Consider the following 144179-nt stretch of genomic DNA (forward strand, 5'->3'; position numbering starts at 1 on the left):
AAAACCACAGCTCGCCCCTATACACGAAGCCAAGCCAGAGCACAACTAAATGCAGCACAGCCATCTTCTCAGAAAAACTCTTCACAAGCTCAAGAGGTCAAGACACGAAAGCTTTAGCAACTAATCTACACTTAATGACCCACCCAGTGGTATTCAGAATATCACTCATGAAATCACCCAAGATATCCCTCAAGTAATTAAGGAACAAAAGAAGAAAAGGCACACTAATCTAGGAACTTCCTCTCTGCCCAGAACGTTGGAGGCTATACACCACACCCCTCAACAGTATTTATAGGAACTCAAACACCAGATTCTGCTCTGTTCCAGTAACAAGAAGCCGAAAGCACCAGCCTGAAGATGACGAGTGAGACCTCGTCGAAACGTCGCACAGACACCCCGACTCTTACACGGGAAGACACCCGAAGACACCAAAACCTGCATTCCTGTACCCGTGAAAATCTACGAAAGCATATATATATATTTGCTTTCGTAGATTTTCACGGGTACAGGAATGCAGGTTTTGGTGTCTTCGGGTGTCTTCCCGTGTAAGAGTCGGGGTGTCTGTGCGACGTTTCGACGAGGTCTCACTCGTCATCTTCAGGCTGGTGCTTTCGGCTTCTTGTTACCAGCCAAGCCGCGCTCTCCTTCCTGCCTCGGCCAATAAATGTGAGATGGGCGCACAAACCCCAGAGTCTGGCAAGACTGGCCCGTTTGGGCAGGGGTACCTTTACCTTTACCTTTATATATATATATATATATATATATATATATATATATCAACTGACTTCTGATTCTCCCACCTTGGTATTATCGTTTGAAGCAGGTCTGCAACAATCTACCAGTGCAGGGTTTCACATAGTAGCAAATATCTGAAAAGATGACCCAAACAAAATGTTCTAAATTTAAAGGTTCTATAGCCTTTCACGGCGTGGCATATTCTTGCATTCCTTTTGCATCCGGTTCTAGCATAATCAGATACAGCATTATTTCTCAGCAATTATAATATTGCAGACCCACTTGCAGTGACGCCCCACTCCTACCCCAGGGAACAGAGGCCTAGACAATGATAGGTGGGACACACTGCACAAGACAGCGCTCTGGGATTTAAAATTGGCCACACCTTTTATTGACTGCAGTTGTAGGCAAGCTTTGTCTCAGGCACTGGGTTCAGCCTGGGATTAGGAGGCCTCCTCAAGACGCAGTTCCATGTAGTCCCCTGAGGCTACAGAAGAAGAAGAAGAAGAAGAAGAGTTTGGATTTGATATCCCGCCTTTCACTCCCTTTAAGGAGTCTCAAAGCGGCTAACATTCTCCTTTCCCTTCCTCCCCCACAACAAACACTCTGTGACGTGAGTGGGGCTGAGAGACTTCAGAGAAGTGTGACTGGCCCAAGGTCACCCAGCAGCTGCAGGTGGAGGAGCGGAGGCACGAACCCGGTTCACCAGATTACGAGACTACCGCTCTTAACCACTACACCACACTGGCTCTCCCATCTGCCCCCTCCCCCGCTTGGCTTCTGGACAGAGACTCCCCACGAGAGCCCTCTAACAGGGTACCCTGCAAACGCACCTGCTCAGGATAGGGGCAATGCACCAGTTTACAGTGGTGCCCCGCAAGACGAATGCCTCGCAAGACGGAAAACCCACTAGACGAAAGGTGCATGACGCATAATTGGGGCTTTTTTTCAGCCAGAACTTGCTGGAACTCAGTTCCTGCACCTCTTAGGTGGGTGCCATTGCCATTCTAAGAGAACAAGGGAGGTGTTCAGGGTGAGGCATTTTTTTAAGTGAGCTCAATAACGCCCCCTAATGGAAACAGTGGAGTGCTTGTGCTTTGAACCCTGGTTAATTGTCCAGAGAGGAGGGGGATATAAGCAATCCATTGATAACCAGTTAATGTCTTAATTTGACCCTTCTGCTTAATATGAACTTGAAGGTGAGCCAATAGTTAATTGTATTGATTTAGGAATTAGATTTGTTTCTGTGGTATTGTGGCCTAGGGAAACAGAGATCCCGGACATTTGTTCTCATTCTCCCCATTGTTTGCTGCTTCCTCTTCACGCCCTTCTGAAATAATTAGTCAGAAAACAATATCCCTCCCAATGTGGAACACGCGTCAACCTTGCTGGGGGCAAAGAGGAAATTCATGTGGAGGAGGACATCTCTGACGTTTTCTGTGGCTAGTGAGATTCATCCTGCCTCAGCCTGCGTGGCAATAAAATGTCATGAACCATATGCCATATGATGTTTTGAATATGCATTCCAAAAGGCAAGCCTATTGCTATTGATTACATATACAGGACGCTGCATGCTTTTCAGTCTGAAGGCCCCGATAAACTGAAAGCATTCCAGCATCACAGTATGAACCCTTCCTGACGTCCAAGAAGTCCTGCATTTTATTGTCATGGTTGTAAAATTGCAAGCCGCAACCCAGCTCCAGGAACACGGCATTTCACCGCCTTGTATGTCTTATACGCGGTGGGAGGAGAAGACGGCCTTTTGCCTACTTGATTTTTAAAAGATCCTCAGTGTTTTACTGCAGGAGAGGAAGGGAGTGGAAGAACGCATCCTCCCAAGAAGAAGAAAATGATGGGGTTTTGCCGCAGGAGGGAGGACTCGTATTGTTGGTGCTTGGCACTTCGCTATGATTTTGCAGGTCTATCTGAACACTTTTTCAGGACAGCAAGGGAGCACCCAGTGGCCAGGAGAGTAATCAAGTGAAATAAAAATAATATATATATTTTTTAATGCTGAAAGGCCACAAAATGACAGACATGGATTGGAGACGTATCTCTCATCCCCAGTTCTGTCTTTAAACTTAAAATCATGGAATCATAGACTCAAAGAGTTGGGAGGGACCCAAGGGTCATCTAGTCCAACCCCTGAAATGCAGGGATCTCAACTAAAACATCCAAGACAGATGGCTATCCGACCTCTGTTTAAAAGCTCCAAAGTCTAATACCTTCTATGGGAGTTTGTTCCAGCTCTTACTGACAGAAAGTTTTTCCTGTTGTTTAGTTGGAATTTCCTTTCTTGTTACAGTGGTACCCCGGGTTACATACGCTTCAGGTTACAGACTCCGCTAATCCAGAAATAATGCTTCAGGTTAAGAACTTTGCTTCAGGATGAGAACAGAAATTGTGCTCTGGCGGCACGGTGGCAGCAAGAGCTAAAGTGGTGCTTCAGGTTAAGAGCAGTTTCAGGTTAAAAACGGACCTCCGGAATGAATTAAGTACTTAACCCGAGGTACCACTGTACTTGAAGCCATTGGTTCAGGTCCTTTCTGCTGCTCCAGAGAAGCGGACACGGAGCAATGGATCCAAACTACAAGAAAGAAGATTCCACCTAAACATTAGGAAGAACTTCCTGAGAGTAAGAGCTGTTCGACAGTGGAATTTGCTGCCAAGGAGTGTGGTGGAGTCTCCTACTTTGGAGGTCTTTAAGCAGAGGCTTGACAACCATATGTCAGGAGTGCTCTGATGGTGTTTCCTGCTTGGCAGGGGGTTGGACTCGATGGCCCTTGTGGTCTCTTCCAACTCTATCATTCTATGATTCTACTCTCCAGAGCAGGAGGAAACAAGCTGGCTTGAGATATCTGAAGGTGGCTCTCATATCTCCTCTGAGTCTCCTCTTTTCCAGGCTAAACATACCCAGCTCCTTCAACCATTCCTAATCAAGCTTGGTTTCCAGACCCTTGATCATCTTGGTAGCCCTCCTCTGCTCATGTTCCAGCTTGTCAACATCCTTCTTAAATTGTGGTGCCCACAACTGGACACAGGACTCCAGGTGCGGTCTGACCAAGGCAGAATAGAGTGGTACTATTACTTACCTTGATCTGGACACATACTTCTGTTGATGCAGCTGAGAATAGCATTAGCCATTTTTGCTGCTGCATCACACTGTTGATTTGTGCTAAGCTTGTTGTCCCCTAGATCCTTTTCACGTGTACTACTGGTAAGCCAGGTGTCCCCCGTCTTATATTTGTACAGCTGCAGTACTTTACACTTGTCCCTATTGGAGTTTACTTTGTTAGCTTGTGCCCGGTTCTCCAATCTGTTAAGGTAATTTTGAATCCCAATTCTGTCTTCTGCAGCATGAGCTACCCCTACCAGTTTGGTGTCATCTAAAAATTTGATGAGGATCCCCTCAATTGCTTCATTTATAAAGATGTTGAACAACAACGGGCCCAGGACAAAACCCTGCAGCACCCCACTTATCACTTTTTCCCCAGTATGATGAGAAACCATTAATGAATACGCTTTGGGTTCAGTCAGTCAAACCCGCCTAACAGTTATGGTACCTCATCCAGCCCCCATTTCACCAGCTTCCTCACAAGAATATCATGGGGGACTTTGTCAAAATCTTACTGAAATCAAGATACACTATGTTCACACCATTCCCCTGATCCACCAAGCTTGTAACTCCATCAAAAAAAAAAAATGAGATTTGTCTGGCATCACTTATTTTTGAGGAACCCATGCTGGGTCTTAGTAACCACAGCATCATTTTATAAGTGCTCGCAGGTAGACTGTTACATGCCACCCCACCTTTCTTTCTTCTTGAAACTGTCTGCATTTGGGCCTTCAACATTTCACCTTTAAGGACCTTACTTTTTTTTTTACACAGCGTTTGAGTTCCACCAGATAACAGGGAAGTTGAAGCCTGCTGTGAGTACTATATCTCTCTTTTTTGAATGTTTGGTAATCTGCTCTAGGAAGGCATCATCCAAGTCTTCAGTCTGGCTTGGAGGTCTATAGCAGACACTCACAGTAAGGTCACTGTTGTTTCTCTCTCCAGCAGTTTTTACCCATATACTGCTTTCAATGCTCCAGGTCATGGATTCTTCACAAGTGTACATATCCTTTACATATAATACTCCTCCTGATCTCTTCCTGTTTAGTTTATTCCTTTTGAGCAAGTTATACCCCTTAATTCCTACATTCCAGTCATGATTCTTATCCCACCAGATTTCAGTAACGCCTACCAGGTCATATTTGCCACCCTGTATTAAAAGCTCCAATTTGTCTTTCTTGTTTCCCATGCTCAGTGCATTTGTGTAGAGACAACTGAAACCATTAATCTGCTCCTTGTAGTTACTATTGTCAATAAGCATATGAATGGGATATAATAAAGTCCTTCACCAAAGATTCCTGAGTAAGATTACGAGATAAAACAAATTGCGTGCCCAGGCAGAGATTCGCCCCCACACCCGACCCCAGACGACACCCGGGGGGAATAATGACTTGTGACAATGTGTTACGGGATTAAAATTGGCCACAACTTTATTAAACTTTCAGATGTAGGAAAACCTTGGCTTAGGCATTGGGTGTTTACCCCTCCCAGTCCCCAGCTGGGGATCTGGGACACATCAGGGTTAACTACTCTGTCTGGGCATTGGGCTGGCTCTGGAAGATGTATGTCTGAGCAGAGAGCACACACACCCCCATTTCACCGCAACACAGGGGAGTATACTGACAACCTTTTAGTGTATGGCCAGTGACTCCCCTCAACATAGCCCCTTTAACAGGCAACCCTGGGATCGCCACTACAGGGGGGGGGCGTGTGTCACCGCTTCACGCCCCCCCCCCCCATTTAGGGAAGATAGACCAAAGGATTCTGCCCAAGGCTTGAAACTGCCAAAGTTGTGACGTTTTGCTACAGGGAAGGCGAAACCTGCCAATGCAGGGAAATTCCTTCCTGGTCCCATCGTAAGACCATAGCAGCGCCTGCATTCCTGTAAACAAGAAGTTAACCTGCAATAAAAGGCCTAAAGGAAAGGAGGGTAGGGCGGGCGAAGCTCTGGAGCCGACAGAGAACTCCCATGTAGGCTCCACCCCCTTTTAAGACCCTACCCTTTTAAGACCCCCTTTTAAGACCCGCTCCCCTGGCTACGCCTCCCCAGTCACAATTGGTTCTTTGAACTGAGGTTTGACGGGAACCTCAAGGTTTGCAACTTGGGGACGCCGTCCAGGAGTGCTCGGCCGGGAGTCACATAGCATCGGGGGTGCTGCTCGCGAAGGGCGCCCTCCATATGATGTGGAGAGCGGTCATTGTATTCTTATCGATCAATAAACAGGAATCAGAGAGTAGAAGTAATTGGGCAGTTCTCACAATGGAGTGCTGGAAGTAGACCCCCAAAGGATCAGTATTGAGACCTGTACTTTTAAACTTGCTTATAAATGATCTGCAGTTAACAGTGGGTATGGGGGGGGGGCAATTGTACATCCCATGGGCATGTGGTCCACCACTGTGTGAACAGGCTGCTGGACCAGCTAGGCCTTTGGTCTGATTTGGTGGGACACTTAAGTTTATATGTACTCTAACCAGAGAGAGCTCCATTCACATGCAAAAATTTATTGTGGGAAAGCTTTCTCAGAGACAGTTGTGGTCCGTTTTTGAAATGTATCAACAGGGTCTGTTCAGTAATTCAGAGCCTAATGCCACTATGTGCTTTCCAGTGGTTTTCTAATGAACTGTGTCCTGAAGTAAATATTTTAATGACCCTCCAACATTACCTTATTCTCTTCCTGAATTTCACAGTGGTTTTAATTTAAAGAGCACTTGTTTTGATCCTCTAATCCGGCTGGCCTGCTATTGAGGGAGGAGAGTACAATGATTTTGCCATCTTATATAATTATTTAGTTGATTACTTGGAGCTTGGTTTAGCCAAATGCCTTTCAATGAAGGACAACACAGATTCTGAGCTGGCAAGTACTGCAGTTTATCCTTTCAGGCTCCTGACTGTGTACAATTGATAACCCCGCATTGTTTCCAAGCAAAGAGTGGCAATGGAAAATCTCTATTGATTGCACAGTTGTTGTTTCTCTAGCATATGTGTTCTCACATCAGCAATTACTTTTAATATTTCATAGTATACTCAGTAGCAAGCCTGTTAACAAAATTAGCACTTAATCATTTAGAAAGAAACATAATTCAGTTTTCATATTGAAATTCAGGAATGTCACATTGAATACAATGACCTCGTTTCAATTAATCTGCCAGACTGAGAAGACCTTTGCCTCTCTTATTAACCTCTGTCCTGTTATCATATTTTGATTTTCTTTTTCACCATGGGAGTTTGGGCACCTTTTCCTATTGGAAAAGGAAAAGTATGTTGTATTGCATGTTTCCCTATTTGCTCTTGCAGCCAGGACATTAAGGGTCAAACTCTGATTTTTAGAAAATATTTGTTATGGCTCCTAGTTGAACAAATAAAATCATCACTGCACTACTTAACCATTATCGATAGAACTAGTGGGAAGAGCATTGTGGCTGAGCGTAGGCAGGGAGAACAGACCTGCAGAAAGGGGGATGTAGAAAGGGGGATGTATGGGACACAGTGAGAAGTGAACAGTCTCAGTTCAAGGATTTCTGCTCGTGCAGGTGAACAATCTCTCTCTCTCCTTGCCCTGAGACCCCTGGAATTTCTTCTAGGAGGCCCCTTAACCCTCTCGAGCAGATCTGGAGATGGCACAAATCCTCGCAGTGATGGGTTATGTTAGCTGATTACCATCCTAGGTTTCAAGCCTGAACAAGATAAAAACCCGTTCTTGTTTCCAACCTTGCAAAATGTTTTGATGTATCCTTTTGTTGCCTCAATAAGGAATGGCATTTATCTAACAATTCCATTCTTTACTACTCTGCCACAAAACAAAAGGATGCAACATACTGTGTACACACACACACACACACACACACACACACACACGTACACACGTACACACACACACATACAGTATATATACGGTATGGTTGGGACCAAGACGCTTGTGCTTGAAGAAAATCAGGGCAGGAACAGACCATTATTACACAATTATAGTATTGGATTCTGCCATTTTGTTACATTTGCCCTAAAAAATTGAGTTGATTGCTGTTTCCACATTAGAGCGCATCTGAATCAGTTCTGGGAGCTCCTGGAATGCCACACCATCAATGGCCCTGATTAGGGGAGTGCCACAATGTCCTTTGGTGTTCCTGGACATTCCTTGAGTTTCTGGCTGATGCTTTGCATCACTCGAATAGACTTATTTTCATGAAATGAGAAAAAGAAACTGAGAAACCTTCTGTCCACCTGTAACACGTATCAGAATCATTTGGTTTGGGATCCTGTTTGCACTTGGCTGATTCTACATTGCAGAAATGGCTTGAAACAATACTCCACCCATTCTGGTTATGTCTGAACTCAGAAGAACGTGTGAGGCCCAGCGCTTCACATAGTCACGGATCACATGTTTCCAGGATGGCCCCAAAGTACGTTCCTGCCACTTGGATCTCTCAGGTTCCACTCGTCGATATTATTGTAGTGGGGTGGCATCACCAAGGAGAGGCAATCTTGCTCATGTTGAAACCCAAGAATTAGCTGCAATGGCCAATGGCCCCGATCCCTCACTTGAGTGGGCTGGCTGCTCTCTGCTATCCAGCCTCAAAGTGGGTTAAATAGCTGTATGCAAAGCTGCAGCTTCTGCTCATGAAGCGTAATGAGTCCAGGAATCAATTCAGATGAAAAGGTAGCTGACATTGACAAGCAAACAAACAAACAAAAAATGGTCACTGTGAACAGGGCAGATATGTACATTGGCACAAAGTAAATAAAGAAATCCTTTTTATGCAGTGGGGATGACAGCAACCTACAGAGTGGATGGTCTTTAGCATCGGTTTTCTCGGTGAAAAGCAGCTTGTCATCTAACATGCTACACTTGCAATCAGAAACACAGTAAAGTGGGGGCACATTACTATTTATATTATAGAATAGTAATAGTAGAATTATATCATACCTTCTGAATTAAGAATTTCCAACACATTGAAACAATACAAAAACTGGGCAGTAACAGGACTCTCAGAGCAGGATACAATTTTAAAAGAAACACAATAAAATCATTAAAAATGCAGCAGAACCCACAAAAATCTAGCAAAGCTGTACAGTGCCAAGATAAGTAACAATAATAACTGTTTTTCCTGGTTTAGAAAATACATCAAGCTTACCTATCAACAGTGTGACCAGAAATAATATACTCAGTTCATTGGTTTCAATGCCTTGAAATCCTTTGGGAAGCATCCAAAAAGAAACTTCTAGAAATTGTAACTTAGAAATTATACTTAGAATGGTGTCAGTTTTCAATCTGCATATATCATCTTTACATTAGCAAGATAGATTTGCCGGAGTGGAAACAGTTAAATAACTAGGTCACTACACTAAGCTATATTGAGTGGTACACAACACCACTAGACAAGCCATGTGATTTAACGAGAATTACACTGATGTTGCACTATTGGGATGAATGTCCATATATTCATCAAAATTGTTTGTTCTCTATCTGTTACTTAAAATTAAACAAAAACAGGACTCCAAATGGTGAAGGAGTAATATTTGGCTAATTGCTGGATCCATCTCCCCAGTCACAGGGAACTCCTGTCTGTGAAGCCTTGCGGCCTGAGGGCAATGGATTGGCTCACTGGCTTCTTTTTATTTGAAAAAAATTGTCATCAGAATTACGCAAACATCACTGTTGGTTGCATCCCATTTCAAGGAAACCAAAGGATTTGGGAGAAAATAGGTCACATGCACTTCATCCCATGTCACATGATTTCCATCCAGAGGCCAATGAGGGTTTAGACCTCTATGCATTTGAACAAGATAACACTGTAATTTTACCCATTCGCATTTTTCATCTTTTCTCAACGTGGAAAGAGTGACCATCTGTTTGAAACCCACAGCAAACTAAATCATTTCCAAAGCTGCTTTTTTAGAGGTAAGGAGATTTAAAATATTGTTTTGGTGGTGTGCAACAGCCGTTCCAAAGACCCTCCAACCCATCTCCTACCCCAGTGTGTGTTAGTGAGACGCATGAAGACAATGATAGATAGCAAGTGAGGCGAAGGAGCCCTAAAGTATATCAGATCTGTATTCAAGGGGTTGCGATCCTCTGCACGCAGACCTGGGAGGAAGCCCCACTGAACACAGGGGGACTTAATTCTGAGTAAATCTGCATAGGATTCCTTTGCATGTGACGTCTCAGGAATGGTCTTGACAGGGAATCTAAAAGGAGCAGAATGGATGGAATGTTTTCTGTTTGAAAGAAAACCAAGGGAAAACCAATGGATTGGGGTGTCTTTTAAGAGAATCTCCAGACATTGTTTTTACTCAAATGTGTTTGTTTACTACTATAGGCAGAATTGCATCAAATACCTTGATATAATAGTGATCATCCAATAATACAGTATGATGATTAAACTTAAATATGACAGAACCTACTTTCTCAGTGTGTCATTATGCTCTAGAATGCTCTAGAATACTCACAATTTTGGTAAAAATAAGACATAGCAAAGAAAACAATACATTTTACAGTTTAGATGGAATCCTATATTTCTTTTAATATTTTATCTAATATACATGTAACATTATATGAGCTAATCTCCTATTCCTTCTCTTAAAGTTAAAATTTTTGGAGGGGAAATATAAATTAATATCAGTTTTAGTTTAGTCCATAAGAGCAGTGTAATGTAAAATAAAACTGCATTAGGGTTTTGATTCCAATTTGATATCTAACATTTCTTTTAATATATCATAAAGCTACATTAAATAAAATATAAATGTGAAATGTGAGTTATACAGATCCCAATGTTAAATAACTTCACAGATATGATATTAAATTTCACAGATCCATTGCATGTAATATTTCCATTCTTGAATTAATTAATGTGCTATAACTATCCTAAAATGAATCATATACCGCAAAACAGAAAGCATTTCAATATTCATAAATAATAATACTATCAGAAGAATGTCACACAAATAATATCGATCTTCATTGTCATACAGGTAAAAAATGTAGTAGAATTTCCATGACATTTCTAATACGAACCTATCGTTTTAGATTACAGTGAAATAAATATTTGAAGTACAGCTCCCCAAATTTCACATCAAATGGTAAACGGTACAGGAAATCTAAAAACATGCAGTGCAATTCTAAGCACGTTTACTCAGAAGTAAGTCTCGCTGAGCTCACGGGTGCTTTCTCCTTAGTAAGTGAGCTTCATATTACTGCCTTAAGATGTTTACAAGCATAAAAATTTAAAGAATTTTATTCTGAATTGTAAATTGTGCTGAACATTGCCCATTTTTGAAAAATTAAGAGATGGTATACTTATGCTGCAGTCCTTCCCACCCCAATGAAACCAGAAACATACACTGTAATCCTGAGCGTATTAACTCAGAAGTGTGTCCTATTGAGCTCAATGGCACTTATTCCTAATAAGTGTGCTTAGGATTTAAAACCCAAGAACAAAATGAATATTTGGCAAGTCTTTTAATTAGAAAAAGCTGTGTGTGTGTGTCCAAAAGTGTGTAAGCACTACTGCAGAGGTGAAACCGCATGTTTTCTGAATTACTGGGATGGAAAATGGCTTCCTTATTATTTCTTAACGGAAACCCAGATATGACATATGTTCAAGAATCAGTCAGTGCAGCCTTGAATAGAGTTAGTGCTAATTATTTCTGTAAAACAAGTTTTGATCATTTGCTTTTGTCAGGTATTATAAACACAGTGTTCTGTCCAAGCCGAGGAAAAGAAATAAGGAATGTAAGCATATTGTGTGTGTATATATATATATGTGTGTGCATGAATACTTGGACACAAATAACAGTCCATTTATATTTAGATCATTTTAAAATACTGTTAAGTATACATGAGTCTAATTTGACAAACAAGAGACATAAGTGTCATTTCTGGTTTCTGAAGAGGGCATATGGAGGATGACATCCAGAAATATAGAGAAGCCCACTCTTGAATATGCAAGGTTAAAAGAAACCAAAAAACCCGAGTTACTGCATTTATTTTCATTTTGTACTTCCGCAATGATAGCAGTTCTGTGCGCATGGGACACATGATGTCTCCCCCACCTCTCTGTGACACACCAGTTCTCTTTCAGCAAGGAAAGTTGTGACTTTGCATGTGTCATGCATTTCTAGGGCGTAGAATGACTTAAGTGTATGTAAAAATAATCACAGTTTGTAGAGAGCTAGTAAGTTGCTCAGAAATATAGGTAAGAATCCTGAAAAGAATAATGCAGTGGCCTGAAAGTGGATGTCCTCACAAGTGGCAATTTCAGGAGGAAATTGCCCCTCTGCACTGAGCACAGTCGACTCCGTCTGCTGAGCAGTCCAAACACAGCACGAATGCCACTGCCTTGCTCTAGTCTCTGCAACAGCCTTGCAAGACAAACGAGATCATTCAGTGTGGATTTTACCTTTTTAGCAAAAATCTGCGTTACCCAGGAACAAAGACCACAATCCCACACAGAATTAAACTCACTTACATCAATAGGCATTAAAGAGACTTAACTGTGCTTTGGATTGCTCCCATATAAAAAGATTCTTTTTTAAAAAAACAAAACAAAACCCTTATCTTGATTTTAATTCAGGCTGAGATTTAGGTGAAGTGAAAACAGATCTGGACTGACAGTTTTAGAGCTTGCTGTCAAGGTCAGAATGGAGTGTGCTCAGTTTATGAGGCTTCAGATACGGAAGAGGAGAAAAAGATTTCTGAGATCCATAATCTCGACTGGCAAACATTAGCAATAAAATCATTTCATGAACAAACACAACACGAATTATTTATATATCTTTTAAGTTCAACATCGTTTCCTTAAACAGCAATTCTTATCTGGTGCATCACTCCTGGATGTCTGAGTTCAATGAAGATTGCTCCCAAGTAAAGGGCGATAGTATTGCAGCCCCCTCTCACTTGGATTTTGTTATTTAGTATCTTCCAGCCGTTATGATCCCTTTTGTGATAATCTTTTGCTCGGGGTGAAATCCTAACCCCAGCCAGTCCCCAATGCGGCTTAATGGAGCACTGCGTCCATAGCCCCACGACACAAACCAATTGGGGCAGAAAGTTGGGAGGGTAGCAGTGACCGCACTGGGCTGCCTTAGCCCCTTCCTCAAAAGTCCCCTCCGTTTCAGGAACTTCTGCTGGCTGCTACTAGTGGCTGCTACCAGCTGGTGGCGCTTCTCTTTGCTCACTTGTGGAAGCTGGTAGGGTCAGCGGGAGGCCTCAACCCAAGCCAATCACTCCAGGCCAACACCAAGAGTGTTTGGATGGTGCACCTAGTTATCAGTATTACCTCAATGCATTCCAGGCCTAGGTCCCTATTCAGTCTTGAAGCTAACTGGATGCCTCTGGGTGGGCCTAACCCTAGAATCTGAATGGTGGACCATCTACATACTGATGATACTGAACTCATCCTTTCTTGATGAGTTCAACTGCTCCCCAAGCAGTTTGCTCTGGATGTTTAAAAGTGTGTGTGTGTTTCAGTTTGTCTTTGGTTTTTGAGTTTTTCTGCTCGGCTTTAAATCTTTTCATTTAATCTGCTGCTGTTTCAAATTGTATATGGATCCACCCAGTGTTCCAGCCATCGCTCCTTCTTTGTTCTATCACCTTCAACTCTACAGAAAACAAAGGGGTTGACTGACTCTTCCTCATGTCAGCCATGCCAATCATCTATCAATTCCTCCGGTCAACCAAATTTCAATCCCTATCCTGGCAACTATACTCCTCAGACAGGGCACTGCTGAGAGTAGTGCATGCCCCAGAGGTGTGTTTAACATGTAGTAGAAACCAGGTTTTTATTGTTCCAGCTCCAGTCCTCTGGAATAGGTTACCAGCTGAAATTAGACTCGTGCCTAGACATGTTTCGGCATTCTTAAAGGACTAGAACTCAGGAAAACCCAAGGATGCTGGACTTATATTTTCCCATTCTGGCTCATCCAGTTCCTACCACTGTGCCTTTCTCACCCCACCATTGACGACCCTGGAGTCCAGGTTCCACCTCCAGTTAATGGATTTCAGGTAGCAGGTGCTGGGTATTTTGGAGAGCTGCTGCCAGCCAAATTAGACACCACTGGGCTATGTGGACAAATAATCTGACTTCATACGTCCGAGCGTGATGTCCCCCACTACTAGCACTTAAATAATCTGTTTATATTATTAGAATGAAAAGCTAAAGTGTGGTCACACTACTTCAATACCGTATTTGACGCGCCTAGTTTTTGGAAGAGGAAAACAAGAAAAAAAATATTCTGACTCGCAGAAGCCAGAACAGCAAGAGGGATCGCTGCGCAGTGAAAGCAGCAATCCCTCTTGCTGTTCTCAGTGGCGTAGCGTGGGTTGTCAGCACCCGGGGCAAGGCAAGTAATTTGCGCCCCCTAACCCGTGGATTTGCGCCCCCTAACCCGTGGATTTGCGCCCCCTAACCCTAACCCCCAGATGTTGCGCCCGGTGCGGCCGGCCCCCCCTGCACCCCCCACGCTACGCCACTGGCTGTTCTGGCTTCTGGGATAGCTGCGCAGCCTGCATTCGCTCCATAAGACGCACACACATTTCCCTTTACTTTTTAGGAGGGAAAAAGTGAGTCTTATAAAGCAAAAAATACGGTAAGCTCTTTTAAGTGTCTCAACAGTGCTTTCCAAAGGATAAGGCTTTTCTGACTGGATAAGGTTTATTTACATTTAAATGATATGCAGGGGGGGCGTAACCAGAGATTGCATTAGATAAAACCCGTCTACTGATGAAAGGTTTCTTCTGTTTGTGGAAGGAGCTCAGATCCCGCTCGCACGCAAGGGAGAGGGGAAGGCACTGGAGGAGGAAAGAGGAATCTGTGAAAATCATGCCCACCCCCTTCCACCTGTGGAGGTGTTTCATGACCTGCTAATTTAAACATCTTTTAAACTGCTGACATAAAAAAGTTAAATAGACTTTCATTTTATTATCCATGCCGAAAGCTCACTCTAACTTTGCACAAATATCCAGCTCACGGGGGGGGGGGGAATATTCTGTATATTCACCACCCCCTTTTGTATAAATAAATGCTTTGCATTCTGAAATGCAATCTTTATTACATTTACATAGAACTTGCATTCAAATACTGTACATTTTTAAAAGATTAAAAACAAACAAGGCATGAAATGGGGCCATTAAGATTGCTTTGCTCTTGGACTGAGAGGATTTGAGGGACACGGCTAGATCAAGAGATTGAAAACGAAGGCCGATTATTTGGAAGATATTGCCTGTGGGATTAAAACAAGAGCGATGAATGGATTCAGGCTGAGTGAACAGAGGGAGAATCCCAGATGTGGAGGTCATTGGCTCTTCTGTTCCGTTAATACGAAAGCAGTGGCATCGTGTCACATATAAGGAGAATGGCTTTAGGTACCGTTTCAGCAGATGAAGACCTAGGAGGTGATAAGCAGCGCAGAATGGTTATTCCCACAGCACTTATAAATGGCAGAGAAGGTCCATGATATATATTTAACTCTTATGTCTTAAGATATACAGCGGTACCCCGGGTTAAGAACTTAATTCATTCTGGAGGTCTGCTCTTAACCTGAAACTGTTCTTAACCTGAAGCACCACTTTAGCTAATGGGGCCTCCTGCTGCTGCTGCGCCATCGCTGCACGATTTCTGTTCTCATCCTGAAGCAAAGTTCTTAACCCGAGGTAATATTTCTGGGTTAGCGGAGTCTGTAACCTGAAGTGTATGTAACCCCAGTGGCGTAGCGTGGGGGGTGCAGGGGGGGGCCGGCCGCACCGGGCGCAACATCTGGGTTAGGGGGCGCAAATCCATGGATTAGGGGGCACAAATCCACGGGTTAGGGGGCGCAAATTACTTGCCTTGCCCCGGGTGCTGACAACCCACGCTACGCCACTGTGTAACCCGAGGTACCACTGTACATGGATAATTGCAGAACATTTAACAATTCCGCAGGAGACACCTTGTACTGTACAGCATGGGAAACCTGAGTCTCTTGAGCTTGTATGTGACTTCCTACACCCATGCAAACACCTTCCCTTCCTTCTTCCTGCTCTTTCAAGGAAGAACATAAAGGATGAGCACAGCTAGCAAACTAAGCAACTATGAGACCAGCAGTGCAGCAGGTCTTATTGAGTGGGGAGAGCCTCATGGAGAGAACAATGTCTGTCCGCATCAGTGGTTCTAAAAACAGATGTAACTTTAGATTCTCATTCAAATCTGGGCAGATAATGATGACTTAGGTTGGGAATTATTATCAGCATGGACTAGCCTACTTTCAGGCATGCAGTTATATGCTTGGGCTTGGATTTGAAACTCCCTTCTGTGTGCAGAAGGTACCTTGCTTTCAGAGGAGGGCTTGTTTTGTGTCTTGCATTGCTTGAGAAAAGTAAAATAAAAAACAAAGACAATTTCCTATTTGTTCAACACTTCCTACAAGCAGCTGAATTTCTCTGTAGCACTGCACCAACTCTTCTGCTAGAGTTGAGGAAGGGTTTGCAGAACACCATCACTTGTGGTGGGGTTTTCCTTGTGATCATTCATCCCCTGAGGTGCAATATGTGAAAACCGCAGGCAGGAAGAGCACCAAGTTGTCTGCAATACAGAGACAGGAAGGTATGTTTTGGTTCTAAATTTAGGATTGAATATCCTGGCTTTTTCTCGTTGCTTTTGCCTTCTGCTGTCTACTTATTCACTCCCTCTTCTGGGTTTCTGTATATGGCACCCAGCACAATAGGCTCATGGTTTCAACTGAGACAGAAATGGTAGGAATAGTAATGGCAAAAACGTCTGTTGTAACAATTCTGTTTACAAGGTTTCTGTTGCAAAAACCCAGAAAAATACAATAACTTAAAGAACATATGATTTACTGCATACTTTATTCATATTTTATCATTCACACACAGTTTCCAGTGGGAGGAGGGCCAAACTGGACAGTAACAATACTTGTGAGATGCAGGAACAATGAAGCTAAACTAAAAAACAGAAATGGAGGTGATGACTGAAAGTAGAAACCCAGCGGCAGGGAAAGACAGCTCAAATCATATTAGCTTTAAGGTAGCCACTTACAAATACATCACCCAAAAAGAAGACTTACATTTGCCTAAAATGTGCACCTGCTGATTTATATGTACAGTGGTACCTCTGGTTATGAACTTAATTTGTTCCAGAGGTCCGTTCTTAACCTGCAACTGTTCTTAACCTGAGGTACCATTTTAGCTAACGGGGCCTCCCACTGCCGCCACGCCACCGCCATGCGATTTCTGTTCTCATCCTGGGACAAAGTTCTTAACCTGAGGTACTACTTCCGGGTTCGCGGAGTCTGTAACCCAAAGTGTTTGTAACCCAAAGTACCACTGTATAGTATAAATCTGGATATACCGTATTTTTCGCTCTATAACACGCACCAGACCATAACACGCACATAGTTTTTAGAGGAGGAAAACAAGAAAAAAAAATATTCTAAATGAAACAGTGGGTGTATGATTTTTGTGGTTCATGCTGTGGCCACAGACATGTGATCTGACAGTGAGTTTGGAGTAGCCCAATGCGAAAATCCTGAGGATCCATGTGGATCCATGCTTTGTAACCACGTTTTTGCCATGGACATGCTATGTGATCTGATGGTGAATTTGGGGTGACCCAGTGCAAAAATCCTGAGGATCCATGTGGATCCATGCTTTGTAACCACGTTTTAAGTGGGAAGGGAAGGAAAAGCACTCAAGGGACAAGGAGCACGCATGGGGTGTGTGGAGAAGGATGCTGCTAATAATGCTATTTAGCGAGCTGAGTGGGGAGGAGAGAGGGACAGAGAGCCTGCTTGCTTTAAAGGAGCCAACCGGACTCGTGTAAGCGGCTCCTCTCCTCTCCCGCTTTGCTCCTTTAAAGCAAGCAGGCTCTCTGTCCCTCTCTCCTACCCACTCAGTGGCTCTTCTCCCACTTTGCTGTTTCAAAGTGAGCCACGGAGGAGGTAAGGAAGGGGAACCATGGATCCTCTGCTCATGACTGCAGCAGATCCCCCCCGCCACCCGTAGGCACTCGCTCCATAACACGCACAGACAATTCCCCTTACTTTCTAGGAGGAAAAAAGTGAGTTTTATGGTGCAAAAAATACGGTAATTGTTATAATTTGGTCAGAAATGCAGTAAATATCATCTTAGTGGGGGAGATTGTGCAACTGACCATTTGACCTGTGCGCCTGCCCATGTGCTGTGTTGATGGGCTGATTCCAGGCCCCGATTCAGGGCCAGGCAGTCCATCGACAGGAGGGTGCCTCTCCAATAAAGGACTGTGCTCTGAGTCTCTTGCAGACCTTTGCCTTCAATGGACAGCTCTTCTCTGTAAAGTAGGACACATGGACATTGACTGCATCCAATCACTCTTTCCTAACTCAAAAGCATACCCCCCCACCTGCTTTCTCACTTGTGCAGAAAGATACATCTTCTGTCCGGGGGGGGGGACTGGGAGCAGTATCTTGAAGACAATTTTGAGACAAAAGGTGGTGGAGAAAAAGGTTAAACAACCTCTCACACTGAATCCGCCAAACAATATTTTTAAGTCAAGAAACTTAAAGGATGACGTATAGTTTTGACTGCAGATTCTGTTCACAGCCAATTTTAGATTAGACAAAGCCATTGAAGGCAATGGGGTCAAGAAGTGTCCCCAAGTCTGTTGAGCTGTGAATGTTGTTTGCCTTCCCTTGTTCAGGTGAACAAGTCTGCTGTCTTCTTCCTCTACCGGCACAATAGGAGGTCTGTGGTTTTCTTAGCCTCTGGACCCTACAAGTTGTTGAGGGCTGCTAGGAAGTATTTTGAAGTCTTTGTTCTTTTATATGAGCTCCCCATTTTTATATACAGTACCAACATTGCCATAGAAAACTTTGTTACATTGCAGTTTGGTATCTCACTTCAGGACAAAGCATCAAATTGAATGACTGGTTGGAGCAGTCTGCTACCGTTTCAATTGATGAGGGAAATATGTAGCCTGCCTTATATTGACCCCATTCTGGTGTGTGTGTGTGTGTGTGTGTGTCTGTCTGTCTGTCTGTCTGTCTTTGTAGCTACACCTGAAGAGTCTTGCCATGCTGTGAAGCTGTTAAAAACACCAGCACAATAGTTGGCAAAGCTAAAATATTGTTGTACATGAATGTGTTGTGTGAGTAAAAATGCAAATTTATGCTTGAATTGCATAGAGTTAATTTAGCTTCCTAGTGCATGGACGGTGAGCAGACACAGTTCAATGGAGGTTTCCTTTTCCACTGGACCTGACAATAATTGGTCAGATTAAAAGGCTGGGATTTTAGCTTCAGTGAGAAAGAGCAAAAGCACTAAACAGGCAGAGGCACCTGTGGTGGGAGAGTTTTCAGGCAGGCATGCTGCAGCCACGGCACATGGGGTTGTTTGGTTACGTATAAAGTAAATATAAAGTACAGTGGTACCTCGGGTTACATACGCTTCAGGTTACAGACTCCGCTAACCCAGAAATAGTGCTTCAGATTAAGAACTTTGCTTCAGGATGAGAACAGAAATCGTGCTTGGGCGGCGTGGCGGCAGCAGGAGGCCCCATTAGCTAAAGTGGTGCTTCAGGTTAAGAACAGTTTCAGGTTAAGCACGGACCTCTGGAACGAATTAAGTACTTAACCTGAGGTACCACTGTATAAAGTATAGTCTGCCTTTATGACGTTCTAGACACTAAGACAGTTACAAAAATGGTGAAAGAACTGTAGCAAAACTCGTAACATATTCAACATTAAGCAATACCATTCTCTCTCTAAATTAGGCTGCTTAAAATTAGTATAAACTTTAAAACTTAATGTTGCAAATCATCTCTATGCATAAAAACACTATATAGAACACTTGACACAAAATATTGAATAGAATAATGCAAAATGTTATAATGCAAAATGTTGCTGGCTGGTGAGCGTGGGGTTTGTGAACACAGTTGGTGGTTCTTCTGCATCTGTGGTTGCAGCAACACGTGGTCAAGAGTTGCTCTTTAAGGTATGCAAAAAGAGGCATGGTCCAAAATGAGAGGCACCTGTCTAACAGTGCTGGAAAACATTTTTTTGCATGCCCAAAGTCAAATACATATTCATGCTAATCTTTCTCAAGAATGATAGATTTGTGTAAATATTTTCTTTAATTAAAAAGACACTTTCATAAAATATCACCGTGATTACAAAAGGAAGAAAAATGCAATCCAGGGTAGTCCCAGTCTAGTTTTTGTGGTGCAATTTGCTGCACTTCCATTATTAAGGCTTGCAGGTTAGTCATGCTGAAGACATGGTCCTGTCTCTTGTTTGTTGCTTTAAATGAAAAAGCAGAGCTGTCAATAATTTAATAGGAAACTAAACCAGTTTATGCCATGGCAAGTTCTTGCTGGGGATAACATTCATCAGGTTCCTCCCCTTCTGCTTTAAAGAGCTTGCAGACATGGGCACACCCACACAGGAGAAATATAAAGATGGGTACTTAGCGTCTAAGGAACCAAAAACAAAACAAATTGTTTCTGGTAAATATTCACAAAATAGTGGAAAATCTGGGGACAATGTGCTACCTTTCATGAATGATGTAAATAGAAGAATTTAGATGTTTTTTTTCTATATTCTTGTACAACCACTTTCTCCCCAGCTCTGCATACTGCAAGAGATGACCCATAAGTTTTAGGAAACCATATTTCCTCAGTGCCACAAAGGAAACCCTGCGCTTAATGAAAAATATTTGCTTCCTTCATAATTACTTGCAATGAAATAGCCATCTCAAAAGACCTGTAGTAAGCTCCCCACCCCACCCCTTGTATTTCCCACCCCTTCTCTTCTCTTAGATCTACAACCTTGCCTGGGCTAGTGAGAAAAAGCTACTGCAAGGGTATCTGTTGGAAGGATTAATGGGGAGATGGGGAGGGCTTGTTTGATGCCCTATCCCCCTACTTCCATCAGAATTTGCTCATGAGCGTGTGCAGTACATGCTCATACTTTGTTTTTTGCCCATATTCCCTATCCAATTTCTATTCAAAAGGTAGACAAGATAAATCAAAATTCTGTAAATCTGAGGATCAGATTCTGATATATGTTCTTTAGTACCTACGTAATACAAAGAAGGAAAGGCAAAGGTTGTGTTCATTAAGGCAAATCCGCAGTGGTGCAGAATGCTTAGAAACTTGGCTTTCCCTCTCCCTTTGTAGTCAGTACCCTGAGCATGATTCTTCTGCCAAATCAGCAGCAGGAATTGGCTCAGGTCATGCATGTGATGGGACTCGTCCAAAGAGAAAGGAAGGGAACTGTAAACCTGCAGCTGTGGGAGCCGAGAGGATTTTTCTGAGCCTGGTACGGTTTGTGGGGGAGCGAAGGGGTTAAGAAGTAGGCATGGCAAACACAGTGATGTTACTGCAGAGAATCTTTGTTCTCTCCCTGGGAGCCACCTTGCCCTGCAGTGCTGGAAATGGACTTGCATGGCTATAGCAAGTCACTTTGTACATGCTTTTGATCTGGTGTGCCTGTGGACACATGAGTGGGATTGGAGGGCAGGGTCACACACACTTGCTCTCACAGAAAGTGTACAGTTCCGACATTTCTCCTCTAGGGATGAGGGAGTTTGATGGCCTGGACATTGGAAATCGTCATGCTGGTATTAAAATAGGGCAGGCTGCAGAAAAATGATGGTTATGGGCCACCTGAAAACATTACTGTTAAGGAAAATATGGTAAAGGAAAATGATGCCACACTGACTGTGTGGGACTGTGACTGGCCCAAGGTCACCCGGTGAGTTTCATGGCTGAGGGGGGATTTGAACACTGGTCTCTTACGTCCTAGTTTACCAGTCTACCACACTGGCCACCACAAGGTGAACTCGGTTTCAGGCTTCTACCATAATAAATGGATTAGTCTTTAAGTTGCACAAGACTTTTCTGCAACAGACTAATGTGGCTACCCCTCTCAAAATTGTTATCAAGAAAATGTAGCACTAAAAATCTCAGATTTGATATTTTATTGTCTTTGAAAGAGAATCTGAAGGTTCAACTTCACCAAAAGCAACGTGTATTTAGGTTAACCCATTTCAAAAGCATGGAAAGAGCTCAGTAATGGGGAAAACTGCCCTCGGCTCTACATGAAGTAGCTGTTTAATGGAGATTTTAAAGCTCAGGCTGAAGAAGCATTTGCCATTGATGCTTCTCCTACCAGCAGGTTGAACTATATTGCTGAGAGGGGGCCAGGCTGGCTTGAAATTCCACTAAATAAGCTTATTAATGCCCACAAGTTATTCCAAATTGCAGTGCTGAAGCTACCCTAAGAGTTATTCCTGTATGCATATTGTTATTGCAGGGGGGCAGCAATTAGTCGGGTTTAGCTTCCTTTGGAAGGAGCTCAAAGAAGGCTTATGGCATCTGTAGTATTTCAGTTTATTTACAAATATACAAACACAGCTTAAACTCTGCAACCCAAGATAGGTAAAAAGGCAACACCTGGCTACTTTAAATAAATTCAAATCTCCAGGGGCTGGTTAGCCGCATCCAAGGGTACAAAAGAAGCTTGCAGGTGTAATCTCAGAACCTTTGCCCATGATCTTTGAGAATTCTTGGAGAACAAGTGAGGTCCCTGCAGACTGGAGGCGAGCAAATGTTGCCCCCATCTTCAAAGGGGGGGGGAGAGAGACCTAGGTAACTTACCGGCTGGTGAGCTTGACATTGATACTAGGGAATGTACTAGAACAGATAACTCAACGGTCAGTCTGTGAGCATTTAGAAAAGGTTGCTGTGATTACTAAGAGCTAGCATGGGTTTCTCAAAAAGAAGTCAATCAAACAAGCAAACAAACAAACAAACAAGTCATGCCAGATATCCATCTCTCTCTCTCTCTCTCTCTATCTCTATCTCTATCTCTATCTCTCTAGCTCTCTCCTTTCTCTCTCTCTCTCTCTCTCTCTCTCTCTCTCTCTCTCTCTCTTGGATGGAGTTACAAGCTTGGTGGATCAGGGGAATGCTGTGGACATAGTGTATCTTGATTTCAGTAAGGTGTTTTTTTTTTGGTTTTTTTACAAAGTCCCTCATTATATTCATACAAGGAAGCTGGTAAAATGTGGGTTGAATGGGCAACTGTTAGGTGGATTTGTAGCTGGTTGACTGAACAAACCCAAAGAATGCTCATTAATTGTTCCTTGCCATCATGGAAAAAAGTGACAAGTATTCATCTATCCGTACCCCATTATTTCTTGTGAGAACCAGGAAGTAGTGGGAGACATTTTGGTCAGTTACTAGGCAACCACCCATATGGCTTTCCTGCTGTTCCTCCTTTCATGGTTATGGGCCTGAAGACTTGCTGGAATGAAGTAGGCTGTAAAATTAAAAGTGTGGTGACAACCACAACCCACTTAGTAACTGTCCAGGGGCCTATTTACCATGGAGGGTGGGGAGGAGCCAGCTGGGAGACCCATTTGACCCAGTGCTTAGCTCATATTCTCCAACATGTCCCAGAGGGAAACCGGAACACACATCTTTCAGGGTCACAATCTCATGTTAGAGCATGGCCCCCCAAAACGGGATGTCCCAATTAAATTGGGGCAGTTGAGGGTGTTTATTATAGGTGTAGCTTATGCATTCTCTAAGCTAGCTGTTAACTCTGCAGTTAGCTCCTTCTGTAGTCCTAAATTGCCTCTTTAAAAGCCCCAGGCAGAAGTGGATCCGCATATGTTAGAGAAATTAGGTTCCCCATCCAGGCTACAGAAACTTGACCATGTGACATTTTCTGTTTCAGCCCTGTTTTTCTGGCACTCACTTCCAATTGCTTCTCTTTGTATCAGGTACTGAAGGTCAATGTTGAACCCATGGTAGTGTCTTGGGCCACTATATTCTACTCCCAGCAAGGGATTATCATTAACCCCAGTTTGTAAACAGATAGGGCCTAAGTGAGCGCAAGCGTAAATCAGTGTGAAGAGAAGTGACCACGTAAAATAGGTTCCTGGAGAATGGTATGAATTTTAAACAGGACATTTGAACAAACCATTCAAGGCTAATTCACATGTTGCAGTCCTGATGTGGGAAGCACTGACATACTTCTTCTGGCCAGTGACCCCACATGGTGACTGCAACAGCTGAGAGAAAGGCGTGGAATAAATGGCCTTGCACTCTGCAATCCTAGTGGAGGCTGGTGCTGCTATGAAGAAAGCTCTCGATGGTTCTCTCTAGGCATTCAGCCTGGACACATAACAGCAAAAATGTGTCAGAGAATAGGGGTGTGCCAGGTTGCCAGGCACATCTGGGCAAACGGACTTACAAGCTGCCTCCATGATAAACACAAAGCCTGGGCTGGAGTGGGCAAGTCCAGTACATTCAGAAACATAGGGAGGCAATGAAGCGCATGTTCTTGCCTCACCCCCTATGACTTTGTCCCTTGCAAGACTGAACTCCAGAAGAGGGCTAATGCAACCAGGGTGTCCGTGGTGAGAGGCTCACATAAATTATGGCACCATAACATAAAAGTGTTTTCCACAGCCTCTCGTCTGGAGCATTATCCCCACAGTTTTCCAAGATAGATGCCTTTTAAATTTGTGCTACATCGTTTGGGTGACTAAACCTGAATATAGAGAGTGTTGGTGTTTATGCTACACGCATCAAAATGTGGCCTGTTCCAAGTTCCTACTGTAGATTTTCTCTACCTTCCACTCCCCTCGAGGCAAAAAATTATTGTGAAGTCTTCCTGCAGGATTGCAAAGTCCTAATAAGCTCTGTCAGTTTCTGCTAGTCTGGGCCACACACTGGATGATGCGGGTACTGAACTGTTAAATGCAATAAATCAAAGCCGTATTCTCTGTTCCCAAACTCTTCCTTTGATTGGGCATATTCAATGGGGCAGCTGAGGCTTCAGCCAAATCCATTTGCCAGTACAGTACAGTAACTGGAACACATCTTATTGAGAAAGCATCAGGATCCACAATTGCACCATGCAGACAGTAAAATCCATGTCCCAAAAAAGACAAGGATCTTCCCAAGGTCAGGAACCATGGTCATAAATTGAATGTAGCTCACAGTGTGGTCATTCACCATTTATGTTTCTTTGACCTTTGACATTCCAGTGCAACTAGTCACACTTAACTATTCACAACAAGGGCTATTATTTATTATAGCACAAAACACTGTTGGGTTCATTTTTATAACTCATTTAGATCTTTAGATGTTGAAAAAGATGAATGCTTATAACTGTCAGAATAGAACTGGACATCTTGATCAGCACTGAGGGGCACACCAGTCACAACATCAGTTTATTGCCCCCATTAGGAATGCTATCAATTTAGCACCCAATTCAAAATGAAACACTTTTCAACCTAGAGTGGCAATTCCAGACTAAATTGCTGGTGCAGAAGCAACCCCTTTTGTGTTTTAGCTCCTGCTGGGATAATGTATCATACTAAGAAGACATCTTAGGAATTTATATGCTGCCCTCTCAGGATAGCTTACAGCAATAATAAAAACAAATTGAAAATAATGCAGTAAAACAGGTCAATAAAACAAAAACAGCATAAAAACAAATGACACTAATTAGGCAGGAGCAGACTGAAAGGTGTGGAAAAATTTAAAAATGAAAGTCTTCACCCGGCATTGAAGACATGAAGGTGGGTACCAAGTGACCATCTCAGAGGAGGAGTGCAACCACGAAGAAGTTATTTTCATCCGTTGCCCCCTCCCACACCTGGAGGCACCTGAATAAGGGCCTCCAAAGATATTAAGGTCTGGGTGAACCTTAATGCAAACATGTGAAGTCAGTCTTGTTCTTCTTCCTCTTCCTCTTCCTCTTCCTCTTCCTCTTCTCCTCAACAACCACATTGCATGTTAAGGAATAGTGAAGGAAATTTGATGGATCTCTCCACTGTTCTACATACATTATCACATATTTCGGCAGCATAATTTAGTTAAATATAGTAATCCACATGTGTCTGAAAATGTATTTTCAGAGATTACTGAACCATAAAAATATCTCCCTCTTCCCTATTGCCATCTCTGACTTGACCATGATATGCAACATTAAATGATAATCCTGAGTTGTTTGCTCCATATACCTTCTTAGCTGCTAAAATATAATGCTTATAATCACAGGATTAGGACCTAATAGGAGGATCGGGCGACAGGCAGTGGCACAGAGAGCATGCAAGAGGGTGCTTTTAAAATGTTCTCCAATCAAGAGATGGCTGAGAAAGGTCATGGAAATCAATGTTTTCAGCTCATCAGAATTTTAGTTTGCAGTCACTAACTGATGGAGGCTTTAGGGTAACGCCACAAGCTTAATGGTTTAGGGAACATGCATAGTTATAAATAAAAAAATCAGATCTCATCTTTCTCCCTGAAGCAAACATTGACACAAAAATGCAGCTTAATATTGAATTAGCAACTGGTCAGAACTGCTGTTTCTTGCTGACCATGTTAAGCTGAATTTGTGGGTTTACATCAAATGGCCATTATGTGCTAGATATCTCATGGGAATCATGAGCAAAAGCAAACCTCAAGTGTGCAGAATTATCCCCCAGATGACCTTGTGCTGTGGTTGTATTCTGGCACGGCTGATCCATTTATAGCATTGGTTTTTATTCTTAATCTTAGAAAGAAGTACTGTTATCACTGAAATATAAATGCAAATATTCTGAAACATATAAAGCACAGGACTAAAATATCACATATTCCCCATGCAATAGCAATTGGACAGACTACCATCTTCCAAAAGAACAAGAAAGGTATGCCCTTCCTGGGGGTTTCATGACCAGCCGCTACACCTGAGGCTAATGAATGGTATTAATGCTACTACATCTTCAATGACATAAGGACGGTTTGTGCATTTTGAATGGGTTCTTAATGTAACACGGAGATTTTATTCAGCTGAGAAGCAACTAGTAAATTTCTTTAACCAAATAAACAACTCTTCCAGTGACAATCCACACGCTTCTTCCTTTTGGAAGGGGGAACCTGCTATTGGTCATGTGGCATGCTGAGCATCTTCTCTTGTGAGCACAGCATGGTGCCAGCTATGAGAGTTTCCCATTGGGCAATAATCACAGAGGGTCCCATGACTGCTGCTGTAGGTCAAGGCTGTGAAGGAGGGCTTCGTGCATTTCCAGCAGTGTGGGAGCTGCTTCAGCATATGGAACCAGGGGGGCAGCATTGATATTTCTCATTGATAAATTCTGAGAGCCCTGTCCACACAGTCACATCCATTGTGTGCACAGCCCTGCGGTGTAGAATCACACCGTGAGGCAGCACTCCCTGCATATGAATCAAACCCTTGCTGGATCTTCAAGAACTATAACGCAGGTACAGACTATAATTAGAAAGGTCTTACAAAGCTTCTGAAAGCTACACTGGCCTTGTTTAGACTTAACACTAAACTATGGTTAATGTTAGTAAACCATAGCTGAGGTATCTGACAAACAATCACTTGATTCTTGGATTATTATGTTGTAGAAGACTTAAAGGCATCAGCAAGAACTGGTAAGACCACACACTTTTAATCTTCATGTGCCTGGAAAGGGCTTCTGTTCCCTCTGGATCTGTGGACATTGATGGTAAAATGGGTACCAGGAGTGGTGATTCTGATTAGGGAGTTAATGGCATGGGACGTGTGGCAAACCATCATGGGAAAAGAAGGATTTGGCAGAAGGGATTTGCTCTCTTTCTATTGTCTCTCCAAACAACAACTCCTGAGGAGTCAAGGGCATCCACAAAATAGGCAGTTAAATGCAGAAATAACTGACATACTGTCAGGCCTACTCAGTCAGGTAGGGATGTCCCAGTTCCCTTCTCAGTTACTGACAGCTTTTTTGTGACCCATTTCCAGGCTCATTGAAGACAGATGAGTAGGTTTCTGTTGCTTGCCTTCAGCAATTCTGGCCTTTGCAGTGTTGCTGACATGTTGGTTTTGCTACCAAATGTAGTGGATTTTCAAAAGTGCATTCAGTGGGGTAAATTTCTGCCCTGTGGTCAGTTGGAGACGCTGTGTGTCTTCTTCTTTTTTCCCCCTAGCAGAGGTCAGTGGTCTTTGTTTATTATTTTCAGTGACATTACTGAATTGAGTTGGAAGCTGGGGAAACGATGTTTGTCAAGAGACTACAAGACTTGTCTTATTCTGGTCAATAAAAACCTAAGGAGGCTTTGAATCAGTCAGAAGAGTTCATGGCCAAGTGGACGGTGGCATGGTCTCTCAGGCACCCAGGCCACCGTTTGCTCCCGCTAGATGTCTGTGGTCTTCAGAGAAGATCAGACCAAGAAGAGGGGGCTGTGGCCTTCAAGTTCCGCAGGTAGGCTTCCTACCTTTGTTGGCCACTGTGAGAACAAGGTGGTGGAGAACTAGCCGGCCTTTTGCTCTCATCCAACAAGGCTCTTCTTAGATTCTTGCTTTTATTACTAAGGTGAGGACAATAGCTGGTTTGGGTTCCAACCACCAGCCAAGGTAAAAATAACAAATACTTTTGTAGCACCTTAAAGACTCACACACCTCAGAGAATGTCTGGAAGATGCAGTACAGATGGTATCTTACGCCGGCGAAATTGGCTAAAATGTATAGATTAAAGAATAAGAAATGCTGGAAATGTGGCGAAGTGGAGGGAGACCTCTACCATATGTGGTGGTGATGCAACAAGGTGAAGGCCTTTTGGGAATTAATATATAATGAGCTTAAAAAAATATTAAAATATACCTTTCCCAAAAGACCTGAGGCCTTTTTGCTGGGTATGATGGGTAAAGAAATCAAAAATGAAGACAAAATAGTATTTATCTACGCCACCACAGCCGCAAGAATTATGCTGGCACAAAACTGGAAATTGGAAACTATACCTAGCATAAGTGACTGGCAGGTCAAAATGATAAACTACGCCGAGCTTGATAGATTAACAGGCAGAATACGAGACCAAGATGAACAGAAATTTCAGAAAAATTGGAGTAAATTTTGGAAATATATTGGAACGGATTTATAAGATGTGCTGGCGGGGTTAGAATAACTCTATCAGCGAATAATTTTAAGACTAAAAATTAAATACGCAATCATGGAATTTATTTGATACTTACCAAAAGGGTGGAGGGGAGTCAAAGGTTTGGTAGAGCCTAATACATTATGATTTTCTTTTTTATGATTTTTTGTGTTTATTTTTTTTGTACAGAAGGGGGAATGGGAACAATAATCTATGTAATTTTGTCTTTTTTGTATTTGTGTGTGTTTTTTTGTTCTAAAATCTGAATAAAAATTATTTTTTTTAAAAAAAAGACTCATACACCTCCTCCACCTCCTCCTCTTCCTCTTCTTCTTCTTCTTCTTCCTCCACCCTTCATCCAAAGAACTAATAACTCCCCGCCCTTGCCACCCAAGCATATGGATTGAAAAAAAATCTGAATGCCTGGTTGAAGAGAATCATTTGTGTTTCTTACAGCATAAGCTTTTGCAGGCTACTACCTATGTCATCAGATATGTGGTTATCTTGAGTTGCAGGCATATATAGAGATGGGTGAGGATTGCGAACAGAGAAGCCAGAAGGAAATTAAAAGAAATTCATTCCTATTCTGACCATGGTGATTATATATTTAACAGTGGCCATTCATAAAAAAGTGGCGTTGATAAAATGGGCCCCTTGGCCTCCGTAAGCTACCCATACCCGTAGAATTTCTGGCTGGACCTTTAACATTTCTCCTTCCTCCATGCCTCTCTACCATTTTACTCACCCTCTGCAATTCCTTGAGCTATGACATTCATTCCTCTCTCTCCAGCTCTCCCTGGGCAACACAGACCCCAACTGCGCATGTGTGACAGCTTACCCAGTGCTTTTTTCTGGGGCTACGCAGGGCTATGCACACCCCTAAACATTTTGTGAATCTTTGTACTTTTGTTCATTTACTGTATTTACTTTTCCCAATTTGAACTATAAAATGGTGGTTTTCTTGAGTCAAAATGAGAAGACCCCTAAACATTTTTTTAAGAAAAAAAGCACTGGGTAAGACGTTCAATCACCTATGAACGTCACAAGCTAACACTGGCTGGGAAATGCCTTTTATTAAGAATTGCAAATAGGTAAAGGCCAGTGCTTGGAATGAACTGGTTTGGTTGAACAAAGTTCACTAAGTGGCACAAAAAACACCACGAACAACACCTGAAAGTAGTTGCCACACAGGCTTTTCAGGAGGTGACACGTCCGAGTGACAAGGCCTCACCTGGGCCCCCAAAAATGTGTAGGTTTTACAGATAAAGCATGGAAGCCAGGAGACTCAAGGTCTCCAGACAAATTGAAATACAGTCCGGTATTTTGATATTACTAAGTTTGTGTCCATGACCTTATTCCAGACAGTGCCATAAATTAGTAAAGTTTCTTGCTATAGGGAAGAACAATGAAGGTTTAGAGCAGCCATTTTGTGAAGAGCCTGCATTCACCTCTAATGTGGCATAAAAATAAATTTAAACAGAACTTTAAAATGGATAATAATTTTGTCACAGAGGTCAGATCCTAGTTACCATTGTTTTAATGGTGGCAGTGTTGGAAGGGAGAATTCAAAAGCAGCAGAAGACATCTGGGTCTTATTCATGGAAAAAGTGAACTCCCTTTTGGCATCTGTAGCTGATTATTTTATTTTTTTTACTCTTTATTTTTCACTTAACCAATTACCCACTTGGCAGGCATAAGATACGTTATCTATGACTTTCACCTTCTAGATGGTGTGTGATTTATTATTAATCATTTCTTCTTTTTTCATTTAGTTTCTTATTTTAAATTTAATTTTTACCTGATCAGATAATTGTAGACATTGCCTTCTCAAAATGAAATCAAATTCAATTAGCCAAAAAGTCATTGCATTAATGTCCATTCAAGCTCCAGAATGCTGGGAAACTGCAGCTGTTAAATCATACTATTTGGGCAATATGGATATGGTCTGATACCCTATGTTGAGATTAGCTCTTGTTTCTCCACTACCATGTTGGTGGATGGCTGTCAGTGGCAGAATAACGTGACCTGAAGAACCCATTGAATTTTGAATTGGCATATGAGTTTTCCACTGAAATCACCTACTTAAGATGGGGAAATGGGATAGCAAGACAGAATTCTTCTAGCAGGTGATGTATGTGTCAGTGTAGTGCTACCGCTTTAGAGCAATGAGATTTGGTTGCTGAACCAGATCCTAAGCTGGCAGGAAATTCCCACTGGAGTGAATGGGACCTACAGCCAGATTCTAAAATATTTATCTGTATGTAAGAGGCAAGCACGGGGGACGTGGGTGGCGCTGTGGGTTAAACCGTGATAATCGACACCTGAAGCAGATATTGCCTGGAATCATGCAATCATCTCCCTTAATCATCTGTCTTAAACCAAACCCTCTTGTGGCTGTACTTACATGGTGCACTGGTCATTTGTGATCTCTCCTGCCACGAAGTGAGTTATTACCTTGCTTCAGTAATTTGTTGGCAACCTGAAGACGCACAGGCTATAATATGTCCAGAGGTTACAGATGACCTGATCCCCATGAAGTCTGAACTGTCATGAGCTAACTTTTTAATAAAGATATATTAATTTATTTTAAATAAATAAATAAATAAAAAATAAACCACAGAGCCTAGGACTTGCTGATCAGAAGGTCGGCGGTTCGAATCCCTGCAACAGGGTGAGCTCCCATTGCTCGGTCCCTGCTCCTGCCAACCTAGCAGTTCGAAAGCATGTCAAAGTGCAAGTAGATAAATAGGTACCGTTTCAGCGGGAAGGTAAACGGCGTTTCCGTGTGCTGCTCTGGTTTGCCAGAAGCGGCTTTGTCATGCTGGCCACATGACCCGGAAGCTGTAAACCGGCTCCCTCGGCCAATAAAGCGAGATGAGCGCCACAACCCCAGAGTCAGCCACGACTGGACCTAATGGTCAGGGGTCCCTTTACCTTTAAGAGGCAAGCACAGGTGAACAAACTGCATATGGTCTTCCCCTACGTGGTGCATTTACTGGCTTGCACATAACAGAACTTTCAAAGTCCCTAAATGGAATCATAGAAAACTATGTCATGACTTCTTTTAAAATAAGCAGAAGACAAAAGATTCAACGAAGAAGAAGAGCTTTAGAAAGCTGGCTTAGAGCAGAAAATAAAAGCTATTATTGTGACGCTTTTGAACAGCATGTTTGTAAAACATGTTTTTTGGCTTTTGTCTACATCTCTGTCTGCAGGGAATTGTCAATATGTTGAAGAGCACATGAATTCAAAGTAAAAAAAAGCCTTTTCTATATAGTGACCCATGTTTTCATTCAGCTCCTGAATTCAGAGACAAAATGCATACCTTTCACCAGTATGATTAAGAAAAGGCTAATGGAGCTTTCCTACACACTGAAGCATGAAGCATGTATAATTTAATAACGCTGATAAATCTTAAAGCCAGGAGCATTTGGCGAACACATGACCCACTTTTTCAATCTATTGGAAACATTTACATAACAGCCTGATTCTCAGGCTTTTCGTTTTCTAGATAGAGGAAGAAGAGACAGAAGCACAATTGAACACCTTAAACTCGACATGCCTCAAATAAATTCTGCCATTAAAGACTTAATAGAGCATTCTTGCACCAGGATCACTCACTGGGGGCAAAATGGACCCACTGAAAAACAGGAATAACTACTGGTAGATCTCTGGATTGCAAACTCTTGACCAGTCGAGGTATGGAGAATCCGTACAGCATATACCACACATGGAGAAACAAAATGGTTTGCAAATAATAAACTTGTCCCCTGTCCTCATTACAATTCCTTGGGGATTAGAGTGACACAGTCCTTCTGCCCTTGACTAACTTAACAATTTGACAATCATCACACTATATTAAAATACTCATGGCTTCCAAACAGCACAGGCCTCTAATCTCCAGTGTTGCTGTTATGTCCACCTTCAAGGGTGGTCTTGATGCTGTTGTTACCAGACCATGCTTAGATTCACTTCCCCTTTTGCAGTTCATAAGGAGGTGTCTAACAGCACAGTCCTTCTAGCTGCAGCTGGTAGCTGTTCTCCAAGGGTTGGGAAAGGGGGAAAAAACCCTAGTCCTGCTGTATAGTCCTTTTAACTGGTGATGCAAGCTATTGAATCTTGGACTTAGATGCAAAGCACATGCTCTGCCACTGAGCTGTGATGGGCTTATAGGGTATGTGCTTGAGGCTGTGCATTTACATATAGTGCCCAGTGATAGCATGGCACACTGAATTTTTACTGCTGTGGGCAACACATGTACCACCATCACAAATGTCAAAATTTCAAACAAGTAAGCATGAAGGTCAGATCCAATGTCTAGTGTTGGTATTATTGAGCACCTGCTGAGGCCAGTACCCAAACTGAGAAGAAGGAGTCTCAAAGCGGCTAACAATCTCCTTCCCCTTCCTCCCCCACAACAAACACAGAGTGAGTGGGGCTGAGAGACTTCAGAGAAGTGTGTCTAGCCCAAGGTCACCCAGCAGCTGCATGTGGAGGAGCAGAGATGCGAACCCGGTTCCCCAGATTACGAGTCTACTGCTCTTAACCACTACACCACACTGGCTCTCCCCCGGTGCTTCTCCTCTTCCTCTTTGATGTCTCCATCTGTTTTGCTGCCCTCTGTAGCCTGTGGGCGGTGATAAGGGCAAGGGAGCTTCAGCCTTCACTCACTTGGATCTCTCTTAGGCAGTGATGGAGACTGGGGGAGGGGCATGTGGCCGTGGCAAGGAGAAGGGGGACCACGGAGGATGCCATGTTGTTGAAGGGCTCTGCAAAATCTGGAGACAGCACTCGGGTTATTTAACATGGTTCCACTTGATGTGAGAGGGGAAATAAAGTTCCACTTGAACACTCCTCAGAATCATATAGTTGGGCAAACTACTTAGAGATTGTCACACAAGCAAGCAGTACTGTATATAATATTTTTTTAAAAAAGCATAAAAACTTGTCATTATTGAATGGCTTGCAGAAGATAAGCAAGACCAACGCCTAGATAGGAAACTTCATGGCATCTAGTTTTGATGGGAATATGGGGAAATAGTTTAGCATTTTGGTAAAAGACTAGTCAAAGTAAATTGGAATCACTGTAATATAAATTTACAATCTGTGAGATGTTAAAGGGAGCAAGATGTATTGTGGCTATTTAAGTGCTAATGTTTCTTTATGCTATGTTAAAGCAGAATTCTCCAGGATACCCATCTTAGTAAAATCATACGTATCCCAAATTATTCACAACTTGAGAGAGGAGGAGGAGGCAAATGGAAGATACAAAATCTAGAGACACATCAAAGGAAAAATTGTTTTTTAGAATAACTAACAGCAGGGGCATAGAGTAGGGGGGGCAGGGGGCCATGGACCGAGGTGCACAATTTTTGAGGGGGTACGACTCAGGTGCCCCCATGCAGACACCCCCAGCGTGCCACGGCCTGATGTTCCTCCATGGCCACCAAGGGCTGCATCGACCAGCCAGACTCCCCCCTGCGCTGGCGGGCTGGTGGCTCAGCGAGGCCCTGCTTTGTTCCAGCGGGCGTGGGGTTACTCCAGCGGTGGCAGCGAGGGCAGGACTTGTGCCCACCCACCAGCCCTGGGCACTGGTAACGGATGCTATGCCACCGACTAGGCCTGGAACCTTCAGAGAAAGTTCTTCCCATAGATCACTATCAGTTTTCCAGGTTGTCAAAAGACTGAAAACATCTTAAATCTTATACAGCAACAAACAAAAGTAGCACTTACTTGTTCTCTTTACAGGTGGTTTTCTCCTGTGAAGTCGCTTTTTCCTTGGGTCTCCTAATATCAGACTGTTTCCCATACCACCATAGAAGATGGAATCTAAAGTTTCTGAAGGTGGCCTGAATGTGACTCTCACCATCCGACTGCTGATGCACGGAAAGGTGAGCGGGGACCGTGTGATTCCTTAAAACAACGTCTGATTCAGGCCCAGCAGCCAGTGATGATTTACTTGTCTAGATGCAAATGCTAAGATTGTGTGTCCATGTCACATATATTAGTTTAGTTCTCTGACAAATATGCGATTCATAACACAACAAACCTGGAAAACTGTTTAATTGGGGAAGTTATTGTTGTCCACCACTATCGGCTGAAGATCATGATCGCTGGCTTTTTTGAGAGAGAGAGGCTCCCAACCAAAGTCTCCCAAAGAGTTCAGACTTTATAGAGTTCTTGAAATAGTGCCCCAACCCTTCTATATCATCCAGTTCCCCATGGCCAAGGTCCTTCTGTAACGCCTACTCGCAAGCAAGGCTTCTTTCTAATGCTAATTGAAAAGCTTCAGCGGATTAGTGGTGAAAAGTCTCTGATTTTGTCCTTCAACATCCTCACTGAAGGGTCCCAAAGCCACTTTCTCTGCTCAGGTGGTGATGGTGAGGCTTTACTTACTGATTCCCTTTCAGTTTGTTTTCTTTCAGTAGCAGCATTTCTCCAACAAGAGCCAAAAAGAAAAAGATATGCAGGGGGAACAGTATTTAAAAGTGTCCCCCCCCCCCCGGTCCACCATTGGAAGAAGATGCTGGCCTTGAGGCAATTGTGTGTATGTGTGGGGGGGTTAATCTGGATTTTCTACATAGTTCAGATATCAGCATAGAAGACAAAATATGCACTGTACAAATAATGAACTGTGATCAAGGCATCATTAAAGGTATTAAATATACATGTAATGAAATATCAAAGAGTGGGGTCAGACCCAAAAATGATTTTTAAAAAGCTTTTGGGGCAAATCAATCCTGTTTTTGTTCTATTCACAGAGCTTGTGAGAGCACTCAATGCATGTTGTTTGCCTGATAGTCTTGTCTATTTCTTGAGTTTCAGTTATCCAGTTACTATAATTTTTATAAATTCCAAATAAAGGTTTATTTGGCTGGTACTCTAGTCTAGCAATGTTCTTATTATTTACAAAAGAAAGCATATGGGCAATTTTACCAGAGGCTGAATATGCCAGTGGTTCCCAACCTTTTTTTGGCCATGCCCCACCTAAGCATCTCGAAAATCCTGATCTCCACCACCACACTGGGGCCATATAATTCTTAATTTTCAAAAAGTGAACTATTCACATGGAGAAAGCCTAAAAGGCCATTAACTGTTAACAACTCATTCTCAAATTGCCACCCCCTTAAAAATCAAATTGCCCCCCTGTGGGGGGGGTGCACCACGTTGGGAACCACAAATCTATGTTAAGCTTCCAGCCTGAATCAATGGGCTGAAATGTTCAACCTGAAGCTTTGAAGCCCTAAAGAGCTCTTTGCATATCCCACCAGAGAAACCGCTACGCATCGACTTCTGTGTGCTCCTCACCTGAGTGCAACTGAGCCATTTTGTATTTGGTGGACCGTCAATACAAACAGCCCTGTTCAGAGTACCTGTTTCCCCGCAGAGCATGTGAGGGATTGCCTCAGATACTGTAATGGCAGTACTTACATTGGGCTTCAAAACAAACAAAAACTTAATAGAGAGATCTGTTTTTCCCTCTTCTGCAAACCAACCCTGCAATTTTATGATCTTATGATTGTCCTCCACTAGAAATGGTCACAGGCTGGATGCATATCCTGTGCTAGGAAAAAAGAAAGTAACACAAAAACACTTTTTGCTTAATATTGTGCTTAATATCGCTTTTTAATATTGCTTTTTTTAAAAGCCTTGAAGTACACATTAAGCAACTGATTTTTAAAAGATGGTGGAAATTATTTTAAAAACTACTTCTGGGGTGGCGCCATCGGCAATGGCGGAATCCCTCTGAACTGGAGGGACTAGCTCCGTGGGAAACGGGTCTTCTCCGCTACGGCGAAGCGGGGACCCTTTTAAAAATCACGGGCGGATGAAGCCTGTCACCATGGGACTCGGCGCGCACCTTTAGCGCCCCCCCAACTCGCTAAGGAACCCACTAACAGGCTCCGAAGTGAAGGGGGGGAAGTGACGCGGTGCTGTGAGTCAGCTGCTATTTCCACGGAGCGAAGCCGCATAGCCGTTGCCGGAGAACGCTGCCTTTTTCCTGGGACAATTTGGACCCTAAAATAAGCACCCGTGAGTACTTAGATTTTGAACAACTGGACATTAAATGGGGACTTGTGAGCAGAAAGGAATTGGATCTTAAAAATCTATTTTAATTTGGTACGGAACGGGAAGGTCTAAACAGGAAGTCAGCCTTCCGTTCTTTTGTAGACAGAATAAAGCAAAGACAACATAAACTAGAGCTCAGAAAATCGCCTTTAAAGGATTGGATTTCATCATTTAAAATTGTGGAACCCCCCCTACGACAGCAGGAGAAGAAGGGGGATCTTTTTCGGACTGTTTAAAGTGAGTTTAAAGTAAAGCAACTTTCCTCCGTCCTGATCCTGGAGCGGGGTGTCAGGACTGACGTTTGAAGTTCATTGACCAGAGACAAGCGTTTTTGACAGATAGCTAAAAGAAGAGAAACATAGTGATTCCACTGCTTCCCTTCGCACTTTAAAGGAATAAATATTGACAAATATCTCAAAAGGGAAACTTTGTTGCAAGAACAAATAGAAGTTTTCCCCCTAGAGGGAGACTGTGAAACTGTAACCAACTCCAGGGAGCCAGCAGCTGTTACAGATTACAATAGTGGGAATAGGCATTTGACCTTCCAGGACAATGTATTCAGAAGCTTTGTTGTGTGCTTTCTATAAAACAAATGCCCTACTGGAACAGTTACATGAGAAGGTGAATTTGATGGCGACTTCGACTAGAAATTTTGAACAGGCAGTGGGAAATTTTGAACAGACAGTGGGAAAATATGTGGAGCCCACCCAGGAATTAAATCAGGAGTGTGTCCTGACAGAACAGGCCCAACAGGAATATGAGTTTTCAGATTTGACAAATGAACTTGGAAAAAGCCAGATTTGGAAAGAAAAAATATGGTTTAGCTTGGAAATGGGGGGCTGGATTGACCCCCCTATGCTGGGATGTTTGGACTTTTCAAATCTGGCAATGGGCTGTGAGATGTTTGGGATTGTGGGGGCTCTTAATTTTGGAGGGTCTTTGAAACATGCTTGGGGGATTGACCAAGCACACAGGTAATTGTTTTAGGAGTGCTACAAGTATACTGTCTTTTTAAGGTTGGGCTACCCTTCAAATTTAAGAATGTCAAACACTGGGAAAAGACCTGAAGGGGGAACGCCAGTGGACAGGAAGGGATCAAAGCAAGAAGGGGATTTTAGAGCAGAGATATTGAGAATGTTTGCGGAGATAAAAGAGAGCGAAAAAAGTGTTGAGCGCAAACTAGAACAAGTAGAACATAGAATTGGGGAAGTGGATAAGAAGTTAGATGAAACAGTCAGTGAATTGAAAAGTCAAATGAAAGAGGTATTCAGGAGGACACAGACAGTGGAGGAAGGTCTGAAAAAGACAAAAGTAGAATTGAAGGAAGTAAGACGTGAGGAAGAAAGAATCAAAGCCGAGATACTGGGTCTAAACAAAAATCAAGAGGATTTAAAAGATTGGATTGCTATGAACGAACTAAGACAGAGGGAGGCTAATCTCAGGATGAGAGGTATACCTGAAGCCCAAGGGGAAAATATAAAGGAGAAAATAACAGTAGAATTAGCCCTCTGGTTGGAATTACCAACAGAAGATGTAGAAAAGGCAATACAAACAGCTTTCAGGTTAAAAGCTAAACTCCCAAAGAATAAAAAATTTATAGGAGACTGCTTAATTATATTCAAAGACAAGGAAATAAAAGATAAGATTCTACACAAGAGCAGAGAGAAAAGGTTAAACATTGGAGGAAACAATATAATAATTTTCAAAGACATTCCAGTTAGGCTTTTAAAACGTAGAGACGCCTACAAAGAATTAGTACAGATACTAAAAAGGAATAATATCGAGTTTAAGTGGGAGTTTCCGGAAGGCGTCTCCTTCACATATAGGAGTAAAAGGCAAAAACTGACAAACCCAGGAGAAACAGACAAATTCCTAAGGAAATACAAAGAGTTGAAACCGCAAAGAGAGGTGGGGGAGGGGGGGTGGGACCGGGGGGAGATTTGGGGGGGGAGACGGGGGGAGGGGGGAGGGAGGGGGGTCTGAGGAGGAAGTCTAAAAAGAACCAACAGCCGTTTCCTTTCTCTTTTCTCCTTTTTGCTTTTTTTCCCCTTTGCTCTCCCTTAATTAAATCGCAATGGTGTTAAAGATATTTAGTTGGAATGTTAATGGGATGAATGATAAGGGGAAAAGGAATCGAATTGAACATATTTTGAAGAAGGAAGGATTAGATATTATATGTCTCCAAGAGACACATATAGCGAGGAAACATAAAAGAACTCTAATTAATCCAAGATTGGGGAATGAGTTTATATCCTCAGATCAGAGCAAAAAGAGAGGAGTGGTTATCTATATAAAGAAACAAATCGAAGCGAAACACCTCTTCAAAGACGAAGAAGGAAGGATAGTAGCAGTACAAATAAATTGGCAGGGAGAAAAGATCATTATAGCCGGAATATATGCGCCCAATATAAATAAGGCAGAATTCTACGGAAGGTTGGAAGAAAAGCTATCTGACTACGCTGATCAAAAAATCATATTATTAGGTGATATGAACGGCGTGGTGTCGCTAGAATTGGACAGATTGAGGGACATAAAAGGTAAAGAAGGGAAGCTACCCAGAACTTTTTTCTCTTTGGTCCAGAATTGTAACTTAGTAGATATCTGGAGGTTTAAATACCCACTAGAAAAGCAATATACCTTCTACTCAGAACCTAATAACTCATCCTCAAGATTAGACCAGATATGGGTCTCGAAGGAGTTAGTCCTAAGATCTCTACGGGTGGAGATTCAGGCCAGAACTATTTCAGACCACAACCCAACAAAAATGGAATTGAAAGAGCAGGAAAGCAGACTATTTAGATGGAAATTGAAGGACTATCTGTTGGATGACCAAGAGGTAGCAGAAAAGGCTCAAAACAGATTAAAAGAATACTTTGAAGATAATTTGGGCAATAACATAAAGCCTAAGGTGGTATGGGACGCAGGAAAGGCGGTGATGCGGGGATTTTTCATCCAACAGAGTGCAATTAAGAACAAAAAAAGGGGAAAAGGGAAAAAAGAAATAATACAACAATTAGTAGAGAACGAGCAGAAATTAATCGAAAACCCAAAAAATAAGAAAATAAAAGAGAATATTAAAGTTTTACAATCCCAATATACAATGCTGATAAACAGAGAGATAGAATGGAAAATTAAAAGACTGAGACAGAGGAACTTCGAACATGCCAATAAAACGGGGAAGATATTAGCTTGGCAATTGAAAAAAAGAAAGGAACAGAATACGATAAATAGGATAGTGGTGGAAGGAGAAGAGATAAACAAACCCAAAGAAATAAGGAAAGCCTTTTTGGACTTCTATGGAGAACTTTTTAGAAACACAGAAAAGAATAAGACGAGGGAAATAGAGAAGTATTTAACATCCAAGAATATAAATAAGATCCCCGCGACAGATAAAGAGAAATTAAATGCTCCGATCGAGGTGGAGGAAATAAAAGCAATAATAAAAAACTTAAAAAATGGGAAAGCCCCGGGCCCAGATGGGTTCACTAGTAGATATTATAAAGAGATGGAATCGGTTCTGTTATATCCTCTACAAGAAGTAATGAATAATATTTTGAAGGAAAGAGAAATACCGGAGACGTGGAAGGAGGCATTGATTACATTAATACCAAAGCAAGATTCAGAACTAGAACAAATCAAAAACTACAGGCCGATCTCCTTACTAAATGTAGACTACAAGATTTTTGCGGGAGTCATGGCAAGAAGATTTAAAGCCACTCTGTTAAACAGCATCCATAGAGACCAAGCCGGCTTCCTGCCGGGTAGGCAAATGAAGGATAATTTAAGAAATATTATAAACATTATAGAATATTTAACAGAAAGGTGCGATAAACAAGGCTTACTGCTATTCGTGGACGCTGAAAAAGCGTTTGACAACGTGAATTGGGAATTCCTATTGAAACAACTGGAATATATGGAAGTGGGTACTGAATTTTCCAACGGCATAAAAGCAATATACACGGAACAAAAAGCAAGATTAATAATAAATAACGCAGAGACGGAAGAAATAACAGTAACTAAGGGAACAAGACAGGGATGCCCACTGTCCCCACTGTTATTCATAACGATATTAGAGGTACTACTAAAAACCATCAGAGACAATAAAGAAATTAAAGGCATCAGGGTCGGCAAGCAAGAGCATAAAACCAAAGCTTTCGCAGACGATCTGGTCGTAACATTGGAAGAACCATTAGACTCAACAAAAAAGGTACTCAGAGAATTTGACCAATTCGGGGAGGTAGCAGGCTTCAAATTAAACAAAAGAAAAACAAAAATAATAGCTAAAAACATGCAGGCAGCCGAAATTGAGGAATTACAAAGAGAAACAGGAATAGAGGTAACAAAGAAGGTGAAATACCTAGGGATATGGGTAACGCCAAAAAATATAGATCTATTTAAAAACAACTACGAAACAGTATGGAAAGGAGTTAAGAAAGACATAGAAACGTGGGGTAGGTTAAGACTGTCATTTTGGGGCAGAATAGCCACAATCAAAATGTCGGTATTCCCAAGAGTTCTGTTCCTCTTTCAAAATATTCCGATTATTAAGGGTACTAAGATATTTAAAGCCTGGCACAGAGACATCTCCAGATTCATCTGGCAGGGGAAGAAGCCGAGAGTAAAGTTTAAAATTTTGACGGATACGAAAGAAAGGGGAGGCTTCGCCCTTCCTGATTTGAAGATATATTACGAGGCATCTTGTCTATGCTGGATAAAGACATGAATAAAACTAGAAGATGGGGAAGTGCTAGACTTAGAGGGTCACGACAACAGATATGGGTGGCACGCTTACCTGTGGCACGGGCAGAAGAAGGGCCACAAAGGATTTGGGAATCATATATTCAGGGGCCCCCTGTTGGAGGTCTGGGAAAGATATAAGGAGATGTTAGAACCCAGAACACCCCAATGGCTATCTCCATTAGAGGTAATGGCCATTAAAAAGGTTAATATGGGTACTAATTGGGCAACTTATGAACAACTGCTCATGAAGGAGGAAGGAAAATGGAAAATGAGGCCTTACGATCAGGTTAAATCCCAAGTATACGACTGGCTACACTATCACCAAATAAATGATATGTTTAGGAAAGACGTAAAAGAGAAAGGCTATGCCGACAAAAACTCTAGGTTTCAAACTGAGATTCTGGGGAGCAATACAAAAATATTATCAAAAATGTACAAGTACTTACTGGACTGGAACTTAGCTGACGAAGAGGTTAAGGTGGTAATGACCCACTGGGCCAAAGATCTTGGCCGCAACATCTATTTTGAAGAGTGGGAAAAACTCTGGAAACAACACCTAAAATTTACGGCCTGTGTGTCACTCAAGGAGAACCTAATGAAAATGTTCTATCGCTGGTACCTGACCCCGGTTAAGTTAGCCAAAATGTATGGATCCTGCAATAAATGCTGGAAATGTAAGGTAAGGGAGGGTACCTTCTACCACTTGTGGTGGGAATGCCCAAAGGTTACAGAATTCTGGGAAAGTATATATGATGAGATGAAAAAAATGCTAATAAAAATAAAAGACCAGAGGCGTTCTTGCTAGGTATGGTAGGAAAGGAAATTAAGAAGAAAGACTACAAATTGTTCCAATACGCAACAACAGCAGCAAGGGTCCTAATAGCAAAAAATTGGAAGCAGGAGAGTATTCCAACAACGGAGGAATGGAGAAGTAAATTATTAGAATATGTGGAGATGGACAGGATGACATGTAAAATTAGATATACAAAAGATCAGAGGTTTGTTGAAAATTGGGAAAGTCTTACGAAATATCTGGAAAGCTTAATCGATGAACAGACAACACTAGTAGGTTTCCAAGGAGCTCTGTAAGAGGTAAAGGGTAAGGCTAAAAGAAAACGGATGGTTGAGAATGACTTATGGCTTTACAAACATGGAAATGCGGATTTATTGTTTTAATGTTATTTTGGACGATTCGTGGAACGACTGAAGGAAGTCAACTTATCTTCTTTAAGTGAACAGATATGAGTTTTGATAAAGTTTGTTATGTACTGTGACTTTTGTAAAACTAATAAAAATTATGCATAAAAAAAAAAGAAACATGCTTTTAAATACCATATGGAATTCAGTGTTGAATATGGAAAAGGGGCTGATTTGTCGAGAAGGGTTAAAAATATTGCCAAGCTGGAGTTACCACGAGCAGGAGACAAGGGAAAATACAGTTACAAATATGAAGAAGAGCTGCAGAAGGGACATGGAAGAGACTTGAGGGCCTCGGATATAAGGTTGCCAGGTTAATGGGCTAGATCGATGGGATAATAAGGACTGACAAAACCCGGAACCAGGAGGAAGGGACGTTGGATGAAAATTGGATCTGTTTGTATTTCTTTTTTTTACCATTAGAACTGTTTTATAAAATTGATGAATGTCAGAAAAATGTTGGAATGAAATTACTCGGCTTTAGTAAAGATTTTTAAAGAATTATGAAAGAATATTATGGTTATGAGAAGTTGGTAAGGATAAGATTTAAGTTTTAAGCTTTAAGGTTTATTTTCCTATAGAAAGACAAGATTAAAACAGTTTAGGGTAATGTAATGACAGAATATTATGAAATATGGAAAGGATTGGCTGGGATAATTAATAACTAGGATACAAAGAAAGGGAGGAGGAGGAGGTCAAAGAAAGAAGGTAATGACAGTTGAGGATTGGAGAATAATGAATTAGTTTTGAAATGTTCTTAATTGTTTGTGGTGTATTTTTGTATTTTTTCTGTATTTTTTTCTTTTTTTGAATTTGTATTCGTATGGTTGGAAGGGGTTTGTTTTTTTCTTTTTCTACTTTGTTAACTATTTTTATTTTGTATTTTCTTCTGCTTTTATTTTATTTTGTAACACTTTGAAAATCTCAATAAATATCTTATTTTAAAAAAAGAAATTATTTTAAAAACTGCCATTCAGGTGAATTAGACATTTTCTTTCCGCATCCACAGATCTAAGCCACTCCAACTGGAAAGAATATAGCAGCATAATAAATACAATATCCCAAATAGGGTGCAAAGTCTATTGCGTTCTTCAGAAGAAGAGCAGTGACTGGGTTGCACCAAGAGCTCTCCGTTGGGAAGATACCCCTCTGTGGCCCATATCATTTAATTAATTTCAGTCTCAGCCAAGTATGTTTATTAATGAACGTTCTTGAATTCTTACTTTGTTGCAATTTTTCTTTTAAAACAGGAAGTTGGAAGCATCATTGGGAAGGTAATTTCTTCAAACTATGCATCTTAATGCTTCAATATTGCCTGTGTTTACAAACTGCACATGTGGGAGGGAAATGCCCCTTTCCCAGCTGATTTTTTAGTACAAACAAGCTGTAGTGTGTGGTTTGGTGGAATGAGATGTGTTTACACAGTTTAGATTTCTAGGTATGCCTCCAGAATTTACTACCAGTAAATTCTTTAATAGGACCGCAAATAATAATCTCCATTTATGTGAAAGAGGCCAGATGGCACGCTATACCCTGCCATTTGTACAGTTCACCTACAATCAGATTCTTCTGTTAATTTAATAATTTGCTAGAATGTCAATCAGGTAATTTCAAAATTGCTGATGCAGACAAGTTTGTTACCTATAAGGTAGCTTTAGATGTCCTAGCAGTGAGAAAGCTGTGGGCTTCTTTTTTGATCCCCAACAGTATTGACTGCCAAGGGGATTAAAAAACATGAATTACTGTTTCAAGTTTTGACAACTTGTATATGTTTAGCTTACTTTTCAGTTGTTTGTTTTTATGAGTTACATTGCAATGGCCATTGACTGCAAATAATAAAAATCTGACTGGCTGACTAAAATGGGACAAGCGATTCAGCTGCCCTGAACTTTCTTAAGATGCACCTTCTATATTATTATTATTTATTGAATGTATATACCTCTCTATACACAGGGGTCTCAACCATCTACCTCAACCACAGCCTAGATATCCTTAGGTGCAAGGCAGATAGGGTGTGCCTTATGTAATGGGGGAAATCACGTCTTTCATTTTATGATTATTAAACATAAACATTTATTTCAAAAATCAAAACAACCGCCTATTCTTCCCCTGAAAATGGTGCTATAGTGTTGTCACTCTCATTTGTTAAAGGATGCTTCCACACTAGCCAGATATTCTCTTTTAGCCAGAGCTTGATCTACAGTACCAAATAGAAAAGATTAAAAAAAGGGGCTAAAGAAAAGACAGAAACAATTATTAGTAGTATTCTATATTTATTTATTTATGCCCTTCCCTTTTCTCTGATGGGACTCAAGGCAACTTACGGCTAAAAACAAGAACCACTAAAAACATAGGAAAAACCAATAATTAAAATACAATTAAACATTAATAGAATTAAAACAATATACATATATAAAATCTGTTTAAAACATACCAATAATTACAAAAAAAACAACAACAGCTCAGGACCCGTCCTTTCATTAAAAGCCTGTTGGAACAAAAAAGTCTTCGCCTGCTGGCAGAGATCTCTGAATGAGGAGGGGCCATATAAAAATTTAATAAAAATACATACATAAAATAAAATAAAATAATTCCCCATCTGGAAGCCCCCATGCACAAATGCCAATTGTTGCTACAACCACATCTGGAATATATTTAGAAGATGGGCTTCAAACATCGCAGGAGGTGGGGCTGTATTCTCTCCTCCATGTGCCATAGTGGTAACTTCTGAAGGTGTGCATGTACCAAGATGCGGGACGGGGTGTTTCTGTTTCTTTGTGAGCACCTCAAGGGGAAGGTGTGATTACAAGAGCTATGGGAGAGGTGGAGAGACAGACCCAGCTTAAAAGAAGCTGTGATTACTTTCTACAAATCTATCTGGGTCCTTAATAGAGTGGGGTCAGGCAAGAGCTGTCAAGTGCCTTAGGCCAAAAACAGCTGAGCTGTCCATTAATAAATGTAGCGGCATATTGGGCAAAGGATTTGTCTTTAACAGAGCCGAATTCTAAAATTTTCCTCAGTCTACAGGGCAAACAGGTTCACTAGATTTTTGATAATAGGATGGTTATGTGCATCAACAGTGTGTTTTCCCAGTGTTGTTCCCTGGATACAGGGGGAGGAATTCACCGTTCCACCAGGGCAAGCATTTTGGCTTGCCAGATGGAAGGCTCTCCCTCTCCTTCTTCCCCCGCAGGCTGTTCCAGGAGTTCTCCCAGCCTCCTGAGCCAATTTTGAATGGAGGGGAAATCCTGTTACACAAGCAGCCGTCCTTGTGCAGGGCTTCCGCCGATAGGACTCGTTAGTTAAATCCCTCCAATAATAAGGCAGACATGCTAAAATCCTTTATGGCATGTCTGTTAAATTTGTCTCAAAAGTGTTGATATGATTATAGCAGTTATTTTGCATCTTTTTCAGAAAGGAGAAACAGTGAAAAAGATGCGCGAGGAGGTAAGTGTCCACTCCTTCATGGTGATGTTGCAGCTTAATATGTAAACTAGTATGATGATTTCAGAAGTGCAAGATCACAGGTGAAAAGGGCCACATGTTTTTGTGTGGTTGAGGGGGTTAAGTTTCTTTTCATTAGTAATGTGTTGGAACATTCTGGAACAGAATGTAGGAACATTCTGCATAACTCTCACAGATGACAGCTGAAGGAGGGATCATGCTTTCCTGTGACATATGCCCAGTGCAGACAACTGTAACCCAGAGATACACAACAATCTTGTAGGGCAGAGCTTTCCAAACTTTTCATTTTGATGACACACTTTTTAGACATGCATCTTTTCATGACATGGCAATTCAGTTTTACTAGCAAACCGAGGTTAAACTAACCCCTTTTCAGCTCCAGGAGGAACGCAGGGCGCATTCATGCAACACACCTACACACAGCAGCTGACACACTAACATGTCACAACACACAGTTTGGAAAGCTCTGCTATAGGGCATGTATTGCTTGTAAGATGTTCTGTTTGAGGGGGTTTTCCACACATGGTTTTACAGATATTTTTCTTATATCCAAGGTAAGATATGAGTAGACATTACATGAGTAAATATAACTAAGCAGATTATCTGAAGAAATATAACTAAGCAGGTATCTGAAGACGTGTGCATGCACACGAAAGCTTATACCCAGAACAAACTTGGTCGGTCTCTAAGGTGCTACTGGACAATTTTTTAATTTTTTAATTTATTTAAGCAGATTAGCTTTGACATCATGTGTACTTCACATGTGTTGATTTTATAAATATGTGGTGCAAATAATATATCATATGTAATTACTATATGTATGACAAAGTGTGGTCCTTCCATTCTAGAGTGGTGCACGAATCAATATTTCTGAGGGAAATTGTCCAGAGAGAATTGTCACCATAACAGGCCCCACTGATGCCATCTTCAAGGCTTTCGCCATGATTGCTTACAAATTTGAGGAGGTAAGCAAATTATTTAATAATTTTACAAGAAGTTAATAGATAGGCATCTTATTGATGAAATGTCTTCACAAAACTGTCCATCAGCCCAGGAGCGAATGTAGACCTTCTAGCTGGAAAAGATGCCCCACTCTCACCTGACAGGACAGAGGCTGCCGCCTTGGGCGGTAGAATCCAAGGGGCACCAACGCAGGTGCCGCTGACAAAGCAACTGCGGTGAAGGCTTCCAGGTTTCAGGGAGGTCTTGTGAAAGCCCTGTGAAATCTCATGCAACCTCGCAAGATTTCACAGGGCTCTTTCAAGATCCTGCCAGAACCCAGAAGCTGCCACTATGTGACCCCCTGGCAAGCAAGGCTTGGTGGGGGGTGGCAAGTGGCAGGCACACAGGGCAGCAGGGGGACACACAGGGCACACAGGGAACATGTAGAACCTGCTTACAGGCATCCCTGGCAAGGTATGTTGTGCTTCTCAATCTAGTTTGCAAACAGTATGGACTCATTTCTTTAGGAGGCTGGCTATACAAAAGATAGTTGAGTTGAAGGGAGGTTACATTTTGTTTAGTTCTCTAATCTTCTAGTTCTGTGATATTGTGCTAAATGTATAGCAGTTACAATCTACGATAACAATAAACTTATTCTTAAATCAGGAGATTCAAGCAATTATCTCGTAAGCTTTTGAGAGATTCACTTCTTCCTTGTGTGCAGGCATGCTTTCTTGCCTTCTCAACTTAGCAGGAATAGAACAATTCTGTTTATTCACTCACAGGCTCATCAAAATGTCCGCCTCATTTTAAATAAGGTAGCATTGTCATCTGCATCATAAGGCATTTTCTTTCTTTCTGTTCAAAGGATATAATCAACTCAATGAGCAACAGTACAGCTACCAGTAAGCCACCCGTAACGTTAAGGTTGGTTGTGCCAGCAAGCCAGTGTGGGTCGCTGATTGGAAAAGGAGGCTCCAAGATTAAGGAAATCAGGGAGGTAAGCAGAGACAGGCTTTGTAGGGTGGCTGGTGGAAAGTCTGGTTATGCAGATTCTCCCATTTAATTCAGCTTTGGGGATTTGTTGTTGTTGTTTTTGCATGGGGGGATGGGAAGGTAAAAATACTCCCTGATCTTCAGGATTAGGACAATCTTTTAAAAAGAAAAAGGGGGGGAAATAGTGGGGTGGGACTTACCATAAGAGATTTGAGGCAGCAAATTTGTTTTCCGCTTTTTCTTTTTTTAAAACAACAACATTTCCATTGGGCCATTTTTAATACCAGAGATCTAATATTGTTCCTTATTTTTTTATCTTGCCTGTGCAGGCAGAAAACAATGAGGGGATAATTAGCAAAGCAAATGGGGAATTGGATTTCACTTCTTGATCCACACATGAATTCCCTGCCAAATTTTAGGTGCTTGCACAAGACTAACAAGCTGCCTGTCTATATTTACTTGTTTTCTCTTCTTCTCTCCCTACCTTCCTGCTCTTCTCCAGTCTACAGGTGCTCAGGTTCAAGTGGCGGGGGACATGCTGCCCAACTCTACAGAAAGGGCAGTGACCATTTCAGGGACCCCCGATGCTATTATCCAATGTGTCAAACAGATCTGTGTGGTGATGCTGGAGGTACAGTCTGTAACAATGGGGGTAAAGTATACAGAAAAAAACCAACAACTGAAAACTTGGACAATGTACCTTTCTTGTAATTCAGTTACTCTTTGGTATTGTTATGGCTTCTTGCTTGCTAAAGCATTCAACTAATTATGGTTTCAAGGCATCTGCAGATTACATGAATGATTTCAAAAAGACTTGAAGCAAAATAATCAGCCTCCTATAAAGACATTGGCCATAAAGCAAAGTAGCCAGTCTAGTTTCTTGCCTGTTCGTTGGATACAAAGTGGAGCATATCATGAGGAATGTATAAAAGATGGAATGGAACACTCCAATGGTACTTTAATTAAATAATAATAATTCTCCAGAAAACCAAAACTAACAGAGGAGCAAGCAGAGAAATAGTAGATTAATAAGGTCATTAGTGCTATTCTTCTAATTCAGGGTGGTCCAACTTTTCATACCAAGTGGGTCGCAAGAGTACTTTGACATGGAACCTGCAGGCTGCACACTCCCATATCGTGGGGGGCGCAGAAGAGAGTGAGCCCAAAATGTGATGCACCCCCAGCCCTTATTCTGCCTTCCGAAAGGTGGATAAATGAGGCATCAGGCTTTGGGAAGGAGGCACAAGGCTCTGGCAGAGTCCTAGAGCCCTCCTACAATCTTCCCAAAGCTGGGAAAGCACTAGCTAGGATTTGCGATGGAGCTGGACAGGCCTACAGGAATTCTAGGCGTGTATGGAACACAGGTGTACCACCTAAAACTCCTCGAAATCACAATGGTCTTCTGTCATATTCTAGTACAACCTACCACCTTTACCTTACACCCTAACACACAAAAGTTAGTTCAAACAGTGGAATAGGGTTGCGAAATGCAGAATAGGCATAGATTACATTGCAGTAGTCCTCAAATTTTGAGATAGTGAAGGCATGCTAAGTTCCCATCTTATATTAGACAGAATGCAGCTCTTCCAGGTGGACCTGCCATGGATGTGAAAGAGCTGTGAAAATGAATCAACCTGAAATACATTCAAAATAAAAGCTTTAGGAAATTTAATTTCTAAGAACAGGTGTAGAAGCCAAACCTGTGAACCAGAATTCCCTGATTCAAATCTTACCTCAGTTTTAAATTTACCAGATGGGTTTAAAAGTGATGATTTTGTAGGCTTGTTGGAAGGATTCCTAAGACGAGGTATGTGAGATACTTTGAACACTCTAAAGCAATGTATAAATTCTAAATATTATTTATGGTAGAACCATTTTTTCTGTTAAGTGATTATTTAGCTTCTCTGTTGTCTGGAAATTCATACCTGGCATCATAGATCCACGTGCAGATCATGGTCTGATCTTTATGTGTTTGGTTGCTCTCTAACATTCTTTTTACTAACATTTCAGGAAATCTGGTCTAATGTTCTCTCTCCCTCTCCTTGTCCCTTTTCCTAGTCCCCACCGAAAGGTGCCACCATTCCCTATCGCCCAAAGCCCGCCTCCACCCCTGTCATTTTTGCAGGTGGTCAGGTAAGAGCCGACCCGCTTGCGGCCTCCACTGCCAACCTCAGCCTTTTACTGCAGCACCAGCCGCTGCCCGTTAGTGCTCTCAGGTTTTCTTGTCTTTTCACTTGCATGATGTCATCCCACTCATGTTGCACCAAAGCACTTGGACTCAAAGCTCTTTATTGAACACAGGATGTAGCTGCTTCGTCCTCCAGATAAGAGGCATGAAAGCCATTTAGCACAGCTAAAGCTAATAGATAGTGGCTTCTGGTTCAAACAATACTCTCTACTGATCTCCTCCTTAAGCACAACATTGGAAAAGAGAATGAAGCTTCCTCTCCTGCTCTGTAGCCACTCTTGAGTGGGATCTCTGAATAGGGTGTATGTGTCCATTAACATGGATGGAACAGCAGAAATGATAGCTCATTAGCAGAGGGCTAGTTGGACAGTTACTGAATCGCTAAGTCACCCTATAACAAAAGTTATAAGGTAAAATCATGGGCATCACATTTGATTTTGTTCATTAACGCCACATCCCAATGTGAGTGTCTAGTGGCTTGAGACAAGCATGTTAGGTGCATGGGAAGGCATGTTTTTGCTGACATGAACAGGAGAACAAACCCTGGAGGACAAGATCCTCAATAAGGACGCATTTTAATGTGCTTTGCGGGGTGTGCTTGCAAGTGCTTTGACCTGCATAGTTGTTCATTTTGTCCTGCAATTTTTGAGCTTATGCTTATTTTAAGAATTTCAGGGCTCACAAAATCACAAAGATTACACAGAAGCGCATTAAAGAGTTCAAAAAGCAGATTTAAAAATAAGAGAAATGAGATCAAACATAAAGCATATCTCAACAGAACTCTAAATGTTTCTGTGCTAAATAGTATTGAATAGCCATGATTGAGCAATAAATGCAAATTTGATAAGCTTCAAAAGACATTCCAAGTGCACAGGGGTCTGTTTGAAATTTTTGTCTCTTGATTATTTAACTAATTTCAGTACAATTAGTCAGTTTTCTCCAGGGCCATTTTACATTAGCATCTAATTGAAATATTTTTTCTCATTGTGACAGAGTCCAAAAGTGGTACTCACAATGAAAAAGCAATGCAGTAGATTAAAATAAACTAATCATGTGTTTGAGTCTCCAAATCTTGACATTAAACTCAGGCTGTAAATTAACGGAACCAAATAGCACATTACACTGAACTGCCTTCTGCAAAAAGCTTTCACAAGGGAGACTGATTTGAGAGATTCAGCTCACAGAAAATGTTTTTCCTTGCACTTTGAGAGGTGGGATTTAAGCTGGGTGGTTAGCAAAGGATTAAGGCACTTTCCTGTGCCATGAACCCAGTCCAAATCACACCACCACCTCTGGGCTACTTTTTGAAGAAGAAAATTATGTGGGAAATTCCAGATACAGAATTCCAACATACCATGCAGTTTGGCTCTATAAAAGAACCAGTTCATATTTGTATCATACTTGATATTTTAGCAGACACAATAAAAATCATAAGCGCATGCTTATTTAATGGATAAGAGTCCACCACAATCATAACCAGTGCTATTGATTGTAAGAAAAGTATGGAACCACATGATGCAAACACATAAATTCACAGCAAGATTAGAAATAATTAAAATTTTTATAAGCATATTCTTGCAAGTTGCCAAGTAGTAAAACTGGAAAATTCATGTTGTTCCTCCCATTTGAGTTAATGAACAGCATTTGTATACTCATACCTAACCAACTAAATAAATCTCTGCAGATTTTATCTACCTAGATATTGTGCCTGACCACAAATGTTACTTCTGTTCTGTGCATTTGTGCTGGTTTTTTGGGAGGATAAAAATGCCATCATGGCCCCTAACACTTGTTTATCACTCTTTAACCAGTATTTGATCCATGATACCTTTTCTCTAAAATAGCAACCTAATGAAAGAGCTTTGGGTCCAGCTTATGCTTCTCAAAAGGGAGAGTAAGACAGAAGGAACACTGCCAAATCATACTAAGAAATAAAGTGTTTGGGATCCTCATCTGTTGATCTGTTATGAAGGCTAGGGAAGTCCAAGCAATAGCAGCCTGCTTCTTTGTCAGGGCTACCAAGACAGTTAACAATACAATTCAGTACAAAATAGAATAAAAAACAATGCACCAAAGTATAGGATGGAACCAAATGGGTGTTGGCATCCACCCAGCAAAGAAAAAGGAGGTGATTTTTAATTGTAGTCCCATCTCCTAATTCTCCTAATACTTCTGCAGGAATCCAGTGGGGGGGGGTGTGTGTTGCAGGGTGCTATGAGGGGACTAGAAATTGCTGAGAATTGCTTCCCTTCTCGCCTGTTCCACTGACAGATGCCCGCAGACACTCACAGCTCACATCACAATTCAACATCTGGCAAAACAAAAGCATGGCAAAAACAAAATCAAATTCAGCTGTCAGTGAATAGAGTGTTTGGCACATGAGAACAGTAGCTCCTAACATAGAAAGGTAGGTGCCTGGAACAACCCTTTCCCCATGTCTTCTGAGGAAATACCTTATTGCTAAATTCTCAGATCTCGCAAATTACTTTTTTGGTGTCATCCAAATTGAACAGCGACCCATTTTAGAAGGCATTCTATGTTTCCTTATGCACACAAAAATGGCATATGCATTTGGGTGCGTATAGGGGATTGATTGTTTTAGTATATCATACTTTGATCTGAACTGCAGAACAACCAGAACATCCCACCAGATGTCAAAGAGAACAACAACTACCAGACTTTTAGAAGACATCTGAAGGCAGCCCTGTTTAGGGAAGCTTTTAATGTTTGATGTATCACAGTATTTTAATATTCTTTTGGAAGCCGCCCAGAGTGGCTGGGGAAACCCAGCCAGATGGGCGGGGTATAAATAATAAATTATTATTATTATTATTATTATTATTATTATTATTAACCAGCATTGGAGCTACGGTGGTAAAACTGGCCTCTCCTTTCAGTCAAGCTTCCAGGAGACTTGATTTCCAAGTCAGGCTTAGGCAAACTTTGCCAGTATCACTAACAAATATTTGGGAATGTGTACATTTAAGGGTGTATTAAAATGAGGAGAAACATTTAAATTAAAAGGGGGGAAACCAGTTGATTTGGAAATCAATATTTCCAACCCAAGTCTCAAGCACTGCTCAGTTCTTTTCAGCCTCCATTTCTGACTCTAATTTGAGGATTTCCTCTTTCTCAAACTTTTACTTCTTAAATCCAGTTCCTTTTTTTTCAAAGAGCTAGATATCTATTTTCCTTTGCTGTTATTACTCTCCCTTTGCAAGTGGTTGTCCATTTTTATCCCATTTATATTGGAATTGTCTTTAAATCACTGTAACTTATAAGAAATGCCTTCCTGAACAATAAGCTTCTTTGGCAGAAAGGCATCTTTAGCTGTAGTTATTTATACAGTGTGTTGTTCATTTCCATTATATTCAAGAAACAGAAAAGGGTTTATTTTAGGGCAACTGCAAAACTTTATTTAGAAATTCTTGATATAAAACAAGGCAGACTCTTAAGGTTGTATCCAGTGAAATTATTCCGTTAGCTCAGGCACTTCTGCCTGTGGATCAGGACTTCCTTTCCCTGTGTGCCCTCAACCCTCTAAAGCAGATTTGGGGGAACACATGGGGAGTGAGGGATGCCAACATTAGCCCTAGTGCTAATAGGATGATTTTGTTGGAGACAGCCCTCAGATTAAGAGATTAATATACACTTCTGAACCAAGAGCCTGGCTCACTCGTAAAAATTACAGATGTGCATTTGTGTTGTCTTTAGTTTAAAGGTAAAGGTAAAGGTACCCCTGCCCGAACGGGCCAGTCTTGACAGACTCTGGGGTTTGTGCGCCCATCTCACATCTATAGGCCGGGGGCCAGCGCTGTCCGGAGACACTTCCGGGTCACGTGGCCAGCGTGACAACGCTGCTCTGGCGAGCCAGAGCCGCACACGGAACGCCGTTTACCTTCCCGCTGGTAAGCGGTACCTATTTATCTACTTGCCCCCGGGGGTGCTTTCGAACTGCTAGGTTGGCAGGCGCTGGGACCGAGCAGCGGGAGCGCACCCCGCCGCAGGGATTCGAACCGCCGACCTTTCGATCGGCAAGCCCTAGGCGCTGAGGCTTTAACCCACAGCGCCACCCGCGCCTTTAGTTTAGGATCATGTAAAATACATGTGTGTAGAAAATGGGCTAATACTGCATATTTATAAACCAACTACGTGGAAGAGGAATTGTTCTTCTCCAGGATGTGAGACTGGGATTTTGCATCATCTGTGCACAGGCTAAGGAACTGTATAGCATTACAGACTCCTTAGCAGCTGACATGTCCCATTCTAGGCTATGGTCTTATGGAATTCTAGTGGAGTAGCTGTGACAAATTAATGTGAATTTTAGACTGGGTGCTTTGCTTTGATGTGGCACATTTTGGTGTGTTCTCCTAGTAGCAGTCATGTTTGAGCAAGCTTCAGAAGGTGAATATCTGAGATCTAAGATCATGGCTTTTGAGAGGAGCTACTGGAAAATGTTGGACATGGGGATATTTAGCCCAGCCATAAACTCATGGGGGGAGTGTTGCTCCCGTCTCTAACAACTAACAAGGGCAAAGTGCTTTTATATGACTTGAAGTGGGCCATTAATACAACAAGGGGCTTGTAGTCCAACTTCAAAAATTCCATTCATGCAGTAAACACAGCGTGTAACAGAAATGCACAAGAAATATTAGAGCTGTTGTTGTAAACTACTTGCAAACTACGTGGCCAAGCTACGTTGTCCACAAGAATGTATGGCAGCCTGCAAGGAATGAAGTAACACTAATATTGCCAAACTAGGGGATTGTGCAACTGAAAGGCCACACTACAAAGCTTGGGGGCTTCTCCAGCTTGGGGGGTCAGAAGTTCTGTTTGACAGGACTAGGCACAGGTCACTGCTCAGAACTCGTGCTCCTCTTGATCCATTCTGAAGTGATCTTAGCAATGCACATTTTTTATTTTGGGTAGGAATGAATGTGGGGGAGGATGATTGAGGTCACAGCCATTAGTTCTGCCCCAGTACTTCTTGCATTTGCACAGAAGTCTCTGCATGTACACCTGAATGTGTGTACGCTTTCTACATGTGAACCCTGGGGGAAAATAAGGGCATGGACCACCTGCAAAAGACACTCTGAAGAACCTATGGGTATAGAGTGGTAAATAATAATAATAATAATAATAATAATAATAATAATAATAATAATAGTCATTTCTACCCAGAATAAATACTTGAACAGGATGTCAATTCACAGAAGCAGTTCCTCTGATGATCTGCTGTGTCTTATCATTGGTGTCTTGAGGCAGTAATATTGGATAGACCTCTAAGAATGAAGAGATGAAATATGCACTGAATCTGTGCAATATAATTGTCACACCAAACAGCAGCTTACTGGGGGTAGAGTGGATATGGGGGTAGAGTGGATTAGAGACAAAAGAGAGAGAGATAGTAAAGATGTCACCAAGTGATTTTTCTTATTATGCAATGATCACTGGAACATGTTGAGATGCCACAGACAAATGAGAAGACTGAAACTCACCATGTGCTGGCCCAATTCACATTTCCTCAGTTGAGACATTCTGTAGTAGCTCTCAATCTTCTTGCACATCTGTGTTGTTTCAGAGCATTCAAAACTGACAGAAGTGGACTCACGTGTAGTGGCCTTTGTGCATCAGCATATGTGTGTCAAACTCTGAATTAAGTCTCCCTAACCACAGCTTAATCTTTGTCCGTATGTGGCCTGCTCCCTGGTACACATTTGGTCTGAGTAAACCAGTTCCATATATATTATACCATGCAGAATGCCAGTTCTGCAGTTATAAAGAAGGCTGAATTTGACATTCCATATTGAACACTAGTGGAAGTTTTACGTTTTGTGACATTATTTGATAACGAAGGCACAAGAGCCCTTACAGTGGGCAACTGGCTCTCAGTTTTATTCAATGTTTCATTAGGTACATACATTTTGTCACTGTATATGACAGTGTATTTGATATGAATGTCTAAATCTGCCTAGAAGAACAGATGAGCTTAAGATACTTGGTGTATTACCATAGGGATGAGAGAAAATTATAAAACCAATTAGTTCCCTCCAACTGTGGTGTAAGTAGTCACTAGAAACTACTGACAAATTCTTACACTGTGTGTTGTTTCTTTCTTGCAGGCCTATACAATTCAGGGACAATACGCTATTCCACACCCAGATGTGAGTTTTACCTTCATTGTTTGTATAAGAAGTTTGCTTTCTTATGTCATCTGCATGCTACTGCCAAATGCAACAAATATTAATATTAGAAATTAATATTAATACAACTTTTCTCAAAGTAAATGGCCGTGTGTAGTATTGGTATTAGCCTTTAACCTATTAGCACTCAACTATACATCTGCTGAGGACTTGGCCTGTTGTGAAATTATTGAAATTATTCTGTGCTATCCCTTTGCTACCTTGTGCGTGTGTAAGTGTGTGTACAACACACAAACACACACACACAAATATGCGTTTTGTGCCTCAAATATTGGCCATTCAAAACCTTTCCCTCTGATTCTCCTTCCTCATAAATTGCCCGCAAACAGATGCATCATTCTAAGTTATACATTTGCTTATTTGGTAATATAGAGAATATACCCAGAATTGTTAAACATTGTGTGCTTCTCTCAGACTTCACTTCCTGAGTGATTCTACAATCTGTCATTGTAGATATCCTCAGTTATAATGGAAAAGATGTCTGAATACCTGATGATGCTGAAACCCTTCCTCCCAAACCTAGGGGAAAGAAATAATGTTTAAAGCTGGTCATTGTTATTCATGTTCTGGCACCCTGTCCATGGAGCAAAGTGAACAGATGTACTTATATACTTAGCAAAGGTTTGATTTGTTTCTTATGCATCATCATCTCTGAAAAGAAAAATAAGCCACACCTAGACATAATCTCCTAATGTTATTTGGAAATGTTTCTTTGGTGAGGTTAGAGATTGGCGGAGAGAACGAATCTGTATTGGGTCGGCACCATTCCAGTCTACAGGAGGGAGCTCAGTTTTACTTCTTCTTCTTAAACAACTCTTGTGTTTAGCATAACATGAAGAAGCATTCCAGCTTTGCCTTCTTCTGGAAATGAGAAGGCATCTTTTTGTATGGAGATATGTGGGCCTTCACCTGTTATCTGAAGTGGTATAACCAGGTCTGAGCCAAAACATCTAAATAGAGAACATAATATTCTGAGATTTTTTTTAAAAAATCCTTTTGGGGGGCTTACTGCCAATGATGGAGAATTTCAGGCAGAGGGGAGACTAAACAGTGGAAAACCTCTCCCACTTCTCCACCCACATATAAGGTGGGGAAATTTGCTTGCAACAGTCAATCCAACCCAATATTAGTATTATGAATATTGTTGAACGTAGCCATGGCCTCCACCCCTTCCAGTCTCACACCTTTAGCTCATTGCACACTTCATCTATCAATAGGAACAAACTATAGAGTTTTATTCAACAAATGAAACTGTTGAATGGTGCAAAATGGTGAAATGTCTATCACAGCCTTACAGCCCAAAAACAGCATGAACTTTTTGCTCAGTTTTGGGGGCAACCCGGACTCAGGCCTAGAGAGAACTCGGCCTCAAGTTTTGCGTTGGTCTGAGGATATGGGTTTGCAGTGGCAGCACCAGAAGGAGGAGGAGGAAGTTATTTTGGACAGTTTTCTTTTTGCATCCAGCTGGGTTGTATGGCTCACAGTGGCACAGTGCTGTGTCTTCTGTCAGGTAAGGCAAGTGACAGGAAAAATTTGGAAAGGAGCTGAAGATAATAATAAGGAACCTACCACTGTGCCCAGTGTATAGCAGGGGCATGAATATTGTGAACAGGAATCTTCACCTCACCAAATACATCTCTAATCAGAAATGGTACAGAAAACACCAAAAATTAGAAACACTTTTCAGATGATGAAAAGTTAACTCTTTAGGTTAGAAAGTAGGAGGCTCATACCCTACAGATCCTATGTGGCTACAGTTGGGTCTATTGACTTGTTGTGAAGACCTTGTTGAGAGGACCTGGAGTGTCTGTTAGACAAGGCAGCGGGGATAATCATGGTGGGAATAGCCATGAAACAAGGCTGGCACTGCTGTTTGCTTTCATCTCAAGCCACCCTCTCATCCTCAGAAAGGAAATGTACAAGTCCTCTTCCTGCTACAACATAAAATATTCCAGTTAAGCTACTAACCAAAGAGGAACTTCCTAATAATAGATTTACACAGCAACCAGAAAGCCAGGATTGCACTGCTTGCTTCATTAATTCAAGTGGTTGAAATAGCAGGGCATCGTGTGAAGGGGAAAATTCTGCTACATTTTTTAAAAAAGACTTCCTTAGTGGTCCTGTAATAGATATGGATCAGAAGGCAGCTCATAACCTCTAAAAGTCAGAAATGGCAAGAGCATAGGGATGATGGCAAGGGATGTCACAGGCATTAGCCAAAAGGTACTTGTGACATTTGTAGAATTTTTTAAAAAATGACCAGAGCTTTGGAAAGTATCACATTTTCCTAGAAACAAAATATTGTCGTTTGAAAGCTGGAAAAGTCAGATATCTCTACAAGACAAACATTACTCCCAGGGAAAACATCTCTATCTTACGCAACTGACAAATGACAACTTGTGCACTCAATGCACAAAACAAAATAAGTAATTTAGGTTGCCATAGGCTTGCAGTGCAGAGAAAATTAGACTCACTTAATTCCCATTTCAGGAGGGCTTAATATAGAACTTGTCTTTCTGCAGATTGCTTCTCTGGCAGTCCTTTTTCTGAATACTGTACTTGTGCATATATTTATATCTCTGTATTTGACTAGAAAAGGACACAGTTCTCATGCTGCACCAGGACAGTTTCAACGAACTATTGAGGAAAATCCCAATGCTTTTTCCTGCTATGTACCGTATTTTTTGCTCTATGAGACTCACTTTTTCCCTCCTAAAAAGTAAGGGGAAATGTGTGTGCGTCTTATGGAGTGAATACAGGCTGCACAGCTATCCCAGAAGCTAGAACAGCAAGAGGGATTGCTGCTTTCACTGCGTAGTGATCCCTCTTCCTGTTCTGGCTTCTGAGATTCAGAATTATTGTTTTTTTCTTGTTTTCCTCCTCCAAAAACTAGGTGCGTCTTGTGGTCTGGTGAGTCTTATAGAGCGAAAAATACGGTAATTCTTTGTTCTGCTGAACTTGTAGGCCAGGCCAGCCATAAATATAGATTCTCCCTGCACATTGCTGTGACCCTAAGTGAACTCGAGGATCACACCCAGAGCCTTGCCATTTTCATCTATTCTTGCTGGAATGTTTAGATTCTTGAGCAGTTTCTATTAATCTGTCTATGCTGTAGTTAAATAAATACCAATGCATTGTGGGGGGGGGGGACTTATAAATTTATGTTAGAAAACACATTTGCCAAAAGGTTCTATGAATTATTACCTTTTTCTGTTTTGTGAGCATTGCATACATTGATTTCCTGATCTTCCATTGACAGTGTTCAACTTAACCATTTTTTCCCAGTTAAGGTTTACTTTATAGCCCCAAGGTTCCCAAATAGCCTAGTGTGTTATATCAGTTGTTTGATTTATCACAAAAGCATCAATATTATGAGATGGCGCACTGAGATTTTATACACCAACCCTTCTTTCAAAATTGTTTTGCATTTGAATTAAAGGAGTTTAGCTGATTAGTTATCTGGTGCTTTAAAAAATCTGTCTTAGAAGTGTTCTTCTTGCAGAAAGAGCCTCCCCAACCCCCACCCTGCAATTTTGGCAGGGGGTCCACCTCCCCCATCAGACCTTATGCTATAGCTGCTCCATTCCTCTCAACTCTTGATGGAACATTTTCAAGGGGCTGTTAAGGGAAGTCCAGTTTCCACCATATTTAATTCTGGATTGAACCCATTATGTTAAAAAGTATTTTGGATTTACTAATGAAAAGAATGACCCTATTTTCTTTCAAAATTATTTCCACTGCACTGAATAAAAGCCACATCTGGTGAAGTGGCTAGAAAATGCAGAAGAATATGCCACCCAGTGGGTGGAGCAAGACGAAGAAATTACACTGATCAGGAAATGCTGTGTCTCTCCTAGGAGACAGAAAGAGGACTTTCAAAGGAAACTCTCTCTATAGCTTTGAAATCTCTATAATTTCTTTTTCCATATATTCACACAGACCTTTTTATTAAATCTACTTCTCTTACTACCAGAATTAGTGTGGCTGCATGCGGTGTAGGATAAGCCTAAATGAAGAAAGGTAGTAGAAATGGACAAGAAATCAAACTGTTATGAGCAGAAACCATGCAAACTGGACAAGGATGGTACACAGGGGAAATGGTTCATTGCCTCCTTTCAGTACAACTGTGTGGGAATCATGCTGCCTCTGACCTTAGGAACAGAGATAATTTGCTCTGAAAGATGCATTTCTTAAGGGTAAATTTCAATACATGCCAGACTTTTGAGGGTGATATTTGCTTTGAGTTTCATTTGAAAAGTCTTATTAGTTACTTTAGGTTCTGATTTCTATCTGTGAGCTTCTTTAAAAGTGGAGATAATTTGCATGCCATTTTCTTCTGGTGTTTTGCTTGCCAACTCTGACAATGGATTGAAAGCTCTATTTTTCAAACTCCCCTTTACCTTCCTACCTGTCTTCTTGAATAGCCTCCCAGGTGTTCTGCCTTCAGTGCTTCACCCTGACTATTACCAAACCAATGTCAGACTTCCCTGCATCCCTTCCCTCCGATATGCTGCAGGAGCAAGAGTTTTCCAATTATTTTTGCCCAGAATTGAAAGTATAAGCTTCCCATGCCTTGCATTTCAGGGGGCTGGCTTGACTGGCTTAGTAGATTTGTTGTTCCTATGCCATCTAAAGAGGGGGGGGCAATGGGGTGCCCTTGAGATGTTGCTGGACTTCAGTTCCTGTCATCCCTGAGCATTGGCCGTGTTGGCCGGGGCTCATTGGAGTTGGGAGTCCAACAACACCTGGAGTTCACCACATTGCCGACCCCTGAGGAATCGTATTACTCCCCAAGCCTGCACAGCAAAAATTTGAAAGTGGACATGCTTTGCCATTATTTTCCTTCTTGGGTAATAGCAGAGATGCCGCGCAAAATGTATTCCAGATGCACTCCTCTTTATGAGCTCTTTGTTAAGGGGCTCCTAGAAGTCTCTGAGCACAACAAGGGATGAACGGGGTCTGAAATACATACCTATTTTGGCCAAACCCACACACATTGGACTTTTCACCTGGCCTACATACGTCCTAAACCCGCACTACTGCTTTGGTCCCTAGAACGTTTCCTGCCATGGGCACCAAATACCAGCTCCAGGAGCAGTTAGCTCCTCTGCTAAGGTGCCCAACTTGCTGCTGAAAGTGCTTTATGTGTGCACTCTTGGTGGTACAGATGTTTCCCAGTTTTGTTCCAGAAGATGCAAGGCAGAATTTTATTTAGTTGTTTTAGCTACAGGGATAAAAACACCAAAACTAGGCTGCTGTATTTCAGACCCTGATCGAGCACAACTGCCACAGATTTGGGCATTACCGTATTTACCCAGGCCAAGTCCTTCTGTTAAAGCTGTGTTTGCCATGTTTCCACATGGCTTCCTGGTGTTTTTTTTCCTTTTAATTATAATTTTGTTCTTAGTTTTTGGTGTGACTTGTATTCTATAACAATAACCTTCTTAGTTCTAATGTCCCTCCTACCCCTCAGCAGTTGACCAAGCTCCACCAGTTGGCTATGCAGCAAACCCCCTTTACTCCCCTTGGACAGACCACCCCTGCTTTCCCTGGTACGTACCCAAATACCCTTTACAGATTTCCTTCTCTTCTTACCTATGCAGTTTCTCTTTCTTTCTAAGTTCAATTTGTTTAATGGTTTTTTTAAAAAAAATAGGATCTGTAACCAAAGTTGCAAGTATCAGTTTGAGATATGTTAAAGCACTAGAATAATCATCCAGTTTTTCTTCATTGTGGGTATGAGTTCAATCCACTCATGGGCATTTTTATCTACTTTGCTCTTTACCTTGCTGAGAAATAGACAGGTTATGCGTCTGCAAGTCACCTGCTCATTTTGTCTGCTGCAAGACATCCATGTGGCCAACAACACTTTGTTTATGGGGGCATTGAAAGTGTCAGTTGAGAGGATGCAAATTCCTTTTAGTTCTCTGTCATGGTTTTGGTCACTGTTTGGTCACTGTTTATTCATGTATTCAAAGACATGAATTCATTCTTAATTAATGTTTAGCAGGTGAAGCTCATGCTTTCATGAGAAATACTGAGAGGGAGCCGTTACTCTAGTGGATAAGCCCTTTATTCGAAGCATGGCGAAGACTTTAAGGGCTTCTGACAGAAACTTAGTAGGTGCTATTGTGCCTCACAAATGTTAGTAAATTATTAAGTAAAGTGAAATCATTTCAACGGAACACTCAATTAGTAGATACTACATTCCATGTGTTACGTTTATCTATTTAATATATCTTCATTTCATTTGGGCGATCACAAAATGCGTGTTCTGCCATTTTGTTCATCATATTTTGAGCTTCCTAGATGAAGTGACATTGCTTATCTCCTCGAAGGCAAAAAACATTAAATCTGTTTCTTCTTTGCTCTTCAGGAGAAAAGCTGCCCTTACATTCCTCCGAAGAAGCTCAAAATCTGATGGGCCAATCATCAGGTAAAACAAAGGCTATAGGCAAATACACAGGGTACTATCTGCATTTATAAATATTTTTTTCAATTGGATTCTACCACTTTTGTAGCCACTTACAAATTGACTGCTCAAGTTATGCTGATGAGATAGTTTGACTCTCAGTGGGCATTAATATGTTAGTATAACACAATATGAACTGCTTAAGCTATAATGGTATACAGTGAATCCTATATTTTTTTTTTAGAAAAACACTGGGATAAAATGAAATTGCAGAACTGAAATGTCTCCTCTTTTACAGAATAATTGCTCTGTATAAGAACAGGATTTTGGCTCCTCCTGCTTTTTGTTTTCAGTCAGCCTGTGAAACTACTCTCCTCTGAGCCTCTCCAACGTCCTATCAGTGGGTTTTTATAAGCACTGGTCAGGATCCAAAACTGATGCAACTAGTTCTGTGCACCTTAGTGAGCTTTGGGTTTTTGTACATTGAACAGCAACCCTCCACTTGACACACTGCTTTCAAACCTGATATAATAATAATAAGAAAAAGAATTTATTATTTATACCTCGCCCGTTAATTAATCAAATGTTAAAAGCTTCCCTAAAGAGGGCTGTCTTCAGATGTCTTCTAAAAGTCCGATAGTTGTTTATTTCTTTGACATCTGATGGGAGGGTGTTCCACAAGGCGGGTGCCACTACCGAGAAGGCCCTCTGCCTGGTTCCCTGTAACTTCGCTTCTTATAATGAGGGAACTGCCAGAAGGCTCTCGGCGCTGGACCTCAGTGTCCTGGCAGAACAATGGGAGTGGAGACACTCTTTCAGGTATACTGGCCCGAGGCCATTTAGGGCTTTAAAGGTTAGCATCAACACTTTGAATTGAGCTCGGAAACGTACTGGGAACCAATGTAGGTCTTTCAGGACTGGTGTTATGTGGTCTTGGTAGCCACTCCGAGATGCCAGTCTAGCTGCCGCATTCTGGATTAGTTGTAGGGTTTGGGTCACCTTCAAAGGTAGCGCCACATAGAGTGCATTGTAGTAGTCCAAGCGGTAGATAATCAGAGCATGCGCCACTCTGGCAAGACAGTCCACAGGCAGGTAGGGTCTCAGTCTGCGTACGAGATGGAGCTGGTAGACAGCTGCCCTGGACACAGAATTGACCTGCTCCTCCATGGACAGCTATGAGTCCAAAATACCGCCCAGGCTGCGCACCTGGTCCTTCAGGGGCACAGTTACCCCATTCAGGACCAGGGAGTCCCCCACACCTGCCCGCCACCTGTCCCCCCCAAAACAGTACTTCTGTCTTGTCAGGATTCAACCTCAATCTGTTTGCTGCCATTCATCCTTCAACCGCCTCCAGACACTCACACAGGACCTTCACTGTCTTCACTGGTTCTGATTTAAAAGAGAGGTAGAGCTGGGTATCATCTGCATATTGATGAACACCCAGCCAAAACTCCCTGATGATCTCTCCTAGCAGCTTCATGTAGATGTTTAAAAGCATGGGGGAGAGGATGGAACCCTGAGGCACCCCACTAGTGAGAGCGCAGGGGTCTGAACACTCATCCTCCAACACCACTTTCTGGATGCAGCCTAGGAGAAAGGAGTGGAACCACTGTATGACAGTGCCCCGGCTCCTATCCCCTCTAGATGGTCCAAAAGGATGTTGTGGTCGATGGTGTCAAAGGTGGCTGAGAGATCCAGCAGAACTAGGAAACAGCTCTCACCTTTGTCCCTAGCCCGCCGGAGATCATCGACCAGTGCGACCAAGGCAGTTTCAGTCCCATGGCTGAATCCTGACTGGAAGGGATCCAAATGGTCTGCATCCTGCAGGCGTGCCTGGAGTTGTTCAGCAACCACCCACTCAATCACCTTGCCCAAGAATGGAAGATTTGAGACTGGGCGATAGTTGGCCATATTGGCCGGGTCTAAAGTTTGTTTTTTTAAGAAGCAGTTTAATTACTGCCTCTTTCAGTGGGTCTGGGAAGGCTCCCTCACAGAGAGAAGCATTCACCACCCCGCGGAGCTCATCGCCCAGCCCTTCCCAGCTCGCTTTTATGAGCCAGGATGGGCAAGGATCAAGGAGACAGGTGGTTGGTTTCACTCGTCCATGCAGTCTATCCATATCCTCGGAGGTAACAGATTGGAATTGACTAGACAGGACTCTAGCACTGTCCCGCCCCAGCCCTACTCCCATGGTGGCATCTACCTCCTTCTGAATCTGAGCGATTATATCTGCAAAAAAAAACTTTGCAAAATCATTGCAGCAGATCTTGGGGCCTCCTGCTGCTGTTTTCTGCAGATGCAATAGAGGCGGTGAAGAAGGTCTTCTTTGTCGTCGCTATTGCCACTTGGTAGGCTTGACGTTGAGATCTAACCTTAGTCCGGTCAGATTCAGAATGAGTTTTCCACCACTGGTGCTCTAGCCATCTCAGTGATTGTTTCATCACCCTCAGCTCCGAGGAAAACCACGAGGCTGTCCGGGCTCCATGCAATCAGAGAGGGAGCTTCAGAGCCAGACAGTCAATACCCCTGGTTAGCTCCACCAGGGACACCAGGGAATCAGCTGAAAGGCCATCAACATGGGATAAAACATCCCCTACCACTCTCTGGAAACCATTTGGATCCATTAAGTGGCGGGGGCGGACCATCCAAATTGGTCCCACCTCCCTGCAGAGGGGAAGGGTTGCAGAGAAGTCCACTTGCACCAGGAAGTGATCTGACCATGGCACTTCTTTTGTTTTGCTTTTACTTAGTGTCAGATCACCCACATCCATAGAGGTGAACACCAGGTCTAAGGCATGTCCGTGACTATGAGTTGTGCCAAACTTATTCAGGGACAGCCCCATGGAAGCGATGCTTTCCACGAAGTCCTGAGCGGCCCTTGTAAGGTTGTGTCAACATAGATGTTAAAATCCCCTAGGACAACCAAACTAGGAGGTCTCCAGGAGAACATCTGCCACGACCTGAAGCAGCTCAGGCAGGGAATCCTTGGTGCAGCGGGGAGGTCGGTACACCAAAAGGAATCCTGTACTGCCGTATTGCCCAACTTCCAGAACATGCACTCAGAAAACTGGGTCTTCCCAATAGGACACCTGGTGTAAACTAATGACTTCCTAAAAATCACTGCAATCCCACCACCCTACCACCACCATATGACCTGAGTAGCTTAAAATCCCCCCACCAAGCATCTATTTGTTGTGAAAAGTCACAAGAGCCGTATGAATACGTTCACGTTTTGCATCACAACTTGTGTTGGAGAGGGATTCTGATAAAGAATAGCATTACAGGAGAATATGGTTAAAGCCCCTTCCTGAGCACCATGTTTCCAATATGAATTGGGATTTAGTTTACTTTTTAAAATGGTGTCTCAGCTCCAGAGGTAGCCAAATGCTGCTGCTTACCTGTGGTTTTTTCATCTGGGTCCTGAACCTAGTTTTGGGACTCTTAGTAAACAATCTGTGCTATAAGCCGGTCACAGGGAGTGTGGTGGGATGTTGTTCTGTGAGATGTAGACATGAGGAGGCCTGGAATGCCTTGGGACCATGGGGCTTTTGAGGAAGTTTGACTTTCTTCCCCTACCATGATCCCAGGAAAAAGCACCTCTCCAAAGTTGTTCCTTGCATTTCAAGAGGAGCTCTCATTGGTGCTATCAGAAGCTTCCCTTGAAAGAGAGAGAACAGCTTCAGAGGTGGGGAGTGGGCCTGTCAGGGACAGAGGTTCCTCCTTCCTCTCAGTCCTATGCCTCTTCAGGTTTCCCCATGTCTGCTGTTCACTTATTTAAAATGTAGATGCTAATTGCATTCAGGCAATAAATGTCACATCTGGTTAGAATGGCAAATATTCACATGTAATTTTCCTTGCTTATTTTCAAAAACAGCAAAACAAAATTTAAGAATTGCGTAATTATCTGTGAGCATTACATAGACCAGATCTAAGATTTGCCCCTGATCTAACACTGCATGAACACAGGCTTCAGTGCTGGGAAGGCATAGATAGCTGTTTCAAAGAAGCTGGACTTCTGCTGATCAGCACTGCTGGGAGGGAGGGAGGAGTCTGAGTTTAGTTCCCCACCAGATTACTTGTTGGGCGTTAGCAAATGGGCAAATAAGAAGCTGTTTCATTACAGGATCATGGAGAGGCAAATTGCCATATTAGAACTGGAAGCCTAAGGGATCACAGAATGAGTGATGAACTGGAGAATAAGCACGCTAACTTCATTTTCTTTAAATGTTGAAATTCTAAGTCTTGCTTTTATTTCGCATTATATTGCTTGTAATTTGCAGCAGATCTGCTTCCAGGCACAGTCAAAGCCTAAAAGGAAAGTTGTAGTTGAGCGTGCAGCCTTGAACCTTTGTGCAGTCCAGGGAATCTTTCCTTTCATAATAATAATAATAATAATAATAATAATAATAATAATAATAATAATAATTTATTTAGTATTTATACCCCACCCATCTGGCTGGGTTTCCCCAGCCACATATCTGAGGCCACTGTGGATAGGACATTAACTAATTCAAAACTTAGGCTGAAATAAATTGGATGAAAACCTCCAGGCAGCCTCTTTTGCTGCAACATTTTATAAATTACACAGAGCGTGTATACAGATACAGACCTCTTCTTGCTGCCTCTTCTTACCTTTGCAACCAGCTCCAAAAGAAACAAGGAAAGCTTCCCTGTCAGTGGGTGGGTCTCTAAATTTACACTTATTCTTTCAAATGAGTATCTGGAGCAAGAATGGGATATCTGGCCTTCCAGATGTTGTGAAGCTCCCTTATCTCTGACCATTGTCCCTGTGGACTCAGGCCAATGGGAGTTGGAGTCTGGCAACATCTGGTGGGCCGACTACAGGTTCAGAATAATTATGTGAGAACTGTTAAGTTCCAAGGAAAATCATATTTTTGCAGGCAAATATCCATCTTCTTTTGGGAGAAATGAATTATACATTCCTTGCTTTTTCAACATGGTGTTGAAATTGCATAAAGTAAATTTGGCACTGGAAATGTGCTGTATAAAGAGTGAATCATTATGACTGAGGTGGTCAGGAACATGTTTTCATTCTTCATTGAATTGGATTGGATACTAAGAACTTGGAGTGAAAGGAAAACATTGGCTAGCATTGTTCTGCAAATACTTGCTCAAAAGACCAAGAATTCACAACAGGCTTTATAGCGCTTCTCACACATTCACTTGTGCTACAGATCGTGCAAGGGGAACAACACGTCTGGATTTAGTTTCACTTTTCTTGCTGTAGTGTGAGGTGGAAAACAGCTGTTCTGTGACAGGTAGGTAGCCGTGTTGGTCTGCCATAGTCGAAGCAAAATACAAAAATTCCTTCCAGTAGCACCTTAGAGACCAACTAAGTTTGTTATTGGTATGAGCTTTCATGTATCTGAAGAAGTGTACATGCACATGAAAGCTCATACCAAAAACAAACTTAGTTGGTCTCTAAGGTGCTACAGGAAGGAATTATTTTAAGCTGTTCTGTGAGTGAGAGGCAGTTTTGCATATGGGGCAATTTGAGATGGAGCAAGTTACTTTGTGCAAGTTTTCACAGTTCTTTGACTTTTCTAAAAAAGAATACTGTGGTTTCAAATTGGGCACAACCTATTCAATATATATAGCATTACATATAAGGGTAAGTAGACTGTTTTTTGAGATGACAGCGTATAAATTAAAGGAGCAGATCAATATATATTTTAGTCATTGATTTCAAAGCAGAAATCTCTATTCTTACAAGAAATAAATGCAATAATAAAGACTAATAGATGTGGCAAAATACAGTAGCTACAGTGGGAAAGAGCTTGACCACAATCTCAGGGTCTGATTGATAAGCTACGACAAACTTTAACTTTGGACCGGGGTGGGGAGCAAAGCTGGACAGTCAACACATTTGCACAGTCTGGGTAAGCCAAAATTTCACTGACTGTGTTGCCTGAACTGCGCCAATTAATGAACACTCCCTGATTCAGTGAGTGGTCATGTTGTCAGCTCAAAAATTATTTCCTATTTGTACTGCTTAAACCTGATTAATGCCATCATCAGGCTAAAGCGTTCATCTACTGTGGAATTGATGATGATGGACCTAGGACATTTGATTAGAAATTGAAACAATATAAGCTATTACAGCCGGAAGCATCAATGCTTCTGAATACCATTTGCTGGAAACCACAGGAGGGAAGAGGACTCTTTTTCTGGAACCCTGCTTACTGGTTCTCCATAATGGACATGTGGTTGGCCACTGTGAGAACAGGATGCTGGACTAGATGGGTCATTGGCCTGATCCAGCAAGCTCTTCTTACGTTCTTACTTGCTCGTAGCTGCCAATATGACAGGAAATTTTGCTTCCCCCCTCCCCAGTTTATACCTTTGACCTTCACACCACTTACCTGTGGAGTACATTTGCAGTAGAACTCTATCCTTATATTGGGTTTGGTGTCAAGATATGTTCCATACTTGTCAGGGGCATCAGCATAATGCAAAGCGAGTAGCAATGTGGGAACCAATTTGTTGTATGTTTGGCAACCAAAACAGTCTGGCTGGAGAGACTGAATACAATGCGCTTCACAAAATGGACTTCTGTGGCAGACATTGCATCGTGGCCTGGACATTTTCTCCCCAACACTAACCCCAAGGTACCACAAGGTCCTGGCTGTGTTTTTGCTCTGTTGATTAACAGCAACTTTTTGAGCCAACTGTTTTATCTTTGATCCCGAAACGGAAGCAAGGTGAGGTGAGGATACGGTACCTATGGAGTTTGTAATGGTTTGTATTAGAACCAAATGGGCAGGTTAAGAGAGAATTGATTCTAGGAGCTCTAGGTTAGTAGTATTAGTGCTTTCCTTGCTACTTTGCCAAAACATGTTCCTTCCTTACCCTCTGGCCCTGGTGCAGTCTGAGAAATTCACAAGGTCTGCTATTTTGGTGGAATACCAGACGCTGTGCGGTGCTATGTCTTCAAGCTATAACCATTTTCCCTTGCATATGCTCAGGTTTGGATGCCAGTCCCCCGGCCAGTACTCATGAACTCACCATTCCCAATGATGTGAGTATCGCATCTCAATGCTCTCCGTACCATTTTTAAAACATGTTTCTCTACAAATGACATCTAGGACATTTAGCAAAGCCCAGGCATTAATTCCAGGCGTATCATTTCAAAGTCTTTTAACAAAGTACAGTTACTAAACTGAAAGGGGTGGAATAAAGAATTGGGGAGGGGGGTGGCCTTGGCAAACTTTCTTCACTAGTCTAGTCCTTAGGAAATGGACCTGACATCTCTGGAGAATGACACCATTTTCTGACCCTTTCTAGTCCTAGAGCATTAGAGGTTTGCCAGCTGCAGGCAGGTGCTGCCTCAGAAATTTCACAAGTTGCCTTATGGGATGAAAAGGGAGTTGTTTTCCTTGCCCATTCTGATCCTGACCTCTGTGCCGAGTGGTAATCAAAGCAGTGCAATTGGAGCTGAGCTGGGAAATGGTGGGACTTACTTTGTGCATAGCTGTCAACTTTTCCCTTTTCTTGCGAGTAATCCTATTCGGAATAAGGGAATTTCCCTTAAAAAGGGGAAAAACGTTGACAGCTATGACTTTGTGGTGGGAGAGAAGTGGGAAGTGGGAGGGGTCGTGGCTCCATTTCTTATTATCTGGTACTGTATTCTAACAGGAAAGGTTGTGCTTCGTTGACTACTTGTTCATGCAAATATCCCATTTGTTTCTAGATAAAAAGCAAGTAATTCCTCCCCTATTTTTAAAAACCAGTTTGACAGTTTATGAGAAACAGAACAGAACACATATAGTACTCCTTTTCAAATAGCCCCTGCAGAAATTCTACATTTGATGTCGTTTAGAAAGGTTTCCATGCTAGCTATTTATTTATTGTGACTTATTTCAGAGCACAGAAATGTAAATTGACCTCTCTTCCAGTCCACTCCAGCTGTGCTCATTTCACACATTATGAGTATGGCTTAGAACAGGAGTTCCCAAATATTTTGGACCCAGGACAGCAGCACATTTGAAAATCTAAAAAACTGCCGTGAGACCACAAAACACTAATTTCACAGAAGAAAAAAGAGTTATAATAGCCCCCTGTCCCAAGCAGACAAAATACCTCCACCTTAAAAAAAAATCAAATAAAACACAGAGAAGGGAAGTACATTCCCCATAACAAGCTATCTCTCTGTCTGGGGGGACTAAGGGCCTTGGTGGACGCCAAGGGTGGTTTCTGGAGGTACAGTGCCCCTGCCGTATGCACCACGTTGGAGACCCCAAGTCTGGAAACAGTTGAGAGCTAAGCAAGTCAAAAACCATGGTGGAGTGTGTTTTAGAAAAAGACAGTGAAAAGGGTCTGATTGAAGTCTCTGAACATGCATTTCCAGCTCCATGAAATTGTGGTTTTGTATCTATTGGCTTGGAGAAAAGGTACAATATAAATGTTATAATAAACAACGTAGAATGTAGCTCTATCTTATTTGCAATTGTGAGCTTCCTGTCAATTTATCCTGGCTCATTAATGGACCCTGCAAAGATTTAAAAGTTCCTATTTTAAATGGGCATGGGTCCTTCAGAGTCTCCCCTTCTCTGTACTTTTCTTATGAAATTTCTAGAGCCAAAATGTACTGTTAGTGTTGGTTGAATTGAAAGACATAATTGTTTCTGGTATGCTTTTAATTTGTGGGGGCAATTTGCTTAGCAACAAACATTAATTCTCCCCCATTGAGCATGCAAATTTTGGCATGAACATACTCTTAAAAATTAATTTCAGTTATATTTAATTTGTTTGAATTCATCTTCCATGAATATGAGCAACCAAAACTCTTTCCCAGGTTTGTTCATTCATTCCCCAGGGCAAGCCATGACAGTCCTCCCCTACAGAGACAGCATGACTTTGCCACGTCATGCCAACCCAAAATCCACCATTAAAACCTCATGTATAGATGGTTTGCACTGTTTATCCATTTTGCAAATGAAAGCAAACTGAGCTCTGGTTTCAGTTAATGTATGTGCAGGGACACTGTCTATCACAATTACATCAACACTCTTTTGTTCCACATTCAATAAAACCTTAATATTTAAGCAGGTTTCTAAAAATGCATACCTGCATCTGAAGGTGAACAAATAATGTGGCTGAGGAGGAAAAGGTGATGGAGGAATTCTGACTTGAGTGTTTCAGTTTAGTTTAGTTTGGTTTATGCCATTGATTTTTGAGCTTGGCATGCAACCTGCAATTTAGAGGCCGCCATAGTATATTTGAATGAGACAAAGACTTTTGGCTTTTTGAACAGCAAATCATTATTAATTCTGGTGTCTTAAAGTGGTGTTATCCTCAACAGCAAGGAATTGAATGTTCTCTCTAGGACTAGGAGCTTCTTCTGAATCTGTAATCCAGTCTGGCTCCCTGGCCCATTATAAATGATCTGCCTGTGATCCTACAGAACAATTCTTCAGGAAATCTACCATTTAAAAGACCTATTTTTCTTTCTACTAACTTAAATTATATAGACAGCAGTATAATGTGAGCCGTTTCCAGAATGGCTTGTGTTATGTATTTTGATTACAGCTCCTATTATAATATATTCTCCAACACTTCACAGATGAAAACCAGGGTGCTTATGAGTGTTACCCCATTCTCACATTGAGTATACTGTGACTTCATGTTCTGGACAGATATGGGCATGAATATGCATTATTTTCAATATGCAAGCCATGTTCACTCAATAAGATTCCATAGAAATGCATCCATAGAGTTATGGAAGCAATTTATTTTTGGAGTATGAAAGGGACAATATTCTCTTCACCATTTGCTTCCGAGGTCCTATCATTGTGGATTCTGTTAGATTTCTCCCCATTACCTTGTTGCTTTCTGGTTGATAGGGCACAAGCTTGCACATCTTTCTATATTCTTACATGGTTCATAGAACCATAGAATAGTAGAGTTGGAGAGGGGCCTGTGCACCAAGCTTCCACTTGAATCAGAAAATCCAGATGTGGTGTATTCCCAACAGATGACTGTCAAACCTCTGTATGAAGACCTCTAGCACACACACATACACATGCCAGCAATTGGTTCCATTGTCAAGTGGTCCTTACCAATAAGACGTTACTCCTAAGGTTGCACAGAAGCCTAATCTTCTGTGGTAGAAGCCCATTAGATCTAGCTTTGCCCTCCTAGGCAGAAGAAACCAAGTCAATGCCCTCTTCTGTGTGACAGCCCCTTTGGGTATTTGAAGTGTGCCTTCATGTCCCTTCTCAGTTCCTTCCACCTTTGCTGTCCATATCCCTGCATCTTCATTGCCATCTTTGGAACCAATTTTTCTACATCCTTGTTGTCATGCTCTGCAGTTCTGATGATGTCTGACAAGTGCAGAACCAAGTGGAACCAATATTTTATAGCTGTCAACTTTTCCCTTTTCTTGCGAGGAATCCTATTTGGAATAAGGGAATTTCCCTTCAAAAAAGGGAAAAGTTGACCGCTATGTTATTTTTCATAATGCAGCCTAAACTTGCATCAGCTTTTTTTACACCCATATTCAGTTGCTGTTTGTAAAAACATTGTTGGATTTATTTGTATATTATTTAGATTTATGCCCCACCCTTCAGAGACATTGCCAGGTTTGGTTAAATTCTTACTCTCTGGCTCCAGTTTCTTAGGATGCTCTCTGATGAGTTTGGTAGATAGTTGGTCCTGCCTTTGAGCTAGATCACTACAAAAAGCTTTTTTAAAAATTACATTGCACTTGTAATAGAAGAAAATCAAAATTCTGGTACTACTGGGGAAAGCACTAAGAGGCTCTTGCAGACAACACTTTGCACACATAGAAGCGACACTGCAAGTTGTCATGATATAGACGGCTGCTTCATTCCTCCAGAAACAGGGTGTATCTTGGAGTCCAGCAGACCTTTGTGTCTCAAGGCAACTGAAAATGTGGACCCTCCAGCTCCACAGCATTCGATGGCAGAAAGTGAGAGATGAAAGAGATACAGCTTCAAAACATTCAACTCTGCTTGAATCATGTGGAATGTGGTGTATTGCACTGTGTATAGGGATAAACAAAGCTGTCATGTTGAGTTGTCTAAGTTTCTCATGTTTCCAGTCTTAAATTCAGTTCTTCACATTTCTACAACAATTTGCAATTTTATATAAAAAATATCCTTATGAAAATTCATCAGCCTTTTTTGTGCAAACTTCTCCTGCTTGTATGTAGGTTTTCAGTAACAAACACATTTTTCAAGCAGTTTCCCTTAATAAATGCATTTTTGTGCACATTTTCCCTTAAAATATTCATTTTCTGCATATTGCTTAGGTGGAGGATGGAAACGCAAAATTCAGAGAAGGACAAGCTCCAAAGGAAAGCTGTGTTTTGGTTCATATATTGTTCCAGAAAGTGCAAAATAACTAAACTAAAATGATCTAACTAGAACATGAGCAAGATTGAGTATTTCCTCAATCCCTAGCTCTGTATGACAATTTCAGTTCCATGGACGTTCAAGGCAGCTACTTAATTAGATTTACTTTATCATATATTGTTCGTTTTTGTTTGCTGGGAAGATTTCTTACCTGCTCCTTCACCGCGGTCCCAGGGCAGGTCACAGCAATGCAAAAATTGTCTGTTTTTACCGGAGGGGTGGTCCTCCTAGAAACAGCAACCCAGGTGTAGCTCAGTGCCACATTGTGGACACAGCTGTAGTGAATCTTTCTTAACACCTGGTGGCTAAAATAACATTTCAATTAACACTCATGTGTTTGAAGACTACTTTTATTTTGATGATGGTTCTTTTTGCTCAGAAGCGTCTTTTGCTTGAGCTTGTTTGACCATTCTTAAGATTTTGCCTTGGGGTTTTGGTTTCCAGCTGCCTCTTCTCTGCTTCTCTTTTTCACACTTGAAATGTTTAAGTCATGGCTGTGCTTAGAAGGTTTGCATGCTCACTTTAGTTAACTGACAGCTACTGGTATTACTGAAGATTCATTCTTGTTAGTGGCTTTGATTGGAGGAGCACGATGGAGGAGCTTTGAGTGGGCACGAAAAATCAGTTACCTTCTCATCCCTGCTTATGCCCCCCCCCCCCACAGCTCTGATACCATGGAAGTGGGGCACCAGGGCGTGTGTTGACCTGGCCAATCACAGAGCTTTCTGTGCCCCTCCCTTTCCCCTGGTGCTCATCTCAGAGCACAAGCCCTTGCTCCATTCTGAGCACACCTGGGAGGAGAGAAAAGGCAGAAGGGCTGAGGCTGAGGAAGAACACCACACCTGCAGCTCACAGCCCTCTTGCAGAGAAAGGTGAGGGGACAGAGAGCCCTTTTGGTCCTTGATCAAGGCCCTGCCACCAACACCATCTTATAGTATAGGGAGAAGGAGACATGGAGCTTACTGGGTCCACCACAACATGCAGGGAGCTGGAGGGGTTGGGACTGGGGCAAGGATGCAGGCCTCTAAAGTCTCCTCAGCCATTTCGTTAGCCATGATTTGTGGCAAGACAAAGTGCCATGCAGGTCATAGACAGGCCTGGTGGTGACTGTTTATAACCTGAATAGTTTGAAAGAGATTGCCAAGACACAAGCACAGTTCGGCAGGAGATATAGTGATATAGCAGAGCTCTTTTGACTATTACATTACCAGAGTATTCAAAACAGAAACATGTGCCCTGACATATCTCACAAGCCCTACGATACTACTCACAATCTTTAACACCAGTGGACCAAATTAAGAAATGCCCCTGTGCCTTTTTTTCTAGCTAATAGGCTGCATAATCGGACGCCAAGGGACCAAAATCAATGAAATTAGACAGATGTCTGGAGCACAGATCAAAATCGCCAATGCCACAGAAGGTTCATCAGAACGCCAAATTACCATCACAGGAACCCCAGCTAATATCAGCCTTGCTCAGTACCTCATCAATGCCAGGTGAGAGCTGCTTTACTAAGGTTTTCTAAGTACCTCCCTCACCCCACTTTCATAACCCAAGATATAAATAAAGTGGTCATTTGGACCACAATACAAACATCTCTGATGCCAACATGTACTCTTTGCTCTTCATGGCAGCAAGAAGTGAGATCATCCATCAATCTAGTTTTGGGGAATTCAGTGAACAATTATGTTGACAGTTCCCCTTAGTCTATTAATCTGGTAATGATAGCTGTAAACAATTAAAAAAAATCCAACTATTTTCTCAGTACAGATATCTCTTTTCATAACTTACAAATTAGTTTGGCTATGTCAGAATCTCTCTTAACTCAGCCAGTGTGGTGTATTGGTTAAGAGTGGCAGACTCGTAATCTGGGGAACCAGGTTCGATTCCCCGCTCCTCCAGCTGCAGCTGCTGGGTGACCTTGGGCCAGTCACACTTCTTTGAAGTCTCTCAGCCCCACTCACCTCACAGAGTGTTTGTTGTGGGGGAGGAAGGGAAAAGGAGGTTGTTAGCCGCTTTGAGACTCCTTAGGGTAAGTGATAAAGCGGGATATCAAATCCAAACTACTCCACCTCCTCATTCAATGGGTGTAATTCAGTGTCACAATTCTTCCATCTGGAAAAGCATTTCCACATGCCAGAAGGAAGAACCCCTTCCTTTCCTTCCCCCGCATGCTGTTCTGGGGTTTCCTAACTCCCACGCAAATTTTGGGGGTGCAGGGGGAAGCCCCATTGCACAACTGAAAGTCCTTTCGCAGGGCTTATGCTGAAAGGGTTCGTTAGGTGAATCCCACCCAAAGAGATGCATAATTTATTTTGCAATATTGTCGCTTGTTTTGATCCTAGAAAATGAATTGCATTGGCATTTCCTGTATATATTTTTATCTTATCAGGCACTTTTCTGAATAAGGGCAAATAAGGAGAATGATAATAGGTTGGTCATTCCATCTTAATCAGACTTTTAAAAATTATCCTATCTGCTATTTGAAGTAATAGGATGTGTTTTAATAGCGGCCAAACTGGTATGGATGAAACAGGAAATGTGTGGGTGGCACAGCTGCACAGGAAGGATCATCGAGTTGGAAGGGACACTGGTGGTCATCTCTTCCAACTCCCTGCAAGGCAGGAATCTCAACCAGATCACATATTCCTCCTCTGCTTAAAAGCTTCCAGTGAAGTTGAGTCCACCATCTTATGAGGGAGTCTATTCCAATGTTGAACAGCTGTTTCCGTCAGAAAGTTATTCCTGAAGTTTACTCAGAATCTCCTTTTTTGTAATTTGAAGCTCTGGGTTGTACCTTCTGGAGCAAGAGAAAACAAGTTGGCGCCTTCTTCCATGTGACAGCCTTTGAGATTTTTGAAGATGGTTATCCTATCTCCTCTCAGTCTCTTTTCCAGGCTAATGACCGCTCCCCACTTAAAACGGGGGACCCCCTTTGCGTGGACGCGCGCAGCCCTAGATCTGGAGCGGCCCCATCAGCATAGGCTTGGCTTTGCCTTCCCTCAGGTGGGATACCTGGAGGTCCCCGCCTACCTCAGTCAGTTGTCCAATCCCACCTGGGGGAAGCGTTGCCAAGGAGACCAGGCCAAGTAGGGGAGGGATTACCTGCCCACACAATAGAGGGAGGATCTTACCTGGGAATCCTCACTTGGCTCCAGAGCTTCTCCCACCCTACCCACCCTCAGTTAATGTCTTCCTTTGCAGGTTAACTTTTCTTAATAGGTTTTGCAGGTTAACTTTTCTTCACAGGTATGTGGGCGCTGCTATGTTAAGGTCGCTGTCAAAGGGCCGGAAAGGAATTTCCCTGCATTGGCAGGTTTCGCCTTTCCCGTAGCAAAACATCACAACTTTGGCGGTATCAGGCCTTGGGTGGAATCCTTTAGTCCATCTTCCTCTTTGCGGCGGCGATACCAGGGTTCCCCGTTAAAGGGGTTTCTGAAGGGAGGCTTTGACCGTACGCTGAAAGGTCGTCATTGCTCTCCCCTGCGGCAGCGGCGTAACGGGGGCGGCTATCTCTGCTTGAACATATGTTCTCCAGAGTCGGCCCATCCCCCCCACACACACACACTGGATAACCCTGAAGCTCCCTAGGTCCCCGGCTGGGGACTGGGGAGGGAGAACGCCCAATGCCTGAGCCAAGGTCTACCCACATTTGAAAGTTAATAAAGTTGTGGCCAATTTAATCCCATAGCACGTTGTCTTGAGTCGTTATTCCACATGACGGGGGGGACCGCTCGGGATCTGGGGACTCTGCCTGTCCACGCAAACATACCCAGCTCCTTAAAGTGCTCCTTGTAAGGCTTCGTTTCCAGACTCTTGATCATCTTGGTTGCCCTCCCCTGCACTCGCTCCAGCTTGTCAACATCCTCCTTAAATTGTGGTGTCCAGAATCGGACACCATATTCCAGGTGTGGTCTAACCAAGGCAGAATAGAGTGGGGCTATTACTTCCCTTGATTGGGACACTAGACTTCTGTTGATGCAGCCGAGAATAGCATTAGCTCTTTTTGCTTCTGCATCACACTGTCGACTCATGTTAGATCCTTTTCACATGTTCTGCTAGTAAGCCAGGTGTCTTATATTTGTGCATCTGGTTCTTCCTGCCTAAGTTCAGAACCTGACATTTGTCCCTATTGAAATTCACTTTCTTAGTTTGGACTTATTTCTCCAATCTGTTAAGGTCATCTTGCATCCCAATTCTGTCTTCTGCGGCATTGGCCTCCCCTCCCAGGGTTGATGTCATCTGAAAATTTGCTGAGAATCCCCTCAATTCCTCCATCCATGTCATTTATAAAGATGTCATACATGACTGCCTGCTCACTATCCTACCAGGCAAATGGAAACCAATTTCACCACAAGAAACATATGTACTCTTGTAAACAATCAAATGTCACTTGGGTGAGGAGAGCTGACTTGTCTCCTCTTGGGTCAGGGTTGCTGACCAACTCAGGAGCAGAGGGCAAGGGTGGAGTATTCTGGGAAAGCGCCTGGCTGGCTGGCTGGAGCGCTGAAGGTGAGCCCTCCATACAGCAACGCTTCATTTGTTATAACTTCCTTCTTTTTGTCTTCTTTTAAATATACTAACTGTAATTAACGCTGTATTGTTTTTAACACTGATTGGGAGCCGCCCAGAGTGGCTGGGGAAACTCAGCCAGATGGGCGGAGTATAAATAAAAAATTATTATTATTATTATTATTATTATTATTATTATTATTATTATTTGTGTTTAAATTAGATCAGATGCTATTTTTTAGGAGAAAAGGATGAGTGTGACAAAATCCATGGTATTGCAGGCAACATGAATGTAAATTAGCTTGTCAGAATCATTAGCAAGCTCTTTTCCATGTTTGAATTTATGTGAACAGGGGACCTAAGGAGTATGGAGTGAAGTCCTCAATGTCTATGTTTGTCATAAACTTTAAGCGATTCCCCAATTTTCCTCCCATTTATTTTTTACAATTATTTATTCTAGGCTGACGTCTGAGGTCACTGGAATGGGCGCGCTCTAATTTCTGCCAATCACACATCATTCTGCATCACATGACCCTCTCTAGCCAATGACGCTTCTTCACCCAGCTTCTACAATGCGTATACTTACGGCTTCACACACACCCCTCTTCTCCTTGGAAACTTTTCTTTAATAACAAATATATGTATATAAATATATATATATCTATATATATATGTATGTATGTATGTGTGCACATACTAATAAGTTGCTTTATAAGTTGCATTTTGTGGTTTTGATTTTGTTCCTGAATTTTAAATTTATGCTCCAGGCCAGCCTGTATTTCAGCTGTACAGTGCTAACTATTTTATATAGGTTTTGCCTGGGATTTCCCTTGGTAAGACTTTGGAAGAAGATTGGTCTCGCTAGTCTTTATTTAGCTCAGTTTAGCTAAGATGGTTTTTTAAATTTTACTCTTTTTTTGCAGCACCTGTAGTAGGACTGAGATCTGGCCTAATCTAGAGCAGTGGTTGCTTTGAAATAGCTGTTTCTTTTAATTATTCAATTATTCCTTCCATCTTTGAACCCTGATTGTCCTTGGCTCATCCTTAAAATGTTTGGATCTATGTCCTAAGAATGTGGCATGACTTTCTCCCATTTCATGTTGGAAGTGGAACAGGCAGGAGCCCAGGAGTATCAACCGGGTTCTCATGGGTTCCTGCAAGGACTGGGCTGCTTCCAGTGAGGCACAGCCAAAGCAAAGCAAGCCATTTTCGTTACCAAGCAGAGAACAAGGTGAGGAAGATATTCCTTTAAATATAGAATTATTTCATAGAAATGGAGACAAATAAAAAATTTAACGCGGCAGGAACTGCTGAAAATATCCTTAAGAGAATCACCCACAGACTTTTGGACTTAGCTCAGGAAGCTCCAGCCTCTGGGAGCCTGCTGTGTTTGCCATTGTTTGTATTTAATAAAAGTCTGTGCAGCTCTGCTAGTAACAAGCTCTGCCTTTGGTCTTTGTGTGCTCCTTCTTGGTTTTCCTTGACAGGCTCTTTGTCTCACCTGCCTCCTTCCTCTTCCATGCTTCTGTTTGATCAGATTGGATCCAATAAGCATATATTTAGTGATGGTTGATTTTTTTGTTTTGATCCTCCCTTTTAAGCTCTGCTGGAAACTGTGAGACCACGGGTGGGGCTGTGGGTTAAACCACAGAGCCTAGGACTTGCCGATCAGAAGGTCAGCGGTTCAAATCCCCGTGACGGGGTGAGCTCCCGTTGCTCGGTTCCTGCTCCTGCCAACCTAGCAGTTCGAAAGCACGTCAAAGTGCAAGTAGATAAATAGGTACCACTCCAGCGGGAAGGTAAACGGCATTTCCGTGTGCTGCTCTGGTTCGCCAGAAGCGGCTTAGTCATGCTGGCCACATGACCCGAAAGCTGTACGCCGGCTCCCTAGGCCAATAAAGCGAGATGAGCGCCGCAACCCCAGAGTCGGCCACAACTGGACCTAACGGTCAGGGGTCCCTTTACCTCTACCTTTACCTTTACCTTTAGAAACTCTGAGCATCTTGAAAGGCAAACCTCTGGGAACAAACCATTCCGAAAAACAGGAAGGCAATACATAAATGATGAGAATTTACCAGGTCCTCTGACGGGGATGACTCTACCGCCACCCCCTGAAGGCTGGGGGAGGGGAGGAAAAGGGAGATGGGGGGCAGAGGAGAAAGAGGAGGGGAGCTTCAAGTGTAGTTCTCAGGAAGCGGCATGCTCCTTGTGGGCCTCTGGATCTGCCACCCCTCCCAGCTTTTCTGAGCCCACTGCCTCAGTGCTTCATGGGCCCTGGAATTTACTAGAACAGGATATAGCACAACCAGTTCACACTCCTTTCTCAGCACCTGGGAAATGTAGGGTGAAATCAGCATATGCTAACTTCTGCTCTCATTGACCAGTACTGAGACAATTCGGTGGAGCTCCCAACCCTGGATTCCTCGTCCACAGCAGGGTGTACTTCTGCCAGCCCATAATCTCCTGAATTGTTCTCCTCCTCCCATAATCCCAGCTGGATGCCTATAAGAAACCAAGTGGGAGGTTGGTGGCATTTTTAAAAAGAGCAGCAAACAGTTATCTCTGAAAATGCCAAAAACACCCCCCAAAGCCATGGTATTTTCACATTCATAAAACTCTACAGATTGTAGTAAATTGCCAAATACCAGTTGATTACAAGTGCAATAAATGGTAGAGAGCAATTCAAACATCTCTTGTTACACAACAATAAGTAGTGATTCCTCACAAAGGGACAGCACAGCACATGCCTCGTTTATATTCTACGTTTGAATGTAACGTTTTCATTTATAGTAATTAAATGTGGTAAGGAATTTTCACTTGCAAAGAAAGCTGTCCAAATGTTGGAAAATTAAGGTCAATCTACTCTTTTTCTAATAAACACTATAAAACCCTTTTATGACAAATAGTTATGACAGTCTGTAGAGACAGATGGTTTTTCCAGTGGTCTTTAACAACCTTATGGAGACAATGTCAAGTAGCAGAAGTCCACAATCGGCGTGTTGGATCTATTAGGACTTGTACAACTTATGGTTTTGGCAAACTTGAGAAAACTTGAGTTGGCTAAAGTCCTTTGCGCTAGACCTTAAGTCTATGATTCTATGCAGTTTTTACAACATGATGCCTGAAAAGGACATTTTCCAACAATAACTGAACAAAGCAAACTGCGTGCTAAAAGACCACATCAAAGACACTGAAGAAACAAGAGTGAGTTTACTTCTACAATTTATTATGGGAATAAAATGAGGTAAAGAATCTAAGACAAGGAGACACCATATCATGGGAGTGGAGGGTGGGAATCATGCATGGTACTAAGACTTGCTATTGGATTCAACTTGGGTAGAAATCCTGTGTCAGCAGAACAGACAGACAGACAGACAGACAAGAATACCTTTAGCAGCAAGCATGATATGAGCAGAGAAAGGCAGCCCATTATACATTGTTGCACTTATAATTGCAGTTTTGTCTAGAGGGAAAAGGCTGTGAAGCAATGCTAGGAAGCAGTGTTATAACATTAACAGGCAATGGCCAGCTAAAACAACCAGTACTTTGGGTCTCAGAACTGCATGTGAAGTTAAGTGTGTAGACAGCAATTATTGCTCATCTGTCTGGCATCAGAAAACAGCCAGTTAATCTGATGTTCTGCTACTTCTGTAAATATATGCTAAAATGTTACCCACGGGCTGCCAAATTGTTGGAAAACCAGGAGATACGTGCTGTAGAGTTTCTGATCTAGATTAAGTCCCCTTTGACATGTGTTACATTGTGCACAGGGAACCAGAAGGGATAATAGCCCATAAAGCAGAACTTGAATGCAGACGGAATGACACCGATTCTTTAATACCAGTAATTCTAGATGAATACCCTATGGAGATGGCTGTCTGCTATCCAGCTAGAGTTGTTTTGGAATCACTGTTGCAACGTAATGCATATTAACTGACTGGGGTGGGGTGGGGAACGTGATAAATACCTGGGAGGCTCTCTGCACATTGATTTATGCTACATCTTTCTCAATGCCAAAATACTGTCTGCTGTTTGTGAGGGATGAGCATGGAATTTAACATGGAGCTATAAAAAAAGTAAACAGTATTTTGTGTAATGGATAATACGAAGCACACAGGCAGCATTTACTTCCCATAATTGCCAGGGGAACTAAAACAGAGTGAAGTTCATTTGGGGCAGAACTTTGAATGATTTCTAGCTCCTCTTCATGTTCATTCCCTCCCACACTCCCCCAGCAGGTGGACTGGACTCTTGCATTTAAAAAAAAAAAAAAACAGTAAGTCAATTGGACATCTATAATGAAAGTTAGAAAGCAAAACAGGGCAGCAACATTTTAAGGCATATTATGCAGACATGGAGGAACTGCTGTTTCTGTGGATGGTTTATGACTTAATCACTGCTGCTAAGCAATCAGAAAGAAGGTAAGGCAGGCATTTCCTGTATCTTTGCTGCTGAAGAGACTCGCTCTTTTCCGAGAGGAGCAGCTTGCAGTGAGAAATATAGGAACAGGAACAAAGAGAAGGGTGCCTTGTGCCTTTAACCACTATGTGGCAAGCAGAAATTAAACAGGGTAAGCCCTTTCTAGTAAGGAAATACATTAGGAAGAAAGCTTCACCTGTTGACACTTGTGGACTATTTACTTTTGGATCATATCCATCAGCATAGCAGCTTAAATTATCATGCTGAATGCTGAAAGAAATCACAGAGGATAGGTTTTTTTTTTATGAACAAAGAGTTCGTTTGGATGAAATTGAACCAGAGTGAGTTCCTTTTTTAAAATAAACTTTCCAAGCACTGGTTATTTCCATATTTATTATTAAAGTTTATTTCAGACCAGAATTTAAGCTAAGAGCAACTGCCCACATGCTAGAACTCTGGAACAATTACAGAAGACAAATCCCCAGTTGTTTTCATCCCTGGCAGAAACCTGCCTGAATAAAAACATATTTCATCGTCTCTGGAAAGCACACGGACCTGAACTGCAGCAGACTTTTTCTTTTGGAGGAGCACCCAGCAAGGATATCTCACTATGTGCCCTAACCGTTTGTAAAGTGTTGGATTTGGATGTTTCTACACCTGAACCAAACATAACATTGTTATCTCTGTCACTTCTGATTGTTTAAACGATGCATAAAGATTATGATGAGAAGGGAGTAAATGCACTCATGATTAAAACTCAAGAGCCTATGATGATTACCAAGCCAGAAGAGGCTAGAATTATGGGTAGCTTGGTTTTTATGTAAGACTTGAATATTAAAGTCTGATGTGAGTAGGTGTCTGATCTGTGCAAAGTTTATTGTAAATTTGTGTAAGCGTTTTAAGCAAGCCATTCTGGCCACCTCATACACCCCCCTATGTGGACTGCTGTGTGTCCTTTCTAGAGCTAACAGTTCTGGGTAAATAACCTAGGAAGCTCAGCACTGGCCTGGGAACATTAGTTCTGTTATTGGAATGCTCTGAAAATTAAAAGCAAGTGTCTGCTTCAGCATCTGCAAGTGGCAGGGTTCCTATGGCTTGTAAGTTTGCCAGAGGCCTGAAAGCCAGAGCAACTCTCTGTCTCCAGAATGATGCTCTTGCGAAATGTGCAGTTGCTTATACTGGACCCCTGAAGGTACCAATGCTGAGAATTCATACAAAGACAAATGTGCCCTATGAATACTTAGGACCATTCTCAACGGCTGCATGATTTATTTTCTAACTAGCATTTCCATCAAGCTGGAAATCCAGCCAGTCCACTAAGGTTTTGGTACATTCCCTAGGTTTAATTATGCAGAAATTAAAATATGCAAAAGCCCCAACCACCAAAAGAAAAGTTGCCCTAATCTGAGGCTCTATTTGAGGCATGATGGAAACCAGTGAAAACTTTGGGGCTAATTCTCACTGAGGTTGTAAAATTTGTGCTTGATCTGTACCGCATTAGACTGTACAGTGAACAGTGCATTCAATGCTTCTCCATGCAGAAACTTTCCTCGCATATATAAAACTAGCATGCGATGCTAGGCCAGAACACATTCCCCTTAATACTTAGAATTTTTGTGCAGTGAAGTTTTTTGCTCATATAATAACCATAAAACACAAAACCAGTCATGATTCCACCACACCAACAGCTCGGGACAGCGAAACATAGGCACAGGTTTACTATCTTGGGGCAAACTAGGACTTTGGGCTGGTATTGTAACCAGAGATGCATGAATCTGTCAATTTTTGTTCTCTCCATTTCTCATTTTTCCACTCTTAAATTCAGTTCTCTCCATTTCTACAGCAATTTTCAAATTTTAGTTTAATCCTCTTGAAATTTCTCCTTACACATATCACAGAATCGCAGAATTGCAGGGCTGGAGTGGTCACGTAGTCCAACCCCTTGCAATTCAGGAATCTTTTGCCAAACGTGGGGCTTGAACCCATAACCCAGAGATTAAGAGTCTCATGCTCTACCAACAGAACTAACCCAGCAGTTTTCTGCCTGGACCAGGCTACTCTGTACCCATAATTTATTTTTAGATGGAGTCTAATTCTGAATATAGGCAACTAAGTCGACAAACAGGGAATGTCCTTAATACAAAGCACAACAAACTGGCTTCTCCACCCTCACCACAAGCCAGCATATTAGTCCAGAGGCCTTTACCTCTTTCAAGATGCTCAGTTTCCAGCTTATGTTTCAGGAGGGTGGAGTTTCTCTTAGAATTTACTTAGTAGTTGAACATTTTGGCTTTTGTTTACTTCTGACCAGATGTGGCAGAGGATTCCAGAGCAAAGCTGAGAGGCAGAACTTGTGCTCAGAAATTGGCCCACGGCCGTCCTCTCCACCGGCGCTCTGAAAGTAGGACTGTATGTACTTCATGGTCAGAGCCAAGTTTAATCCAAAATCTACATGGAAAACTCCCCTTAAAATGTTCTCACATCTGCTGCTCTTAGTACTGGCACTCAGAGTGTAATGGGATTACCCTGGATCTCATGTGGTTCACTTTCTTCAGGAAGGGTAGTTATATGCTTGGATGAGTGCGTCACACTCTAAGGCCTGCTGAGCCACAGCATGTGATGATATTGCAGCATCACTGCTGTGAAAACCTCAAGCTGGTTTGGGGTCCCTTTTTGAGAGTGGTTATCATTTTGTGCCCAAATCGGTATAGCTCAATTGGAGTGGACTAAGGACCATGGAGATACACAAATGCGTCTCCACCAATTCAAGCTGCCTAAAGATTTGTTTACTAATGGAGAGGACAGCAACTCCAGACAAGGCATTGCAAAAATGAAACAAGAGGAAAGAAAATAACTCCACATTGCCTGGACCACAGCCTTAGTCCTTATTGCCACCCCTCCAGCTGCTTTTTGCAAAAACTTTGCAGAAAATAATTGTAGCTGTTAATCTCAACGGCTGAAATGTGTGATTGACCTCTGGTGTTTACAGAGTTTGGGCCTTTTCACTCGATACTTCCTGCCACTTGTCTACTTCCTGGATGCTACAAGTAACAGCTAGGGTAGAGCGCAGCCCACGCTTTGTAGTCACTTAAGGACAGAGGCATAAGAAAGAGGGAGAATGTATTGGCCACATGCAAATGACCACATGCTATTACAAAGAGCAGAGGCGGATCTGTGGAAGCGCAACTGGCACTGCGCACGGAGCCTCAGGGACACCACAGGGGGCGCCGCAACTATGCTGTAGAATGGAAAGTGAGAGGCAGGGGGTGCCACATTTTAACGTTGCACAGGGTGCTGCTGAAATTTGAGAGCCCAAAGTCTGCAGTAGGAAGAGCAGGTAATGTGCTTTTTCATATCCATATTTGAGCCCCCTCTCCATCTCCCAGCTACAACCTGAATCACACATACATATTGCATTCCATGCATAGCAGTGTGTTTTGATGGTGGGCTTCTATGATTGACAATAAAACTGCAATGTGTAAAAGGTTTTTGAATAAAGAGCTTTTGCAAACTCCTACAGCTACCATGACTGGTGGTGATCAGACACAGATAAAGGAATAGAAAATTAATAGTGGTTAGGAAAGAAAAGTTCAGCTACTTTGTCAATTATGGTCTCTCCTCTTATTTTCTGATTTAATACAAGCCTTTAATGGGTACCCAACCACAGACCATGATGTCTCTCAGGTTCCAGTTAAAATACTGTGATTATTTGATGTGGTCTCTAGGTTTTGGCTGCTGCACTTGCTGACTCCGCTGTGGTATGAGATAGAAAAATATTGCTCATTACCCCTGATGGCCTAACTGTGAGCCAGCAGCAAATCACAACAAGCAAGTTGCAGTTTATTCTTTATTAGCAAAAACAGGATCTGCACAGGAATGTCAGGCCTAATGAGCACAGCGACTGGAGACTGTGCCTGCGTGTTGCTTATCTCCTCTGCCCTTTTCATGATTCTTCTGGTTCTGGGAGACAAGGGTGGAGAGGAGCTTGTCACAGCAGCAGAGGAGACATGCGTGACTCTTCGCCAGCCTGACTCATCTCTGCCCCTTGGCTTCCCTCCTTCCACTCTCCTGCTTCAGCTTCTGCCTTTGATTCTGGACTTCTCTCTCCCATAGACTCTCCCAGCTCACTAGACCCTGTTACCTCTTCCATTTCTGATACCCCCCTCTCCCAGTCTTCATTCTCCTACTTCCCCTCTTCATTGTCCCGCCACCAATGTTTGGGCTCTGAACCTTCTTCCCTTGAGGGTTCCCCAGCTGGTTTCCGCCACCATTCCTCTGTGTCCAGAAGCGGCTTAGTCATGCTGGCCACATGATCTGGAAAAACTGTCTGCAGACAAACGCCGGCTCCCTCGGCCAGTAAAGCAAGATGAGCATGCAACCCCAGAGTCGTCTGCGACTGGACCTAACAGTCAGGGATACCTTTACCTTTTAGAGTTCTGGCACTGGTTATTTCTAATGGTAAATTCTATCATTTCCATTTTATTGCATGTATAATTCCAGTCACACGCTTTCAGTCTTGGGTGACAGACTAAGAGAAAGTGGCATGAACATAGTTTGCACCAGGGGGAGCCCTGGGGCTCAGGCTAGATCAGACTTCATTGTGCAACTAACTCCTTGGTTGGTTCCCTCGGCACCCATAAATTCTCCAAGCTTCTGCCATCCAAGCCCCGGTGTATTTCATTAGCCTTCTCTGTAAATATTCCTTAAGGAGCAAGCTAAGTAAGACAGGAGCAGTCATGGACTTGTCCAGTAGTCCAGCAGTCATGGGTATTATTCAGACAGCACCTGCTATTTGTTTAATGCAAAATAATTCCTGTGCGCAATGCCCCTTGTTGCCTTGGCCCTCATCTGGCTGCCCTCTGATGTGTCCAGGGCTTGCGTCTCCCGTTTGCCTCAGTCTCAGTGCCAGATTTCAGCTTTTCTCTTCATTTGGCCCTGACACCTGGACTGAGCAAATGTGTGCAGCCTCTTCCAGCCCTGTAGATGGACACAAGTCCAGTTATGAGGTTCTTTTGCAAAAAGCACCACCACCTAAGGCATCAGTGTCATTTGAAAGTGAACACCTGGGAAAAGATGTCACTGCAGCCGGGGGGGGGGTGTGAAAGCAACCACTAGTCTGACCAATTGAGCTAAGTTTCACTATTATTATCACTGTCAAACACATCTAAATAAAGCAAGCAAGCAAGCAAGCAATCCAGTCAGTTGTTGCAGTGGGGAGATTGAAGCTTTCTGTCTCCCCCCAGCTGCAAGAGTCGTGAAAATCATTTCTCTGCACTGGCAATTAACCTTAGGTGAAAAGCTCTCATTGGTGTCTGGTATATCATTTCTTTTTAAACCCACAAACTGTTTGCTAATCGCATCATTAGTGTAACATGTTACATTAATAGGCACTACAAAAATTAGATCCTGCGTTTAGCAAGACTCCAGTCGCTTTTCACAGCAGGATCCGCACTGAGCACATTCCCATTGCTGTTAGCATGAATTAATGCAAGGAAAGGCTCTTCTCTGCCCACCCACTTCCCTAGGCAGCTTTGCACAAAGGAATGTGGCCGTGCTAAACATTTTATCTGCAGGATAAGGGAAAGGGAAACTTGTTAATCAGTTTTGCTGTTTTGTTATGAAGTCAGAAATGTGGGCGGGGGGAGAACTGCTGGGACCTTTGCTTTCTCCTCCCCGCTCTTTCTTCTCATTAGAACTCTTTTAGGTTTGGAGCTACATCCTCTGCTGCAAAAATTCCTTCTGCAAACGACACTTATTTTCTGGGAAATCAAGCCAAACTTTCCCACAAATGCAGACAGCTATTAAAGATATATTATTACCAGATGTTTGGGGGTTTGTCCCATATAACCAGGAGCCAACAGAAGTTAATTGGAAAAATATTAACCCTTCCAAAACCAATAGTGCACTAAAACACTCTATAGAGCTTGAACCGCTAGTTCCACAGATCACGTGCTGTAACTGTTTGGTCATCTTCATAGTGGGTTCAAAATAAACCAAAGTCCTTCCCACTTGGCCAGGTGAGATTGGGTGGGGGCTGCAGGGGACTAGAAACAATAGAAATGTGAAATGTTTGGGAAGAGAATCAGGAAGGCCACTCTGAACTCCTTGAAGGAGGGCAAGATTCACATAAAATAAACATTTATTTTAAATTAGCAAGCAAGCAAGCAAACAAACAAACAAACAAATAAATGCTTTCCGTGGCCAGAAATTAGAATTAACTCAAACCCAAGATGATCGCTTACACCAGGGGTAACCAACCCTTTTGGACTAATGGGCACAGTTTGAATTTTGTGAGAGCCACAAAATGGCTGCCATAGAGGGAGGATGCCATAATGCAAAATGGCTTCTGTGGGTTGATTTAAATTGATAGCTAGCTGGGTACAGAACTGCTGAAACTGAAAAACAAAACAAAGCTAAGAGAAGGAGTTGAATGCCTGCCCACAATAAAAAGTTGTTATATTTAACTCTTGAAAAGAGCAGGGGGCTGCTTTTTCAGGATAACCTAAGTAATTATAGGGTGGTTGTGTTCATGAAAAATCCAACCACCCTCAGGGAAAGCCTGAAAGTGTGAAGAGACCTCTGGGCAGGGCTGGCCAGTCCATGAGGCAGACTGAGGCAGCTGCCTCGGGCGGCAGAATCCAAGTGGTACTTCCAGAGAAGGGAGGAGAAGTGGCTGCAGCTCCCGGGTTCTGGCGAGATCTCACAAGAGTCCCCGAGCCTGGAAGGTGCAGGCGCAAGGCTTTGCCAGGGGAGTACATGGCGCACAGTCCATGCACACAGCAGCACCTTCCCATTTTTCCTCACGCAATGAAGCAGAAGCCCACCCCTGCACCTTGGAGGACTCTTGTTGTGCACTCGCCCTGCCTTTGTCCCGGAAGAAGAAATTGTTCCTGTTCTTGAAGCAAGTTGTCGTTCTTTGAATGAAGGTTGTCACTGTTATGTACTGAAGTTCTCACCTTGGGCCAGCAGGGGGATAATGTAGATAGTTTTCACTCAGGTCCACATATGCAAATAAGGGATTGAAAGTGACATTCAGTGATTGGATAGTTACAGAAAGTGTTACAGTTGCATTGTAGTGAAGTTCTATATAAGCAGGCTGGCTGAACCCTTCAGTTCAGTTCTGTTCTGGCCTGTGAATAAACAAGAGCTGTTTGAAGAAGTGCTGTGTCGTCTGATATGTTCACCCACAACTTAACAGTCATCATCTGCTTGGTCTCGAATCGAAAGTACTGTACATTTTTCCAAATCAAATTCCTGGTGTGGGTGGGTGGGTGGGTGGGAAGCCCATGTTGTGGTGCACCCATGAATCCCACCTTGTCTACAGGGCTGAAGTGAGTGTGACTCCGACACATTCCCCCTTTCCCAGACCTTGACTCATTCCCTCTTTTCCTTATGAGAGCAAGACGGTAAACAATTACATGTGGCAACTGTGAGGACCAGGCCGTTTCTTCCCCTTGTGGTCGCATCCTCTCTCCATCCCTCACGGCTCACACTGTGTGACGTGCAAGAGTTGCAGTTGTCAAGCAACTCCAAGCTCCCCAGCCCAGAGGCTTCGCCATGTTCCTTGCTCCCACTGTGGGGAGCAGCTGCCCTCTCAGCACTTTCCGGAGAGAATCAACAAATGGCACTGTCAACATGTGTAGTTAATACCCAAATACTTCCTGACCTCTCCCTGGCAGAAGTAATGAAAATACTGCTTTTTCACCCATCTCACTGCCTGCCTGATCAGCACTGCTGATAAACAGGATGTTTCTTAAACAGGAGGGCCGCTTGTCAGGATCGCAACCAGGAGCACAGAAAGACCTCTTCAGAAAAAGCTTAGGATCACAGCTGTCAGCGTTTCCCTTTTTTTACAGCCATGAAATTTATTGAGTGCCTCTAGGTCAGTTACTATTTGTCAGCCTGACCTGACATGTGTGTGTGTGTGTGTTTTCAAATGCAAAACAAAATTATACACTCCATACATCTTAATTACATCTTATTTCTCTTTTTTGACTTCCCTCAATTTGTCTGCCAATCCTTCATATTTTAACTTTTAACACATTTCTACGTTATTCTTTATAATGTTACTGTAACCTTCATCTCATTTTTAATTCTTATTATAATATTCTCCCATCCCAGCGCTTCATTAAAACTTACAAACGTAATCTGATTATCACTTAATTTTTGCAAATATTCAATAAATTTTTCCCAATCTTCTGTAAATCTTTGATCTCGTCGATTTCAGATCCTTCCTATCATTCTATCCAGTTCTCCATAGTCCATCATTTTAGTTCTCCATTCTTCTATCGTAGGTAGTTCCTCCTGTTTCCATTTCTGGGCCATCAGTATTCTTGCCGCTGTCACTGCATATAGAAATAACTTCTTTTCTTTCTTGTTTATCTCATTACCTGTAATGCCTAATAAAAATGCTTCTGGTTTCTTAACAAATGTATATTTCAACATTTTCTTCAATTCATTATATAATATTTCTTAAAAGCTTTTTACTTTCTTACATTCCCACCACATATGATAAAATGTACCTTCTTTTTCTTTACATTTCCAACATTTGTTACTAGTCTTATACATTTGTTACTAGTCTTTTTTTAAGGGAAATCCCCTTATTCTGAATAGGATTCCTCGCAAGAAAAGGGTACAGTTGACAGCTATGCTTAGGACTCTGTGGAGAAGTCTTGATGGGGATGGGTGTTTTCACATTAACTTGCTCAGGCATTCCCGGGTCCTTCATACCAGTTTCAAGTACTCGCCCTACAGTAACGGATCTTAATATTTTACTGATATGTTTACATTGATACGTTTTGTGACTGCTATTTTTTATGGCTGATTATAAAACCTCCTTAATACCCTGGACTGAAAGGTGGTATATAAAGTTTTAGAAATATGGTAGAATGCAGTTCTATTTTTCAACCTAAATTACTGGGGTTATGTTTGGATTTTTTTTTCCTTAATGAGAATGAGAACCCAAAGATGCTTTATTTGGAAGTTAACCCAAAGGTTTTAAAGGTGTCATATGTTGTCACGTGTGTGTGTGTGTGTGAGAGAGAGAGAGAGAGAGAGAGAGAGAGAGAGAGAGAGAGAGATTAACACTGCAGTCCTTTCTAGGCACATCAGATGTAAGATGTGAGAGCTGGACCATCAAGAAGGCTGATCGCTGAAGAATTGATGCTTTTGAATTATGGTGCTGGAGGAGACTCTTGAGAGTCCCATGGACTGCAAGAAGATCAAATCTATCCATTCTGAAGGAAATCAGCCCTCTGTGCTCACTGGAAGGACAGATCCTGAAGCTGAGGCTCCAATACTTTGGCCACCTCATGAGAAGAGAAGACTCCCTGGAAAAGACCCTGATGTTGGGAAAGATGGAGGGCACAAGGAGAAGGAGACGACATAGGGCGAGATGGTTGGATACTGTTCTCAAAGCTACCAGCATGAGTTTGACCAAACTGCAAGAGGCAGTGGAAGACAGAAGTGCCTGGCGTGCTCTGATCCATGGGGTCACGAAGAGTCGGACACGACTAAACGATTAAACAACAACAAAAAGATACATTGAGTTAACTGAAACTTACTACCCAATAAGCATGCTGATGGATCTCCTAAGGGAAGCAGAGGGTTCATCTCTGTTGGTGCCAGCCTCCTTAAAAACGTCTCTTAAAAAAAAGAAATGCTGCAGCCACCATCTTAATTTTCCCAGAATGCCTCTGGACCCCAGCAGCGGATCACGAGACAAACCTAGGGAATTCAGTGGTGTCAGCATCATGAGCCCCACAGCGCTATCAGAATCAGGATCCAGTTGGCAGGCTCTGACCCAGGAGGAGGAAGAAATGTTGGGGTGGGGAGCTGGATGGTGAGAGCCTGAGAAGGAGGGCTCTTCCCCTTCCACTCCAACTTCCATCGCTTGGGAAGAGGGAGCAGGAAGCCATTTGTCATGCCCCCCTACTGCCCCACCTGCATGAAACAGACAAGAAGGGAGCCAGAACCAGAGGTGGCAATGGCTGAACAGGCGCCAGATAGGAGGGTGCAGTCTGCTCACACTTTAGGGGTGCTACCTTTGCAAATGAGAAGAGGACCCCTCTGAAGGAGCACACATTTGCAATTCCGACATCCCTGTAAGGCGTGCGAGTCTAGTGAGTGAGTGCACCCTGCTTCATCTTTGAAAACTTGGTGGGCAGGAGGTGGAGACTTATTGGGGCATCTCCATTGTTCTCACCCAGCTCCGAACTTCTTGTTCTGCTCTTGAACTCCTGAGCCTTGTATCTGCTGCTGAGCCTTTCAAGTATTTCTTACTTAAAAGTTAAGAGCTTCTGCTTGTGTGTTTTTTTGGGGGGGCAGGACAGTAAGCTGCATCTGCCTCACCCACTTCTTCTCTTTGGGTCCTTGGGCTGCACATCACCACTCTGCCCCGGCTGCAGCCCTGAAATCCATCCTGCCACCCCCTTGTGAAGCTCACAGGGCTTAGTCATGCCTGGGAGGGTGGGCTGTTTCCTGCATCTTTCCTCAACGGTGGCGCTTGAGTATGGAATGTATCTTTCCATTTGACTTCTGGTCTTTCATTCCAGCGTGCAATACTTTCCTCCCCACAAGGGTGGGCTACACCATCATTTAAGTTTCCTTTCCTCTTGACTTGTTACTCCCTTTTCACATGCAGCCCCAGCCCCCCAGAAGTCAGTTCTGTTTCATTAATCTCATGTATTTTGCAACATGAAGCTATGTTTCTTTAATTATTACCATCGGTGCATAAGTGAAAATGCCACTACATGAACACCCTTGCTTTACACAGTGGCGTAGCGTGGGGGGTGCAGGGGGGGCCGGCCGCACCGGGCGCAACATCTGGGGGTTAGGGTTAGGGGGCGCAAATCCACGGGTTAGGGGGCGCAAATCCACGGGTTAGGGGGCGCAAATTACTTGCCTTGCCCCGGGTGCTGACAACCCACGCTACGCCACTGGCTTTACAGAACATATTTCTTTAATGCTGTTAATGTTGGTTTTAAGTTCTGGGTGGGGGAAGTGCTTTTCTCAGGAAACAATGCTTCTGTGGAAAAGATGCACAGTTCCAGCCCTTAAAAGGTAGCTGCTTTCGGTGATTCCGTTTTTCTGATGCACATAATTTTTTTGGAGAAACAAGGGACCCCTTGAGAGCTTGCCTGCTCTTACGAAACCAGCTGCAGATCCACGCTCGGCAGCCAAGGGGGAGCTGTTGCTCTTTCCTCCAGCAAAGTCTTCCTTTCCGAGCAGCTGGGATCTGGCCCAGCTGCAAGGCTGCCAGGAAAGCATGTGTCCTTGATTCCTTCCAGATGTGAAACAACTCCCATATATAGTCAAAGATGAACGGCAAAAGCCATACCATTATCATTAGGCTTTAGCAGACAGTTGACTCCTTTCCAGTTTGTACTGTTCAAAGCAGCCATGAAGACGTTTTAAAATGACCAAAGTTTCCTTAACTCCACTACTTCTTTTTTCCCAGTAATAAAGACGCAACTGTTTTGCGCAAGAAACTTTTTGCTAAAGCTTCACTAAGAGGAAAAACACAATACCCTTTTTGGGATGGTCTGTTGGTGTGCTGTAATGAAAATCTAAAGTCTAGTTCATATTTAAGAAACCAGCTGGAATTTTGGGGGGTGGGGCAAGGATCCTGTTAATGCAGATTCCCTCTTCCCATTCCTGAACTAGAGCAGAAATCAATGCCAGCCCTACCATTAGGCAGAATGAGGAGGCTACTTCAGGCAGGAGGGAGAAATACAGGCGTCACCAGAGCCGAAATAAAACCCAACTGCCGGTCTGATCAGTTTCTATCTATGGAAAGGGAGTTGCTATCTTGCTATTTGCCTCAGCCCTGGTTGAAATACAGGCAACCCCCCATTTACGTGGGAGTTACATTCCCAGGCACCAGGCATGTTAGTGAAATTGTGTATAATTGAAACCCATTGAAAAAACCTGCAAAAAGCCCTGCCCCACCCCCATTCTGCCCTTTTAGTGACGTTTCAGTGACATCTTTATGATGTTTCCAGGTTGGGTGTGATGCATGTATACACAGTCATGCACATTTTGAATGCACATAAAGGGGGGCTGCCTGTATATAGAAAAGGGAACTGCCAAACTGGAGCCAATCCTGCAGTGGCTATGCTGGGACCTATTGTCTCTCCCCTCAGCACAAGGCAGGTGCGTCCAGTTGCAGAGCAGGATATTTGAAAGAACACATATGCTGATTCAAGTCCTCTTCATGAGTTACTTGAATGAATGAAGAGAGTCAGCCCAGTGGTGGGGGCAGCAGGGCCACACATTCAGCCCTGCCCCACTCCAAAGTTGTGTGGCTCCTCACACTGTTGCTGCCTTTATTATGATGTCTACAAGTGGAGGCTCCCCAGGTAATGTTGAGTCCCAGGCCATCACTCCACATTGGAAACGGGGGGGGGGGGCTCTAAACAAGTCCTTTAAATTTAAGTCCTTAAATTTAAATTTGTTTACAGTAAATGCACAGGTCCGCTCACTGTGCTCACCTACCTCATGTGGTAAACCGTGCAGAGGGCTATGCTCTTACTGCATCTCCATCACTGCCTGGGTACCGATCTGAGTGGGTCAAAACTAACAGTTCAGACTCCTGCCCCATTTACTTTGATTAACTCATTCCTTTTCATTTCTAAGTGGGGATCATTACTTTCATTATCAGTGAAAACTGAAATCCCCAAGAGTTGACCATTTAGAAGTCTTTCTTGTTGTGCTCCTGGGTTAATAAACTTTTATCTTCTCAGCTTTTACTGTTATGTACTGAAGTTCTCACCCTGGGCCAGCAGGGGAATACTGTAGATAGTTTTCACTCAGGTCCACATATGCAAATAAGGGATTGAAAGTGACGTTCAGTGATTGGATAGTTACAGAAAGTTGTTACAGTTGCGTGGTACTGGAGCTCTATATAAGCAGGCTGGCTGAACCCTTCAGTTCAGTTCTGGCCTGTGAATAAACAGGAGCTGTTTGAAGAATCGCTGTGTCGTCTGATATGTTCACCCACAACTTAACATTTACCATTCAGTAGATTCGGCTGAAAGGTCTCTCTTGGCAAAACCCCATATTGGTGCTAGAAGGGTGGAGTTGGGACAAGCAAATAAGTGGTGCAATGAGGCAAAGCAGAAGGACTTTGCTGGGAACGGCTGTTAAAAGAACTGGACAAGAAGCATGAATATGAAGTTCGCTTATAGGAAAACTACCACATTTTAAAACCGGGGGGGCATTTTTTTCCACCATTTGCGATGAGCATATTCAGTTGTACTAACCATGCAGATATTACTTTATTAGTTGCAGATACAAAGTTACACAAAGGCCTTGATTTACACAATTTGTTATAAATGCCTTCATTTTATTTGCAATAGCATAACATTTGAGAGGAAGACTAAAAATGAGTCAGGGGACATTTTGGGGAAGAGAGGGAAAACAAGACTGCAATGCATGCTTGGGAAAGCCTTCCAAGTATTCAGGCTTAATGCAATGAAGGAAAGAGCAACGGGGAGGAATGCAACAGAGTCGGTGGGGACCTTCATGAGGTAAGATGTTCCACAAAGCATCACCAACACCTGCTTTATGTCACACCTGATGCAGAGTTCTGGAGAACTCAGAAGCTGGACAGATTTTTTGATAATTCTGTTGGTCCTAATAACGATAGATTTTAGAACATAAATGCAGTTTACCAAATGTATCTAGAGCAAAATTACAAAAAGACCAACTTTGTAGGCTTCAACTCTATTATATCTTAAGAGGCTTCAACTCTATTATATTAGATACCCATTTGATACAACTCTGCTCATTTTTCATCTTTACTTGTTAGCCATCTAAACATCCTTTATATCCTGAATATTTCATTGGACACTAGAGTCAGCCGTTATACAAAAACATGAATTAACGTGTGTTTCTGCATTGTGAGCCATTAATCAGTTGCAAGCATATGAGGACAGGCAGCAATAATTTTGTAATGGAGCTAAATTACGTTTTAGTATGAGGAGCCCAGCCATATTTGAAGAAGGCAGTGGCAAAACTGAACTCAGAGAAGGGAGACTTCAAAATGGGCTGGTGTGTTTCATGACTCACCAGCTAGTGCTGCAGTTCAGCCGAATCTGACACTACTGTTATGTTCCCTCCCTCCTGGAAGGAGAGCCCCAGCTCCTGCAAATCCAAGCCGCCGCCTCTTCTTAATTCCCTTCCTTTCTCCTTCCACTCTCTGGAAACTCAGGGACAGAGCAGAAACTTAATAATAATTGCAAAATTGTCACCCTCTGAGTCCTGGTCTCCCTCTCTTTTTTCCTTAAATTTGTCCTCAAGTCTCAGTAAATGATAACTACAATCCTTGCAAGATGAAGTTCGCTTACTTTTTCCCAGCCTTCCTACTTCAGGGTTGCTTTCTTTTCAGAACAGTTCTTGCTCAAGCAACAGCAGTCTCCAATGGTGCAGCAACTTTTCAAGGTAAGAGGATATTTTCACAGGGTGTTGCTTTCTCCTCGCTTATGCTTACTGCCTTCTTACTACGTTGAAATGAAACAACTGAGTACCAGTCCATGATCTGATGAAGCATCTGCTGTGTTATTTCAGATCAGAGTTTGGGCGTTAACTTTTATGCTAACTTTTAAGTTTGTCTGACTTATACAAATATGAAAATCAGTAACAGGACAGCAGTATATGCCCCACATTGGCAAGCAAGGGGTAGCAATCATACATATGTTTTTTGTCAGAGATTCTTTTCTGTGCTGAGTTGCAGTACAAGCCAAGCCTGTAAGTCCCAATAATACGGTGACTAATAAGCCATTATGGAAGTCACCAGATTTTGCTAACTCTTTCAAAAATTACAAACTTGTATTCCTTCTTTGTTTTGAAGAACTCGTTAAGGGATATCTGAGGATTATAGCCCCACTTTTTGATGAAGAGAGAGCTTTAAGTAGTGTCTCTACTGTAGTGAGCATTGAGCTTTGGAGATAAATACTCATGTTAAAAATGAAATGAAAATGAATACACAAAAAAAATGGCCAAAAGAAGAAGAAAAAAGCTGCAGAAGAAAAAAGAAAAGAAGGGTGCTTTATATGTACTTTTGACATAGCAGATATTCTTAGTGTAATCCTCTTTTTATATTAGGAATAGAAAGTAGTGGCTCATTTTACTGTCTCAGGCTGTGTTCATTTTTCTTCAGTTTCCCTCTAAAAGCAATGCTCTTGAGCAGAGTCTTTCAACTAAATATCAGCTGTGTTTATGTGTGTGTGTGTATACGTGTGTGCAGAATCACACCTGTTGGTCCTGTCTCTGACATCCGTGTATTTGAGTGACGTGGGCACAGAGGCTTATATGTGCATCCTCTAATAAGGGAGATGGCTTTGGATGTGCAACTTATGCTCTCCATTGACAGGCAACCCCCCACAGGCCCTCTGTGAAGATGTCCTGAGAGCAGGAAGGTCAGGCATGGCAAGGGGAAGGGATTGAGATGCAATCCTGACCCCTTTCTCCACAAAGATAATCCAGCTGCCCAAGGCTAGTGACAGTTTCTGGCATCTGCAATATATGGATATTGTAGATGATATTCCAAAACCACAAATAATAATATTTTAGAGGGTTCTAAACCTTATGACTAAAGCTACCCAGAAGGACCTTCTTTTCTTTTTCTTAGCTCGCAGATTTCCAGGCCAGAGACTGCTGTTGAGGCTCATTCAGGGGTGTCAACTTGAATAAAATACTGGGGGTGGGGGGGGGGAGATAAGTCCAGTCCCACATAATTGATCACAAGATGTGACACATACACACCATTTGAATACACACAACTTGGGGGGGGGGGCAGCCCCATCAAATATTTTATTGGGGTGAGAAGGGAACTCTGCCCCTGGGAGTTGGCTGCTATGGGCTCACTGGAGTTTCAGAAGTGAGTCGCCATGTTGGGGGTGGGGGAGTGGCAGGGTGATATTAGAGAATCACAAGGTCCAATTCCTGTTTGGGTGTGAGGGCCTCTGCACTGTGGCCCACATGCCTCATTTTATTTATATATATCGATTCATTTAAATTAGTTTAGTAATAATACTGAGCATTTACATGGCACTATTTAAAGAGTTTCATGTCCCTTATATTGTGATAAGGTCATTCCTTTCTTTTAACTCCATATTCAAAGGGTGGGCATGTATGAGGCTATGCGAGAGCTTCGTGTCTCCAGCCACCAGCCAAGCTCCAAGCAGATCAACAAAAGACAACACGAGGGCTAATAATGTATTGGCAATATTTATGAAACACTATCAGTTGTTTCTTAATTCATAAACAAATTGATAAACAAAAGCCACATAATACGTGCAAGAAGTCACAGACTAATAGAAGTCAAATGAATATTCCATCAACAGGAATGCTTAGAATGGTGTGTGACCACAAAGAAAGACTGAAGTTGAGGCAGAAAGCCTTTCCACAGTTCATATCTATATCACAGTTTGGTGGAGAATGAACTGGAGCCGGGGGGTGCAGCAAACAGAACAGTTCTTCCAGGATAATGAACTGTTTCAACGATATTTCTTCATCAGCAAGTTAATAGTCCCCAAAGAGCTCTCACTCAAAAGTATAGTAATCAGAGGCAGGACCTCCTCATCTGCAGCTTAGGCTACAGTCCCAGTGGCTAAGGCCACTGCATTCAGTGTGGCTTACTTCCAAGTAAACAGGCAGAGGACGGCACTCTTACAGAGCAGTCCTAAGAGGCGATATACATCCTCTTGCCTGCCAGGATGGAACGTGGGGGCAGTTACACCCTCCTTTTCTGCCCCAGATCCAGTCTGGCACCACAGGGGAGCCCAGACCAGGCCCTTATTTGGGATCTGGGGGATCTATTGTTCTATTGTGGGCATCTTCTGCCACATGGTCTGGGCACAATAATCGTGAATCAGCAGTGGATTTATTCTGCTTTATCTTGTTCCTGTGTTGCTGCCTAATACCACCACATTCTTGCTGTCGAGAGGGGCACCGAAAGAAGGGCAAAAGTCAAGCTGAACATTTGTGGCACAAAGCAATGGGATTTCAGCAGGAAGTTCCTAAATGTGCACTGACTAGAAAGGAAGCCGTGTGACTGCCCTATCAGTATGGAAAGAAGGGTCTTGTATGACATCCCCACCCCCTGCATAGCATCATGATCACAAATTATCATGGATGCACAATAAAAAGGTTGTCTGGGTGGGCTCTATGTCGCATAGGTACTACACTGCAATGCCATCCCCCCACCAAAAAAGACCCTCTCAGGTGTACTTCATCATGAAGTATTGCAGACTTTCTGGAGAATCTTGTATTATAAAGAGTGTTCTTTTTAAACTTCCTCTTTCTGATTTTGCACAGATTGTCCTGTGGATCTGTTTTTCGTCTTGGATACCTCTGAGAGTGTTGCCTTAAGAGAAAAGCCTTTTGGGGCCTTGGTGGATCAAGTTAAAGCATTCACCAACCGATTCCTTGATAAGTTAACTGACAGGTAAATGTTGCATGAACTGCCCTGGCAATCCTACAACAAACATCTGATACGGTCTTTTGTCTTGTTCTAAACATTCAAGGCACATTTCTACACAGTAAGAATAATAATTTCATTTGAAAAGCATGCATTTTATGTGGGTTTTATACTTCCTAATCATTGTTCAAAATTCCTGCTGCATTTCATATGGAGAAGAATGTTCTGCAGTCTCCTGCTCTAAACTGCAGGTGGTAGTGGTATTCCAAAATTCCTGGTCTTGTTTTATGTTTGGGCAGACCAATGTCAGGGGAAGAAATTCTGCTTTCATATTTAATTAGAGCTGAACTTGTTTTCCTTACCTTGCCTTTGTGCACCCTGATGAAACACAAGTTGATGTTTTTTTTCTATTGTGGTGATAAATTGCGTTTCCAGGTGGAGTGAAACCAGTGGTGGTGGGGCCAAGGCAGGGTAAAGTTGCAATAACTGCAGGACAACCAACCATGATTTAAACAGGCCACGATTTTATTGATTAAAGACGTTAGAAGGCTTTGGCGCAGGCATTGGGGGGGTGTATCCTGAATCAACTGACCTGTCTGCCGGTTGATTATTTGGCAAGATTACCCAATGTTAAGGATCGCCCTATGATGTACATCAAATCAGGGCAACTCCCCCCCCCCATCACGATTTTTGGGGATGACATGACCCATCCACCCTCCCTCATCTGGGGTGTCCAGACAGATGCACCTCCCAGGATCCCTTTAAGGGGATCCCCTGATCCTTTGGAGCAAGACCCCACCCCCTGGCCATTTAGACCAGGGTTTTTCAACCAATGTTCCACGGCACACTAGTGTGCCGCGAGATGTTGCCTGGTGTGCCGTGGGAAAAATTAAAAAATTCGAAAGATTTTTTTTTAAAAAAAAAGTCAAATTTTCAATTGGGGCGCCGTCCCCGGAGGGAGGCGGGCGAGTCGGGCGGCGAGATGCGGAGTGGCGGCGGCGAGGAGAGGCCGCCCAGCGCGGGGCTCTCGCCGTCTGCCTGCCTGGCTGCCTGCGAGCTCGGCGGGCAGCGCCTCCGTCAGCAGCGCCCGCCTCGCGGCTCTCATTCCCTGCCCCTGCCAAAGCTCACCCAGCCAAGCCGCGCTATCCTTCCTGCCTCACTTTGCTGCCTCCTCCCCCCCACCCCCAAAGCTTGGAGGTTCCCCGGCGCCGGCCCGCAGGTTTGACCCCCTTCTCACACCTGTTCGCACTCCTTGCACGGAATGGGGCGGATGGGGAGGAACGGGGCTCGCCGCTGCCTCCGCTCGCCCTCCCCCCTCCGCCGGCGGTCCCGCGATTCTTGGCCTTTTGGCGGTTGGCATAGAAGAAAGGCAAGGGGGAGGGGGAAAAATTGAAACTTACACTTTCGTGCGTCCCTCCCGGCGTGACGCTGCGCGCTGACGTCACGGGGCTGTGCCTCGAGATTTTTTTCATGAAACAAGTGTGCCTTTGCCCAAAAAATGTTGGGAAACACTGATTTAGACTAAGGACCCAGCCTTGTCCCCATCAACTTGTGACCATGACTACAAGGCAGGCAAAACCCCCAGACAGGCCCAAATTCTTCCCTGGCCCCAAAGCTGGCGAATAAAGGTTTCCATGGCAAGGTCCTCTGTGGGAGCTGCCTGCTTACCCTTGGGCAGCCCTACCACATAAGGAGCAGGGCGGCCGGCCAGGGAAAGCAGCGACAACTGAGCTGCGGCCTGGGTGCCCTGGGCTTCTATAGCCGGAGAGTCTTCCCCCTGGCCAGTTCCCCAAACCATGCCCCGTGGCTTCAACTGTGGGTGAGCCCTAGCAGACAGTGGGTCCAGTGGAGGAAGAAGGGACGTCTCTCCCCAGCTGCACCACAGCCAGGAGGCCGACCCCGCTTGATGCAGCTGCGCCAGAGCTCCACTTCTGCTCCACTTCTGGAGAAAGCTAAACATCTGTGTCAGGCTGCTATCAACGGCATGGGAGAAGGAACAAAGATTACTGAGATAGCAAGATAACCGAGACAAATGTGGTAGAAATATCAGGTCAGGTTTTTTTTATAAAAAAACACCTAGCTTTTGCTGTTTATCTGAATCAGCGCTGGTTTGTTATGAGAGCACGCTTTCTCCCCTCATGTGCTCCACCCTACAGCAGTATCCTTGAGGTGTCAGGGGTGTTATTGGGTTGTTGTTTTTATTTTGATTATGTATTTTGTGGTTTTATATTTTGATTTTATTCTGTGAACCACCCTGAGATGTCCGGGTATAGGGCAGCATATAAATTCAAATAACAGCAACAGCCACAACCCCACACCTGCAAGCAGCAGCCTTATGTGCCTCATGGCAAGAGACAGAATCATGCAGCCTCTCATTTCTGGTATGTGAGTCAACAACAGGAAGGAAGGAAGGAAGGAAGGAAGGAAGGAAGGAAGGAAGGAAGGAAGGAAGGAGAGCAACAGCAGGCACCATTCTCCCAGGGCATCCTGGCACACAGAGGCAGCCCATCCAGTTTTGCCATCTGAGGTGAAATGGGGAGGTGCTGTTCCCCTGCAAGATCTTGGAGTGGATCTGCATGCCACTTCCACTCCTCCTTGCTTCTCTGGTGGCAGTAGGAGGCTGCCTCAGTCCACCTCATGGGTGGGCCGGACCAGCTGGTACAGGATGCTGTGGGGAGCTTTCACAGATGTACATTGTGACGTATGTCTATTTGTACATTATAAACAGACAGAAATAAAAAATATGCAAGGGGCACCAAAGCTAAGGAAGTGGTTCTCTTTCTTTATAGATACTATCGGTGTGACCGGAATCTTGTGTGGAATGCGGGAGCCTTGCATTACAGTGATGAAGTGCAGCTGATCAAGGAGCTCAGCCGGATGCCTGCAGGGAGAGCAGACCTGAAGAACAGGGTCTCCTCCGTGGTTTCTATTGGCAAAGGCACCTACACAGACTGTGCCATCAAGAGAGGGATTGAAGAGCTGCTCATCGGGTAAGTGGGAACGCTAATTTTCTCATTCCGTCAACGGAGGAAGGGAAAAGTGGGAGGAAGATGGGGTTCCTGGGCGGCCTTTCTAGCCCTTTCCAGTGGACTGTAGTATTGGTGTCTTGGCAGCTGGTCCCTGATGCCACATCAGCCCGTTCATATACACCTATCAATTTCAGTAGGCAAAAATATTGAATCCTGTGATAAATGGTTTGGATTTTGGTGCAGAATTTGAAACCAAATTTGTTGTCGTGTGGAGAAACCCTTGGAAACAGGAGGTTTGTTTTAGATGTGTGCTTTTGTTGGCCTGTACTAGTTTGCTCTTCAGACTTTCTGCTCTTTCTTATTGATGCGATTTCCCACACACTTGACATGCACCAGTGTTGCACACACAGGCACAAATGTGCACGCTATCATGCACGTTTGACCAGGGCTACGCCCAAGAGCAACTACCCAGCTTGAATGCATGTGAACAGCACCAAGACAACCTAGCCCGAAAAGGGTCCCCTCTGGATTAAGGCTCTGAGATGGCCCCCTAACGTGTCCTTCCCCACCCACCAAAGGTACGTGATTTGGTGAGCCAAACCAGCTGCTCTGTGCCTCTCCCTGTCCCTGCCCAAATCCAAGCAGCAGAACTTTGCAGAGCCTTGACAGGGGACGTTTTCTTTTTAGGGTGGGGTACTGCCAAGCATTGGGAAATGCTGCAAATAGTATCCTTTTCCACCAGGGGCTCTCTGAGGCTTTGCTGTCTCCATCCCCTTTCCCATAGTTGTTTGGGTTGGGGAAGGAGGAGGTGGGGCAGTGGCAGGTGTTTTGCCCTTTACACCAAGAGCTCACAGTAACCTGACCCTTTGCAGGAGGGTGTGTTTGAGAGAGCAGACACGCAGCGGCAAGGCTCTTTCCCATCAAATCAGTATCCTCCATCCCAAAATGCTAGTTTAATAAGAAGCACTCAGGTAAATTTATTGCACCATGAGGAAGCAGCTGTCACACAAGTGTGTGTGTGTGTGTGTGTGTGTGTGTGTGTACACACAGGGCTGGTCAGAGGGTGGCAAGGGACATTTGGCTTGGTCCAAGTTCAAAGGGGGGCTCATTAATTCGTTGGCATTTGATAAGTTCCACAAGTTGTTTTTATGCATATTGGACCAACATGTGACAGCTTGGAACTGCAAAGTTAAGCTGCTCTAAGAGATGCGGTTTGGTAGCATACATTTTGGGGGTTAAGTGATATAGCTTTGATTGTACAGTGGTGCCTCGCAAGATGAAATTAATCCGTTCCGCGAGTCTCTTCCTCTTGCGGTTTTTTTCGTCTTGCGAAGCACGGCTATTAGCGGCTTAGCGGCTATTAGCGGCTTAGCGGCTTTAAGAAAAAGGAAACAAACTTGCAAGAACTTGCAAGACGTTTCGTCTTGCGAAGCAAGCCCATAGGGAAATTCGTCTTGCGGAACGACTCAAAAACGGAAAACTCTTTCGTCTTGCGCGTTTTTCGTCTTGCGAGGCATTCGTCTTGCGAGGTACCACTGTATTAAAGAGTTTAAAATGTTTATGACTTGGTTCAAGGCGTCTCTTGCTATACATTGGCTGTGGCATGAACCCCTCCACTCTTCTTTACTAAGGACTCTGTGGTGGGGGGGGGGTGGCGCACTCTGTGAATCAAAGTGCTGGCTTGGAGTCGGAGTCAGATTTATCTGCCCCTTGCTCTCTTCTCTTCTCTTCTCTTCTCTTCTCTTCTTTTTTGAGGATGTGGGGGGGGGTCCAGCATATTTTGTTGCCCAGAAGGCCTTTTGAAGAGGAGGGGACCAGCAACGCAGGCCAATTTTCCCTCTCCCTTCCCCTCATTGCCTCAAAGACCTTTTGAAAAAGGGGAGGGGGATAAGTGAGGCCCCCGACAAGGCTTCAAGCCTTTATTTTCTTTGGATTGCTTTGGGGGACCCTCACCTATGACCTCAAATCCAAAGCCATGCTGGGAGGGGGGGACCAAAGTTTCAATCCTCGCAATGATTTGCATTGACAAACCAAAATGGCCACGACTTTCTGCCTCCGCTCCCCACAAAGATGCATAAAGGCACAACAGGAATTGTTCCAAAATTGTCGCTCCTGTTTTTGTTGGTCTCATCTGCTCAGTCTGCCAGAGCCTCTTTCGCAGGCAGGGGATGGACAAGTCCCTAACGCACTGAGGGTTTGAGGCCCATCGGCTGCCCAGTTTAGCTGGTTACCTGGTTTAGCTGGTCAGGGGAAGCTGTTGTTGGGGAACGGCCACTGTCCCAGACGGACAGCTTTTAGGAGCCACAGGTGAGAACTGAGTGCATGATGGGGAGCAAAGGTGGGTCAACTACCCCAGAAAGAGCAGGACACATCCCCCACCATAGATATTATCCCACCGCTAAGACCCCATATAATTTAAGGTGCTCTCACCCACTGGAGAGTCTAGCCCTCCCTTTGTCACCTGGGGTGGTTGGAGCATGTCAGGCAAACCTGGAGACTTCAGGTTAGTCCTGGGGGTCTGGCAACCCTCTTGGAAGTGCATTCCTAACCTTGTCTACTCAGAATTAAGTTCTGGGTAGAGTTTACTCCTAAGTACTTGGGGTAAGGAACACAGCCTAACTAGGCAGGAATCTGAGGCATTTCCACTGTGCAGTTCTCTCCATTCAGTCTGTGCGTTTAGTTCTCAGGCTTTCTGCCATGAGGATCATGTGTCTTTCTTCGTCTGACGTGGAAGCAGGGAAAGAAGCAGCTTTTGGTTGCTGAATGGGAGGACTTGTATTGAGTTCACTCATCATTTTCAATTTTCATTATGAGGAGGGGTTTCAAATGTTGAAAGTGGCCTGGGCCTCTCTGGACTCCAAGAGGACCTATGTGTGTTTATGTGTGGGGAGATTTTTTTTCCCTCTAACAAAAAAAAACAGTCAGTTTGATACCAGAACAAAATGTATTCCTTATTTACGTTGAAGAGTTTGTTTAAGTCATAGAATTTGCACTTTCTGATCACAATATTCATAGTTAGATTTAGTATTGCTTGTTTATTTCCTTCATTATTTACATTTACCCCTCATTCTGTAGGGTGTTGAATGCACATAACAAAACCATAACTTATTTAATTTAAACATCATTACAAATTGCATTAAATCAATAAAAACAGTTCAGCCACATTTTCAAAAATAGTGAGACTCATTTACAGACCTCCCCCAAATGCCTGAGTGAGCAAATGTGCTTTGGGTATGTTTAGCCTGGAAAAGAGGAGACTGAGAGGAGATAAGAGATCCATCTTCACATATCTCAAGGGCTGCCACATGGAAGAAGGAGCAAGCTTGTTTTCTCCTACCCCAGAGGGTAGGACCTGAACCAATGGTGTAAAATGACAAGAAAGGAGATTCTGAATAAATATATGGAAAAACTGTCTCCTCAGGGAGGTTGTGGACTCTCCTTCTTTGGAGGTTGAGAATGAGGGTGGATCTAGCTGCGTCGAAGGCAGGGAAAGGCAAATTGACACAAACAACCCTGTTTTCTCAGGGACGTAGATCTTCGGTCCCTGCTGTTTTACAGACTGCACCCTCGCCAATAACTCCAGCTGAAGAAGCTGAACAATTAACAGGCGAGGATATGGCATCTGGAGGATCTAACACTTTGCTAGAGGAAATGCTACAACAATTCGCAATTTTGAATAAAAAAGTGGATGATCAAACTGCAAAAATTGACTTAGCCACATCCTCAATTACCAAACTCTCAGAACAGGTGGCTAAGCATTCACAAGATATTGGTAATCTAAATGACGTAACATCTGAAAATCGAAAATTGGCCGAGGCTGCGATTGGGAAAGCAGAGGCTGCAGCCAAAGGAGTGGAGGAACTGAAAGGAGAGGTAAGGCCGCTCCACAAACATATTACGGACCAGCAGGCCTACCTGTCTTTGGTGGAATTGCGAAACAGGGAAAATAATTTGAGATTACGCTCTATCCCAGAGATTGAGAAAGAGGATTTGACTGGCTTTTTAACGGCAGAATTTTCCAAATTCTGGGGTATAAATCAAGACACAGACTTCAAAATAACGACTGCATTTAGATTGGGAAGAGTTGCCGGGAAGGACAGGCCTAGAGACTGTTTGATTATTTTAAGGACTAAACAGGAGAGAGACAAGCTACTTGATTTACATTTCAACAAAGCACTTGTGATCCAGGACAGAAGAGCACAAATTTACAAGGATATTCCTAAACAATTACTGGATCTAAGAGCTAACTATACGGACCTAGCTGGACTCTTGAGAGGTAACGGAATACCTTACAGGTGGGAGTTTCCACAAGGCCTCTCGTTTAAATACAAAGGAAAGAAGATAAAAATCAAAACGAAAGAGGATAGCCAGAAGTTTCTACACGATCACGGAGAAGACCTACAGAAAGGAGCGGCAGCTATTTGGCCACCACCAGAGTCAGGAAAAGAGTTACCACCCTCGGATCCGGACAAAAAAGAAGACACCCAACAAGAGTAAAAACAGATTGACACAGGATGTCTCTGCAGCTGTATAGTTGGAACATTAATGGCGCGAATTCCCCTGAAAAACGCAAAAGGATCTTCCATATTTTAAAGAAAGAGAATTTGGATATAATTTGTTTGCAAGAAACACATGTGACCAGGCTACACAGGAAGGTGTTAACAAATAAAAGATTAGGCCAAGAATTTATCTCATCAGACAGAGTAAAGAAGAGAGGCGTGGTGATTTACGCCAAAGAGAATCTTTCACCAAAATTTTTGTTTAAAGATGAACAAGGAAGAATCCTGGCTATTGAAATTTCGACCCAAGGAGAAAAAGTTTTGATATTGGGAATTTATGCACCAAATGAGGGGAAATCAGAATTTTATAAGAAGCTGCATGAGACATTATTGGACTATCTGGACTATTCCAACATCATTATGATGGGAGATATGAATGGGGTTGTCTCTACTTTGATGGATAAGTCACAGAATCAGAACTTGACTAAAGATGGAAGACTACCAAAAACTTTCTTTGAACTAACTGACAATATGGACTTAATCGATCTATGGAGGACGAGAAACCCCCTAGGTAAAGAAGGAACTTTCTTTTCTGAAGCCCACCTGTCATGGACAAGAATCGACCAAATTTGGACAACTAGAGGGCTGGCACCTAAGACTTCAAAAATAGAAATCTGCCCAAAGACTTGCTCCGACCATAACGCTTTGAAAATGGAAATGAGATTTACTACTGCCGATTCCTTCAGATGGAAAATGAATGACAACCTGCTAAGAGATCAAGAGATTGTAAAGAAGGCCCAAAAAGCTTTAAAGGACTATTTTGAAATCAACTTAAATACCTCGGTGGAAAAAAGAACAATCTGGGACGCGAGTAAAGCTGTTATGAGAGGGTTTCTGATACAACAGAATACGATTAAGAAAAAACTCTGGAATGGTAAAAAAGACAAGATATTGGAGAAGATAAGAGATGGTGAGAAAAAACTAAGATTGAATCCAAAATCAAAAGAGACTCTAAGAGAAATTAAATTCCACCAGTCACAATATGCGCAACTGATCAACCAAGAAGTGGAATGGAGAATTAAACAAATGAAACAAAGATCATTTGAGTCGGCAAATAAATGTGGGAAACTGCTAGCTTGGCAGTTGAAAAAGAGACAAAAATTAAATTATGTTACCAATCTAGAAGTTGAAGGAAAGAACATCCAGAAACCCGGAGAAATTAGAAAGTGCTTCCAGAAATATTTTAAAAAACTATACACACAAGGATCCGAGGATGTCGCCGAGATAGAACAATTTTTGAAAGAAAATGGCCTTCCAGAACTATCTCAAGAGAAGAGATCAATCTTGAATTGCAAAATAACACAACAGGAAATTGAGGATGCCATTCAGAACATGCAGTTAGGCAAATCTCCAGGACTCACCTCCAAGTATTATAGGACGTTAAAAGACTATTTGATACAACCACTAGAGGAGGTTTGCAACCAGATTATGGGGGGAGGGAAGGCACCAGATACGTGGAAAGAAGCATTCATCACACTGATACCTAAAGTGGAAACTGAAAAGACTCAACTTAAGAACTACCGCCCCATCTCACTCCTAAACGTGGATTACAAAATATTTGCGGATGTTTTGGCTAACAGATTTAAAAAAGTATTAAATGAAGTAATCCATAAGGACCAAGCAGGCTTTCTCCCAGGTAGACATTTGTTTGATAATACCAGGAATATTATCGATATTCTGGAACTTTTACAAACAAATATTAACACCAAAGCAGTGTTAATCTTTATTGATGCGGAGAAGGCCTTTGACAATATTTCTTGGAAATTTATGAAGAAAAACTTGGAAGGGATGGGAGTGGGAAGGGGGTTTGAGAATGGAACAAAAAGCTAAGTTGATAGTGAACAATGTGGTGACAGAAGAACTTCATATTGAAAAAGGAACACGCCAGGGGTGCCCCCTATCCCCTTTACTGTTTATTTCAGTCCTGGAGGTTTTGCTGAACATGATAAGGGAGGATCGGCAGGTACAAGGAATACGGGTCGGAGCGAAACAATATAAACTGAAAGCATTCGCAGATGATCTGGTTTTAACACTACAGGAGCCAGAACCCAGTACAAAAAGAGTTTTGGATCTGATCCAGAAATTTGGTCGGGTGGCGGGTTTTAAGCTGAACAAGCAAAAAACTAAGGTGTTAGGGAAAAATCTGACGGCTATGGAAACAGAAGGGTTTCAGAAAGAGACAGAACTAAACATTGTTAAAAAAGTGAAATACCTGGGGGTGAATCTGTCTTCTAAGAATTTGAATCTATTTAAAGACAATTATGAGAAATGTTGGCTAGAAGTTAAAAAAGATTTAGAAATTTGGTCAAGACTGAAATTATCCTTGTTAGGCCGAATTGCAGCTATAAAGATGAACGTTTTGCCAAAGATGTTGTTTTTGTTTCAGGCCCTGCAGATTGTGGACAGAGTGGAATGCTTTGGAAAGTGGCAGAAGGATATTTCTAGGTTTGTCTGGCAGGGCAAAAAGCCCCGAATAAAGTTTAAAATATTAACTGATGCAAAAGAGAGAGGGGGGTTTGCCCTGCCGGACTTAAGGTTATATTATGAAGCGGCGGCCTTCTGCTGGATGAAAGATTGGATTTTACTAGAAAACACTGATGTCCTAGATCTGGAAGGCTTTAACAATTCGTTAGGTTGGCATGCGTATTTGTGGTATGACAAGGGTAAATTATATGGAATGTTTAAAAACCATATTGTCAGAAAAGCAATATATATGGTCTGGAAAAAATATAAAGACTTATTGGAGAGTAAAACTCCGAGGTGGATTTCACCAATAGAGGCCAAAGCTCGGAAAACAACCAATATGGAGGCATACTGGCCGAAATATTGGGAAATAATAGAAAACATTGGAGGCAATTGGAGACTGCAGAGCTTTGAAAAACTAAAGGATAAGGTGCAAAATTGGCTGCATTATGCCCAAATTAATGAGGTTTTTAAGTTAGACAAAAAAACAGGTTTCCAGGTGGAAAAATCGAAACTTGAGACAGAATTGCTTGAACCAAAGACCAAGTTATTATCGAGAATGTATAACTTGCTGCTTAAATGGAACACTCAGGATGAGACAGTTAAATCAGCAATGATAAAATGGGCCCAGGACATTGGTTATAATATTATGTCTGAAGACTGGGAAAGGTTATGGACCACCGGTATGAAATTTACTGCATGTAATGCTTTGAAAGAAAACATTATGAAGATGGTATACAGGTGGTACATGACCCCGGTTAAGTTAGCTAAGATTTACCATTTGTCCGATAACAAATGTTGGAAATGTAAGGAAGCTGAGGGGACATTCTTTCACCTCTGGTGGACTTGCCCAAGATTGAAGGCCTTCTGGGAAACGATCTACAATGAGTTAAAAAAGGTGTTTAAGTACACCTTTCCCAAGAAACCAGAGGCCTTCCTTCTGGGCATTGTCGGCCAGAAGGTGTTTAAAAAGGATAGAACTTTTTTTATGTACGCTACAACAGCAGCAAGAATTCTTATCGCCAAGTATTGGAAGACCCAAGATTTGCCCACACTGGAGGAATGGCACTCGCAATTGATGAACTACATGGAACTAGCCGAGATGACTGCAAGGATCCGGGACTTGGGAGAAGAAGCAATGGAGGAGGACTGGAAAAAATTCAAAGACTATTTGCAAAAGTATTATAAGTTATATGAAACATAAGATGTCGTATGATTGGGAATTTGGCTTCAGTAACGAAACTTGAATATTTATGAAATTTGATAAGATTTATGAAAGAACCAAGATTTAAATGGGTAAAAACGATATTATGGTATATTTTTAGAGTATATGGTGATCAAGAGATTTAAATCTAAACTGCAATTGAAAATATAAAGAAATACACGAAATAAGGGTATAATTTGCTGATAAATTTATTGTTAAGAATGCATTGTGCGGGGGACGGGGGAAGTCCAATGGAAATTTGAAATAAGTCATTGAAGTGGTCGTGTTTCTTTTCTTTTTTATTTTCCTTCTTTTTATCCTTTCTTTTTACTCTTTGACTGTTCTGTTATTTCTGTAAAAAATGTAATAAAAATTATTATAAAAAAAAAAAGAGAATGAGGGTGGATCTACACACCGGGGGTGTGTGTGCTATAAATAAGTCAGAAATTAAATTGTTATAACAAAAGGAAAAAAAGAGCTACGGAAAAGCACTTAGAATTTTTCTTTGCTCTCTGGTGCCATCTGGTGTTGCATGTTTATAACACATTCAAAATGCTGGTGTTTTTTATCAATGTAGCTGAGTCCTGAGTTCAGGGTCCTGCCTTGCAGGGGGTTGGACTGCATGACCCTTGGGGTCCCTTCCAACTCTACAATTTTTGATTCTATGATAATGTGTTTTGTTACGTTTCTAGCATATTGCTGGTTGAGTAGGTTCATCAGCAAATACAAACCTATATATCTTTGTGTAATTAGACATTGCAATTGGTACAGCGGGTGGCTATGCCAGTGCAATAGTTTAGGACTGATGCTTTGGAGTTCTCATATTATAGAGACAGTATGGCGGCACTAGTGGGTTTGATTTCTTCCCCCTGCAGAGGATCTCATAAGAATGAAAATAAATACCTGATTGTGGTGACAGATGGACACCCCTTGGAAGGCTACAAAGAGCCCTGTGGCGGATTGGAAGATGCTGCGGCTGAAGCAAAACATCTGGGGATCAAAGTGTTCTCCATTGCCATATCTCCAGACCATCTGGTATGCAATGCACACACACACGGATGCTATTAGAGCAATTGCTGCCCATAAATAGAGAGAATCAAAGCAGAAACAGGATATTACTTAGCAGATCTGGTTGATCCTTTGGCTCACAACATCCCTACCATGACCTGGAAGATAGGTGAAAGGCCTCTCTCTAAACCTTGGATTTTAATAATCTCTGAGGCATTGCTAGATCTCCATGGAAATACAGTATTTCCAGAAATTATTCTGTTCTGCCTCTGATGCCAGGGCTAAGAAGAGGAAGAAAGTTAAGTCCACAATTCCACACCCATTTCCTCTCTCCACCAATCTGTATGTGTGAAAAGGCTTTTATTAGAGGTCATTTTTGCCTGCTCTAGAAATCACGGTGTAACGCAGCCGAGGAAAAAGTGACAGCTACGTAAGGTTTACCCCACAGGTTTTGTGAGTCAAAACCAGCAACTACTACTAAGAAGTTATGGACAAGTATCAAGCCTTGAACAACCACTTTGTGCATTGGCAGTGATCAGCCAATCTCTTCGGGTTAGGAAACCATGAGTAAAGTCTCAGCATGTCCAGATCTGGAAGAAGAGTGAGTCAAACACTTCCTGATAGATAGTCCTAGAAAGTGCTCTTCGTCTCAACTATGATTTGAAGTTTGTTTCAGCTCACCTCAAGGTTGAAATCTGGCTCCGTGAAGGAACATACCGTATTTTTCGCCCCATAGGGCGCACCACCCCATAGGACGCACCTAGGTTTTTTTTGGGGGGGATAAAGGGAAAAAAATATTTTCCCCCCAGGCACGGGGCTGGTGCGGGGGAAGCCCGAGCTTCCCCCAATCCCAGCCCCGAGAACAGCCTGCTATCTGCAAGCCTAGGAACGCCAGCGGTAAATCGCGCCAGTCTCCCCAGGCTTCGGAATGCAGACAGCTCTGCGCAGCCATCGAGAGGCAGGCGCGAAGTGGCGCTGGTCTCCCGAGAGTTGCGGATAGCTTCCTGAAGCCTGGAGAGCAAGAGGGGTTGGTGCGCACCGACCCCTCTTGCTCTCCAGGCTTCAGCGAAAGCCTGCATTCGCCCCATAGGATGCACACATATTTCCCCTTCATTTTTGGAGGGGAAAAAGTGCGTCCTATAGGGCGAAAAATACGGTGATTTTCTCAAAGAGCTCCACATCACCCCTATCAGATCACAGCACCTGCCAAACATTACTATCAGAATTTTGTTTACAATCAGCTTCAGTGGACATGCTCAAGCGCCCCCTCCCATTAATAAATTCCTCCAGTTTCCCTGTAAATTATTTTGCCAAAAAGTAAAGAATCGGTTTCAACAAACTTTGCCCACATCCAAGAGAAAATAATTCAGTTAAAATGCGTTATATTAAATGTACATTTTGTCCGCAGTATTGTGCAGTTTATGTCATGAAAGCAAGACTCTTGACTATAGATAGGGTTGGCAGATGGTGCCTAAACAGCCTTCATCCAGCATTTCTGGCTTTTGGGTCCTTCCAATGGTGCCTGCCCAGCCAGCTCCCCTGTATGGTTTGTAGGTAGCTTATAACAGGCCTTCTCTTAGTGAACGACTTTTAGAGATTGTGATTGCATTGTAAGCTTCATGTGACTACATTTATCTCCTAGCTTTCTGTAGCAAGTTTCTTCATTGCAGTGCCATCCGATGAACAGAATTACATCAGTTCAGCAGCCCCAAGGAACTTAGATTTGAGTGAGAAAGTAGCAGTCCTTCCAAATCCCCCGGTTTCTCATTTCTGCCCATGTGCTTCTTTTGTCCTAGGAATCTCGGCTCGGTGTGATTGCCACAGACCATTCCTATCGTGAGAATTTCACAGCAACTGGACGTCCAGCACGTGATATTGACAACACAATTGACAAAATCACTGCTAGAATTGTGGGTATCTGTCTTCCCTCTCTGTTTGTTCCGAGTCAAATACATTGAACCATCTTGTGCCTCATATGACTTCTTTGTTGTTTGTTTATTTCAGACGGAGACAGTGGAGCAAGAGGTAAGCTGTTTTTCCACCAAGGAATAATTTCTGACTTTTACAATTTCCCTGTATGTTTCCATCATTTATTCTCCAGTAGAACTTCGGCTTGCAGGGCAAATGTAAACCTGAGACCCAGGATTCTCTTTTTCTGTTGCCTGTGTGTCAGAAAAAGGAAATTATTTTTCTCACAGAATCGTGAGTCAGACTTTGGCTTAGCATTTCATGCCGAGCAGAAACACTTTACTGGGCCTGTACATTAGCTTCTTAAAAGCTAATTATATGGTGGCTGAAACAACCTAAAGCTTTGTCTTCTCTCTACTTCCCTGCATCTGGGGGCAATCGTGGAGAGTGATAACATGAGATTCCTGTGTAGGTGGAAGTTATAGATGACCATCTGCTCACAAAGTTTCTGCTTCCAGACAGGCCCTTTCCACCCTAAAGTACCCACCTACTGGAGCATAATGGAGAGGAAGCCTTGGCCCAAGCTGAGGCTGCTTGTCAGTATGGAAGGGTTTTGAGGAGAAAAGCCTAAAGGACGGATTGCATTATTCAAGGAGCAAAATGGACTCATGTGCAGTTGTCACATGCAAATGCATTGCATGCTTTGCAGGGGAAAGTCCCATGCAAATAGGCCTTTTTATTCCATTTAAAGTGACATTTGTTTCAGATTTGCCAACATTTTGGTGTATAGTCACTTTGCCTGGGTTTTTTAGTGTAGTCTTTTGCTTCAGTTTACCAATCTTGGTACTCAGTAGATTAGTTTGCCATCTATCACATGGAAGCCTATGGCACATCTCTAACTCCCCCTAGAGCTGACCAAAGCAAACCTTGGGGGATATGTTAAACTGTAGTTCATTGCATAAACATGAATAAATGGTTTTTCTCCTAGATTAGTAGAGAAAGAGTGTGTGTTCTGTGAAATTGGTTTCCCGGCGAGTCCTTTGCTCTTCCTCTAATAGTATACTTTCTCTTTCTTGGCAGTGCTGCTCATATGAATGCCAGGTGAGTGTCTATCTAGTAATATAAATCATATTTAATGTCAAAATGGTCCCATTTCTCTGTTCAAATCACTAACTCTTCACTGTTCTTTTTGCAGCCTGCCCGTGGGCCCCCGGGACCATTAGGGGATCCAGGATATGAGGTTGGTATTTTACTCAATTTGCCACACCTATAAGGCTGAATGTGGAAAATCTAACAAGTTTTGAGGAATACACTGCCACTGGTGGGACAAGGAGACTGACAGTGGCAAAAACATGTGACATTTGCAAGGTATTCCACCCTTCCAGTTTTTCAGCCAGTGACACAACCGTCTTTGTCTACTGCTGGTCAATGCCAGGTGAGTAAGTGGGAAAATAGAAGCCAGCCAGGATTCAATCCTGAATGAGCTTAAAGGAGCTGCTGAATCTAGCACCACACTGGGATGTACAGGCGGCACTGATAGCTGGTGTGCACTTTAATAGCTTAGATTTGCCAGCTGCAACTTTTCCTGGAAAGAAATTGCTTAGCCACAGTGATTCTGGCCTTATTCACATCTGGATTAGTCCACCAAAATGAGCTCCTTGAAAAGTAATTAGAAACACCACTTAGTTCCAAATGCATCTGTCTGAGGGCTGCCTGGTGCAAGCTGTGTGCAGAACGCGGTCCCAATTTTGCAGTAGCTTAACTGTCTTCTGGTTTGCTTCCAGGCAATATTTAAAGTGGAATCGACCCAGAATACTTTAAGAAATAAGAGCTGTCTTCTCCCATAAGAACTTACCAATGTGATGAGATCTTTCTTAGGGGTCCGATTTCATATGCTTCCCTTGTCCAAAGTACAAGGGGTGGCAGGTGTACATGTGAGCTTGCAGAAGAACCAAAGAGCACAGCATAATTTTCAAAGGGTGTTTTTTAAAATTTGTTTTTACTGAAGATTTTTTTGTGATACAAAGCAAGCAAATAAGTAAGGAAATGTACATATAACATATCCACTTTCAATTCATAGTCTTTTTCACAGCTCATTTACATTCTGTATGAAACACTATTGTCCCAGAAATTGGTGGGGAAAGATGAGGAGGAGACATACCTCCACATGTGGTGGGAATGCCCCAAAGTTCAAACTTTTGGGATATCAGTACTGCTGGAAATCTCCACAGGGTGTATCTTTTTTAAAAACTATATTATTATGATAACCTTTTTAGTTTAAATTGTAGTGTGGGGACTTTTACATTAAAAGCAGGTTGCAAATACTTTAATTAATAAATGCTATGACGCGGGTGGCGCTGTGGATTAAACCACAGAGCCTAGGACTTGCCGATCAGAAGGTCGGTGGTTCAAATCCCCACAACGGGGTGAGCTCCCGTTGCTGAGTCCCTGCTCCTGCCCACCTAGCAGTTTGAAAGCATGTCAAAGTGCAAGTAGATAAATAGGTACCACTCCGGCGGGAAGGTAAACAGCGTTTCCATGCGCTGCTCTGGTTCGCCAGAAGCGGCTTAGTCATGCTGGCCACATGACCTGGAAGCTGTACGCCGGCTCCCTCGGCCAATAAAGCGAAATGAGCACCGCAACCCCAGAGTCGGCCACGACTGGACCTAATGGTCAGGGGTCCCTTTACCTTGACCTATGTCGTGGTGATGTCTGTCATTTGTCTAATGTTGTTGTTAAATGTAATTTAGACGTCCTTCTGTGTTGCAAAGTGCCAACTACCTAAAGCTGCCGTTTGAAAATGTCTGCAGTGTGGCAGATTTTTTTTAAAAAAAACCAAACAGATTTACAAGAACAACATGGCGGTGGCTTCACCAATTAAATGGGCTCTTAGAAGGAAACTCATCTCATTCACAAGTCTGAGGATATTCTTGGTCCCCCATACACACTCCCCACCCCCCACCCCATGCATTTGTATAGAATTGTAGAGTTGGAAGGTATCCCAAGGGTCTCCTAGTCCACATAGCTGTCAACTTTTCCCTTTTCTTGCGAGGAATCCTATTCAAAATAAGGGAATTTCCCTTTTAAAAAAGGGAAACGTTGACAGCTATCCCTAGTCCAGCCTCCTGCAATGCAGGAATCCTAGTCTATGGAACTGAATGTAAAATCAAAATTGTGTCTCATGTTTACCTCTGTTTTGTTTCAGGGAGAAAGGGGGAAACCTGGCCTTCCTGGTGAAAAAGGAGATGCTGGAGAACCTGTAAGTCGCTGTTATTTGACTGGGAAATAATCAAGTAAAATAAAACTTTGTTTAGGGAAACCTATTGAGAAACCTTCTCTGGGTGCTGTAAAAGCTGATTCATGCTATTTACACATTTGCTCAGATGACCACCATAATTTATTTTTTAAATTTTTAAATCTGAAGATCACAGGGCAATTCACAACATAAAAATACAAAATAAGAACACAAATTATGAAGCAAGATTATGAAGGGAAGATTTATTTATAAAAATCAAAGGCCCTCATTTGTCATTGCATCTTCTGTAGCAATGCCCTTGCATACCCTTCTGAAGGTTGCTGAATAGAGCCCAGGCAGATAAAAATGCAAGTACCAAAGACACTTCAAGCGAGAGACTGTACACAAGTGTTTATATGCTAATGTTAGAAGCCTCTGAGCCAAGAAGGGTGATGTGAAGTGCACTGATATATTGCATAAATGAAACCTGGTGGAATGGAGAGAACCAGTCGGACATAGCTATCTCAGTATATAAACTCTACAGGAAGGGCAGAGAAGGATGTACCAGAGATGGTGTCGCTCTGTACATCAAAGGGAACAGCAAGCTAGATATCCCAAGCGGGGAAGACTGCTCCACAGAATCATTGTGGGTGGTGATACTGATGGTCTGTGAGTGAAGCGATTTCCCCTGACCCTGGGGGGAGTTTACAAAGCTAATTACCCTCTGTCATCTTTCTTTATTCCTTTGCCAATGATCTCCGGTTGCCGTGGGAGCTACTCCATTAAGGCAATCGGATCCGGAAGCCTCAACCCAGAACCTCACCTTGAGTGGGGCCCAGCACGAGACAGCCAGACTTGAGAGCCATTGGTGGATCTTCCCCTCTGCTGCTCCCTGGCCCTCATGAGGGTTTCTCTGCCCGTTAAGTAAGATTAGCAAGAGGCTTCAACCAGGCTTAGGCTACACTGAATCACCCCACCCCTATATTTCCAGCCCTTTAACTTACATCTCTTTTTTTGCCAGGTGTTGGCCAAGAAGCCAACAGTAACATATTCTACCCTCAGATTTATTTATTTGTTGCTTGCCTTTGGGAATCCACCTCTTTCAAAGTACAAACAAGGCAGGGTTATTCAGTCCTCTTTGGGATACAATTTGCTAACAGGGTGGAGTGTGTGTGTGTGTGTGTGTGTGTGTGTGTGTGTGTATATATATTCCTTGTTCCCTCCTCTTTAAAAAACCAAACCAAACCTGGGTACTTTTAGTTTGGGAGGTGGCGAGTTTCTCCCACATCTCCAAAGGGATGGTTACTCATATTGTTTGTTTTTAGTTTGGAAGATCAGGAAACAGCACTTCATTCATTTAAAAATTTTCCTTTGGTTTCATTTTCATGCACTCATTAGTTAGGGGTTTTTTTCCTTGGGTTTCCATTCTGATTTTAGTGGGGAGATTGAATGCCTTCCCTGGCTGTCCAGAAAACTAATTGAATTTCCATCAGCCAGTTAACCAGTTAGAGGTTTCGGGGCATGGTCAGAGCTGCAGACCCACAAGAGCTTCCCCTTCTCATCCACGAAGGGAGAAGCAAAGAGGCGTCTCTTTCACAAAGCTTTTAGAGTTTGCTGACTGCTGGTTTTATAAGCCAGACTGCTGTTGGCATTTTTATTCACTCAGCTGTTTGGACTGTATGTAATGAGTGTTGGTTTTCTATTAGTTTCCTTTGTAGCTAATCACCTTGTGGATCGAAAGTGGGGTACAAATAGTTTTATGTATTTAAACAGTAAATTAAATACACTGGGAGTCATCAAGTGAAGACAGGATTCTAAAGGCAGTTTGAATGCCTCCTTTCTATATCTCTGGGCCTTCATTTTCTGAGCAAAGAATGTGTGTTACAACTTACTTTCACCACAGTTAGGGCTCGTTTACATCCCGCTTCTTCCGTGCCTAAAGATCACGGGGCTGGGTGCCTTTCCACTTGTCCCATGCTTTCTAAAGATGAATCCAAGTGGTTTTGCCTTTGCAAAGCTGGTTTCCCTGGGGAAACCCACTCTAGTGCTGAATTGGAGCAAATGTCAATCTGCAAAAACCCAACTGGTGTTTGCTTCAAATTCAGCAGCAAAGGTTGGGTTTTCCCAGGCGAAAATGGTGGGATGAACCCTTAGAATGGCTAAAATAAAAAAAATCCTTCCAGTAGCACCTTAAAGACCAACTAAGTTAGTCCTTAGAATGGCTGCTTGTCTTCACCCACAATAACATACACAGAGTACATTAAAAGTTATTGTTGTTGTTGTTTAGTCGTTTAGTCGTGTCCGACTCTTCGTGACCCCATGGACCAGAGCACGCCAGGCACTTCTGTCCTCCACTGCCTCCCGCAGTTTGATCAAACTCATGCTAGTAGCTTCAAGAACACCATCCAACCATCTCATTCTCTGTCGTCCCCTTCTCCTTGTGCCCTCCATCTTTCCCAACATCAGGGTCTTTTCCAGGGAGTCCTCTCTTCTCATGAGGTGGCCAAAGTATTGGAGCCTCAGCTTCACGATCTGTCCTTCCAGTGAGCACTCAGGGCTGATTTCCTTCAGAATGGAGAGGTTTGATCTTCTTGCAGTCCATGGGACTCTCAAGAGTCTCCTCCAGCACCATAATTCAAAAGCATCAATTCTTCGGCGATCAGCCTTCTTTATGGTCCAGCTCTCACTTCCATACATCACTACTGGGAAAACCATGGCTTTTACTATACGGACCTTTGTTGGCAAGGTGATGTCTCTGCTTTTTAAGATGTTGTCTAGGTTTGCCATCGCCTTTCTCCCAAGGAGCAGGCGTCTTTTAATTTCGTGACTGCTGTCACCATCTGCACTGATCATGGAGCCCAAGAAAGTAAAATCTCCCACTGCCTCCATTTCTTCCCCATCTATTTGCCAGGAGGTGATGGGCCCAGTGGCCATGATCTTCGTTTTTTTGATGTTGAGCTTCAGACCATATTTTGCGCTCTCCTCTTTCACCCTCATTAAAAGGTTCTTTAATTCCTCTTCACTTTCTGCCATCAAGGTTGTGTCATCTGCATATCTGAGGTTGTTGATATTTCTTCCGGCAATCTTAATTCCGGCTTGGGATTCATCCAGCCCAGCCTTTCGCATGATGAATTCTGCATATAAGTTAAATAAGCAGGGAGACAATATACAGCCTTGCCGTACTCCTTTCCCAATTTGGAACCAATCAGTTGTTCCATATCCAGTTCTAACTGTAGCTTCTTGTCCCACATAGAGATTTCGTAGGAGACAGATGAGGTGATCAGGCACTCCCATTTCTTTAAGAACTTGCCATAGTTTGCTGTGGTCAACACAGTCAAAGGCTTTTGCATAGTCAATGAAGCAGAAGTAGATGTCTTTCTGGAACTCTGTGGCTTTTCTCCATAATCCAGCGCATGTTTAAAAGTTATAGAATGTTATTAATGTACAATCTTTCATGTCCTGTCCATTATAATAAAATTGCTTTTCCCTAAAAATCTTCAGATACTAGTGCATATGACAGCAGATGTCTGATTACTTTGTGCAAAGTGGTTTGTGACTTTTCTTATTATTACTTTATTCTAGGGGAAGCAAGGTGATCCAGGACCCATTGGTTACCAAGGCATGAAGGTATACTGTTGGTTAACAGATTGCTTCATTTGACTTTCTATAGTTAAATTTTGTCTCATTTCTTCATTTTGTAATGTGTTTTTCTCCTTGTCCTGTTTAGGGAGAAAAAGGTACCCGAGGTGACAAGGTGAGTGTGCCATTGATTAACAGTGCAACCCTACAGAAGGCAAAGAGTCTGCTCAATAATAATATAAAAAATCCAAAATGGTCCAGCAAGTCCACTCACCCTCATGGTGCCAAGGTGTTGCTGGTGTCAAGAACCCGGAGAAGAATCCCAGGATCTGCCTCCTGTCCTGATGGGCGGAGCCAGTGAAAGCCCGCGCTGCCTGTCAGGAGCCAGATCCTAGCCTGCACCCAAGATTGACGAATGGAGGTGCAGGCTCGGATGCAGGCTGGCCAGGGGGCGGAGCTGATGGAACAGAAGGGCTTCCCTCCCGTCTGTGCCCTGGCCATTTAAACAAACCTTACCTGGAGCTCTTACCTGTTCAGCTTTTACTAGGACCAAAATATCACAAAATAGTTAGCACAGTATACAGCACAGTATAAAGCCCTGGCCGTGGGCATCCAATTATAAGTAGCAATTTGGGGTTGAATACAAAGGGGTTTGTTTTGCTTTTTGTCAGTGCCAAAACAGTTAAATTATGCTTTTGTTGGTTATAGATATGTCAGTGGTGATGGGTGGGAACTGAAATATTTTGTAAGTTTCCACTTACCCACCTTTTTTTTAATGAGAGAACAATCTCTCCACAGTTAGCAAGGTGATTCCTAGACTGTGGTCTGAGGACACATGATAAAGGTGCCTTGCTGGATTTAAGCAGGTTTGGATCTGATCAATGCCAGGATGAAAAGCCACCTGGGAACACCATGTTTGCTACCTTGAGTTCCTTGATGGGATACAAATGAAAATAATAATAAATATACATTCGCCCCTAGTTGGTTAGGTGATCAGTGAGGCACATTTCAGTAGCTGGTACCACAAACTAAATCTTCTTCTCATCCACAGGGCTCAAGAGGTGCAAAAGGAGCCAAGGTATGTATTGGGGGTTGTGTTTTTTTTGGGGGGGGTGGATGCTACTTAGAAAGTTATGCTGGAGACAACAAACATTGTTTTTACATTTTTTTTCTTTTTTTTCTCCTTTCAGGGTGAGAAAGGAAGGCGTGGCATCGATGGTTTAGATGGCAAGAAGGTATGGTTAATATTTTCATGCACAGGGCACAATCTCTATGTTTTTCCTAACAAAGAAACGTATGCAAGTCAGAGCAAATGTGCATGAAAAATATTTGCAACAGGGCCTGAAAAGGCTCATTCCAAGAAAATCACCACTAAATGTGTAATGGTAAGAAGAACAGACATGCAGAAGGAATAGCCAATGTGATGAGCATCCAAGCGCTCAGAGGGGAAATCACCAAATGCTTAAGCTGGAATGAGCAACTCAGATCTTTTTAGACTGCATTAAAGCTGTGTACACATTACCAACATAAAACAGGGCTGGGTTCTTATTTTTCCGGGTTCAGGCAGAAGCTGGTTTGTGGGGAAATGCATCAAAACACAGGATGGATACAGGGTAGATATGGAGTCAGGTTAATGTCGTGGGCACAACACTTTCCAGACCAGGAGTGGGAGTCCACTGTTTGCAGAGCAGGTGGGGCTGCCTAAGTCTGAAGAACTGTTTGCCATGTATCAAAGCCAGTTGCTTCCCTTATTATTATTTTTAAAAAGCTCACTGATTTAGTTTCTTTGGGTAATTTCACTTTCTGTGAATGCTGTATAGTAGCCTATTGCATGCTGCTGATCACAGGAAGAAGCAACAACAATGACAGGTTATCAATCTGGGCAACTTTTCTTTCCTTACAGGGTGAACAAGGATTTCATGGGTTACCAGGATGCAAAGGATCCCCAGGATTTGATGTACGTAGGTTCAACATACTAGATCACCCTAGGCTTGTAGCAGCAGATATCTGAGTCTGCAATAGTGGATGCAGGTTTTTAGATAGAGGGACATGTTTTATGTGTTTTTAATCTTATGCTGGTCTACTGCAGCTGAGAGGATGAGTATGTGCACCCTCTACTTCTGCACTTGCCTTATTGCCTATCTAGCATGTTTTATTTGTGTATGGAGGTGCTTTTACCTTATGCTAGTCTATGACCATAATAAATATTTGGATTGGATATAGGTGCATTCCTAGAGTCAGTGTGAGCAGCAGAATCTCACTAGTGGAGGAGAAACTGCAATATGGGAAAGTTTGAAATGCAGTGCTGGGAGATTGAAGGAGGCTGTGGCCAAACACGTACCTGAGGATCCCAGGGAAAAATCAGCCCCTACCCTTGATGAGGATCATGGCAATATGTTAACATATGTGATTTATCTTTGTTTCCCACATAACACTGACTGCAACTTGGTTTCAAACAGGGCTTACAAGGACCTCCTGGGCCAAAGGGGGATCTAGGTCCTTATGGACCCAAAGGAAGAAAGGTGAATAATAATCTGTTTTCTTTTTTATGGCTTGGAGCAGTATAGCTATCTGTTTAGGTCAGGGAACTATTCTATGCTGAAAGTCAGGTGGAAATTGAACATGAACATTTCACCACACTTGCAGAACAACGCTTGGGGAAGAGGCCTAGTGAGTTGCACTGTTCCTGGCTGTTGCTTTGCTAGGGCGACTTTGATTGCCTAAAATGATCATGCACCCTTTATCTGCCTTTTTTTTTTTTTTTTGCAAAAGAAGTGTGATCAACATCATGGTGTTGAAAAACAATCTTATTGCAGCAAAATTTATGTTGTATTGAGGCTTCAAGTTTTCCTAGCAACACCTTTTCAAGAATGCACTGAGACTTGCAGTGAAGCAAAAAAGGGAAATGTTGGTTATCATGAGTTCCTGCACTTTGGTGAGATCAGGCAGGTGCCTTCCCTGTGCTCTTTTCAGCACCCGCTTAAAACATTCCTGTTTAGACAAGCCTACCCAGCTGCTTAAAAAGTTGAGGTAATTTTGATCTGTTGTAATATTTTAACTTGTGTATATTTTAAAGTAGGGTTGTATTTTCTCTTGATTTTACTGTTTTATCTTTTGTAAACTGCATTGAGGGGTTTTTTTTTTACAACTAAGCGGTGTGTAAATTTTGAGAAATAAAAATATATAAATATATAAATAAAGCCGTGAAGATGACTTGAGACAGTCACACCTAGTCCCCAAATCTTCACACTTTCCCCTCACAGGATATTTTCCATACTTTAGTGAAAATTAATAGATTCTAGACGTGTGTTTCTTTGGAGCGTTTGTGACAAAGAGGGATAAAAAAATTGGTCGTAAGATAACCTCCCACTCTACATGGTTGACATTCTGTGTCATCCAAATACCCAAATAATCGCCTACCACAAACTTTGGTCTGGTTGGTTAATGCCAAGGAAGTGGCTCAGAGTAGCTTATATAGTGTTGCATGGAAGGGAACTGTAACACACATGCTTCAATTACTGTCCCATTTTGGAGGGACATTTAACACTGTATCTCTCAAATAAAATGAACTGCTGGAGGACCAATATACTCATTCTGCAAAAATGGGTGTTCTTCTGTCCACTTTTGTGATAACCACTATACCACACTGACTCTCTAAGGTGGCAGGTCTTGAGGTCCTGTATACACACTGGTCACCATCGTACATAAGGGATTAGAGCCAAGTTATCAAGAATGATCGACCAGGGGGGCTTGCATACACTTCCCTTTCCTCTGCTGTTTCCAGGTAGATGGCCACACTTTAAAGCTCTGTGTCCAAGTCCCAACCCCACAACCTGAGCTTCCCCTGCTCTTTAAAGCTTAACCAGAGCAAATCACACTTTGTGGGAAATGTGAATTTGTGTTTTCTCTGATGGAACACTGAAGAGTGCGTTTTTGTGAGGAAAGTTCTGGGGCAAAACAGAAATGCTCAGACATGGGGCTTTTAAGCAGAGACTTATGCCTGAAAGAGTGGGGCAAAAGGTAAATGTGGATAAGCCCAGAATCTAGATTTCCCAGCATGCTTGTGAACAGGAGTAGGAAGAAATTCTCCCATCACCAGCTGATTACTGAACATTGGCTCCTTCCAGTTTGGGGCCTACTGTTGTTCCTCTGAAAGTTCTTGAGCTCTTGATCAAGGCTGGTGCCTGCACTCTGGGGCAGATCAAAATTATGCACATGCTTACAGATTATAATTTAAAAACTGGACGATTGAATTTAAAATAGTGAGTCATATTTAGTTTCACAATTCTGTTTTGTGTCTGGGTTTATTTCCTTCAAGGGAGAGCCTGGGCTTAGTGGAAGACCAGGCAGGACAGGAAACTCTGGAAGTCCTGGAGATAAGGTAAGGTTGAAGACATGGCCTGTAGACGATCACTCAGTTCTTTTCCATACTGCAATGATGTCCTCAATGTCTCTGTTACCTACACACTCTCTTTGCAAGGAGTCAGTTAAGATGAAAAGGAGCTTGGTGTTCACTTTCTACCCAGCTCTGATATGTGTTCTAAATGTCTATGGAGTTAGCGCTGGGGTCAGCGTAGTCAGGTACCTGCTGAGACCCATGGCTCAGCTCAAGTATATTTCTGCCTGGGGCCCATTGGCTTCTGCTGTTCCCTGCTGCTGCCCAAAGGTGACGATGGGCCAGAGAGCAAGCAGGGGTAACGAGAAAGGGGAGAAGAGGCAGTTGCCTCGCTCTTCTCCCTCCCTCTGAGATATTATGAAGATTGGGACCCTGGGCCCTAAAATGGTGGGCTGCACGAGCAGCGAAGGTGGGAGGGAGAGCGGCATTGACATCTGCCACCTGCCCACTCAGTTACTTGCAGAGGCCCAGAGAGAAAGGGGCAAGGGCCATCTTGCCTGAAAACCTTTAATTTGGCTTAAGTCGCCTTACTGGCCAAAGTGGGGGCCCAGAGAGAGAGAGGATGAATTGTTCTCTCTAGAGGAAGCTAGGCTTTTATCTTCATATCTCCCGGTATGCCCCATGGAGAGCCTCAAGGTCCATAAATAGCAACACCCTAGAGGTCCCGGGCCCTAAGGAAGTTAGATTAGCTTCAACCAAAGCCAGGGCCTTTTCAACACTGGCTCCGGTCTGGTGGAACGCTCTGCCTCATGAGACCAGGGCCCTGTGGGATCTGATTTCTTTCCGCAGGGCCTGTAAGACAGAGTTGTTCCACCTGGCCTTTGGCTTGGAGCCAATTTGATTTGCTCCTCCTCTTTCTTTCTTTTTTCTTTTCCTTTCTCCTCCTGCGATGAGGTTTCAATATTTTAATGTTGTATTTTAATTTTGTTTTTAAGTTGTATTCATTCAATTTGTTTTTATTATTGCTTGTTAGCCGCCCTGAGCCTGGCCTTGGCTGGGGAGGGCGGGGTATAAATATTATGATTATGATTATTATTATGATTATGATTGTGATTATGATTATGATTATTATAACAATATTCAGTAACAGCCATTTCCCTTCAAGCTTTGGCTTCCAACCTGCTTTCATTTTTCATATAATTCATCCATATGAAGAAACACCTGAAAGAACAAGACTGTGGAAGATTAGCAACTAAATAAAAGATACCCTCCCAGTGCACCACTTTTTCAAATTTTGTCTGTGTTAGCGAATATGTCAATTTTGAATGACATCTCCAAAGAAGACCATCTTGTTTTGGCAGATATATCCATTTCTGTTCTTGAGATCAACTCTTGTCATGTGGCGCACAGCTGGTGCCTGAGCTCCCAGTCACTTATTTCAGAATCCTTTCATTTTAATGTGCTTATTTCTTGTCTCGCATGTGTTTGTTTAGGGACCGCCTGGAGAGTCCGGAGCGCCTGGAGAGAAAGGAGAAATGGGAGATGAGGTAGACATGTAAAAATTCTCCATTGTCTAAATGACCAGATTGCTACACAGATTGGTTTTAACATTTCTTTCCTATTCTTATAGGGAAATCCTGGCCCGGATGGCCCCACAGGAGACAGGGTAAGGCTACTGTTTTCATTACAGGGGAAGTATGCCTGTTGGCTAGAGTAACCAACAATATGAGGACTCGAGCCACCGATTTTGAGTATTCCTCTGAAAACCCAACATAGCAGTAGTTGAGACATGGAGGGCTGATTAAAAGCCATGGGGATGACCTGGCACAGAATGCAGCGACCTGTGAAGTGCTGCAATAAAGAACCTTCTTCAACTCCTGGCTCCAACCTTGTCCCTGGAGGTTCTGGTGGCCTCAGTAGCTGGGAGGGCTTGTTTCCTACTCTGGTAGGTTTGCCAGCTGCAGTCCTTTTGGGTCAGGGATTACTTGACCACAGCACTCTGTGCTCTGGCAACGTCCAGACTGAACTATTGGAATATGCTCTGCACAGGGCTGCCCTTGAAGTTGCCACAAAGGCTTCAACTGGTCCAAAATGCAGCAGAGACACTATTGGCGGGGGTTCCATTCAGAACTCACATAATCCCCATTCAAAAACAGCTGCATTGGCTGCCAGTTTGTTTCTGGGCCCAGTTCAAGGTGTTCACATGAGTGCTAAAGCCCTCAGTGACCACCTAAGAGATTCTTTCAGGAGTTAAGGGACAGTCTTCGTAGTTTCTTATAGGTTTGGGGGTGGCAGAATGGGAGAAGGCATTTTCTGTAGCAGCACCTAAGCTGTGGAATTTCCTCCTCTCAAAGGTGAGTGTTGCATAGTTTTTGTCATGTCCTGAAGACACACCTCTTTGACACCTGAGATACAACAACGGCAAAACAATAATAAAGCAAAGGAAACCCATTTTAAAAGCCTGATGGAATAAAAGAAAGCTTTGGCCTGCCACCAGAATGGTCAACAGAGTGCACTTCCAGGGAAACCACATACAAGGTGCTACAACCAAGAATGCCTTCTTCCCTGTTGCTCTGGGCTGCCTGAGGAATTGAGCATTGCCATCATTTTTATCCTTTTATGAGGCTGATACACCCCTTAAGTCACAGCTGTCCCAGGAGATCTCCCCCTGTCCCCAACATGTTCTCAACTACCTTCTAAATGGGCTTTTGAGGACAAGCTCTTATACTACCTTCCCCACTCAGTTCTGCCAGATGAGAGAAAACCACAACACAGTCGCATTGTCATGTAGCCATCAGATAACAAAGCTGACTGCTATGGCTGTCAGTCAAATTCATAGCTGAATCCAGTTCGCTACAGTTTCCTCATCTCTGACATGTTCTTTATCACACAGGGTGCAAATGGAGAAAGAGGGCCGCTAGGGAACCCTGGTACCCGTGGACCAAGAGGAGAAAAGGTAAACAAGCAAATCCCGAAATAATATTTCAGTAGAGCTTGTTGTCTTTCCTCTCACTGCCTTATTCAATCTCAAGCATGCATGGAAGCTGTCCAAGCTGTGCCAGGCAGAGAGGTCTGCTATATGCTAGCTGGATTTGTTTTTGTCCTTAAATGGGGCCACGCAAAGTTCTGCAGCAGTCCCTGGCATTTTACCCTTCCCATGCGCAATGTCACAACGATCATGTGCCCTGTTCCTGCCTTGTGGCCTGAAGCAAGTGCAGACCACCATAGCTTTAGCAGCCCTCAATTGCCAGTTCATAAGCTCTGGTCTCCAGCACTGACCTACCGCCTTCCCTCTCCTCCTGCCAGGGCTGCATCAGAGCAAGGTATGAAAAATGTGCATTTGTTCAGTGCAGGACTTCCTCAAGGGGCCTTGTATCCCTTCCAAGACTGTGCTTCCTCCCATACGTGTTGTTGCCCAAATAGCCGTAAGACAGCAGGTGCAACATATAGGGGATGAGAAGGGGGAGGAAGCCACTGCCCCTCCTGCCCCACAGCTGGCATCATACATGACGTCAGGTGTGGGGCAGGTAAAGGCAGGGCTCCACAGGAACAACCCAGATCTTACAGCTTCTGTGCTCTGCTCCTCCATCAGCCAACGAGCAGTAGTCTGTCTAGTAGGAGAAAGGCACAAATATATCTTTAGAGCCGGAAAATGTAGTTGTCATTTGTGATATTCACAAGTTGCACGAGGCATGAAGGCGGCCACATAATGTAAAGTTTCAAGCAACCTTTGTATGAGAGGCGGAATAAAGTGCAAAGCTGTAGAGCGGTTTGGGTCAAACATTGCTGAAGTGCTTGAACATCTAAAAAAAGCCTTTTCCCTTTGCTTCCTAAATTACCCATTTCTATTAAAACCTGTTTATGTACTGAATTTCTTACAGCTCTGTTGGCTTGGAGGACCTGCATGACTCACTGGGGAGTTCCTGGATTGCATTCATATATTGGTGCTAAGCAAACCAAGAACAGTGCAGTTGTAGAGGGGAGGGGAGAATGTTTCTTTTCAGGGAGAGGGTTCAGCTCCTCCATACGAACTGGGCGTAAGTAGGAAAATATTTTATATGTCTGTCCCAAGCTGAATCACCCAACAGGCACATGAGCTGGACAACTTGTAGAGTTTATCTATCCAAAACCAACATGGGCAGTGGCGCAACTTCTGCCAGGGAGAACGGAAAAATGTTCTGATGCCACTGAGAAAAATTAGTGCTGATAAATATAAAAAAAACTTCAGTAAGCATCGTGCATTTAAGTCATAGGTTCCCCTTCATTTCATCTGCTCAAGACCTCCCAGGGGAAAAAAAGACATTTTGCATTCTACCATATAAGCCTCAGGCGTTTTCTTTTTCTCTTCCAGCTCACTTGGTCAGTCTGTAAGGTGTCTTTTGAAAACCTTATGGTGAAAATACATCTCTGTAACATTCAACTAACCCCACAGTCAGTATTTTGAGCCTAAGCTTCTATTACATCAGTTCATCTGGGCCAATGTCAGCCAGATCATGCTCTGCCTTAATGCTCTGTGTCCAAGCATGGGGTTGTTGTGGGGTTTTTTTAAGGGGGTTGCCCTGGGCTTTCCCACTGAAAATCCATTCTTTAAAGTTGAATCAGATCAAACATCAATTCAGGTTTTCCACAGATTGGCGCTTGTTCCAATTGAGCTTTAAAGAGGGTTTTCATCGGGAAAGCTCTGGAACAAAAAAAAAGGATGTGTATGCTCCAATACAGAGCTTTAAATCATGGACCATGCCTGGGAAGAGTGGAGGAAAGGTAAGTGAGGTTAAGCCCTTAGACATCCTCCCAAGTAAGGGCTATAGAACGGCAGCCTTAAAGGCCCACCTCCTTTCCTCTGTTAGGGTTGTGCGGTGCAAGAGCTTGTCTTGGACTCTGCCCATTGTGCATGCTTTCGTTTGAGTCGTGTGTCACTGTGTGTCTGGTGTGAAGAAACCTCCTGTCCTAACTGCAAACAGTTTGCTCTCTGCTGTCATGCATAGTGGAAATGGAGCCCATACAAACATAGAAACCCATAAATCAGCTTGATGTGCTGGGCAGGCACAGCAGGAGGAAAGTTCAAGTCTCATCTAAATTTCAGTTTCCTGTTTACATCTCATGTTTTCACAAACAGCAGTTCAGCTGTACTTTGTGAACCAGATGTGGATAAATGTGCCAGCAGAGTGCCTTAAATTAGGGCTCTTTGAAAGGGAGGGAAAAGGGGAGCTCCCAAGGTTTAGGCGCTTTCACGAATGCTGATCTTCAGAATTCATTTGAGCCTCTTCCACAGACAGTGAGCGTTCAACAGTCATTCCTCTGAGGAGTACACTGCTTACCCCAGCTTCTCTAATTCCATATAAAATGTTGGACAAGGTGCTTGTTTCTGTTTGCCAGGCTTTCTCTCTGGCGGGCTGTCCTGAGGCATCATCATTAAAGTGCTCTGAGCTCACCCCAACCATTATGACTTCTTGCAGGTGTGGAATACGGTGCTCTAGACACTCTATTTCCAAGCAGATTGACAGGGAAGTAGTTTTTCGTTGTCGTTAGATGCTTATCGTGTTGATTCAGTTACCTAAGAATGGATGTGGGCCTTGAGCCAGATTCATTAGCACAATGAAAAAGAGCATCTGTGCCCCCTCCAGCAGCTCTGTGGGGCAAAAACCAGGAAAGTCAAATACCCATCATGCAAGTGTCATCACACACACATGTAAACATTTAAGTATAGTTTCTGCATCAGGTTTGGAGCTACACTCTGCAGGCAAAAGACCCAGGATGGGGCATCAATACTGCTGAAATGTTGCTTGTTTGTTTATAGATCTAAATAAACAATATAAAATCATTGGTTCAGCATCACATTACAAAATACAATTGTTTCTTGCTTGTAATGAACAGTTAACATGCCTTCCCTCAAGGTTGCACATCTGTTGTAGGCATATCACATTTTTCAAGTACTCACACAACAGCATATTTTCCATAGGAAAAATGTGGTTCTTCTGTAGTACTAGAGCTGGAATTAGGGTAGTAGCCATTCTTAGAAGGCAAAGCTGCTCCCATCCTGGAGGGAAGCAAAACAGAACTTGGTCCCTCCTGCCATTTTGTCTTTTGTGCCTCTCTGGAAGCCTCTTCAGATCAGTCCAGTCTGGTATCTCTCCCCTCCCTGCCTGCCTGCCTGCCTGCCTGCCTGCCCGCCCTCTCCTCTCTGCCTGTCAGAGGAAGGAAAAAGCTTCTTCCTCAGAGTGAGGCATTCTCTGTGAGGTGGTCTAGGCAAGGGCCTGCCACTCTCTTTTGTTAATTCCTTAAGTTTAGAGCAGGGGTCTGCAACCCGTGGCTCCGGAGCCGCATGTGGCTCTTTTACACCTTTGCCGCGGCTCCGGGGCGGATACTAGCAAGGGGAGGAGGCGCATTGTGCGCCCCGACACTCCCCACTGTGGCGGGCACTGTACTGGCTGTGACGTCGCATGGGGGCGGTGCGTGCGTTAGTCACGCACCGTCCCGACGTCACCTTCCCGCCCGCCACATTGTAAGGGGCATGTACGCTGGTCACTGCATTGAAAGGGGGCATGTACGCTGGTCGCTGTTTTGAAGGGGGGTGAAGAACACACACACACAAAAAGGTAACTTGTTAATTTAACGTTTATTTCTATGAGGAAGAGTAATTCTGAGGGGTCAAACAAAGAAATAATAAAAAGTGACAAAAAGTTATTTTTATAATAACGAGTTTTGCGGCTCCCAGTTTTTTTTTCTTCGGAAACGGGTCCAAGTGGCTCTTTTTGCCTTAAAGGTTGCAGACCCCTGGTTTAGAGAATGCCTAGCCATCCTGGAAAAGCAGCCATGATACAGGAACTCTCCCACGGTGGCTTTCTGTGAGGAAAGACTCCACTTCCCTTCCTCAGAGTGAGGCAGAGAAAGGGACAAGGCACAGCGCTGCCGTGTTACCAACAGCAAAAACAATAAAAATAAGAGAAGCAGGAGAAGGGGCAGCCGTGGGAGGGGGCAGTTGTTTTGTTGCCTTCAAGTGGCACCAGATCCGACACTATCCCTGAGAGGCAGCTCAGACTGAGGGAGAAGGTCTGGCCAAGGCCACCCAGTGAGCTGTGTGACTGGGCTGAAATTGGGGCTGGGTTTCTCTAGTGCTGCCCTTAACTATTGCAAGACATTAAAAATAAACTCTTATGGATGTGATAGGGCAAGGGCAAAAAGCAACTAAATGTTTAGGTGTTATCTTGTGTTTGTGCAGGGAAATGTGCATTCTGAACTGGTACTTCTGTCAGGGTCACTTATTTCTCCTTTTAAGACCAAGAATCGGATTATGTGAGAGCAGCTTCTCCAGCTTTGCAGAGAACTGGCTGCTGCTATCTCTGGCTCCCAATGCACAAGGCAGAAGCTGCGGCATTTCCTGATTTTTCAGGGCAGCCAAATACTCCGCTCATGTCAAGGTTTGGCACCACTGAGAAGGAAGAGGAACTGCCATGTGCTTCTTGGGACAGGCCGCTCCTCTAATGTATTCATTTCTGCAAACAAAGAAAAAACTGTCCTCTAAAGGTACCCGGAGGAGTCTGGCCCTCCATTGCAGGGCCCATCAGAAGTGGAGTACTCAGCCCCAGCCACACAGCCTCTGCTCATTGTGGGTGATGGAAGCTGCAGCCCCACTCCTGCTCCATTGCCATAGATGTCACAGTGCTGCTTTCCTCTTGGGAAGTGGGCTGACAAGTGACTGTCTCTCCACGAGCGATTTCTCAGCTGTGGGGCTGCAAGAAGCCATTCTGCTTCCCATCAGAACCCCAAGTTCTTTTAATGAATACAAATCAGCTCAGCAAGGCCACCAGGGAGCTGTTGGTAAATGCCTGTTGCCAGTCAGTTTCCACGTATGCCACTATCCTGGCTTCTTGCCCTTCTCTTGTATAACAATCCCATAGGTATTTGCACAACAATATCTTGGCCGCCTGCAGAAAGAAAGCGCTGCACACAGAGAATTTGAAATGGGGGGTGAATTGTCCAGATCATTCTTTAAGCAAGAATGTAGCCTTGGTTGGGCTATGAGTAGAGTCACTCATCGTGAACCTCTGCTCATAAAGGACTGAGAAGAGGAGAGGTATTGTAGGGAAGGACATCAGAAGGAAAGATCATAAATTTTTCCAGTATGCCGTAACAGCCGCCAGAATAGTGTTGGCACAGAGGTGGAAGCAGGAGGAAATTCCAAAGGTAGAAGAATGGAGAGCAAAATTAATAGAATACGCAGAATTGGACAAATTAACAGGGAAGATTAGATATACAAAAGACCAAAAATTTATAAAGGACTGGGAGAAATTTGTGTGTTACCTGGAAAATAACTATGGTGTAAATACAACGCTGGTGGGATTTAAAGAGGCTTTGTAAAGAACTAATGAATATTGTTTAATAGGAATATAGGAGGAAAGGAGGGGTAAATGGCAATATGGAAGAATGGAATGTGTACCAAAAGAATAACTATGAAAGAATGTCAGCGACGTTGAAGGAAGTCGAAAATGGATATGAGTTGTTGTAAAATAGATAAAATGTATAAGGAGTTGGATTTAATAAAAGCATTTAAAAAAAAAAAAAAGAGAAGAGGAGAGCCAAAGTGGATGAGATTTTGGCTGTGGGCAAAGGGCCAGCCTGCTCCATGGAGGCCCTGCCATGTACAAACCCTTCCCACGCAAGCGGACACAGGACTCATCCACACTGCCGCTTGTCTCAGGCTTTCTAGGCATGGGTCCAAGCAGTTTTCCTTGTGCCCCACCACTTTCCCTGGGAAAACCCTCTGTTTACTGCTGAATTGGAAGAAACTTCAGTCCGCAAAAAAACTGAATAATGTTTGTTCTGATTCAGCAGCAAACAGAGGGGGAGCAGTGTGGATGAGCCCCCATTTGCATGCAGAATTTGCTCAGTTGCTGCTGTGCTGACTCAGCATTAAAACAGACCAGTCACTCATATGGCTCATGTGGAATACTTACATGGGATTTATCCTCCTTGATTTATCCTCATGTTTCTTTTGGCCCATTTGAAACTACTGGACTTCTCAGGAATCATGTCTAAATCTTGAGTTTTCAGGTCTTCTGGAAACCGTTCTCTTGGATTATGGTAATGACAATCCCATATTCATGTCGAAACTCAAATGGCTGATGTGGTGAACGTGAGCAAGCTGTGAACAAAACCATTCTATCTGTTGATGATCCACATGTCACAAACTCCTCTGGAGCACAACACCCCCCAAAAAGAGGGGGGGAACCTGTCATTTTTTTAAAAGCGTTACTGCTCTATGTGTCCAGCACTATGATGCCAAGAGTTTATTTTTGTCATCCTACAACACCCCCTCCAAATGTGTCCATTTTGTTGAAAAAAGTTTTAGCATTAAAAAAGTATTTTACTGAGCACTCCTGCACGTCCCCTGCTGTGATGCCAAAGGGTTTTTGTGACTCACAAAAAAAAATTAGACTTCAGTCCCACCTTCATAGATGGCTGTCATTCACTGTGGTCAATGTGGACTAACCAGGTTAGTCATCGCTGCTCTAGGGATTTTCTGCTTGATATGGGTTGGTCTCATCTCTGCTGATTACAGGGGAAATCCAGCACAATTAGATATGGAGAAGACACCTTACTCCTGTAATTATCATGTTTGTTTGCTGTTCCATTCTGCAAAGTATTTTTGTTGATGCCTTTTCAATTTCTTCTTGGTTTTTAGGGTGAGCCAGGGCCACAGGGTGACCAAGGACGAGAAGGACCTTTTGGACCACCTGGAGAGCCAGTAAGCCATTGTCCACCCACTTGGTAGTCCATATCTGTTGAATGGGCAGAGGCAAAAGGCAAGCTAATGCATGCGAGGGAACAAGAGATCAGCTCAGGATCCCAGCCAGGTCTACAGCAGCTAGAGAGAGCTCTTAGGCGCTTCTCCACAACCCTTGTCTGGTCTGCATGTTACCTCTCACCCACAGTGAAAGCTGGAAATTGCCATGTGTTGGTTGAGAAAATTTCAACAAAATGAATTTTTGGCAGGGAACAATGTAATGAAGTAACAGTGCTAAAATTAATAAAAATAGACCAATAAGCATCAAGCGTCAAGAAAAATCAGGCAAGGGATGGGGAACTTGTGGCTCTCCAGAAGTTGCTGGAGGTGAACAAAGGGAGGGCCACAGTTTCCCAGTCCTTGAAATAAGACTTGGTCCTTTCACTTTGGGTTCTTTAGCACTCAATCGGCACAAACGACAATTCTGGTTTTCCCTGGATTGCCATTTCTTCCAATCTGTTGCTAAAGAGCGGGTTTTCCCTTGGAAAAGGAGTGGGGCAAAGGGAAAACTACTTGGACCCGTGCCTAGAAAGTGTGGGTCTTGCAGAAAACCACTCAGATGTGTGATTTCTAGGCACAGGAGAAGCAGAAGTGTGGAAGAACCCTTTGTGAATGAGAAAACCTTGGCTGCATCCTGAATATCTTGAAACTCATAGTATAGGGTTGTGCAGATACTATTAATGACACAACCAGTTTGGTCTTAATGATGTTTTATTACATTTTCATTTTTTTACCCTTCCTAGTTGCCCAAGTGTACCCCGGGGGTAGTGTATCCTTCCTCGGGTTCCAGAAATTCTTGTCCTGTTTTTCAAGAAAGGATTCTTTGCTCTGGTCTGTTTGCCAAAATGCATCCCATCCAGTCTGTTGTGAAGTATCAGTTTTTGTAGCAATAGTATTGAGCGTAGTTGAAATTAAATGCAGGTGTTCTCTGTCAGAAGGAATAATTAAAAACAGCCTGCTAGAAGAAAAGCTGCTAGAATAAAAGCTGGCATAAGTCCCACCCTGGAGATGAGAGCCTTCCCCAAATCCGTTGGCTCACACTGGTTGGTGCAGGAGCTGTCTGCCTGCACTGTGCAGCACAGAAAGCAGCTCAGAGGTTGGTGTAGACGCGTTCTTCAAAATGGGAGAAGACAGCTGCACAGCTACCCAAGGGATGTTACGCCACAATTATTTGATCTGACCATAGTAAGATACGTACATTTTAAGATGTTTAAGATACATACATGGACAAGGTGATGTAGGCACTTGAATTTGTGACTAAAAGGACAAATAAATCATCATTTGAACTGATGTGAACATCATAAAAATCTGAAGCCCACCTTTCAGGAAAGAAGTAGGACTGGCTACAAGTTTTGGGGAAATGCAGAGGTTGGGGAATAGACCAACCGATTCTGTCTTGTTCCCTCCTCTTTCCTGGCAAAACCAGAGTGGAGGCTGGACGGGGTAACCTTTGAGGTCTTCCAGCCCTACAATTCCATGATCCTACTAGCGCTTTGCTTTTGTTCAGTTACAGTGAATTTCTGGCTCTTCAGTCTACAGCACAGGAATGTTGACACTGCTTAATTCCAGCACCCACCTCCAAATAAAAAATGGTCCTTATTCCCTTCCAGGGCACATTTGTTAACAATATGTACCCTACGCTCATTTTCCCCTCCCCAAGACAGATGTTGCCTTTCATTTAGTTCCTATGACAGCTTTGGCCGTTCTTTTCGAGGGGGAGAGAAAAGTCAAATTCTTACACCTTCTGCCAGGAAATGCTGTCTCATGCTGTCCATGCCTTCTAACCCCATTCTATGACACAAACAAATCGGACTGTGTGACATTTTCCAGTTGCTTCATATTAGTTATTCTTGTGCACGTTGATTTAGAAAATGGTTCAGCATTACTGCCCTGGGCTCCTTTGGGAGGAAGGTGGAATATAAAGTGAGTGAGTGAGTGAGTGAGTGAGTGAGTGAGTGAGTGAGTGAGTAAACAAACAAACAAACAAACAAATGCATTCCGGTTACACAGGTCAGCCTGTGAATAAAGCATCAGTAGTCCAATTCTATGCATGGCTACTCAGAAGTGTGTCCAATTGGACTTGCTCTCTGAGTGCAACTCGGAACTGTTAGATCCAGATAGGCCCGTGATGTATGCAGCGGCGTAGGTGAGTTGTCAGCACCCGGGGCAACGCAAGTAATTTGCGCCCCCTAACCCGGGGCAAGGCACGTAATTTGCGCCCCCCAACCCCTAACCTGCGAGTTGCCGCTGGCGCTGCTGCCCAAACGACGCCGCTTGCCCGAGGAGGAGGGGGGCAGAGAGGCGGGAAAATGCAACGGCCCAGCAGCTGCAGCAGCAGCGGCGGAGGCGGGGCTGTGAGGAGGGGCTGCCTGGTGCGTCCTCCGCGGCGAGCGCAGAGAGCCGCTGCCTGCCGGGCGCCTTCAGCCGGGCGCCGCGAGACATGCGGCTCTGCTACAGTCTGCGCCCGAGGCTCTTCGGCGACTCCGGAGGCAGCGAGCGCGCGCCCCCCCCGAAGTTGCGCCCGGTGCGGCCGGCACCCCTGGCACCCCCCACGCTACGCCACTGGATGTATGTCAAGTCATTCACATTTCAGTTCTGCCAATCCATCATGAAATCATATAGCCGATAAGCCAAAGGGATTCACCAGGAGGTCATTGAGGGAGTTTGGAGCTGAGGCTTTTGCTCTTTGCACAACTTTATGCTGACCACATATTTTGAAAGGTGAAGCCATTGAGATGTCCTCCCATTTTTCTAGGGTGAAGCAGGCCCAGCTGGTCCTAAAGGGTACAGAGGAGATGAAGGCCCTTCTGGACCGGAGGTTAGTATATTCTAATGCCCATGATTAGGGGATCTGTTCCTGGCCTCAAGAGCTTAAAAGGCCACACGCTTCATAGACAGCAATGTTGCAGAATGCTATGCTGCAGAAGTCAGAGAGCATCGTGTGTTTTTATGACATACAGAGTTATACATCAAAGGCTACTTAGAAGACATGGAATCTAGTGTGTCTTCTGCCCCTGCTTGCTCCTCTGGGCAACCCCCACTTACACCCCTGGCCAACCCCCTCCCAGCCCCAATAGTTAGGACTTCAAAGTGAACCACTTCGAAGGGCTTTCAAAGGGCTTTCAAACTGCCCTTTGTAAACATCCTTTCCAATGGAAATTTGATCAGTAAAATAAAAAAAGTTGCCATTTGCAGTATCTTAGCAACCCATTTGCAAAGACAACCCCATCTGGAAAGCCCATAGAGTCCTATAGAACATTAAAGGCAAACTATGTATTTATTTAGTATTTAAGGCACCAGAGGATGATTCGCTGTTTATGTCTCAACAAGTGCTGCCCATATGGCAATGACTTTGATGCTTTCCCCTATGTGCTTTATAGGGTCCTAAAGGACTGCCTGGCCCACCTGGATTACCTGGAGAAACTGGCTTGATGGGTGACAGGGTGAGTGTCCTAAAGGAAGCGTGCAAAACGTGAGAGGAGACCACCGAGCTGGACCAGGAGGACTCTGCCCAGTCCTCTTCCTCCCAGCTCCTTGGGAAGCAACTTCGCCAGACCTGAGAAGCAAATGGTGGCCAGGGGGAGAGGGGAACAGAGCAAACCAGGTACTCACTGGAGTGTCTGAGGAGAAAATGGGGGGAGGGGAGGAGAAATCCATCCCCATCTGAGAGCGGCTGCTGTGCTTCGCTTACTTCTCCCTCAGGCTCCCTCCATGTCCCTTTCTTCTCCCTCGCCCACCTGCCAGATGCAGCGCTGCTGAGGAGAAAAAGGGAAGCAGGGCTTCCCCAGCCCTGCTCTCATTGCTGCCTCACTCGTGAACCTGCAAGAAACCAGGGCTGCTGTGTCCAGTCGCCAGTCACGGGCTCCAGAACAACCGTCAGCCCCACCTCTTCCCTCTTGGGTCCCCCCCACTCTCAGCCTCTGTTTCTCTAGCCAGCCACCCTCCCTTCATCCCACTCTTTCTAGCCATGGCCACAACGGCCTTCAGGTGGGAACCGGCACCCTTTTTTCTAGGCGGGGGAAAGCACTGCCTGTAACATAAAGTTCTTTGGTGGCTAGCAATGAGTCGATCCCAGGGACCCTGCCAGCTTAATAGACTAAGGACATACAAGGTTCATAAACTAAACTTTGACGTCTCCTCTTGGTTTTGGAACTTCCTCTTAGGGAGAAGATGGCCGAGCAGGAAATGGCACAGATGGTTTCCCCGGTTTCCCGGTGAGTTTCACCCCAGAAGGCCAAAGTTTAAGAAAGAATTCAGACAAAGCTTATTACCACTTGCATTCTTTTTTTATTTAACTTCCTATTTTCCTTCTCTTCCTAAGGGATATCCTGGCAACAGAGGTGATCCTGGGGCTAATGTAAGTCTCAGTCTCTCCTTTCTTTACTCTTGGTACTCAGGCATGCCATATCTCCTCCCCAGTCCCTGCACAAACAGGTTGAAAGTATCAAGCAATGAAATCATATGCTGGTATATTTGTTAATATACAGTACAGTAATATACAGAACAGTAATGTGGAACAGCTTTAGAGCTGATACTTGTAGTTTTTGAAAAGATAAACAAGATCTTTGGGAGATTTTCAGGTAACACCATTATCTGGAGAGAAAAGTGTGATTGTGAATTATTGTACTAGTCTATTGGTAAAAGCAACTTAACTGGAAAGCAGGATGCAAGCAGGATGCAAGCAGACTTCTCCAAGTTTAGGCTACAAGAACTTTTCATAAATTTCTTCTCTGACTCAGATCAAAATATTGCTGGCTGCCATCCTATGTCACTACCAGCCCTTTCTGCCACTGCCAGCAGTCCATTCACAACACAGTGCCCTGTTCCCTTCCCACAAGTGGGAACTGTTGCTCTCAGGAGGACTACATATCCCATGGTCCCTGGCGCTTTGTGCCCCAGTGCTCTGCTAATCAATATAGAAGGATAATATGAATTGTGTTCATATTTTCACCACAAGAAATTCTGCTGTTCCCAATTTAATCCAAAGCAAATTTGAGAGAGCTTGCCCTTTGTGCTGAAAAGCCTTTCCTTGGCTAAGCATCTTATTGCAAATTGTAAACAGTACACTAATAACTGTTTGCCTAATGTTTCTAATAAGCATATGAGAGGTTTTGCCCACATTCTACCCAGAATTGCCTTGCACTGCAGGGGAGGCAGATGATTGCTCTGAATGTAGCTTGGGAAGAAAAGGTCTAGGTCCAACAGATGGAATGTATCTGAACGCCTTCTGGTGATCTCTTCTTGCCTGCAATCAAGCATGTTGACAAGAAGCAGAGAGCACTGTGTCTATGGACAATGCCTCTTTCCATGGTTAACTGCAGGAGCTGAGTGCCACGTGGTTTGTATACTTCTGCCCAATGGCCTTATATCTTCCCTTTTCAGGGTACCAAAGGCTATCCTGGTCCCAAAGGCGATGAAGGAGAGATCGGAGACCCAGGGCTGGAAGTAAGTAAAAGAACAGGATAGATTGTGCAATATAATCCATGAGTTTTATTTCCCACCATACATCTTTATTTGAAATATATGATAAAGTATTCAGCAATATTATTCAATACTTTAACACCCATCCATTATACTATTCAAAAATATGTGGAGGGTGTAGTAGAAAACTTGTCTGGACAGATAGGGAAGTGAGAGTGTGTATTTGGAAAGAATTGAGTTGCCTTGGTCATGGAAGACAGGCAGAACAGGAGAAGAAAATTTCTGTTCCCTTTTAGAAACGACAAAATAACTCCTATTTACCAAGTCTTTGAAAAAAACTAATTGAAATAAGTGATGACACAGAAAAGAGAAAACACAATTTGGCCAACTTTAGCTGAGTTCGCCATCTGAGACAACAGCTAGAATTAGAAATATGCAATTACCTACAGATGAAACATTCTTGATTCAAGTACGTGCTGTGGAAACAAATGGGGATTCCTTCCACCTAAATGCATTTAGGTTTGCAGTTTACATTTCTGAGAGACATTAATTGTTATTTATTTGTTTAAGAATTTATGTCAATATAGTGTACAATTCATTCTAAACAATATAAAAATGCACATTAAAACCAGCTTAAAATCAAACAACCTAAAACCCAAGATAGAAGAGAGAACATTAATAAACACCAGTTGAAATAATAATCAAATATACATTATTTGCTATCAAAGGCTTGAGTGATCAGGACCATCTTAGTCTAGTGCTTCAAAGATAGCCATGGTGGTACCAGGCAAATGTTCCTGGGAAAGGCCACTTGAAGGGCCAACACAGGAAAGGCCTAACATTTGAAGGCTTCAATATCCATTAGGAGCAAGGCTTCAGATGATGATCTCAGCAGACAGACAGGCTCATGACAGAGGTGGTGTGTGATGGGCAGGTACATGAATTTAACTACCAAAGATTGGAGCACTTGTTTGGGGGTTTTGAATTTAGAAAAAAATATGACAAAGGAGGAAATGATAGAAGTTTATAAACTTATGAGCAGTAGGGAGTGAGTGGATAAAGGAGATTCTTCTCCCACTTTCATAACATTAGAACTCGGGATCACTCAATTAATCTTCGTTTTGCATGGGGGTTCCATTCTGAACCCCTGCATGAGTCGGCGGAGCACATGTCAACCTGCTCTGCCCTGTTCCACCCCTGCCCCATTCCGCCCCTTTTCCATGCTGTCTTTATGACCTTTTGGGGCTAACTTCTGTGCCGTGCACAGGATCGTGATTGCATGTCATTCAGACATGCCTAAATCAGTTGTTGCCTGTACATAAAAGACAGCACCATTTCATACAGTGAATAAATAACTTATGGAACTCACTGCCACAATGTATGAACTAGAGTTCCAAAGGAAGTGATAAAAACATTATAGGACCAATTTTCAGGCTTTTTATCATGGGTGACGATGGAGTGATTTATCTTTTCAAAATATGTGTGAATTACTATAAATGTATAGATGTCATCTGCATTCAGGTAAGATTTATGTATTTCTCATCTGTTCACATGTTGCAGATTCTCCTGAGAGTGCCGTGTTGTGGCTCTTGCACCTTCCATACCTGGGGGGAAAGTGACATGCAACCCACTCCTTAGATAGGAAGTGATCTCACAGATGCTAATCGGCCAGTTTGATTGCTCAGTTGTCATAGTAAGAAAGTTGAGCAAAGGCAGCCCAGAAGTCCTTCTCTAACTTGAATGTCTGCTTTAACACAGAAAAGAGTGTAAGCGTCCCCTTAGGAAATGGGTGTCTTTTTCTTCCAGAGCAATGCAACTGGGACCCGAGGCATGAAAGGAGCCAAAGGTTACAGAGGACCAGAAGGACCCCCAGTGAGTAATAAAGTTCCCACTAACTATGGATTATGAAGGAACAGGCCTTTGGGGAGCTACTTGGGATATATTACTATATACAATAACTGACTAGCTAATAGTCTTTTATCAAAATGCCTTAGGTAACAAATTGCACCTGAGCCAATGCCCGGTGCTCTTACGAGGATAGCAACAAGAATATCTTCACAACTCTCAAGAAGAAGAAATATCAACCACAACATTCAAAGGCATTTTCATTGGCAGAGATTCTAATCCTCATAGCCAGATGACTATGAGTACAAGTGGGGAGGTGTATAATTTGGATTATGAGTAATTAAAAGAACTACAGTGGGGATCCCTTGGTTTTAATTTTTGGTGAGAAGTGTTTGGTTAGGAGGGTTTCCTGTTTTTGAGGGGTGTTGCCAGTTTATTTCTTTGTCTGTGTGGGGGGATCCCTGCGGTAGCAACTTGTACCCTAGCCCATTTGTTCTGGGATTAGAGCTCATCTCATCACTCTCTAAGGCACCACAGGACTCTGCCATTTTTGTAACAACTGTCTGACATAGCTTTCTCTCTGGAATTTGTCTGATGCAACTAAGTATTCTCTTGGCACTTGTACAATGTGTTGTTTTCCAGGGACCTGCAGGACCCAGAGGCCCTCCAGGACCAGATGTGAGTAAAACCGGCCTTACATGACACTTGGGTCCTTCTCTTAGTGAAGGGTTGAGTGATTGTGGAGGGAAGTGTTCAGCAAAGCAAAACAGAGTAGAGATGCACTCTGGCTTGTCCTAACAAAGCTCAGTCCCTGAGTCAGTGACTTTCCCTTCTTAGCTTTCAGTAGTATTTCTAGCTATCTGTCTTTCCTTTTGATGATCTGACTTTAAAGTGAAGAAAACAGAGGTGACTTGTTCTGGACCTTCCTTACAGCCTTGCATTTTCTTTCACTGGTAGACACCCCAGATCCAGCCTTTGCCCCCTCCTTGTTCCTTATGCCAGTTCTGAGATTTATACGCTCATGGGGGGGGGGGGCTCCCACAACCCATAGACTAACTTTGCTTGTACAGTACTGTAGTCAGCTAAGAGGGGACAACTTCAGAATGGCAGATCAAATGGCCATCTTTTCAAGGAAGCAAGGAATAAGCACCCATTCA

General features: G+C 43.1%; 2 protein-coding genes across 33 annotated transcripts in view; both read left to right on the forward strand.

Moving 5' to 3' along the window:
* Positions 1–1851: 1851 nt before the first annotated feature.
* PCBP3 (poly(rC) binding protein 3) lies at positions 1852–80314 on the forward strand (the record flags this gene model as incomplete). Of its 32 annotated transcripts, none has more annotated exons than XM_082206659.1 (15): positions 1852–1934; positions 4625–4665; positions 34498–34640; positions 44007–44030; positions 46171–46203; positions 47070–47186; positions 48032–48163; positions 48662–48811; positions 50218–50361; positions 56470–56511; positions 62024–62102; positions 62927–62986; positions 69949–70001; positions 75685–75854; positions 79331–80314. In XM_082206659.1, the coding sequence occupies 13 exons, from the start codon at positions 34572–34574 to the stop codon at positions 79365–79367; spliced, it is 1110 nt and encodes a 369-aa protein (XP_082062785.1). The 32 variants fall into 32 exon arrangements, with proteins under 32 accessions (XP_082062785.1, XP_082062774.1, XP_082062777.1 ...); XM_082206674.1 differs by lacking the exons at positions 1852–1934; positions 4625–4665 and adding exons at positions 29146–29280; positions 30261–30356; XM_082206670.1 differs by lacking the exons at positions 1852–1934; positions 4625–4665 and adding exons at positions 29286–29344; positions 30261–30356.
* Positions 80315–97360: 17046 nt separating this feature from the next.
* Positions 97361–144179, forward strand: part of COL6A1 (collagen type VI alpha 1 chain) — a 56268-nt gene continuing 9449 nt past the window's right edge. Inside the window, exons 1-27 of the mRNA XM_082210379.1 lie at positions 97361–97731; positions 100609–100738; positions 103501–103701; positions 112782–112941; positions 114711–114824; positions 114919–114939; positions 115903–115923; positions 116018–116062; positions 118028–118081; positions 121640–121684; positions 121785–121811; positions 122688–122714; positions 122827–122871; positions 123540–123593; positions 124096–124158; positions 125955–126017; positions 127466–127519; positions 127603–127638; positions 128866–128928; positions 135655–135717; positions 138512–138574; positions 139137–139199; positions 139920–139970; positions 140078–140113; positions 141139–141201; positions 142984–143049; positions 143665–143700. Of these exons, the coding sequence (XP_082066505.1) occupies positions 97623–97731; positions 100609–100738; positions 103501–103701; positions 112782–112941; positions 114711–114824; positions 114919–114939; positions 115903–115923; positions 116018–116062; positions 118028–118081; positions 121640–121684; positions 121785–121811; positions 122688–122714; positions 122827–122871; positions 123540–123593; positions 124096–124158; positions 125955–126017; positions 127466–127519; positions 127603–127638; positions 128866–128928; positions 135655–135717; positions 138512–138574; positions 139137–139199; positions 139920–139970; positions 140078–140113; positions 141139–141201; positions 142984–143049; positions 143665–143700 (1773 nt within the window). The 5' untranslated portion in view covers positions 97361–97622. The remainder of the gene's footprint in view (positions 97732–100608; positions 100739–103500; positions 103702–112781; positions 112942–114710; positions 114825–114918; positions 114940–115902; positions 115924–116017; positions 116063–118027; positions 118082–121639; positions 121685–121784; positions 121812–122687; positions 122715–122826; positions 122872–123539; positions 123594–124095; positions 124159–125954; positions 126018–127465; positions 127520–127602; positions 127639–128865; positions 128929–135654; positions 135718–138511; positions 138575–139136; positions 139200–139919; positions 139971–140077; positions 140114–141138; positions 141202–142983; positions 143050–143664; positions 143701–144179) is intronic.

The sequence above is a fragment of the Podarcis vaucheri genome (genome assembly GCF_965113315.1).
Source record: "Podarcis vaucheri genome assembly, chromosome: 1".
Lineage (NCBI taxonomy): Eukaryota > Metazoa > Chordata > Lepidosauria > Squamata > Lacertidae > Podarcis > Podarcis vaucheri.